Genomic DNA, 143,905 nt, shown 5'->3' with positions numbered 1-143,905 from the left:
GTGGGGGGAAATAAATGGGATTAAATCTGGAGTATCTGAGAGAGTTAGAGCAAAGGAAGGGGTAGCAGTAATGTTGAATGATCAGTTATGGAAGGAGAAAAGAGAATATGAATGTGTAAATGCAAGAATTATGTGGATTAAAGTAAAGGTTGGATGCGAGAAGTGGGTCTTAATAAGCGTGTATGCACCTGGAGAGGAGAGGAATGCAGAGGAGAGAGAGATATTTTGGGAGATGTTAAGTGAATGTATAGGAGCCTTTGAAACAAGTGAGAGAGTAATTGTGGTAGGGGACCTGAATGCTAAAGTAGGAGAAACTTTTAGAGAGGGTGTGGTAGGTAAGTTTGGGGTGCCAGGTGTAAATGATAATGGGAGCCCTTTGATTGAACTTTGTATAGAAAGGGGTTTAGTTATAGGTAATACATATTTTAAGAAAAAGAGGATAAATAAGTATACAAGATATGATGTAGGGCGAAATGACAGTAGTTTGTTGGATTATGTATTGGTAGATAAAAGACTGTTGAGTAGACTTCAGGATGTACATGTTTATAGAGGGGCCACAGATATATCAGATCACTTTCTAGTTGTAGCTACACTGAGAGTAAAAGGTAGATGGGATACAAGGAGAATAGAAGCATCAGGGAAGAGAGAGGTGAAGGTTTATAAACTAAAAGAGGAGGCAGTTAGGGAAAGATATAAACAGCTATTGGAGGATAGATGGGCTAATGAGAGCATAGGCAATGGGGTCGAAGAGGTATGGGGTAGGTTTAAAAATGTAGTGTTAGAGTGTTCAGCAGAAGTTTGTGGTTACAGGAAAGTGGGTGTGGGAGGGAAGAGGAGCGATTGGTGGAATGATGATGTAAAGAGAGTAGTAAGGGAGAAAAAGTTAGCATATGAGAAGTTTTTACAAAGTAGAAGTGATGCAAGGAGGGAAGAGTATATGGAGAAAAAGAGAGAGGTTAAGAGAGTGGTGAAGCAATGTAAAAAGAGAGCAAATGAGAGAGTGGGTGAGATGTTATCAACAAATTTTGTTGAAAATAAGAAAAAGTTTTGGAGTGAGATTAACAAGTTAAGGAAGCCTAGAGAACAAATGGATTTGTCAGTTAAAAATAGGAGAGGAAAGTTATTAAATGGAGAGTTAGAGGTATTGGGAAGATGGAGGGAATATTTTGAGGAATTGTTAAATGTTGATGAAGATAGGGAAGCTGTGATTTCGTGTATAGGACAAGGAGGAATAACATCTTGTAGGAGTGAGGAAGAGCCAGTTGTGAGTGTGGGGGAAGTTCGTGAGGCAGTAGGTAAAATGAAAGGGGGTAAGGCAGCCGGGATTGATGGGATAAAGATAGAAATGTTAAAAGCAGGTGGGGATATAGTTTTGGAGTGGTTGGTGCAATTATTTAATAAATGTATGGAAGAGGGTAAGGTACCTAGGGATTGGCAGAGAGCATGCATAGTTCCTTTGTATAAAGGCAAAGGGGACAAAAGAGAGTGCAAAAATTATAGGGGGATAAGTCTGTTGAGTATACCTGGTAAAGTGTATGGTAGAGTCATTATTGAAAGAATTAAAAGTAAGACTGAGAATAGGATAGCAGATGAACAAGGAGGCTTTAGGAAAGGTAGGGGGTGTGTGGACCAGGTGTTTACAGTGAAACATATAAGTGAACAGTATTTAGATAAGGCTAAAGAGGTCTTTGTGGCATTTATGGATTTTGAAAAGGCGTATGACAGGGTGGATAGGGGGGCAATGTGGCAGATGTTGCAGGTGTATGGTGTAGGAGGTAGGTTACTGAAAGCAGTGAAGAGTTTTTACGAGGATAGTGAGGCTCAAGTTAGAGTACATAGGAAAGAGGGAAATTATTTCCCAGTAAAAGTAGGCCTTAGACAAGGATGTGTGATGTCACCGTGGTTGTTTAATATATTTATAGATGGGGTTGTAAGAGAAGTAAATGCGAGGGTCTTGACAAGAGGCGTGGAGTTAAAAGATAAAGAATCACACATAAAGTGGGAGTTGTCACAGTTGCTCTTTGCTGATGACACTGTGCTCTTGGGAGATTCTGAAGAGAAGTTGCAGAGATTGGTGGATGAATTTGGTAGGGTGTGCAAAAAAAGAAAATTAAAAGTGAATACAGGAAAGAGTAAGGTTATAAGGATAACAAAAATATTAGGTGATGAAAGATTGGATATCAGATTGGAGGGAGAGAGTATGGAGGAAGTGAATGTATTCAGATATTTGGGAGTGGACGTGTCAGCGGATGGGTCTATGAAGGATGAGGTGAATCATAGAATTGATGAGGGGAAAATGGTGAGTGGTGCACTTAGGAGTCTGTGGAGACAAAGAACTTTGTCCTTGGAGGCAACGAGGGGAATGTATGAGAGTATAGTTTTACCAACGCTCTTATATGGGTGTGAAGCATGGGTGATGAATGTTGCAGTGAGGAGAAGGCTGGAGGCAGTGGAGATGTCATGTCTGAGGGCAATGTGTGGTGTGAATATAATGCAGAGAATTCGTAGTTTGGAAGTTAGAGGAGGAGGTGCGGGATTACCAAAACTGTTGTCCAGAGGGCTGAGGAAGGGTTGTTGAGGTGGCTCGGACATGTAGAGAGAATGGAGCAAAACAGAATGACTTCAAGAGTGTATCAGTCTGTAGTGGAAGGAAGGCGGGGTAGGGGTCGGCCTAGGAAAGGTTGGAGGGAGGGGGTAAAGGAGGTTTTGTGTGCGAGGGGCTTGGACTTCCAGCAGGCGTGCGTTAGCGTGTTTGATAGGAGTGAATGGAGACGAATGGTTTTTAATACTTGACGTACTGTTGGAGTGTGAGCAAAGTAACATTTATGAAGGGGTTCAGGGAAACCGGCAGGCCGGACTTGAGTCCTGGAGATGGGAAGTACAGTGCCTGCACTCTGAAGGAGGGGTGTTAATGTTGCAGTTTAAAAACTGTAATGTAAAGCACCCTTCTGGCAAGACAGTGATGGAGTGAATGATGGTGAAAGTTTTTTTTTTCGGGCCACCCTGCCTTGGTGGGAATCGGCCAGTGTGATAATAATAAAAAAAGTAGATATACTAGGAATAAGGTAAAAAGAGTTATTTATATTTACATGTGTGTTAGCTAAAAAAATAAAATATCATTCTCCTTTTCTGTCGCTACATTCAGTAGGCACAGTTTGGTTTTCTTCTTGAACTGGTTCATGGTATGACTGACTTTGACATGTGCAGGCTGTACTCACCTAATTGTGGTTGCAGGGGTCGAGACTCAGCTGCTGGCCCCGCCTCTTCACAGATAGCTGCTAGGTCCTCTCTCTGCTCCCTGAGCTTTGTCATACCTCGTCTTAAAGCTATGTATGGTTCATGCCTCCACTACATCACTTACTAGACTATTCCACTTCCTGACTACTCTATGATTGAAGAAGTACTTCCTAACATCCCCTTGACTCATCTGAGTCTTCAGCTTCCAATTGTGACCCCTTGTTTCTGTATCTCCTCTCTGGAGCATCCTGTCTCTGTCCACCTTATCTATTCCACGCAGTATTTTGTATGTCGTTATCATGTCTTCCCTGACCCTCCTGTCCTCCAGCGTCGTCTGGCCGATTTCCCTCAACCTTTCTTCGTAGGACATTCCCCTGAGCTCCGGAACTAACCTTGTTGCAAACCTTTCCACTTTCTCTAATATCCTGACGTGTTTGACCAGGTGTGGGTTCCAAACTGGTGCTGCATGCTCCAGGATGGACTTGACGTACACAGTGTACAGTATCTTGAACGATTCCTTACTATGGTAACGGAACGCTATTCTCAGGTTTGCCAGGCGCCCATATGCTGCAGCAGTTATCTGGTTGATGTGTGCTTCTGGAGACGTGCTCGGTGTTATGCTCACCCCAAGATCTTTCTCCTTGAGTGAGGTTTGCAGTCTTTGTCCACCTAGCCTGTCTGTACCATTCTTTTATTGCTGTACAATAAAGGTGCTTGAAGCCTCACCACTGACTGTGGGTACTACAAAGTTGTGCTCTCTCCCTCTAGTACTATGATTGCTTGGAAACTCCTGTCCAGCTAACCGGTTTTCCTGTATTTCTTCACAGTGGCTTGTAGATCAGTAGTAACAGCTTGGACTCACAACTGGAGGAATCAGGTTTAATCTTGAGAAAATAGAGACGAATTGGCAAGTCTCCTTACTCGTGTTGCCTCCTTTCACATAGTAATAAATGGGTACCTGGGTGTTAGTCGATTGATGTGGGTGGCATCCTGGGGATGGGGGGCTGTATATCTTAGGGCTGAATTTTCATCCGAAGTAAGGTAAGATAAAAGATCATACCACTAAATTCAACGACGTATTTATACAAAAAAATATTATCCCACACTCCAACAGTACATCAAATCCCAATAACCGTTTGTCCCCACTTTTCCACTCTAGCACACTCACACATGCCTGCTGGATATTCAAACCCCTACCACTTAAAACCAGCCCTTCCTAAGATATCTAAATATCTAGATATCTATAAGATAGATAAGAGAGAAAGAAAGATGAAGGTAGATGAGAAGAAAGAGAGGAATAGGGAGAGGGGAGAGAGAGAGAGAGAGAGAGAGAGAGAGAGAGAGAGAGAGAGAGAGAGAGAGAGAGAGAGAGAGAGAGAGAGAGAGAGAGAGAGAGAGAGAGAGAGAAATGCTTTCAAATGAGCTGATGTAGGTAACAGCTCTTAGCTTGCCTATAAAGTTAGGAATCCTTAACCTGTAATATAGCTGTCAATAAAGCTAGGGATCCCTAACCTTGTCAAACCCTGTGTAAAAAAAAAAAAAAAAAAAAAAAAAAAAAAAAAACAAAACAAAAGAGAGAGAGAGAGAGAGAGAGACAGATGGCGATATAAGAATAAGCGCTCAATAACTTCTAAAATCAACTTCTACACATAATAATCTATCCACTCATCAACGTGTCAACGTGTTAATAGTCCACGTCCCACTATATCAAGATTATAAAGCTATCACTACACCAGCGTCCCAGCCTGTCAATCATCAAAGATAATCTTCCACTCTGTCAAACTGTCAATTTTTCACTCTATCAAATTGTCAATTACCCTTTCTTAGTCTAGGACAAATATGGAAAAAAATTATTATTATTTTTTTCAGATTAATAATAATAATAATAATAAATCTTTCCTTCTACAAGTACATGTACAAGGTATACAGACTGTAGTTGACATCAATGACATACTACTGTATAGAAAACCGCTTGTTATGCAGAGCATTTCGGGCAAATTAGGTCAGTTTTGTCCCAGGATGCGACCCACGCCAGTCGACTAACACCCAGGTACCTGTTTTACTGTTGAGTGAACAGGAACAGCAGGTGTCTTAAGGAAACATTCTGTTTCCACCCGTACCGGGAATCGAACCACGGACCTCAGTGTGTGAAATAAGTGCGCTATAGCATCGAGTTACGGGACGTTAATGGTGTTCGGTGCCGGCAAGTTGGCGAATAAGATAAATTTACAACAATGATCTTTATTACAGAAACGATGAAGATATCCATCTGTTGGAAATGTGTCTTAGTCCTCAGGATTTATCAAGACACGTAAACAAACACTGAAACATTTATTAGAAAACGTTTCTGTCCTGGGACCTTGATCACTTCCAGGACCGAAACTTTTTACCTAATAAATTGGTTCCAGTGCTTTCTCACGTGGTCTTTTTAATACCAGTTTGAGAGTATCAGTCACCGACGTTTAAACCAGGGTTTATCAAACCTGCTGCGCTGGCGAAACGTCGTTTTAATAAAGTTCTCAATTGCTGTTTGTCTCTTTATTAAACGCATCTTGTCGGATAGGACTTTACTGAACGCATCTTGTCGGAATTTCCATCCTATCTACTGTTACATTTAACGTTCCCATGGGCCAAGTTTGTACCAGATCAACCAGAGAGGGATATGTGTGCCAGTGGGCCGTCACCGGCAGTAACAGCCTGGATGATCTGGCAAGCACCGGACAAGCCTGGCCTAGGGCAAGGCTGCGGTAGTAATAAAACTCTTGAAACCCTTCAAAGGTATATGCTACTAGCTTGGCATCCTAGCAAAGCCACACTAAATCCCACCAGACACCGAGAGTTGTGTATCTACAGCGAGGAAAATATAATTTTCAGTGTATATCAACGAACAAGTATTTATCTCTCAGTGTATATAGTATACTGTGTACATACACACAGGTCTCTCTGAATGTAAACACTCAGACGTTTGTATCTCTCAGTGTATATACACCAAGGAATGAGTATCCTTCATTGTGTATAATTCAAGTATGTATCCCTCTGTGTAAATACACCAAAAGGAATGTATCTGTGTATATTCACGGATAGGTGAGTATCTTTCAGTGATTATACAGAGGAGGGTGTCTCTCACTTTAGAGCCATATATATCTCGGAGCGTATACTTACACTGAAAGGCATGTATCTTTCAATGTATTCACAAAGAAAAGTATTTGTTATTGTATGTGTCGAGATCTGTCTTGCGCTGAGGATTCCTGAAGAAATCAAACCTTTCTTTTCCGGATCCTCAGCTCACACAATGAGGTTTGGGGTTCAGTTCCCTGGTACAGAACACATTAGGACGTGTTTCCTCAAGGCACCTACTGTCCATGTTCACCCATTAGTAAAATGGGTACCTGGGTGTTAGTCGACTGGTGTGTCGCATTCTTTGACAAAAATTGACCTAATTCGCCCGAAATGCTCTGCATAACAAGCGGCTTACTATATAGTAGTATGTCATTGATGTCAGCCAGGCCTGTATACCCTGTACATGTACTTGTAGAAATAAAGATATTATTATTATATTATTGTGTGCTTTGAGAAAGGATGGGGGAATGCGAACCATCGCTGTTGGTAACACCCTTCGCCGTCTTGTTGCCAAAGCGGTAGTGAGAAACATTCGCACAGAAGCCGCCAGCTTGCTTCAGCCAAACAATCTTGACTTCTGGGTCTTATGGCTGTGAAGCGGCAGCTCATGCAGCAAGGGCTTACGTCGAGAACTTACGAGAAGACATAGCCTTAGCCTAACTACACTTCAAGAATGTTTTTAATCTAGTGAAAGGAGACGTGATCTTAGCAGCGATTTTAGGGCATTTCCCAAGTCTTTTTCCCTTTATTTATTGCTGGTTACAACAAAAAATCGATTCTTTTACTCGACGAGTATAAAATGACCTCGTTAGAGGGTATTCAGCAGGGAGACTCACTCTCTCCGTTCCTCTTCTGCATAGCAGTAAGAGAATTCACATCCAGCTTGCACAGCGAGCTCAGTGTCTGGTACCTGGATGATGGTACTCGGGTACGAATTGAATGACCTGAAGAGGATGGAGGAGAGTTTCATGACTCACTGACCATGGGTTCAATCCCCACCCGTTCCGTGATCTGAGAGGATAAAATAATTTCGATGCTCACCATACAAGGTGTCCAGTCTCGCCTATTTCTTGAGGTATGCGCTTTCCTTCCAAAACTCAACACTGAGTGAATATAACGCACCCCTGAGATTTATCTTTGGAAAGGCACCGAATCACTCTCCAAAATCTGTCACCTCTCCCTTGAGGGGTACATACATTGTTGATATCAATGCACACTCATCAAGAGATATATTCATGCTATTAATGGTATACAATACCGACAAGTTGATGAATAAGACACATTTACAACAGGTTGCAACTCTCTTATTCATCACATATATACTCGATAATGATTAAGACACATGTGCAACAGTTGAGTATCTTCATTACTGAAACGTTTCGCCTACACAGTAGGCTTCTTCAGTCAAATACAGAGCCAACCTACACTGTAGGCGAAACGTTTCAACAAAAAACATAACTAACTGTTGCACATGCATCTTAATATTCATCTTGTCGGTATAGTATACCATTCTTGTGCATCTTGTCATCACTGCAGCATCATGGAATCTTGGTACAGAGGACATCTACATAAACTTTTTCACGGCTACTACGACTACTACTACAACTAACCCATCCCTTTGGGTATGACCTACTTCCACTGGGGAATCCCACCTACCAGTGACTATGCCCTCGTCTGCTACCCGTCCCTTCCCACCTGACGTTAGTATATAAGCGCCAGCCTTCTTGCCTGTGCCCCAGAATCTTCACGACCAACTCAAAGGCTGAGGGACTGATTACCTTATCTTTTGTATGTAGATCTACTGTCTTCAACTTATGTCCTAGAATTTGTATTGATAAAGCCACTAGATGGCGAAACGTTTACAATAAAGATACACAGATGTTGCACGTGTCTTAATTTTCATCAAAAATACCTTAGTCCCCAAAACATGTATTAAAGTAAACTCAACGTGTATACATACTGAAACATACACCGCATCACGACGTATACATACACTGGTTACTGCAACTCAGAATATCATTACATTTACGGTATACAATACCACCAAACAGATGAAAAAGATAGATGAGTAGTACCTGGGCAGTTTTATTACGAAGACGTTTCCCCAGTCAGTGGATATTTCAACTCTGCAGAAAATACATACTGGAGACAGTGGAAGATGAGGTAATCAGTCCCTCAGCCTTAATATTAATAAAAGAAAAAGTTCTAGTGTTACGTATGTCTTATATGTAAATTCACTGTTACTTTCATCACATACGCATACTTGGAGTATACCTGGAGGGTATTCCGGGGATCAACGCCCCCGCGGCCCGGTCCATGACCAGGCCTCGCCGTGGATCAGGGCGAAATATTCTTCATAAATATATACAAAGCTTGTATTATAAGACTGAAGCTTATCGGTGACACGCGAGTTATTTAGGTTGCAAGTTGCCTGTTCACTACCAGTCAAGAATACTTTAGTCCTTTAAATAGGGATTAAATTAGACTTTCAGTGTGTATACAGAAAGATACGCACTTCTCACTGTATATACAGAGAGAGACATGCACTTCTCAGTGTCTATACAGAGAGACACATGCACTTCTCAGTGTATATACCGAGACATGCACTTCTCAGTGTATGTAGAGAGACTCGCACTTCTCAGTGTATATACAGACATACACGCACTTCTCAGTGTATATACAGAGAGACATGCACGTCTGTGTATATACAGAGAGAGACATGTACGTCTCAGTTTATATACAGAGAGAGACATGCACTTCTCAGTGTATATACCGAGACATGCACTTCTCAAGTGTATGTAGGGAGACACGCACTTCTCAGTGTATATACAGACATACACGCACTTCTCAGTGTATATACAGAGAGACATGCACGTCTGTGTATATACAGAGAAACATGCACGTCTGTGTATATACAGAGAGAGACATGCACGTCTCAGTGTATATACAGACATGCACTTCTCAGTGTATATACAGAGACACGCACTTCTCAGTGTATATACAGAGAGAGACACGCACTTCTCAGTGTATATACAGAGAGAGATAAGCACTTCTCAGTGTATATACAGAGAGATATGCACTTCTCAGTGTATATATAGAGAGATATGCACTTCTCAGTGTATATACAGAGAGAGACACGCACTTCTCACTGTATATACAGAGATACGTACTTCTCAGTGTATATACAGAGAGAGACATGCACTTCTCAGCGTATATACAGAGACACGCACTTCTCAGTGTATATACAGAGACACACGCACTTCTCAGTGTATATACAGAGAGAGATAAGCACTTCTCAGTGTATATACAGAGAGAGATATGCACTTCTCAGTGTATATAGAGAGAGATATGCACTTCTCAGTGTATATACAGAGAGAGACACGCACTTCTCACTGTATATACAGAGACACGTACTTCTCAGTGTATATACAGAGAGAGACATGTGCGTCTCAGTGTATATACAGAGAGACATGCACTTCTCAGCGTATATACCGAGACATGCACTTCTCAAGTGTATGTAGAGAGACACGCACTTTCAGTATATATACAGACAGACACGCGCTACTCAGTGTATATACAGAGAGAGACATGCACGTCTCGGTGTATATACAGAGACAGGCATGCACTTCTCAGTGTATATACAGAGACATGCACTTCTCAGTGTACATACAGAGACACGCACTTCTCAGTGTACATACAGAGATATGCACTTCTCAGTGTATATACAGAGAGATATGCACTTCTCAGTGCATATACAGAGAGAGACATGCACTTCTCAGTGCATATACAGAGAGAGACATGCACTTCTCAGTGCATATACAGAGAGAGACATGCACTTCTCAGTGTATATACAGAGAGACACGCACTTCTCAGTGTATATACAGAAAGAGACACGCACTTCTCAGTGTATATACAGAGGCATGCACTTCTCAGTGTATATACAGAGAGACATGCACTTCTCAGTGTATATATAGAGAGACGCACTTCTCAGTGTATATACAGAAAGAGACACGTACTTCTCAGTGTATATACAGAGAGAGACACGCACTTCTCAGTGTATATACCGAGACGTGCACTTCTCAAGTGTATGTAGAGACATGCACGTCTCAGTGTATATACAGAGACAGGCATGCACTTCTCAGTGTATATACAGAGACATGCGCTTCTCAGTGTACATACAGAGAGACACGCACTTCTCAGTGTACATACAGAGATATGCACTTCTCAGTGTATATACAGAGCCATGCACTTCTCAGTGTATATACAGAGAGAGACATGCGCTTCTCACTGTATATATAGAGAGAGACATGCGCTTCTCAGTGTATATATAGAGAGACGCACTTCTCAGTGTATATACAGACATGCACTTCTCAGTGTATATACAAAAAGAGACACGCACTTCTCAGTGTATATACAGAGAGAGACATGCACTTCTCAGTGTATATACAGACATGCACTTCTCAGTGTATATACAGAAAGAGACACGCACTTCTCAGTGTATATACAGACATGCACTTCTCAGTGTATATACAAAAAGAGACACGCACTTCTCAGTATATATACAGAGAGACATGCACTTCTCAGTGTATATACAGAGACATGCACTTCTCAGTGTATATACAGAAAGAGACACGCACTTCTCAGTGTATATACAGACATGCACTTCTCAGTGTATATACAAAAAGAGACACGCACTTCTCAGTGTATATACAGAGAGATACATGCACTTCTCAGTGTATATACAGAGACATGCACTTCTCAGTGTATATACAGAAAGAGACACGCACTTCTCAGTGTATATACAGAGAGAGACATGCACTTCTCAGTGTATATACAGACATGCACTTCTCAGTGTTTATACAGACATGCACTTCTCAGTGTATATACAGAAAGAGACACGCACTTCTCAGTGTATATACAGAGAGAGACACGCACTTCTCAGTGTATATACCGAGACGTGCACTTCTCAAGTGTATGTAGAGAGACATGCACGTCTCAGTGTATATACAGAGACAGGCATGCACTTCTCAGTGTATATACAGAGACATGCGCTTCTCAGTGTACATACAGAGAGACACGCACTTCTCAGTGTACATACAGAGATATGCACTTCTCAGTGTATATACAGAGCCATGCACTTCTCAGTGTATATACAGAGAGAGACATGCGCTTCTCAGTGTATATATAGAGAGAGACATGCGCTTCTCAGTGTATATATAGAGAGACGCACTTCTCAGTGTATATACAGACATGCACTTCTCAGTGTATATACAAAAAGAGACACGCACTTCTCAGTGTATATACAGAGAGACATGCACTTCTCAGTGTATATACAGACATGCACTTCTCAGTGTATATACAGAAAGAGACACGCACTTCTCAGTGTATATACAGACATGCACTTCTCAGTGTATATACAAAACGAGACACGCACTTCTCAGTATATATACAGAGAGAGACATGCACTTCTCAGTGTATATACAGAGACATGCACTTCTCAGTGTATATACAGACATGCACTTCTCAGTGTATATACAAAAAGAGACACGCACTTCTCAGTGTATATACAGAGAGATACATGCTCTTCTCAGTGTATATACAGAGACATGCACTTCTCAGTGTATATACAGAAAGAGACACGCACTTCTCAGTGTATATACAGACATGCACTTCTCAGTGTTTATACAGACATGCACTTCTCAGTGTATATACAAAAAGAGACACGCACTTCTCAGTGTATATACAGAGAGATACATGCACTTCTCAGTGTATATACAGAGACATGCACTTCTCAGTGTATATACAGAAAGAGACACGCACTTCTCAGTGTATATACAGAAAGAGACACGCACTTCTCAGTGTATATACAGACAGACATACACTTCTCAGTGTGTATGCAGAGAGAGACATGCACTTCTGTGTATATACAGAGACGCACTTCTCAGTGTATATACAGAGAGAGACATGCACTTCTGTGTATATACCTCCGTATACAGGGTGCATATATAGTTGTTACTGTATGTTTTGAAATATTTCTTAGGTAATAACCCACAAGTTTGCTTGTCTGTGTTTCTTGGGACCTCGAAGCCCATGAAGGGAGGTTCCTTGATGCTGGTGAGGGGCTCTTGATCTGGGGAATTGGATCTGTGCTCCAATTCCAGGAATTAAGCCTGAATGCCTTCCATCTCCCCTTCCACAGGCGCTGTACAATCCGTACGGATTCAGCGCTCCCCCGCGATAATAATTATAATAATAACTGGACCTTCAAGGAGGCCTCTTGATGCAGTAGAATGTCCTTTAATTCAAGGACTTTCGTTCGCCCTTTCTTTCTCTGAACTGAACCTGACCGCCACACGTTCGTTCACGTGCTGCATGACCCCCCGATGCGTTTATCGCTCCTCCCCGTGGATATAATAACAATAATGGGACAAAATTGACCTAATTTGCCCGAAATGCTCTGCATAACAAGCGGCTTTTCTATATAGTAGTATGTCACTGATGTCAGCTATGGTCTGTATACCTTGTACATGTACTTTTAGAAATAAAGATTATTGTTATTATTATTATTATTATGGTTATTAATTATTTTATTATTTGCGTCGAATGTCCTGACGTATTCTGTGGTAAAACACTTCTGGGAATACGTACGCCCGCAGGTTACGACCAGTCACATCCTGGGCAAAATAGTCTAGGACACTGCTCGTCAACCTTCCTACATAAGTCTGCAACATTTGATGGTCCAACGTATGATGTAGGCCGGACGGTTTTGCTGACACTGCAGTGTAGAACCTACATAAAATTGAATTCATAATTTCATGCGAGGGCTGCATCCATTTCCTAGAAGGGACACAAGCGACCCGCGGACTCTAGGACATATGTACTCGGTCGGCAGCTGCTCGAGTGGTTAGTAAGATTATTTAATCACAGGTACAAATAAGTGCAATTATCATACATAGTGTAAATTACCTATGATAGCCCCCCCAAAAGTCAGAGTGACTTACTTTCATTGGGGTTCTCGAAGTTAACGCACTGGCCCATTAGCTTTAGGGTCTACTTGCCATGGGTTCAAATCCCACTCGTTCCGTGGAAAAAGACACTTATTTACAGTTCGGGACTTTTATTACTGGAAATGATTAGGACTGAAGAAGCCACTCTGGCGAAACGTTTCCTTTAATAAATGTCCTGAACTGTACATAAGTGTCCTTTTCCACATCTTGTCGGTATCACCATACCATTCTTCAGTCCAGGACGTATGTACCTGCTACAGGTTAAGTCCGGACGTAGCTTGGACAAAACGCTCCGGAACATATGTACCTGTTACAGGTTAAGTCCGGACGTAGCTTGGACAAAACGGTCCGGGACGTATGTACTTGCTACAGGTTAAGTCCGGACGTAGCTTGGACAAAACGGTCCGGGACATATGTACCTGCTACAGGTTAAGTCCGGACGTAGCTTGGACAAAACTGTCCGGGACATATGTAATTGCTACAGGTTAAGTCCGGACGTAGCTTGGACAAAACGGTCCGGGACATATGTAGCTGCTACAGGTTAAGTCCGGACGTAGCTTGGACAAAACGGTCCGGGACATATGTAGCTGCTACAGGTTAAGTCCGGACGTAGCTTGGACAAAACGGTCCGGGACATATGTAATTGCTACAGGTTAAGTCCGGACGTAGCTTGGACAAAACGGTCCGGGACATATGTACCTGCTACAGGTTAAGTCCGGACGTAGCTTGGACAAAACGGTCCGGGACATATGTAATTGCTACAGGTTAAGTCCGGACGTAGCTTGGACAAAACGGTCCGGGACGTATGTACCTGCTACAGGTTAAGTCCGGACGTACCCTAGATAAAAGTATTGGACGAAATCGAATGAGGCACCAGGACTAAATTAGCCCCGACTCTCATTTCTGGCATTTAAGGCGTCTGGGTCACCTGTTTTAACGACCCGTCGTTCCTGGCAGCCGCGTTTAACAGTCTACTTAATTATCAGATTTGCCTAAATTATTATCGTCTTCACTGCCTTTACGGAATTCCTTACTGAACACCGTATGCTATTTTTTTAGTAGTGTTGATTATCAATGTATTAATTATCGTGGCTCGGTTGGTGGTGTTCTAAGCTCACACACTGAGGGACCGGGGATCGCTCCCCAGCACGGGTGAAGCGTTGGGCATGTTTACTTACACGTGTCGTCCCTGTTCACCTAGCAGTAAGTAGGTACCGGGGTGTTAGTTACCTTACACCTGGTGTCCCTGTTCACTTAGCAGTAAGTAGGTACCTAGATGTTAGTCACCTTACACCTGGTGTCCTTGTTCACCTAGCAGCAAGTAGATATCTGGTTGTTAGTCACCTTACACCTGGTGTCCCTGTTCACCTAGCACAAGTTGAAGAATTCTTCAACTTGTCGGTTTTCAAAACCATTCATCACATCTGTCAGACACTGCAACATCATGGGATCTTGATACAAAGAATTCTTCAACACTTGTCCAACTTTTGGACGAAGACCTACTTACACTAGTGGCAGGTCCCACTGTGATCCCGCCTCTTCCTGCTTCAACTCACCTGACTGCAGTATATAAGCCACCTATCTGGCCCTATGCTGTACTTCCTACAAGAGTGATGGACTGAACACATCGATTCCAGGCTGACGGACTGATTACCTCAAAGTCCTCTTCTTGTGTAAATTTGTGTCTTCTCGTGTAAATTTTAGCGAAGTTATGCTAGGTCGCTATGTTAGTTTTGGCGTTTTTATTGAAGGAGATGAACCTAACACAGTAAACCTGCCAAAAAGTACAACAGTATGATAACGTGAAGTGTGTAACTATCAGGCTACATACACACACAGCTTACTTTCATTCCCATTAAGGAGACTAAAGTATCATACGTTGGTGGCAAACAATGTATAAATAAATCATTACATGTGTAGCCAGATGCACATGTAAATAGTTCATTACCTTTGTAATTTTCTTAGGTATCAAAACTTTACAGCTCAGTTCCTGGACCCATTATGTGCCTCTTTAATCTTTTGACTGCCTAAGTAGGATGGGTATGGACTGCATAATAACGCAATAAAATAACCAGGTATCGACAATTTGATGAATTAAGACACAGGTGCAGCACCTGGGTATTTTTATTACCGAAACGTTTCGCCTACGCAGTAAGCTTATCAGTGGAATACAGAAAAAAAAATTTATACTGGAGACAGGAGAAAAAGTGGAGAGATAATTTTAAGGAGTTCGGTCCATTAGCCTTGAAAAACTGATAAGTGTTGAGTCTCTTAGCTTTGATCTATCTAGAACAGAAACATTAGGGTGAAATCCTATGTACCGGAGCTAGGGAGAGATGCAGCAGCTGGAAATGGCGTCACAGGTGGACGGTACCCGGCAGAGGAAGTAGGTCATGTCAGTAAGTCAGGGAAGCAGTTAGCAATAAAGTTGTAGAAGATATCCTCCGTACCAAGATGATGCCAAGCCGATAATGATGCTCATTAAGTTACTTCTTTCTCTCTAGACTGAAATATTACTGCACGCTAATAATGCCTTTCAAGGCAGGTGAAAATGCAGACCTGGAGACTGTACAGAGAACTTTCACTGACCATATAAATTCGGTCAAGTACTGGGAACGCCTGAAGTTCTTTGAACTGCACTCCTTGGAGTATAAGGGAGCGCGATGTATTATAATTGTCACCTGGGACATTCTAGACTCTAGACGGATTAGTCCCTATTCTGCACACATAAACTGCTCCCTCTTCAAAAACAGGCTCAGAAGAGAGTGAAAAATGCCCCGGTGAAAAGCATTGGTGCGATAAATACACTAAGATATAACAAAATATGTGTAAAAGAACCAAGATTCTTCAACACCCTCCCTTCGTGCTTAAGGGAAATTACCAACAGACCCATGGGTGCCTTTAGGAGGGATCTCGATAAGTTCCTCAAGTTAGTTCTTAATTAGCCAGGCTGCTGTGAGCACGTCGGACTGCATGAAGCTAGTAGCAATAGCCTTGTTGGTCAGACCATCTACTAGAAGGTCTGGTCTGGGACTAGACCACATAGACATTGATCCCCGAAATCTTCAGGTAAACATCGAGTTGATTCATTAAGTTATGAGTAAACTACAATGATTTCTCACTGGTAACCAACTTAAGAGCAGCATCTGGGGTGTCCAAGCAGCGCTGTCCTCTTGAAACTCTACACTAAATTCCTTGAGGTTGAGAGACGCCGTGACAGTCTCTGCTGGGGTAGCGAGAACTGAAGGTGGAAGAAAGGAGATAGAGAGAGAAACGGGCGCAGGAAAGAAATTGGAGAATTTATGGAGGGTAAAATTTATGAATTTGTCAATGAGAAACTTCCTGAGCCAAAAGTCAGGGAACATACAAAAGGAGATGGTGTATGTCAATGACATTCTCTTCGTTGATAAATGAGGTACTTGTGCAACATTTGGGTATCATTATTCGAGAAACGTTTCCAGAGTAAAGATACCCAAATGTTGCAAAAGAGTCTGATTAATCAACCTGTCGTTTTTTTAAACCATTTATTAAAATTCTCTTCGTTGCACCCAACACATAATTAATCTCTCCAGTTAAGAGACGATCTCACCAATGTTGACCTTTCCATCCAGTTCGCCTTAGAACAAGAAAACAATATTTTTCCTCTCTTTAACGTTCTTATACACAAAACACAATTTGGAACACCCTTTCAAGTAAGTGCAACGTAAACCCACTAACCAGAATGATCTTCATTTCTGGTTTCACCCCTCCATTAGAACGAAAGGCACTCAGAATCTGCAGCGTCGATTTCCTGGAAGACAAGTGAGTGCTTCAAAATCACTGATACTTCCGCAATTTTGCGTTTTCCTGCCACATTCACACCAAGCACAGAAGGAATGATCAGAGATCTAATAACACACTGAAAGCCAATACCACCAATAACCTCTTTTATAATATTCCTACTTCCACGGTCCCTGAGGTTTCAAGACTACTTTAGAAAGTCAATTACATCACCGCTACCGTCACCTCCACCACTGTCTGAAACATTACTAGGTCTATGAGGGATAATGTTGCCCTCTAGGAGAATGCAAGCATCTCATCATAAACATCTGCTCATAATATACAAGGAAAAGTTTTGTCATGGATCAAGGTACGGCTATCTAAACTGTGTCCAGGACTAAACCTCCCTGGATGGCCTGATCAGTCAAGCTGTTAGTGCTAGATGCACGAAGTCCAGCGTCAGCACCACAGCTCAGCTGATCAGGGACTGACCTAAGAAATTTGTCCGGTTCTTTCTTGAAGACAGCCAGGGATCTGTCGCTAAAGACAGAAAAAACTTGGTCCCTTCACATTTATTGAGGTTTACCTTAGTATCCACATTGCACCGTTGCTTTTCACTGGGGGTATTTTGCATCTCTGTCATCTCAAGGTGTCCCGTGGCCTGATAGACAACGCTCTCGCTTCACACGAGTGTCCCTGATTCTATCCCCTGCAGGGGTGGAAATACTGGGCGTGTTTCCTTACACCTGTTCTCCCCGTTCACTCAGCAAGCAAGTGGGTACCTGGGTGTTAGTGGACTGGTGTGGGTCGCATCCTGTGGGACAAGATTTATGGACTCCCAATAGAAATAAGACAGAGGGTCCTCGATGATGCACTGACTTTCTTGGGTTGTCCTGAGTGGCTAACCCTCTGGGGTTAAAAATCTGATTTTATCTTAAGCCTCTTATTTTCATAGGTAATATGTTGTGCAGATTAAGGACCACTCCTAGAATTTTCCAAGTGTAAATAATGTACCTCTCTCGCCTACATTCCAAGGAGTACAGACCGAGGGACTTCAAACATTCCCAGTAATATAATTGCTTGGCTGAAAGTATGCAAGCAGTAAAGGTTCTCTGCACATTCTCCGGTTCTGCAGTTTCGCTTACCTTGAAGATAACTGCTAGAAAACAGCAGGACTCCAGCCTAAAGAGAACAAAGGACTTAAAGAGTATCAGCATTTCTTGTTTTGAAAGTTCTAGTTATCAGGCCCATAATTTTTCTTGCGGTAGTGACAGTGACACTGTTGTGATTTTTGAAGGTGAGATCTGACATGTTCACCTCCAGGTCTCACATTAGTTTTACACACTACTGAGTGATTTAATTTTGTGTGTTTTTAGAACGTTTCAGTCTTTATTTATTCTCTCTTCCATTAACAGAATAGATAAAATTTGTCCTCACTGAACGTCTTATTGTTATCAGTGGCCCTTTTAGGTTGGCTGTGTCCTAAATGGATGCCACACTCGTGCAGATTCTAGTACTGTCTGCAGAGAATATGGTGCTATAATTTATGCCTCTGTCTAGTATGTCGGGTATGAGAATAAGAGAACAGGGGCCTTGGGAACAAAGCTTTTCACTATGGCATCTACTGATTTCACTCTATTTACTATTACACTTTGGGTTCTATTTGTTGGAAAATTAAATATCCATCTGCCCACTTTTCCGGTAATTCCTTCTGCACGCATTTTGCAGGCTATTACACAAAGTCTGTGTGCACTACATCTGCATATGTCTTCCCATATATCTAAGACCATGTCGTAATGATCAAGCAATTGCAAGAGGCAGAAGCGACCTGCTCTAAACCCATGATATCCCTGGTTGTACAATGTTGAAATTCTATGTGATAAGCAATCTTGCTTTTTAATTCCCTCTAAAAGATTTGATAATGTGGGACGTCAGTACTATCGGTCTGTATTTTCCTTTTTGCAGATGCCTTGCTGTCACCTTTGTGAAGTGGGGCTGTCAGTGTTTTTTAAGACTGTATCCAGGCATCTCCATCACAATCAAAAATCGTTATAATCATAAAGAGATAGACTGGTAAGCCAGCGAAAGGCCTCGGTCAGATGACCAAAAGCTCCAGTTGCTGATCATCATATGACGAAGACCAGCGTCAAGAAATACTTGTCCGGTTTCCTGACAAATCTTACCTACTCCTTCGCAGAATATTCAGCTCACGAAAATGGGTTTTTGAATTCCTGATGAATATGGAGTTCCATGCATCAGGAAGGGTTAGAGAGCAAGGGCATGTAATTGATGGCTTTTTTCCAAGTGGGGTTAGAAAGTAAGGTTAGAAAGCAGAGTTTTCATAAATAAGGTAAAATCAAAGTGGGGACCAATGACGAGTAGTGTTAAACAATGATCATATGACTCATTGTTCTAGCGTTCTAGTGGTACACTCTGTAATCACTATTTTACTACATGTAAACCACACAATAACCAAATTTCTGTAAACTCAGCATTGTAATCCTTATAGAGAATAAACTTTGAATTGAATTGTTGGTCGCAATTTATATTAATCATCATGACATGTGACATGAAAAAATCTGCTGACAAAAAATAAGCCAAAAAAGTAGATTCTGAGGAGAATACAACTGAACTTTATGAAGAGTTGGGCAAAGTGTTGTGATCTGAAGTGGCAGAACTTGAATAATGTGTGAGGCTATGCAGCCCAGACTGACCACCTCAAACTATTACTTCAATGCTGATGGACTGATCATATAGTTTTTACCTATAAACTGCTTTTACTGTCTGCATGTTTAGACATCTCTGTATTCGACTGAAGAAGCTTAATGTGCACTGAGCTATTTTATAACTTAGGGATAAAAGTATTCGTGTTGATATTTTATCAGTGAATTTCAGCCTTATAACCCATAAATGTCATATACATGTAGACACAGAAACATCCTGGAGTCCTAATACAGAAAATTCGTCTCCAACAAAGACGTTTGTCTAGCCTATTGGTAGCATAAACAGAAATATCAATCTCAATCTCAAAATAATGAATCTTAACTAGTCATAAGTTGGCCTGTGATACTCCAATACTGAAACTATGTATAATGCCAAAACAAAAGCATTCACATTGCTAAACTCACAAACTAGTATTTAGTCACTTAGCCATAATACCAACTTACCTCATAATTTTGTAATATTTTAAACTTAAGATTTAATTTAAGTCTGCCCGAAATGCCTAGCCATGCTAGGTGCTCTAGTGGTACACTCTGTAATTATTTTACTACATGTAAACCACACAATAACCAAATTCTGTAAACTCAGCATTGTAATCCTTATAGAGAATAAACTTTGAATTTGAATTTGAATCTTTCCGCTACTGTATTTTCCCCACGAACGACGCCTCCTTCCCCAACTACTTCGCCTCACCTGTCTCAGCATATAAGCCTCTTCCCCAGGCATATGTGTATATTAACCATATTTTTTAAAGGGGTGGATCGGGAAACCAGTGGAAGGCCTCAGTCAGATGACTAAGAGCTCCAGCTGTGGGTCATCACATGACTAAGACCAGCGTCCGTAAACACATATCCTATTTAAATAAATAATATTTTAATTTCCACAAGTACATGTACAAGGTATACAGGCCTAGCTGACAAAGCCGCTTGTTATGCAGAGCATTTCGGGAAAATTGGTGCCCCGTGGCCTGGTGGTAAAAGCTCTCGTTTCACACGGTGAGCGTACGGGTTCGATTCCCGGTGAAGGGGTGGAAACATTGGGCGCGTTTCCTGACACCAGTTGTCCATGTTCACCCATCAATAATAACGGGTATCTATGTGTTAGTCGACTGGTGTGGGTCGCATCCTGGGACAAAATTGACCTAATTTGCCCGAAATGCTCTGCATAACAAGCGGATTTCTATATATTAGTATGTTACCGATGTCACCCAGGCCTGTATACCAGGTACATGTACTTGTAGAAATAAAAATATTATTATTAATATTATAATCAGGTCAGTTTTGTCCCAGGATGCGACCCACACCAATCAACTAACACCCAGTACCCATTTTACTGATGGATGAACATAGACAGTCGGTGTAAGAAAACACGTCCAATGTTTCCTTAAACCGTGTATGAAGCGAGAGCTTTCGCCACCAGGCCACGGTGGCCTGGTGGCCCGTGACCTGGTGGCCCGTGGTCTGGTGGAAAAGAACGCTTGTGCACAGTTCATGAAATTTATTAAATGTTTTGAACTGTACACAAGTGTCCTTTTCCAGTTTGTCGGTATTACCAATAGCATTTATAACTTTCCCTGTGTATATGCTGCACTTTTATCAAGACTGATGGGCCTGAACATATCTCTAGGCTGAGGGACTGATTGCCTCAAACTCCCTTGTAACATCTTGCACCGTTTTCTTTGTATTTGATTAATAAATCACTGGTTTTCGCAATAAAGATTCCCAGTGTTGCACAAGTGTCTCATTCATCTATAATATGACCCACTTACTTGGAAATAAGTCGGAGTACATATGACTTTTTTGGGTTATCCTAGGTTACCTTTATATATGTGGTCATAACACCTGTGTGACCTTGACCGTTGTGTAAGAATGTATAGTAAAACTTTTTATTTTTTCAATGTACTTTGGATAGGCTTTAAACCTAATGTAATACTAGAATGCCATCTAGGAGAAAATTGCGCATTTTATTACGTAAATATGGACAGCCGATAGCTTTGCAAATCAAAATAAAGAGAAGCCAGAACGCCACCGAATTAATAATTGCGTATTGCAATACGTCAGTGGCGTGAGGAGGTGCATGCACAACCTCATCACTAATACATCCAGGAATCAATTATCTTCTACCTTACTGACTACACACATGTTTGAATCTTGTAGATCTAAGTCTGGCGCTGTAAGAAAGATAATATGTCTAACATAATCTACTTTTTATCTCTGTCAATACTGGATATACAGTCGAGTTTAAGCGTCAGGAAGCAACAGTTGGCAGCGGCTTGACGTGAACGATACTTACCTTAATATTTCCCTCGATTTGTTAATGTAGGCTTGACAGCGTGTAATTTCGTCTAATAATTCAAACAAAAGCTGCACTAGAAGGATGAAAGGAGATGTGATTTATGAAATAATAAAAGTAAGGAAAAATTAATGGAGCATTGTGAAACTTTGTAGAAATGAAAAGATGTGAAAAACCGAGGTTGAGACTTGCTACGAAGAAGCCACACGCGGCCATACCCCCATTGTACCACTTATTTACTCCTATAACACATTCACTACGTCTCTTCTAACAAGTGTATGTATATGACGAGCCCCTCACACAATAGATCAATAGGTAAAACCGTAAAAACTCCCAAAAATAGGCCTAAATATGGCGTGAGAAGGTAAATGTTGATGGCAACGCAGGATGGTGAGGTTGTGTGGCGTGTACCAGCTCACTCTCCCCCATCACACTTGCCCTTCATACATCTCCTCGCGTTTATCATTCACTTTCCTCATGGGATTACTCTTCGTATAGCTGGAACTACGCGTGTGGTGAGGTAGGAATGCTCTAGTGCGGCTGTTGTGTGTGTGTGGATCTAGTAAGTTGTGGTGGTTGGGGTGTTGCAAGTGGTAACTTCCATCTGGAGGTTGGTTATTGCTGCTGTGGTTCTAAAATTGGACGTGTTTGGCTTAGGTGGTGTCTCTAGTAAGGTAAGTGGCCTAGTGCTTAAGTGTGTTAGCCTTATTAACGGATAAGTGGTAAAAAACAAGTGACGAGATAGTGACGGAAGCCGACAAGTGCTAACTTCAAAAAAACTTTTCAGCGGGGTAAAAATCTTTATATTCCTACTTTTCACCCACAGTGGGGCGTTATTAATCACTAGGTAAAGTCCCACTCTAAGAACATAGTCCTATAATAAGTGTTTTCCCGGATAAAAGTGTCTGAAACAAGCGCATCACCGAGGCATTGAATGACACTCCCCCACCTGGCCGCCTCCCACACCGCCCTATATTTAAACCCGTATGAGTACACGTGGTCGCCATATTACCTAGCTTGTACATTTTAATGCAAGATATATGGTGATGTTTGTGTTATCATTGATTATTACACTGGGAAAAAACTGCCTAGTGGATACTGTTATACGTCTGGCACCCTTCAGGGGTTGTTCTTTGAAGCTTGTGAAGAGCTCTTGATCCAGTGAATTGGACCTGCTTTCCTCTTCCATGTATTGATCCTCATTACCTCCCGTTCAATAGGTGCTGTTTATCCTTACGGGTTTAGTGCATCCTCATGGAAATAATCCACGCCCGGCATCAAATCACGCCATGCCGGTGTTTTAAGTGTTAAAAGTGTCGTACCACAACATGCAACATGCAATAAGTGACCTAAATTCTAGGACAGAGCATCGTGTTCTTGACGTTCCTGAAGGCAGTAGTTATGTACCAACTCTCTGCTAACAGCCAGCAGCATGCCAGCCTCTCGCCTAAATTTAAATCCGTCAAAATTGTAACTCTAAGTGACAGGAAGCTGGGTGCGTCCATGACCTACTAACTATTACTTATTTAACTGAAAAATTACCTTGAAAAGGTCGGGGGAGGGCTCTTGTTTCAAGGAGTTGGAGCTTTTTTTTCCCTCCCTCGGATCGAACTTTATTACCTTTCATTTGCAAGACGCAAGAACCATAATGGAAATAAGTCATCTACTTTTTTGGGGTTATCCTAAGTAATTTACACACGTTAAACTGTGTATTATAATTACGTATTTGTTCCTGTGCCTAAATAAACTTATTTACCCAACGGATTTAGCGCTTTCCACTGAAAATAAACTTAAGGTGCCCCGTGGCCTGAGCTCTCGCTTTACACGGTGAGGGGTCCGGGTTCGATTTCCGGCGAAGGGGTGTAAACATCGGACGTTTCTTTACACCGATTGTCTATGTTCACCCATCAGTAAAATGAGTACCTGGGTGTTAGTCGACTGGTGTGGGTCGCATCCTGGGACAATACTGACCTAATTTGCCAGATATGATTGCATACCAAGGGGCTTTCTATATAGTAGTAGTGTCATTGATGTCAACTAGACCTGTATGCCTTGTAGATGTACTTGTAGAAATAGGTATTATTATTATTATTATTATTATTATTATTATTATTATTATTATTGAGGACCCCAGTGGAAATAAGTCACCCTTGACTTTTTTGGGGTTATCCTAGGTAATTTACACTGATAATTGTACTTGTTTGTACCTTTGGTTTCATAAACTTAATGAATATAATAACTTAATTAAGAGGTATATTCGGTTATAATGGAAAGGTGGCGGTACAGTATATTTGATTAATGCAGGTAAAGTGGAATTAAAAATTCTTAAAACAGAAGTGTAACTTGATACGCTGCTTTATATATATATATATATATATATATATATATATATATATATATATATATATATATATATATATATATATATATATATATATATATATATTATATATACGCATACATATATATATATATATATATATATATATATATACACGCATATATATATATATATATATATATATATATATATATACACGCATACATATATATATATATATACACGCATACATATATATATATATACACACATACATATATATATATACATGCATACATATATACACGCACACATATATACACGCATACATAGATACACGCATACATATATACACGCATACATATATACACGCATACATATATACACGCATACATACATGCATACATATATACACACATACATACACGCATATATACACGCATACATACAGTATATTTGATTAATGCAGGTAAAGTGGAATTAAAAATTCTTAAAACAGAAGTGTAACTTGATACGCTGCTTTATATATATATATATATATATATATATATATATATATATATATATATATACACCCATATATATATATATATATATATATATATATATATATTATATATATATATACACGCATATATATATATATATATATATATTATATATACGCATACATATATATATATATATATATATATATATATACACGCATATATATATATATATATATATATATATATATATATATATATATATATATATATATATATATATATATACACGCATACATATATATATACACGCATACATATATATATACACGCATACATATATATATACACGCATACATATATATATACACGCATACATACATATATACACACATACATACATGCATACATACATACATACATATATACACGCATACATACACGCATACATATATACATGCATACATACATATATACACGCATACATACATATATACACGCATGCATACATACACACATACATACATACACGCATACATACACACATACATACATACACGCATACATACACGCATGGAGGTACATGCATCTAAACAGGACTTTAAATTGTATATTCATTAGTTCTTTGTAGTCCTTGATGAATATTAAGTTGCATGATAGCTTAACCTAGCATATGCTTACAGTTTTTACAGTAATTGCTGACATTCCCCTATAAATATTGTGGGTTTAGCACTTATTTATGATTATAATAATCCCCACAAATATAAATTTTAATTTTATATCACATAATTATGAATTTTAAGAATGTATAATCCTATGGATTTACCAATTCCCTCAATAATAATAATAATTGTATATAATAATTTTATATAGTAATACTTCCAGATTATTTATAAGAAAAAGTGTGTCTGTAACTCCGATTATTGCTTAATTTCATATCAACAATAGGTCCATCTTAAGAATAGTGTGCAGTTATGCTGTTGAAGGACTCTTAACTAGGATTCTAACTAGGCCACAGAAAATGAGTGAATCGTGCACAATTATTGATAATCGTGTTATTGATGAAGTTTACAGAAAAATAATTTTATATTCAAATTTTAATATTTTAAATGCATAATTAAGACGTTTTTCATAATTGTCTTGCAAGATTAATTACATAAATTTTCAATTATTTCTGGCCCTGGTGGGTTTAGCGCTTAACTTTGACGAAAATATCAATTACTGAAAATATAATCAATAGTCAGAATGCTAAGCACATATTCATGACGTATATAATTATCTGTTATCTATTATTCTCATTAATTTCATTTAGTATAACTAAAATAATTCAAAGCAGATTGAATGTTGACAATCTGTATTTATAATTTCAAATCACCTATAATTGGTAATGATAATACAGTATTTAACAATCACTGCTTGTTACTATAAATATGATTATATACCACTGTAATTTATAATCTTCACTTGTATATTGTAATTATAATTTTCAGTTGTAAGTTGTAATCTGTAATAAATTATAGCTAATATTAAATCTACTTAGATAATGGTTATTAATATAACATTTCCTATAATTATATTAAGTCACTAATTACTCTGTATAATCATGATTATACATTATTTTCTACACTTACGATTCTGTGATCAAGAGTTATATGACCATTATGATTAGAGTGATATGCTGTGATTGCAATTATAAGTATAATGGTGATTATTGGTAAGTAAATTTATTTCGGGATAGATACACACGCATACAATTATCATATATGGTAAAGTGTGTGTAAATTACCTAGGATAACCCCAAAAAAAAGTCAAAGTGACTTATTTCCTTTGGGATCCTTGAGATTTCCATTGGGGTCCTTGTACAGTATATCAATTGGGGGTCCTTGTATTTCCATAGGGTAATCATATAACCATAAATATGATAATTATAAACAGCCATTCCCTTCAAGGGGCAATACTTTGATACTGGTGAAAAGCTCTTATTTTAAATAATTCAAATTAGCCTCCCCTTCCTCAGATAAGATTTGATTTTATATCATTCCCGAAGCACTGTATATTTCTGAAAAGTTTAGTGCTAGCCCATAAGGGTAATGCTGTAATATACATACACAATTTTTTTTAACACAGCCATTTCCCACAAAGGCAGGGTGTTCTGAAACAGAAGAAACTCTTCCATAATACCTCACTCATTCACTGTCTTGCCAAAGGTGCGCCGATACATCAGTTCATAAACTGCAACATACATCCACCCCTCCTTCAGAGTGCAGGCACTGTATTTCCCACCTCCACACATAGTATTACTGTACAGTAGAACCCCCGTATCCATGGGGGATAAATTTGAAGGCCCTGCTATGGCTACCATAGCAAGGCCTTCGAATAGCAGTAGCAAACCCTATATATAAGTCCTATTCATAACTATTATAGTTTAATTGATGAATTATGCACAATACGTGGAGAATTATCACTTTTTCATTAATGGGTAGCACTTCTCATAATCTTTGAAGAACTGCCAGCTTTTGTACTTTTGCACTTTGGCTATTATTTGGCAAAATTAAGAGGTATTTTTGGACCATAATAAACCGGGGATAACTGAAACTGCGGATACCGAATCAGTGGATACGGGAGTTCTACTGTATATTACTGTACATAATGTATGCTTTATTATGAAATTTGATCACAATGAAAGTCATTCTAAATGCATTTTTTTAATGTCTTGTCTCATTCTTAAGGAACATGCTGAAGGGTTGTTAGGTTCATGTGGAAAAGGTACTCATAGGGCCCAAACAAAGACGAGAATTATGAGGTAATCAGATCTGATTCGAGAAATAGGATGGTAGTTTCAATTCTTTGAATCAAGAGTCCTTCACTTGCATAAAGGCACCCTTTTCCTTTGCTTATTTTATTATGAATGTATCCAGCTTGTGAAGTCATGGGCTTATGTTCAGATTGCAATCATCACTCAGAGAAAACACTAAATGTCAGGGGCCCAAGGCTGTACAAAATTCTCAAGATGATTTAAGATTTTTTTTTTTATACTAGAATTTTGAAGGAACCAGTTATCCTACCCAACCTCTTTCAGAGCTCAACCCTAAGTTATGCTTACATCTGTGAAAATGTCGCTAAAGCCTAGATGTATAGGTATTTACTGCAAGGCAATCATGGATAGCTAATGTAAGGAGCCTTGCCCACATCACTCGTGCATTATTGAACCCAGGTACATGTACTTTAAATTGAGCTGAAGATGCTACTAAGCTATGAGCTACTACTATGAATTCTCATAGTCTGACAAATACAAGTGTACAGAGGATGAAACATTGGTTTGCTTTCTATATATATACTTATTCTAAATTTGAACTTGTGGCCCCTCTTAATTAAAACCTCTAAAATTAGTAATTTTGTTAGCTTTAATAGTAAATGCTATGGTTAGAGGCAAACTACCACTATTTACATCAATAATAAAATTATTAAAATCTCAGTCTAAAATTATTAAAATCTCAGTCTAAGGGTCATGAGCCCAAAATACAGTGGACCCCCGCATAGCGAACTTAATCCGTGCAAGAGGGCTGGTCGTTATGCGAAATGTTCGCTATGCGAATTAATTTTCCCCATAAGAAATAATGGAAATAAAATTAATCCGTGCAAGACACCCAAAAGTATGAAAAAAAATTTTTTTTACCACAAAAAAATGTTAATTTTAGTACACACAAACTGAAAAAGGCATGCACAATTACATGACACTTACTTTTATTGAAGATCTGGTGATGATTGATGGGATGGGAGGAGGGGAGAGAGAGTGTTAGTGTTTAGAAGGGGAATCCCCTTCCATTAGGACTTGAGGTAGCAAGTCCTTTTCCGGGGTTACTTCCCTTCTTCTTTTAATGCCACTAGGACCAGCTTCAGAGTCACTGGACCTCTGTCGCACAACAAATCTGTCCGTAGAGCTCTGTACCTCCCGTTCCTTTACGATTTGTCTAAAATGGGCCATAACATTGTCATTGAAATAGTCACCAGCACGGCTTGCAACAGCTGTGTCAGGGTGATTTTCATCCATAAAGGTTTGCAGTTCAACCCACTGTGCACACATTTCCTTAATTTTTGAAGTAGGCACAATGGATTCCACAACTGGCATAGGCTTCTCAGGGTTAGCCCCAAACCCTTCAAAATCTTTCTTAATTTCCATACTAATTCTCACCCTTTTTACCACAGGGTTGGCACTAGAAGCTTTCTTGGGGCCCATGGTCACTTATTTTCCAGAAACAGCACCGAAAACACTGTAATAATACGAAATATTCCGAGTGTATGCTTGAATGTTACCGCGGAGGCTGGCTGGTAAACAATGGACGTGTCTCGGAAGGTCGCTGAGCGGGTTTTTGTCCACTATGCGGGGCAAAATTTTGGCGAACAAAGCGTTCGCTATGCGGATTGTTCGCTATGCAAGGCGTTCGCTATGCGGGGGTCCACTGTATTATCCATATGTGATATTTTACATTAGTGGAGAAAAACTGTACAAATTAGCAATATATTTTCAAACAATTCCATGTATATATAAATAACTATTAGGTAAGGTAATTTACCAGTACTCTGACACACACAATTTGGATGAAGGGCTTGCCATTAATCATGATATGTGTGAAGACTTTTAGAATATGTATTAAGAGCGTGAAGCCATCAGTGAAACACAAAGGTCAAGATAATTGAGAGGCTGCATACAAACTGGTCCCAGAGCTGAGGGACGTAAGACAAAATGCAACAGGAGCCAGTTTTCACTTTATATAAGGGGTTCCCAACCTGGGGTGCGAGATGGCATTTAAAAGCATATGTTTTTAATTCAATTTGTTTACCCACAATACTGTTTTTGATTCAATATGTGATTCAAAAATTAGAAATTTAACTTAATCTTCAAATGTGATATTACTTTTGTAGGGGATGCAACATTTCCTAGGGGTGCAGGGCATAGAGAAGGTTGGGAACCCCTGCTTTATATACTGATGGGGCGTAGGGCCATGGGTTCTATAGTCATGACACACTCATGGGCCAACCTATTGGAAAAAAGACTAGACTGCATTGAAGTCCTGAATTTTTAAGACATTTCACCCAACAATGAGCCTTTTCAAGTACATGAAAAAGCCCAGTGTTGGACGAACTCTACCAGTCCATTTTTTGCTAAATGTTGGCAGCTGATTAAGTATATTAGTGCAGTAAAATGAGGACAGAACAAGGTAGTGATAATGACACAGGAAGGGTCACCGCCAGATGCATACAGCCTGTCCTCGCTTAACGACGGAGTTCCGTATCTAAGACCACGTTGTTAAATGAATTCCTCGCTAAGTGAGGTGCATACTATAATGGTAGTGAGTGTGTGAACCATTTTTTATGTTTTAATGTCACCTTTGCACCATTTATAACATTTCTGGTATATTTTTAAATGTTTATACAGTAGTGTACTGTATATTGAAATGAACAGAATAGAGGAAATCGGCACTAATATACATTATTTAGGTATGAATACTGGTCAGAGAACCCGTTGAAAGTCTGAGGCATCAGTAAACGAGTACATTGCTAAGTGAGGAGAGGCTGTATTATATTAATGAGGAAGTGCCAATTCCGTAAGGGTTATACAACACTTGGGCTGGGGAGATAGTTTTTTTAGTGGGTTTGGGCATGAGGTGGGCCTGCCCAGTATGGGCCACTGGGCCTGCTACAGTGTTACTCTTTGCTTATGTTCTTATGTACAGTATTTTAGTAAAATCCAAGTGGAGGGTAGTTTCTCGATTCAAGAGCCTTTTGCCTGCATCGAGGCACCCTTCTTGCAGGGGTTCAAGGGATCATCTACAGCCTGAGTTCTCTTCACACAGTTCAGTAAGGACACAAGTCTTCATAGTATCTTATCTAGAATCAAACCATTCAAGTGGGTGCCTTCAAGTTGGTGAAAAGCTCTTACTTTCAGGAATTGGAGCAGTTTTTGCTGGGATCAAACTGATTACCTTTCACTCCCCAGGCACTGTATGACCCTCAAGGATTAGTTTGTCCCAATAATATAATAATAATTAAATTTAGAAGGCACAACTGCAGGTAGTATTGTTTGGAGATAACTAGTATCACGCTGCAACACTTGAGTGTAATATGACCTGAACACCAACTGATAATAAAGCTGTTTATCGTCCTGCAGGGTCTGCCACGTGGCTTCTGATAACTTGAAGTGTGAAAACTTTTTATCTGAGCCCTTCAAGGTTAGTTAGTTTAATATGTTTATTATGCACCCCATACCCATCCTGTGGGCGGTAGTCAAAAGATTACAGAGGTACATAATTGGTCCAGGGACTGGGCCTCAAAGTTTTGATAGCTGAGCAAGTTACAGAGGTAATGAATTCACAATTTACAAAGGTAATGAACTCACAATTTACAAAGGTAATGAACTCCAGGTAGGTCTAGTCACAATCATGACAAGTTACAAAGGTATTTACAGATTACAGAGGTACACAATGGGTCCAGGGACCGGGCTCCAAAGTTTTGATGGCTGAACTAGGTACAAGGTAATGAACTCGCAAGTTACAAAGGTAATGAATACTGTAAGAATGGTTACTTACGTTTATACATGGCTGCAATCATGAACAAATTTTAGAGTAATGAGCAATTCACACTTCAAGGGAAAGTGCCTTTTTCATGGGGGGCTCTGAGTCTGGGAATTAGAAATCCCCCTCTTGATCAATCTTGTTTCCTATCCTTCTATTGGTATTTATTACCTCTGCTGATTTGACTCCTCCCCAGATTATGATAACTATCAGCACAGCACCAGGAAAAATACTGCTACACTCATTCCTATTTACACAGGAAAAATTGTAGTGCATATCCTAGCTTGTGTTGCAGCCTGTCTTTCTCTTCATACTTGTCAGTGATACGTTGTTTCATCTATGGAAAACTTGTTGGTCTAGAGTCAAAACTAGACCTGTGGGTTAGAAAAATTTTGAGGCTGCATCCCTTTAGTTTGAAGTATTATTTTGCACATTTTGTTAGAATCGCTTGTACATACGTATGTATTTTTTTAACATGTTGGCCGTTTCCCACCGACGCAAACCGGCCATACCCAAAAAGAAAAACAAAAGTTTCTCTTTTTTACTTTAGTAATGTATACAGAAGGGTTTACTAGCCCCTTGCTCCTGGCGTTTTAGTCACCTCTTATGACACGCATGGCTTATGGAGGAAGAATTCTGTTCCACTTCCCCATGGAGATAACAGGAAATAAACAAGAACAAGAACTAGTAAGAAAATAGAAGAAAACCCAGAGGGGTGTGTGTGTGTGTGTGTATATATATATATGCTTGTACATCCAAGTGTAGGGTGATGTAAGTGCAAGTAGAAGTAGCAAGACATACCTGAAATCTTGCATGTTTATGAGACAGAAAAAATGCACCAGCAATCTTACAATCATGTAAAACAATTATAGGCTTTTGTTTTACACTTGCTTGGCAGGACGGTAGTACACCCCTGGGTAATTGCTGTTTACCAACTGCTATCTGTGTATATATATACTAAATATATATATATATATATATATATATATATATATATATATATATATATATATATATATATATATATATATATATATATATATATATATATAAATTATATTATATATTATATGTACACCTACCATCCGACTTACGACCGAGTTCGGTTCCGAGAAACCAGTCGTAAGTCGAAATGGACACAAGTCAACCTTTACTACTGAATATCAACATATCATTTTTGTAATGACTATTTTATTGTTTTATTTTGGTATTTCATGTTTTACTTTACTTTTTATGCTGTTAGTACTGTATTTTATACTGTAAGGTTTAGGATAAACAGTGTACAACACAAACACTTGTTTATTTCCCAGAAATTTGGCATAAAAAACACGGTCGTAAGTAGAGTCGTCGTATGTCGAGCAGGTCGTAAGTCGGATGGTAAGTGTATATTATTGTGACCACGAATGAGTGGTATTGAATCAATAACACTGTGACTAGCCATGGTCACAGTAATATAAATACTGCTTGTGGAGGTTAGTACACCAAACAGGGATTAGAATGAAATTAGCTCGGAGGCACTCGCACCACATGTCCTTGAATCGAGGTAAAATGCCTAACTCTGCTGGGCGCTTGATTCTTGTAGGATTGTGTGGTCCAGTGGGTTATAGCGTCATGAGGCAGGCCAAAGCAGCATGGGTTCGACTCCTTGACCAGTTGCGGTGTTAGTATTGATCAATACAATGATCAAAACAATGGGTACAATTGTTTTGCATATACAGTCTCTTCTCATTTAGCAACGTACTCGTTTACTGACGACTCAGACTTACGATGGGCTCTCTTACCACTATTCATACCTAAATAAGGTCTATTAGAGCAGATTTCCTCTTATTCTGTTTATTACAATATACAGTACATTACTGTACAAGCATTTAAGAATATACCAGAAATGTTATAAATGGTGCAAAGGTGACTTTAAAATATCAAAGATGGTTGATACAAACCCACTACCATTACAATATGCTCCTCACTTAGCATTGAATTCATTTACCAACACAGCCTTAGGAAAGAAACTCAGTCGTTAAGTGAGGAGAGGCTGTATATATATACAATTTAAATATACAGTGGACCCTCAACATTCAATACTAATCCGTTCCTGAGGGCTATCGAATGTCGAAAATATCGAAAGTCGAATTAATTTTCCCCATAAGAAATAATGGAAATCAAATTAATCCGTGAAAGACACCCAAAAGTATGAAAAATTTTTTTTACCACATGAAATATTAAGTTTAATGCAATAGAATAATTACAATAACAACAATAACAATAGATTAATAATAGAATAAATGACACTTACCTTTAATGAAGATCTGGTGATGATTGATGGGATGGGAGGAGGGGAGAGTGTGGATGGTGTTAGTGTTTAGAAGGGGAATCCCCTTCCATTAGGACTTGAACTGGCAGCCTCACCATGCCTTACCACACTGTGTATGCCACTACGATTCTTAAATCTTTCAAACCAACCTTTGCTGGCCTTAACTTCACTCACATCATTAGTTGCAGGCAATTTCTTTACCAAATCATCATGCACTCCGACACGCACTCCACTTTCGTACTTTGCAATTATCTCTTTCTTCATTTCAATAGTCATTAGCACCTTTTTTCTCGAAGGGTTGGCACTAGAAGCTTTCTTGGGGCCCATGGTTACTTATTTTGCAGAAACAAGCACCAAAAACATTGATAATATGGATAATACGGAATGTACCGAATGTATCCTTAGATGCGCGCACACTGGCTGGCTTGTAAACACTGGCACCCACGGGGCAGTTCAGGCCACAAGTGGACATGTCTCGTGCGAATCGTATCGAATGTCTGGTTTTCCATTGAATGTCGAGGCAAAATTTTTGCGTTAAAATGCATCGAATGTCGATGCCATTGAATGTCGGGGGTCCACTGTATATATATATATACAGTGGACCCCCGCATAACGATTACCTCCAAATGCGACCAATTATGTAAGTGTAATTATGTAAGTGCGTTTGTACGTGTATGTTTGGGGGTCTGAAATGGACTAATCTACTTCACAATATTCCTTATGAGAACAAATTCGGTCAGTACTGGCACCTGAACATACTTCTGGAGTGAAAAAATATCGTTAACCGGGGGTCCACTGTATATATATATATATATATATTTATATATATATATATATATATATATAAACAGCTATTGGAGGATAGATGGGCTAATGAGAGCATAGGCAATGGGGTCGAAGAGGTATGGGGTAGGTTTAAAAATGTAGTGTTAGAGTGTTCAGCAGAAGTTTGTGGTTACAGGAAAGTGGGTGCAGGAGGGAAGAGGAGCGATTGGTGGAATGATGATGTAAAGAGAGTAGTAAGGGAGAAAAAGTTAGCATATGAGAAGTTTTTACAAAGTAGAAGTGATGCAAGGAGGGAAGAGTATATGGAGAAAAAGAGAGAAGTTAAGAGAGTGGTGAAGCAATGTAAAAAGAGAGCAAATGAGAGAGTGGGTGAGATGTTATCAACAAATTTTGTTGAAAATAAGAAAAAGTTTTGGAGTGAGATTAACAAGTTAAGAAAGCCTAGAGAACAAATGGATTTGTCAGTTAAAAATCGGAGACTAGAGTTATTAAATGGAGAGCTAGAGGTATTGGGAAGATGGAAGGAATATTTTGAGGAATTGTTAAATGTTGAAGAAGATAGGGAAGCTGTGATTTCGTGTATAGGGCAAGGAGGAATAACATCTTGTAGGAGTGAGGAAGAGCCAGTTGTGAGTGTGGGGGAAGTTCGTGAGGCAGTAGGTAAAATGAAAGGGGGTAAGGCAGCCGGGATTGATGGGATAAAGATAGAAATGTTAAAAGCAGGTGGGGATATAGTTTTGGAGTGGTTGGTGCAATTATTTAATAAATGTATGGAAGAGGGTAAGGTACCTAGGGATTGGCAGAGAGCATGCATAGTTCCTTTGTATAAAGGCAAAGGGGATAAAAGAGAGTGCAAAAATTATAGGGGGATAAGTCTGTTGAGTGTACCTGGTAAAGTGTATGGTAGAGTTATAATTGAAAGAATTAAGAGTAAGACGGAGAATAGGATAGCAGATGAACAAGGAGGCTTTAGGAAAGGTAGGGGGTGTGTGGACCAGGTGTTTACAGTGAAACATATAAGTGAACAGTATTTAGATAAGGCTAAAGAGGTCTTTGTGGCATTTATGGATTTGGAAAAGGCGTATGACAGGGTGGATAGGGGGGCAATGTGGCAGATGTTGCAAGTGTATGGTGTAGGAGGTAGGTTACTGAAAGCAGTGAAGAGTTTTTACGAGGATAGTGAGGCTCAAGTTAGAGTATGTAGGAAAGAGGGAAATTATTTCCCAGTAAAAGTAGGCCTTAGACAAGGATGTGTGATGTCACCGTGGTTGTTTAATATATTTATAGATGGGGTTGTAAGAGAAGTAAATGCGAGGGTCTTGGCAAGAGGCGTGGAGTTAAAAGATAAAGAATCACACACAAAGTGGGAGTTGTCACAGCTGCTCTTTGCTGATGACACTGTGCTCTTGGGAGATTCTGAAGAGAAGTTGCAGAGATTGGTGGATGAATTTGGTAGGGTGTGCAAAAGAAGAAAATTAAAGGTGAATACAGGAAAGAGTAAGGTTATGAGGATAACAAAAAGATTAGGTGATGAAAGATTGAATATCAGATTGGAGGGAGAGAGTATGGAGGAGGTGAACGTATTCAGATATTTGGGAGTGGACGTGTCAGCGGATGTGTCTATGAAAGATGAGGTGAATCATAGAATTGATGAGGGAAAAAGAGTGAGTGGTGCACTTAGGAGTCTGTGGAGACAAAGAACTTTGTCCTTGGAGGCAAAGAGGGGAATGTATGAGAGTATAGTTTTACCAACGCTCTTATATGGGTGTGAAGCGTGGGTGATGAATGTTGCAGCGAGGAGAAGGCTGGAGGCAGTGGAGATGTCATGTCTGAGGGCAATGTGTGGTGTGAATATAATGCAGAGAATTCGTAGTTTGGAAGTTAGGAGGAGGTGCGGGATTACCAAAACTGTTGTCCAGAGGGCTGAGGAAGGGTTGTTGAGGTGGTTCGGACATGTAGAGAGAATGGAGCGAAACAGAATGACTTCAAGAGTATATCAGTCTGTAGTGGAAGGAAGGCGGGGTAGGGGTCGGCCTAGGAAGGGTTGGAGGGAGGGGGTAAAGGAGGTTTTGTGTGCGAGGGGCTTGGACTTCCAGCAGGCATGCGTGAGCGTGTTTGATAGGAGTGAATGGAGACAAATGGTTTTTAATACTTGACGTGCTGTTGGAGTGTGAGCAAAGTAACATTTATGAAGGGATTCAGGGAAACCGGCAGGCCGGACTTGAGTCCTGGAGATGGGAAGTACAGTGCCTGCACTCTGAAGGAGGGGTGTTAATGTTGCAGTTTAAAAACTGTAGTGTAAAGCACCCTTCTGGCAAGACAGTGATGGAGTGAATGATGGTGAAAGTTTTTCTTTTTCGGGCCACCCTGCCTTGGTGGGAATCGGCCAGTGTGATAATAAAAAAAAAAAAAAATATATATATATATATATATATATATATATATATATTTATTTTATTTATTTATTTATAATTTTAGCACACTTACAGAGGTACAAAAAAATACAGAAGAGCAGCATGCCAAAGCCACTTATACTATGCATAGCATTACGGGCTGGCTTAAAATTAACTTAAGATTAACTAAGCAATGATGAAATCAGTGAAAAACATTAATGTAAACTGATTACTATAAAGCTCAAGTGAGTATTACAAAGACAGGTCATATGGTTGCATGCATTGTTGTAAATTCAGTAGAATGGAGTATTCTGTTAGGTAGTGTATTTAAAAAATAATAAAGTTAGATTGGGTTTTAGGTTTAACATTTATGTGATATAATTGTGAGAAACATTTAAGATATACAATTTATAAGGTTCAGTTATTCAGTATTTATTTGGTTTTGGGTGAGTAAGTGATCTTTGAGAAGAGACTTGAATTTATAAACAGGTAGTGTTTCTTTTATATTTACTGATATTTGCTGATTTTGCTAATTTTATTTCGCTATTTCGTGATATCTTTTTTGTTCCCAGAATTTCTGATAGGGTTTTCCAGGTCTTTTTTATATCACCTCGTAAGTTGGATAATCTGTTCTCATAATACAATTTTTTTGCCCTTCTTATCAGGCTGGTTAGGATTGACGAGTAACGTTTTGTTTGGTCTCTGGTTATGTGACCCATTCTGTACTGTTTTTCATATTGGTGTTTTGTATTTATGGATTTGAGAATGCTGGGTGTTAGCCAGGGACTGTTCAGTCTCTTAGCTGTCATCTGCTTAGTTTTTTTAGGGCAGTGCTTGTTATAGAGGTATTGAGTCTTTTTTAGAAAATTATTAATACATTCGTCAATATCTGTATTGATTTCTAGCTCAGTGTGCCAGTCAATGTTTGCTACTGCTGTTGTGAAGTTATTAATGGCTGCCTCATTGTGAAGTCTGAAGGTGACTTTAGTAGTGTCTTGGGGTAATTTACCAAGAGTTGTTATGAGGAAAGTAGGGTAGTGGTCTGTGGTATTATCTGTAATTATGCCTGATTTTAAAGGGGATATGGTGTTGGTCCAGATGTGGTCAAGTAGGGAAACACTAGTCTCTGTAACTCTTGTAGGTTTTGTTACTGTTGGTAGCAACATACAGTTACTCATTGTGTTTGTGAATTCAGTAACGTGTGGGTCCTGGTCTTGCAGGAGATTTATATTGAAGTCACCTGAGAGTAGTAAGTGATCTTTGTTCATGCGTGCATCAGTTATCATACTTCCTAGGTTTTGACTAAATTGGCTAATGTTTGACTGTGGAACTCTGTAGATGTTTATCAATGTGAGAGGTTTTTGTAGGTATTTGGATTTGAATTTGGCTATTATATATTCCCCATGTTCATCTCTTGTGCAAGTATTAGTGATACATTCTAGTTGGTCTGAGTAGTATATGGCTGTGCCACCCCCTTGTTGGTCTGGCCTACAGTTGTGTATGGCTGTGTAACCAGGAATGGCATAGACATCTGTACTATCAGGCTTTAGCCAGGTTTCAGTTAGTGTAATGATGGACATATTGGCATGTAAGGAATTTAGTAATGCTATGAGGTCATCGTAATGCTTGCTTAAAGATCTGATATTGTAGTTAAAGACAGTTATGTTGTTGTTGGCACTGAGAAGTGCCTTTGATTGTTCTGCAGTGTAGTAATTACAGTAACTGTTTGATTCATTTAAGTCATTAAATAAGAGGTTGGTATCTGGATCAATGCTTGTAATCATAAGATTTGTAGAGAATCTATAGTTAGAATTAAGTATAAAACAAAGTAAATAGTCTTAAGCTAAAAAATAGCACCTGAATTATTTAACAAATGTAAAATAATGAGCTAAGGTAGTTTTTTTTTTTTTTTTTTTTTTTTTTTTTTTTTTTTTTTTTTTTTTTTTTTTTTTTTTTTGTTTTAGCTAAAATAAAGGAGACAATATAAAAGGGACTAGTACAAATAAAGTGATGATCAAATAATGGAGCTTGGGAATATGATAGTAGGTAGTACTATAAGATAAATGAGCTTTGGAATATAATGGCAAAATTGTGAACTTGTTCTACTTTAGCACCTGAGAATAGCACCTTGATTATTTTAACAATTGTAAATGTATAAGCTAGGGTAGTTATATAAAGCTAAAATAAAGGAGAAAATATATAAGGGACTAAAATTAAGTAATGGTAAACAAAGTTAAATGGACAGATGGTCACTATGAAATAATATTGGTTTAGGAGTAAGATCTGATTTGTAATATTAGATAAATTGAGCAGTTTATTGCACAATAAAAGTAAAAAAAATGAGGTAGTTGGTACTAGCTAGCAAAAGATAGTTTTGGTACTTGCAAAAAAAGTAATTGGAATATACACTAATTGCATACACAATGTAAAGTGACTAAAAAAAACAAGTAGTGATAAACAAAATTAAATGGACAGGTAAGAAAAAATGAATATTATTAATTTGGAGTAAGATTTGACTTTTAATTTAAAATTATGAGCAATTAATAGCAGTAAGAAAGTTATAGAGTATTGGAGGTAGTTGGCATTAGCTAGTGATGAAAAATTATAAAAATAATAATGTACAATATAATAGTAACGTACACTATATGCACCACACGTATATATGTATTAAGGGCACTTATCTAATCTGTTACAGAAATGTCAGCTTTTCTAAGGAAGGTAGAGAAATCATGTTCGTTTGAGATGGTATATTGTTGTCCTGTTGATGTTTTCCTTACTAGTATTTTCCCATCTCGCGTGAAACACTGATGTATTTTGTTTTCCTGTTTAAGTTTTCTCAGCCTGAACAGAAGGTTTTGACGTTTTTTTGTTAGACACTCATTTATGTACACTCCATTTTTCATTGTAATTGCTGATTTAATTAGGTCCTTTCTTTTATCGTATGAATGAAGTCGGATCATTATACTGTGTTTACTTCCTGGTTTTCCTAACAAACGTGTTTCTTTGATTTCATTGTTTTGCACGATGACTTGTACGTGGTTCTGTATTATCCTGATAGCAGTTTCTTTGCACTGTGCTTGTGTTATGTCACTAGGAATGTGTGGACTGTTTATTATTACTGCATCAGACAACTTATCTTGTTCAGTTTTGTCGTCTTGGAAATCAAGGTATTCATTTAGTCGAGTGTGCATGTTCTGATTCCAGTCCTTGATTGCTTCTTCAACCTTCATATTTATTGTTGTTATTTGCTCAGTGTGACTGGCTATAGCTGCTTTTAGAGTATTTTCTGTGTCAACACTTCCCGATGTAATCTTCTCTTCAAGGTTTTGGATCTTATTCTCGAGGTTGGTTATCTTGGAATCTCGTCGCTCGAGTGCTGCTTTGATATCTTTGATTTCATTTTCTAGAGCAACGATGTAGTCCTTGATATTGTCAAGAATAATCGTACCTGAGTTATCATGGATGAATCCTTTGAAGGGAGTGGAGTTGGAGGGGGAGTCAGCCATGTTTGTTGTTGTTGTTGTTGTTCCCTGGATGGCGTCGGTGAGAGGGGTTGATGATACACTGGCGTCCTGCTGGGTAGACAAGTTGAGTTCTAGGGTCCTTGCTGTTATTCTTTTATTACTGGTGTTGTGTCTTCTGCGATATCCTTTCATAGTATCACTGAAGTAGATACTGTGTAGCAATGGAGGAGAAGGCTTGTTTTCTCGGAGCTTGGGTTAAGTGGTTGTCTGGCAGCGGAGGCAGTGTTTGGGTTAGCAGGGCTGTCTTCCTTAGATCTTCTAATTTTGTCAAGATTTGGGTTACATTCTTAGTATTCTTGGGTCATGTTGTGGTCTACGTGGGTTCATGTAGTTGAACTTTCACTTAGGCCATCACAAGTTTTGATGGGCGATGTTTTTTTTTTGAGAAAGAAGAGCTGGTAGGATACCGTTGCTGCCGCTGCCGCTGCCTAATGTATAATATGCAATAATATGCATATGTATATGTATATGCATATGCATATGTATATGTATATGCATATGTATATGCATATGTATAATATGCAATAAGATCACAGTAAACAGGTGATTTCAAAATATGCAAAACAACCACTCTGAAAGAATAGAGAAATTCCAAGCGCTTTCATGACTACTCACATTATCAAGGAACTATGAAAGTGAAGCATCCAAGGAAGCTATATAAGGGGTCCGGCCAGCACCTCACTATCAGATCCCACAACGGTTAGACACGTGACGCGCGGCGAGCCAACTTGGATAGGTCCTTTGCACAACTCACCCCCAAGCTATTCTACCCAAGAAAATTTAAAAATTATTTGTCCAGTGTATTATTAAATTCTTCCCAAATTCTATTAATTATAAATGGATCTAATTTATATAAACCAAAGGAAATATTCATATTATTGTCAAAACTGCTTTTTATGAAACAAGATTCAATTATATTCCTGTCGACCATGGACTTGCTAGATACTATCTCAACTTTTTGAAAATCAATTGGATGGTTAAAATCTCTTACATGAATAAATAGAGCATTGGAATCTTGTCCAGTTCTAATGCTATATTTATGTTGTTTTAATCTTAGTTCGAGATTTTTACCAGTTTGACCGTAATAAACTTTATCGCAAATTTTACAAGGAATCTTATAGACACATCCATCAGCATTTTGGGGGGAATTCTTTATCAAAAGTTTTTTTACTGTATCAAGATTTTTGAATACAACTTTAATATTAAGTCTTAAGAAGAGAAGGCATATCAACCAAGTTTTCATGGTAAGGGAGAACCAACATATTTTTAGTTGAATAAGGCTGGTTGCCCCTTTTTGGATTATAAAAAGTGTTTCTAGCAACTTTAAAAGATTTATCAATTACATTTCTTGGGTATTTTAAATCATTACCTATTTCATAAATTTTGGATATTTCCTCATCTATGAACTCAGGACTACAAATTCGTAAAGCTCTCAAAAACATTGATGAGAAAACAGACAGTTTGACTCTATCTTGATGCGAGGAATAAAATATATATATATATATATATATATATATATATATATATATATATATATATATATATATATATATAATATACTGTATATCTACCTGGAGAGGGTTTTAGGGATCCATGCCCCCACTGCCCAGTCTGAGATCAGGGTCTGATCAACCAGGCTGTTACTGCTGGCCGCACGCAAAATGATGTACAAACCACAGTCCAGCTGGTCAGTTACTGATTTTAGGTGCCTGTCCAGCACCTTCTTAAAGATAGTCGGGGGTCTATTGGTAATCCCCTTGTGTGTGCTGAGAGGAAGTTAAATATTCTTGGGCCCCTTACAATTACTGTGTTGTGTGTCAGTGTACTTGTGGTGCCCTTGCTTTTCATTGGGGGAATGCTGTATCCTGTCGAGTTTTCTGCTTTCATGGGGAGTGATTTTCGTGTGCAAGTTTGGCACCAGTGTATGTTATCATGTATCTTTCTCGCATGCATTCCAGGGAATGTAAATCAAGGAACTTCAGCCATTCCCAGTAATTTAGGTACTTTATCATACGTGTCGTGAAAGTTCTTTGTACACTCTCCACCTTTGAAGAGTTTATCTACTCTCTGAGCCCGGCTATGGGCCAGGCTCGTCTGGTGCTTGCCTGGTCAACCAGGCTGTTGCTGCTGGAGGCCCGCTGCCCCACATATCCATCACAGTTTGGTTGATCTGGCACCTGGTGAAGATACTTGTTCAGTTTCCTCTTGAAGGCTTCTACACTTGTCTAGCTGTGTTTCTGATATCTTCTGGTAAGATGTTGAATATTCTGGGAGCCTGGATGTTGATACAGTGTTCCCTTAATGTCCCCAGTGCACCCCTGCTCCTCACTGGGCTTATTTTACACTTCCTCCCATATCTATCACTCCTATATGTTGTTATGGCAGTGTGCAGATTTGGGACCAGGCCCTCGATTACTTTCCAAGTACGTATATATTTTCATGCATCAATCTCTCCTCCAGGTCAGCAATTATGCCAGCCTTGAAGGGGGCAATAAGTGTACAGCAGTATTCCAGCCTAGAGAGAACAAGTGATCTGAAGAGAATCATCATGGGCTTGGTGTCCCAAGTTTTGAAGGTTCTCATTATCCATCCTATCATATTTCGAGCAGACGCAATAGATACATTGTTGTGGTCTTTGAAGATGAGATCCTCTGACATTATCACTCCCAGGTCCTTCACATTACTTATATGTATATTTGTGGAGGCTAGTACACCAAATGGGGAGTAGTGGAATTAGCTCAGAGGCACTCACACCACCGTATGTCCTCGGATCAGGGTAAAACCCCCTAGCTCTGCTGGGTGCTTGATTTTTGTAGGATTTGGTGGTCCTGTAGTTTAGAGCGTCATGTGATTTTCGCTCACCATGAGGCAGGCCAGAATGACATGGGTTCGAATCCTTGGCTAGTCAGTGTTATTAATACCACCCATTCATGGTTACAATATATATATATAAATATATATATATTTTTTTTTTTTTTTTTTTTTTTTTCAACAAGTCGGCCGTCTCCCACCGAGGCAGGGTGACCCAAAAAAGAAAGAAAATCCCCAAAAAGAAAATACTTTCATCATCATTCAACACTTTCACCACACTCGCACATTATCACTGTTTTTGCAGAGGTGCTCAGAATACAACAGTCTAGAAGCATACACATATAAAGATACACAACATATCCCTCCAAACTGCCAATATCCCAAACCCCTCCTTTAAAGTGCAGGCATTGTACTTCCCATTTCCAGGACTCAAGTCCGACTATATGAAAATAACCGGTTTCCCTGAATCCCTTCACTAAATATTACCCTGCTCACACTCCAACAGATCGTCAGGTCCCAAGTACCATTCGTCTCCATTCACTCCTATCTAACACGCTCACGCACGCTTGCTGGAAATAAATATATATATATAAATATATATATATATATATATATATATATATATATATATATATATATATGTATATATATATATATATATATATATACAGTGGACCCCCGCATAGCGAACGCCTTGCATAGCGAACAATCCGCATAGCGAACGCTTTGTTCGCCAAAATTTTGCCCCGCATAGTGGACAAAAACCCGCTCAGCGACCTTCGTCCGAGACACGTCCATTGTTTACCAGCCAGCCTCCGCGGTAACATTCAAGCATACACTCGGAATATTTCGTATTATTACAGTGTTTTCGGTGCTGTTTCTGGAAAATAAGTGACCATGGGCCCCAAGAAAGCTTCTAGTGCCAACCCTGTGGTAAAAAGGGTGAGAATTAGTATGGAAATTAAGAAAGATTTTGAAGGGTTTGGGGCTAACCCTGAGAAGCCTATGCCAGTTGTGGAATCCATTGTGCCTACTTCAAAAATTAAGGAAATGTGTGCACAGTGGGTTGAACTGCAAACCTTTATGGATGAAAATCACCCTGACACAGCTGTTGCAAGCCGTGCTGGTGACTATTTCAATGACAATGTTATGGCCCATTTTAGACAAATCGTAAAGGAACGGGAGGTACAGAGCTCTATGGACAGATTTGTTGTGCGACAGAGGTCCAGTGACTCTGAAGCTGGTCCTAGTGGCATTAAAAGAAGAAGGGAAGTAACCCCGGAAAAGGACTTGCTACCTCAAGTCCTAATGGAAGGGGATTCCCCTTCTAAACACTAACACTCTCTCTCCCCTCCTCCCATCCCATCAATCATCACCAGATCTTCAATAAAAGTAAGTGTCATGTAATTGTGCATGCCTTTTTCAGTTTGTGTGTACTAAAATTAACATTTTTTTGTGGTAAAAAAAATTTTTTTTCATACTTTTGGGTGTCTTGCACGGATTAATTTTATTTCCATTATTTCTTATGGGGAAAATTAATTCGCATAGCGAACATTTCGCATAACGACCAGCCCTCTTGCACGGATTAAGTTCGCTATGCGGGGGTCCACTGTATATATATATATATATATATATATAAAGGAGGCTTTAGGAAAGGTAGGGGGTGTGTGGACCAGGTGTTTACAGTGAAACATATAAGTGAACAGTATTTAGATAAGGCTAAAGAGGTCTTTGTGGCATTTATGGATTTGGAAAAGGCGTATGACAGGGTGGATAGGGGGGCAATGTGGCAGATGTTGCAAGTGTATGGTGTAGGAGGTAGGTTACTGAAAGCAGTGAAGAGTTTTTACGAGGATAGTGAGGCTCAAGTTAGAGTATGTAGGAAAGAGGGAAATTTTTTCCCAGTAAAAGTAGGCCTTAGACAAGGATGTGTAATGTCACCGTGGTTGTTTAATATATTTATAGATGGGGTTGTAAGAGAAGTAAATGCGAGGGTCTTGGCAAGAGGCGTGGAGTTAAAAGATAAAGAATCACACACAAAGTGGGAGTTGTCACAGCTGCTCTTTGCTGATGACACTGTGCTCTTGGGAGATTCTGAAGAGAAGTTGCAGAGATTGGTGGATGAATTTGGTAGGGTGTGCAAAAGAAGAAAATTAAAGGTGAATACAGGAAAGAGTAAGGTTATGAGGATAACAAAAAGATTAGGTGATGAAAGATTGAATATCAGATTGGAGGGAGAGAGTATGGAGGAGGTGAACGTATTCAGATATTTGGGAGTGGACGTGTCAGCGGATGGGTCTATGAAAGATGAGGTGAATCATAGAATTGATGAGGGAAAAAGAGTGAGTGGTGCACTTAGGAGTCTGTGGAGACAAAGAACTTTGTCCTTGGAGGCAAAGAGGGGAATGTATGAGAGTATAGTTTTACCAACGCTCTTATATGGGTGTGAAGCGTGGGTGATGAATGTTGCAGCGAGGAGAAGGCTGGAGGCAGTGGAGATGTCATGTCTGAGGGCAATGTGTGGTGTGAATATAATGCAGAGAATTCGTAGTTTGGAAGTTAGGAGGAGGTGCGGGATTACCAAAACTGTTGTCCAGAGGGCTGAGGAAGGGTTGTTGAGGTGGTTCGGACATGTAGAGAGAATGGAGCGAAACAGAATGACTTCAAGAGTGTATCTGTCTGTAGTGGAAGGAAGGCGGGGTAGGGGTCGGCCTAGGAAAGGTTGGAGGGAGGGGGTAAAGGAGGTTTTGTGTGCGAGGGGCTTGGACTTCCAGGAGGCATGCATGAGCGTGTTTGATAGGAGTGAATGGAGACAAATGGTTTTTAATACTTGACGTGCTGTTGGAGTGTGAGCAAAGTAACATTTATGAAGGGATTCAGGGAAACCGGCAGGCCGGACTTGAGTCCTGGAGATGGGAAGTACAGTGCTTGCACTCTGAAGGAGGGGTGTTAATGTTGCAGTTTAAAAACTGTAGTGTAAAGCACCCTTCTGGCAAGACAGTGATGGAGTGAATGATGGTGAAAGTTTTTCTTTTTCGGGCCACCCTGCCTTGGTGGGAATCGGCCCGTGTGATAATAAATAATAAATATATGTATATATATATATATATATATATATATATGTATATATATATATATATATATATATATATATATATATATATATAATTATATGGTGTGGTAGAATTTAAAAATGAATGCATAGGGGAAACAAATCTGATTTCACCAGCTGCAATTGAGAAGCCGGTATTATCTACGCCCCAGCAATGACGATGCTGCACCACCATTAGGGGGGAAGGGGTGCTTATATATAAATGAATGACTTGAATATGATGCAGTATGCCATTTTTGCTTAGGTAATGTGTACATACGACAGCTTATAGGAGTCAAGTCCCCTGTCATTTTTAATCGTCATGGCTCGTGACTCGAGGCCAGCACGTAGTTCAACTGAGCGAAGTATAGGTAAAGGGATCCAGGTTCTTACCCAGGACAAGTGAAAACTTTGGCAATATTTCTTTATACTATACATGTTGCTTTTGTTCACCTAGCAGTCGGTAGATGTATGAATATTAATAAAATTACCGACAACATGTTAGATAAAAGGACACAAGAACAAATGATGGGACATTATTATGACGTTTCTCTCTCCAGTAGCTTTATCAAGCCAGTATGATCTTGATAAAACTAGAGGGAGAGAGCAGTAGTCTTATCAGCTGTTCTTTCTCCTTTTACATAACAGTAAGCAGATACCTGGGTGTTAGCCATTTGTTATTGGTAGTATTAAATGGCGTAGTTAGGGAAGGAACTGGGGAAGTGGTTGCTCCCCCGGGAGCACAATCCAGGCCTTTTTTTTCTCTTGCCTTTTCAGTTGCTGTAGCCTTCCCATATGCACACGCATTTCGAAGCACTTAAAAATGTATCAGGATATCTTGATCAGTCATAGAGCACAAAAACATCGGGGTGAATATCATCCGACAGTTTTAAGTTAAATATGGGTGACGCCTGTTTTATGTGGCGGTGTGGAGCCAAATTTTTTTTTTTTTTTGCTCGCTCTTGCCCTTGTTTGGACCTGGCTACGGAATAGGTAGCATCCTGTGGTAATAAGCCACACTGCTTGGCTTTCTTGGGTTATCCTGCGCTACTATGAGGATATTAATTCGGAAGAGCATTTTCCTTCTTTGTCCGTTTCTTGGTCTTAATAAATGCAAAGTTGATTAAGTTTGTTTAAGAACAAGTACACGTAAGTACAATTTTCATACATAACGTAAATTACCTGGGATAACCCGAAAAAGTTAGACGAAGTTGGTTGGTTCATGGGATTTAAAGCCTGTTGACTACTCAGAGGTTATTTACACTGCAGGTAATTTGTTTATCAAGAGTCAAAAATACTTGAATCCGCAAAATACTGTTAAAATTAATACAGTGGACCCCCGCATAACGATGGCATCACATAGCGATTTTTCCGCATACCGATTACTTTTATCGCAAAATTTTTGCCGCGCATACCGATTAAAAACCCGCTTACCGATTTTCGTCCGAGACGCGTCCAATGTGCCCTCAGCCAGCCTCACATGTGCCGGCCGTCCCATTGTTTACCAGCCAGCCTCCGCGGTAACATCCAAGCATACACTCGGAATATTTCGTATTATTACAGTGTTTTCGGTGCTGTTTCTGGAAAATAAGTGACCATGGGCCCCAAGAAAGCTTCTAGTGCCAACCCTGTGGTAAAAAGGGTGAGAATTAGTATGGAAATTAAGAAAGATTTTGAAGGGTTTGGGGCTAACCCTGAGAAGCCTATGCCAGTTGTGGAATCCATTGTGCCTACTTCAAAGATTAAGGAAATGTGTGCACAGTGGGTTGAACTGCAAACCTTTATAGATGAAAATCACCCTGACACAGCTGTTGCAAGCCGTGCTGGTGACTATTTCAATGACAATGTTGTGGCCCATTTTAGACAAATCGTAAAGGAACGGGAGGTACAGAGCTCTATGGACAGATTTGTTGTGCGACAGAGGTCCAGTGACTCTCAAGCTGGTCCTAGTGGCATTAAAAGAAGAAGGGAAGTAACCCCGGAAAAGGACTTGCTACCTCAAGTCGTAATGGAAGGGGATTCCCCTTCTAAACAGTAAGAAGATAATGCTCTCCCCTCCTCCCATCCCATCAATCATCACCAGATCTTCAATAAAAGTAAGTGTCATTTAATTGTGCATGCCTTTTTCAGTTTGTGTGTATTAAAATTAACATTTCATGTGGTAAAAAAAATTTTTTTTCATACTTTTGGGCGTCTTGCACGGATTAATTTGATTTCCATTATTTCTTATGGGGAAAATTCATTCGCATAACGATTATTTCGCATAACGATGAGCCCTCTTGCACGGATTAAAATCGTTAACCGGGGGTCCACTGTATACGTGTATATACACTGAAAGACATACACGTCTCGGTGTATGTAACCTGTCGGTAAGTCACATTTTTTTACTTTATCCTTCAGAACCATTGAACAAATTTAAACTTGCTTTTAAAAGTATTTGCAAATTGTCCTAAATAAAAGGGGATTTATGAGAGTTAGGTAATGAGCTGTAGTTAATTTGCGTTAATTATTGGTTTGGTTTTCGGTTCCCATTTTCTCTGCCAAGAAAACTGCTGGGCGTGACCCACATACATGGTAATGACAGTAAGTATTAAGAAGACAGGCATGAAGGGAGGGGCACCCACCTGCAGCTTGTGTTGGCTTGCTCCCTCCTTCACCCCCTCCCAATCTCCTCCTCCCCCATTATCTCTCTCACACAAGGGTTTTTACAAGGTTAGGTTATGGGTTCCTACCTTTGTTTACAAGTTAAGAGCTGTTACCTACATCAGCTCATTTGAAAGCCTTTTTATTATGAGAGACAAATAGGGAACAGGATGAAGTTGGAGCTATCTGTGGGCCATCGATTTTATTAGGTCGACTGATTTTATTCGATGTTCCAGAGTGTAGGTGTTATCCGTCTTACCTAACTCTTTCTTGCCTCTTTCATTTATTTTTATTTTACTTATACGGGGTTTTTTACTGGGTTAAAAAACTATGTGGGTGAACTTTTAGAAGTACAGTCTTGAATTAACCTTTCACCCACATAACTGGCGATAACTTTGGCACATTTAAAACGGATTATACTTACTGATATTGATGTACCTCGGAGACATGCGGGACATCAGTGACAGATTATACTTACTGATATTGATGTACATCGGAGACATGTGGGACATCAGTGACAGATTATACTTACTGATATTCATGTACATCGGAGACATGTGGGACATCAGTGACAGATTATAATTACTGATACTGATGTACATCGGAGACATGTGGGACTTCAGTGACAGATTATACTTACTGATATTAATGTACATTGGAGACATGTGGGACTACAGTGACCCTGGGTCACAATGTCCCTCCGATGCCCACCGTCTAAGCACCTAACTCACACTTCAGGACCTTAGATTAGGATCGTATGGTTTCTGAATATTATGAAAATTTAAGCTAGTGACACTGGCAAATTATGTGTGGACTGTATAACAATTTTAAAAGAAACTGTGACTTGACACGAGTGTTTGTACTACAGATTTCATGTCAAACCAAATTAATACACTAATTATAAACATTAGTTGCACTTACCCACTTATTCCACGAGTGTTGTATCCTAACATCTCCCTAACCTTACCTGTAATGTGAATATACACTGGGAGGTGAAGATATAATTATTATAATCCTGGGGAGCGCTAAACCCGTAGGGATTATACAGCTGAGGTGAAGATAAATGTTGGTGGACGCCATGATACAGTTCCTCATCCCGTCAACACCGCGTCTCGGTTTTTCTTCCTTATTACGGAGATTGCACTATATATCTGGATACTTCCAGATGCACTTTGATTTCCTTTATCCCTTCGTTACGAGATTCAGCCGATTATATTTATATCGGCTCCGATAATTGCGATTAATTACCTCACTCAGTACAATGTACACATTACGCATATTCCCGGGTTTCCCCCCCCCCCTCCTAGTTTATCTTTTACATCTGTGTTTATTTCAATTTTCTGTAAATTACACTGATTACATTTTACTTAACTGATTACAATAAATAAGGAAATTGTAGGGAATTGTAGGAAAGTAATGTTTATGTAATAGTTTAAGTGTGTATCTGTAATGCAACTTTTAAAAGGTGTTATACCTTTTAAAAGTTGCGTTGAAGATAAATACTTAAACTATTACATAAACATTACTTTCCTATAAGTCAGTATGCAAATCACAGGGAAATTGTCAAAATTTTTTTTACACCATTATTTACAAGCTGAGAGCTGTTTCTATACTGGGAGAAACACAGTAGTGCAGTATATAGCGTCATATAGTGAGTATTTTGTCATTACATTATCACATAGGAATAGTGGAATATACAGTAGGCTTAGTGGCCCATGCTAGGCAGGTCCAATTCACACCTTATCTCGACACTGAACTGCCTTTAATATTTAGATGTTTAGGGCAACCGATGTTCAGGATTTAATGTCGAGGTAACACTGGGCAGAAGGGTTCTTGATTCAGTGAATTAAAGCTTCCTTCCCCTTCCTCTTTATCAAGGAATATATTGACATTACTGTTGCTTGAGAGCCCATAAGTCTACCTGGCGGTCGTTCCTAGGGTCGGTGCCCCCGCGACCCAGGCCTCACGGTGGATCAGGGCCCGATCACCCAGGCTGTTACTGCTGGCCGCAAGTAATCCAGCGTACGAACCACAGCCCGGCTAATCGGGTACTGATTTTAGGTATCTGTTCAGTTCCTTCTTGAGGAAGCCAGGGATCTATCGGTAATTCCCCTTATGCCTGGCGAGAGGCTGTTTGAACGGTCTTGGGCCCTGGGCACTTTGTGTTTCATCTTAATGTATTCATGGCACCCCTGCTTTTCATTGGGGGTATGTTGCATTATCTGCCTAGTGTTTTGTTTTCGTAGGGAGTGATTTCTGTGTTCTGGTCTGGGACCAATCCCTCTAGTATTTTCCAGGTGTAGATTATGACGCATCTCGCCTGCGCTCCAAGGAGTACTGAAGTCTCCCGGCTAGGTTGACATGTGCTATTACCTCGTGTGGTCACTGCCTGTGACCGGTTTCTGGCCATCTCTAGCCCCGCAGTCCGGCCTAAAGCCAGGCTTCCAAAATGACCGTCTGGCATACCAAGCTGTTGGTGCTAGCGTTCCGCCGTGTGTAGATGTCCAGTCACCTCTTAAAAGACTACGTTCGTTCTGGTAAAGCACATATCTACTCAGGAAGAGGGAGTGTCGTATGCCCTGTGGTAGTGAAGGCCATTGATCTTGTACAAGTTTCTCCCAGGACTGTAGGCTTGTACAATACTTTCTGAGCTGTGGGCTTGTATAAGAGAGACTAGTCGGTGCTGGTACAATCTGTGTGGTGCTGGTACAACCTGGGTGATGCTGGTACAACCTGGGTGATGCTGGTACAACCTGGGTGATGCTGGTACAACCTGGGTGATGCTGGTACAACCTGGGTGATGCTGGTACAATATCGTACCAAGATCAACACTCCCGACAGCACTGGCAGCTGCATGGCATTGCGACGGATGGTGATAATATAACAATAATAATAATAATAATAATCGTTATTTCTACATGATACAACTTAAATAGGCCTAGCTGACATCAGTGGCATATTATATAGAAAGCCCCTGGTTATGCAGAACATTTCGGACAACTTAGGTTAATTTCGTCCCCCAGGATGCGACCCACATCAGTCGACTAAAACGTTTAGTTCTAAAGATAGGTTGGACAAATGCATGAGTGGGTGTGAATTAGACCTGACTGGGTTGGGCCAGTAGGTAACTTGGACCTGCCTTGCATGGGCCACTAGGCCTTCTTCAGTACTCCTTATATTTCCACCCGTACCGGGGATCGAATGCGTCCCCATTGATTTCTCCGTTTACGGAAACTGTATAAACGCTCAGCGTTTACTTTAATCCCTTCTTATGGTTGACAGATAGGCAACAGAGTTTGCATAAATGGGGAGAAATCATAGGGGACGCGTCACAGGCTGTGTTCAACATGGGTGTGTTGAGCCCTTTGTTGTTCACAGTTTACATAAAGGACATAGATGAGGGAATAAATAGTGAAGTAAGGAAGTATGCCATCGAATTCATTCTGACAAGGACACTGGAGTGCTTCAGGAAGATCTTGTATATAATTAACAGGAGTACTCAGGTTATTCTTCAACACTATATATCGTTGGTTAGGCCATTTAGGTTTAAGGCTTCTTTTTTATTATAATAATAGCAGGCATCATTTAGATTATGCTACACAGTTCTGGTCACCGTATTACAGAATGGATTTTCTAAGTATTACAGAACGCATTTTGCAAGTACATCAATGTTACAGAAACCTCTTTACTTTTATCTAAATACTGTTCACCTATATGTTCCACTGTGAACACTTGGTCTATTCACCCCCTACCCTTCCTAAAGCCTTGTTTCTCTGCGGTCCTGCTCTCCGTCTTGCTCTTAATTCTTATCATAACTCTACCATACACTTTACCAGATATACTCAACAGGTTTGTTCCCCAGTAATTCTTACTCTCTCTATTGTCTCCTTTGCCTTTATACAACGGAACTATGAATGCTCCCTGCCAATCCCTATTTATGATTGGGGATACGATTGTGGTGTATAAATGGAAAACAGGAATAAATAAAGGGATGTAAATAACGTGTTAAAAATATCTGTCAAGACAGTACTCGCAGTAATAGTTTCAAGTTGGAAAAATTTGGATTCGGGAAGGATATGGGAAAACACTGGTTTGGAGAGTTGTGGATGAGGGGAACAAACTCCTGGGTACCGTCGTTGAAGCTAAAACGTTGTGCAACATTTAAAATTATTTTTTTTATTAACACCTCGACGGTTTCCCGCCAAGGCAGGGTAGCCCGAAAAAGAAAAAAAACTTTCATCATTCAGTCCATCACTGTCTTGCCAGAAGCATGCTTACACTACAGTTATAAAACTGCAACATTAACACCACTCCTTCAGAGTGCCGACACTGTACTTCCCATCTCCAGGAATCAAGTCCGGCCTGCCGGTTACCCTGAATCCCTTCATAAATGTTACCTTGCCCACACTCCAACAGCATGTCAAGTCCTAAAAACCATTTGTCTCCATTCGCTCCTAACACGCTCACTCACGCTTGCTGGAAGTCCAAGCCCCTCGCACACAAAACCTCCTTTACCCCCTCCAACCTCTCCTAGGCCGACCCCTTACTCCGCCTTCCTTCCACTACAGATTTGTACACTCTCGAAGTCATTCTATTTCGTTCCATCCTCTACATGTCCAAACCATCTCATAACCCCTCCTCAGTCCTCTGGATAATAGTTTTGGTAATCCCACACCTAATCTCCAAACTACGAATTCTCTGCATTATATTCACACCACACATTGCCCTCAGACATGACATCTCCACTGCCTCCAGCCTTCTCTTTGTTGCAACATTTACAACCCATGCCTCACACCCATACAATAGCGTTGGTATAAGTATACTCTCATTTAAAATAGATTAGACAAATACACGAGTGTGTGTGTGTGTGTGTGTGTGTGTGTGTGTGTGTGTGTGTGTGTGTGTGTGTGTGTGTGTGTGTGTGTGTGTGTGTGTGTGTGTTGGACCTGACTAGTTTTTTTTTTATATTTTATTAAAAAAGTACATCACAGCACATAAAAATAACAAAACAAGCCTTATCTGTCAACAAATGTAATAAGCTTTCCATGGCCATATAATACCACATACAAATGTAATAATTATACATCATGTAACAAATATTACCTAAGGAAAACACAAACAGTAACCAAAGTAAGGAGAGAATTGATACATACTGCCGTACTAACTACAGCAAAAGTAAAACCAGATATTCTGTACTATGACTGAACGTTATAAGGTACTAACTCAAAAGAGGACAGTATGTTACAAGTTTGTGCTAATAGGTTTCATACAGTGCTCCTTAAGTGGATGTGACATGGACCAGACTAGCTTAGGTCAGTAGGTGACTTGGACCTGCCTAGCATGGGCCAGTAGACCTGCTGAAGTGCTCCTTCTTTCTCATGTACTTTAGGTATATTTCAATGTATACTCGCTGAGACTTTAACCTGTACTTTTGGGACTAAAAATACTCTTGACTGGTAGTTAACAGGTGACATGCAGCCCTGATGACCCTCGTGTAGTCGATGGGCTTTAATTCCAATTAACCAACCCAAGAGATAAGGGACGACCTTGTCCCTTGACTGTCAGTTCCGGGAGCTGAGTGAGGGTGCGCCAGCCTAGTCATCCTTACATAGAGTCGGGTTGACATAATTGTTCCTGCAGGCACGTTCAATAATTATTTCAAGATCTTCGTGTGTTCCCATTTGATGCAGCATATCAACAGCTTCCTTGTGCGATGTGACAACTAGGCTGTTGCTGTTCGCGGCCAGCTGGCCCAAATATCCATCACAGCCTGGCTGATTTGGCAGATAGCAATAGTTCAGGGTTTAGTTTTAACAGAATAGTTGAAACGGAAGGCTACTAAATGTTTTGCACTCTGGTAGGATTGCTACTCTTTTCTTTAAGTCTTTAATACGCAACATGACAAATAAATCTTACTTTTATTGTTGCTGTTTCTTAATAGGTCTCAGTTCTGTTTAGGAGGCCTAGTCTGTGAGACCTGGTCACGTGACTAGGCTCCCTGCGAATATGAACATTGTATACTGTTCATTGTACGCTTCCTGGAAGGTAGTGCATTTTGAAAAATGTGTAATATACTTTAAAATGTTGAAAAATGATCGAAAATTTCAATTCCAATAGTATGTGTTTTTTAAAAATACCTGAAGCATTGAAAACAATCGAAAAATATGGTAAAATGATGTTTCACTGCATATTTGAGGCTTTTAGATTTATCATTATTATTATTATTATTATTATTATTATTATTATTATTATTATTATTATTATTATTATTATTATTATTTAGTGATATGCCAAAGTATCGGTATCGGCAAAAATTGTGGTATCGTCCTATCACTAGTATTGTGTATATATTAGTATTATAGATTATTATTATTATTATTATCATTATTATTATTATTATTATTATTATTATCATCAGATAATGCGTGAGTTGTCAGATGTTTTAAGTTTTAAATGCAAATATTTCTTTTTCTTTGGGTACATTACACTTCATTATGGGTGCTATGATGTTGGGAAGGGCTCTTGATCCAGGGAACTGGAGTTGACTCATCCTCAGATAGAACCGCATTCCCCGGGACCCTGCATGACCATAAGGGTTTAGGGCCATGAATAAGTTTATAATTATGGAATCGCTAAACCCATAGGGGGTCATACATCTGATGGGTTTGATCCAAGGGGAGGGTTTCTCCATTTCCTCGAATCAAGAGCTCTTCGGTAACGCAACGTGAGTTTTGCCAAACAAATAAGTTAGACTTTATTGCAGTAAATTCGCGAAAGTCAGTTTGCAAGCGATATTTATTTCACTGATGTTAACTCAAGTTTAGATTGCCTTTGGTTTACCTCTGTGGGTTTCTAGAGTTTTCCCACTATTGAAGCCTGGCCCTTGACCAGGCTTGTCTGGTCAACCAGCTTGTTATTGTATGTGAATGGTGGACAAAACCAATAAGATGAGAACTAGACACATGTGCAACATTTGGGTATCTTTATTGTAGACGTTTCGCCCACCAGTGGCTTTATCTATACAAATTCAAGGACATAATTGGAAGACAGTGTAACTACGAAGGATGAGGGAAATTTGTTAACATTATAACTTCAGATTTTTAAGGCTGTTAACAGTATTGCTTTGTAAAGCTGTTTACATAACTTATTTCTTAAAGCTTTAGCTTAGATTTTAAATCTGTAAAAAATATAACTGTTGTTTTAAAGCTGATAATATAACTTAATTCACTAGCAAACTTGAACGAGTTATGCGTGGGGTGAAGGGGTTGACTCCAGTTCCTTGAATCAAGAGCCCTGCCCAGGGCTTGGGGCACACCCGTACCCTTGGAGTGGATGTGCCTGTCTGGTTAGTTTTTGTGGGATACAGGCAGGTCCGTTGACCTGCATGCTCTTGATCCGAGAAGTTGGGAACTATCCTTCCCCCCCCCAGACACCATTGACTTTGGTGCCGGACTCTTGATCCAAGGATTTGGAGAGTTACCCCCCTTCCCCTAGGTGGAACCTGATTGTCTGCCATACTAACTTCCTTCCCCCCAGTGTTGTATGACTCTCCTACGGGTTTAGCGTCTTGACTGGTTTTATAGTGTGTTTAGTTGGTTCTGTAGCGTCTTGGCTGGTTCTGTAGCGTCTTGGCTGGTTCTGTAGCGTCTTGGCTGGTTCTGTAGCGTCTTGGCTGGTTCTGTAGCGTCTTGGCTGGTTCTGTAGCGTCTTGGCTGGTTCTGTAGTGTCTTGGCTGGTTCTGTAGTGTCTTGGCTGGTTCTGTAGCGTCATGGCTGGTTCTGTAGCGTCTTGGCTGGTTCTGTAGCGTCTTGGCTGGTTCTGTAGCGTCTTGGCTGGTTCTGTAGCGTCTTGGCTGGTTCTGTAGTGTCTAGGCTGGTTCTGTAGCGTCTTGACTGGTTCTGTAGCGTCTTGGCTGGTTCTGTAGCGTCTTGGCTGGTTCTGTAGCGTCATGGCTGGTTCTGTAGCGTCTTGGCTGGTTCTGTAGCGTCTTGGCTGGTTCTGTAGTGTCTTGGCTGGTTCTGTAGCGTCATTGCTGGTTCTGTAGCGTCATTGCTGGTTCTGTAGTGTCTTGGTTCTGTAGCGTCATGGCTGGTTCTGTAGCGTCATGGCTGGTTCTGTAGTGTCTTGGCTGGTTCTGTTTACCTGGAGTTTACCTGGAGAGAGTTCCGGGGGTCAACGCCCCCGCGGCCCGGTCTGTGACCAGGCCATGGCTGGTTCTGTAGCGTCTTGGCTGGTTCTGTAGCGTCTTGGCTGGTTCTGTATCGTCATGGCTGGTTCTGTAGCGTCTTGGCTGGTTCTGTAGCGTCTTGGCTGGTTCTGTAGTGTCTTGGCTGGTTCTGTAGCGTCATTGCTGGTTCTGTAACGTCATTGCTGGTTCTGTAGTGTCTTGGTTCTGTAGCGTCATGGCTGGTTCTGTAGCGTCATGGCTGGTTCTGTAGTGTCTTGGCTGGTTCTGTTTACCTGGAGTTTACCTGGAGAGAGTTCCGGGGGTCAACGCCCCCGCGGCCCGGTCTGTGACCAGGCCATGGCTGGTTCTGTAGCGTCTTGGCTGGTTCTGTAGCGTCTTGGCTGGTTCTGTAGCGTCATGGCTGGTTCTGTAGCGTCATGGCAGGTTCTGTAGCGTCATGGCTGGTTCTGTAGCGTCATGGCTGGTTCTGTAGCTTCATGGCTGGTTCTGTAGTGTCTTGGCTGGTTCTCTAGCGTCATGGCTGGTTCTCTAGCGTCATGGATGGCTCTGTAGCGTCTTGGCTGGTTCTGTAGTGTCTTGGCTGGTTCTGTAGCGTCTTGGCTGGTTCTGTAGCGTCTTGGCTGGTTCTGTAGCGTCATGGCTGGTTCTGTAGCGTCATGGCTGGTTCTGTAGTGTCTTGGCTGGTTCTGTAGTGTCTTGCCTGGTTCTGTAGCGTCTTGGCTGGTTCTGTAGCGTCTTGGCTGGTTCTGTAGCGTCTTGGCTGGTTCTGTAGTGTCTTGGCTGGTTCTGTAGCGTCTTGGCTGGTTCTGTAGCGTCTTGGCTGGTTCTGTAGCGTCTTGGCTGGTTCTGTAGCGTCTTGGCTGGTTCTGTAGCGTCTTGGCTGGTTCTGTAGCGTCTTGGCTGGTTCTGTAGCGTCTTGGCTGGTTCTGTAGCGTCATGGCTGGTTCTGTAGCGTCTTGGCTGGTTCTGTAGCGTCTTGGCTGGTTCTGTAGCGTCTTGGCTGGTTCTGTAGCGTCTTGGCTGGTTCTGTAGCGTCATGGCTGGTTCTGTAGCGTCTTGGCTGGTTCTGTAGCGTCTTGGCTGGTTCTGTAGCGTCTTGGCTGGTTCTGTAGCGTCTTGGCTGGTTCTGTAGCGTCATGGCTGGTTCTGTAGCGTCTTGGCTGGTTCTGTAGCGTCTTGGCTGGTTCTGTAGCGTCTTGGCTGGTTCTGTAGCGTCTTGGCTGGTTCTGTAGCGTCTTGGCTGGTTCTGTAGCGTCTTGGCTGGTTCTGTAGCGCCTTGGCTGGTTCTGTAGCGCCTTGGCTGGTTCTTTAACGTCTTGGCTGGTTCTTTAGCGCCTTGGCTGGTTCTGTAACGTCTTGGCTGGTTCTATAACGTCTTGGCTGGTTCTGTAGCGTCTTGTCTGGTTCTATAATTTGCGTGTTAGTGTGAGTAAGAGAGAGCTGATGTAGGTAACAGATTTTAGCTTGTAAATAAAGTTAGAAACCATAAACCTAACCTTGTAAAACCGTGGAGAGAGAGAGAGAGAGTGAGTGAGTGAGTGAGTGAGAGAGAGAGAGAGAGAGAGAGAGAGAGAGAGAGAGAGAGAGAGAGAGAGAGAGAGAGAGAGAGAGTGTACTCACCTAGTTGTACTCACCTAGTTGAGGTTGCGGGGGTCGAGTCCGAGCTCCTGGCCCCGCCTCTTCACTGATCGCTACTAGGTCACTCTCCCTGAGCCGTGAGCTTTATCATACCTCTGCTTAAAGCTATGTATGGATCCTGCCTCCACTACATCGCTTCCCAAACTATTCCACTTACTGACTACTCTGTGGCTGAAGAAATACTTCCTAACATCCCTGTGATTCATCTGTGTCTTTAGCTTCCAACTGTGTCCCCTTGTTACTGTGTCCAATCTCTGGAACATCCTGTCTTTGTCCACCTTGTCAATTCCTCTCAGTATTTTGTATGTTGTTATCATGTCCCCCCTATCTCTCCTGTCCTCCAGTGTCGTCAGGTTGATTTCCCTTAACCTCTCCTCGTAGGACATACCTCTTAGCTCTGGGACTAGTCTTGCTGCAAACCTTTGCACTTTCTCTAGTTTCTTTACGTGCTTGGCTAGGTGTGGGTTCCAAACTGGTGCCGCATACTCCAATATGGGCCTAACGTATACGGTGTACAGGGTCCTGAACGATTCCTTATTAAGATGTCGGAATGCTGTTCTGAGGTTTGCTAGGCGCCCATATGCTGCAGCAGTTATTTGGTTGATGTGCGCTTCAGGAGATGTGCCTGGTGTTATACTCACCCCAAGATCTTTTTCCTTGAGTGAGGTTTGTAGTCTCTGACCCCCTAGACTGTACTCCGTCTGCGGCCTTCTTTGCCCTTCCCCAATCTTCATGACTTTGCACTTGGTGGGATTGAACTCCAGGAGCCAATTGCTGGACCAGTTCTGCAGCCTGTCCAGATCCCTTTGTAGTTCTGCCTGGTCTTCGATCGAGTGTATTCTTCTCATCAACTTCACGTCATCTGCAAACAGGGACACCTCAGAGTCTATTCCTTCCGTCATGTCGTTCACAAATACCAGAAACAGCACTGGTCCTAGGACTGACCCCTGCGGGACCCCGCTGGTCACAGGTGCCCACTCTGACACCTCGCCACGTACCATGACTCGCTGCTGTCTTCCTGACAAGTATTCCCTGATCCATTGTAGTGCCTTCCCTGTTATCCCTGCTTGGTCCTCCAGTTTTTGCACCAATCTCTTGTGTGGAACTGTGTCAAACGCCTTCTTGCAGTCCAAGAAAATGCAATCCACCCACCCCTCTCTCTCTTGTCTTACTGCTGTCACCATGTCATAGAACTCCAGTAGGTTTGTGACACAGGATTTCCCGTCCCTGAAACCATGCTGGCTGCTGTTGATGAGATCATTCCTTTCTAGGTGTTCCACCACTCTTCTCCTGATAATCTTCTCCATGATTTTGCATACTATACATGTCAGTGACACTGGTCTGTAGTTTAATGCTTCATGTCTGTCTCCTTTTTTAAAGATTGGGACTACATTTGCTGTCTTCCATGCCTCAGGCAATCTCCCTGTTTCGATAGATGTATTGAATATTGTTGTTAGGGGTACACATAGCGCCTCTGCTCCCTCTCTCAATACCCATGGGGAGATGTTATCTGGCCCCATTGCCTTTGAGGTATCTAGCTCACTCAGAAGCCTCTTCACTTCTTCCTCGGTTGTGTGCACTGTGTCCAGCACTTGGTGGTGTGCCCCACCTCTCCGTCTTTCTGGAGTCCCTTCTGTCTCCTCTGTGAACACTTCTTTGAATCTCTTGTTGAGTTCTTCACATACTTCCCGGTCATTTCCTGTTGTCTCTCCTCCTTCCTTCCTTAGCCTGATTACCTGGTCCTTGACTGTTGTGTGTGAGTGTGAGTGTGAGTGTGAGTGTGAGTGTGAGTGTGAGTGTGAGTGTGAGTGTGAGTGTGTGAGTGTGAGTGTGTGAGTGTGAGTGTGTGAGTGTGAGTGTGTGAGTGTGAGTGAGTGAGTGAGTGAGTGAGTGAGTGAGAGAGAGAGACAGACTTGCAGAGAGGATGTCTCGTGAACCACAATGTGAAAGAGGAGCAGATCCTAATGAAACATGAACTGATCTTGTCCAAGATGGTGTTAGGTCCAGTGGGGGCGGCCCCGTGTAAAGCCTCTGTCACTAGTCTGAGAAGACTTGTCTTTTTCACATACCTGTAGCCGTTTTTCGTACCTTTTCCGGCCTCGTAGCCCAGTCTTTAAGCTGTTAGAGTGGAAGAGCATTGAAACATATTTTAGCATGATGCATTTTGAAGCTGCCCTAGTGAAATACGTGACGATAGCCTCATCGCCTGTATGACGTCTCTCAGCTCAGGTTGACAGGTTTCATTATCTTATACATGCATCCCATCTTTTGTCACGAGACAACGACCTAGAAATTTAGCTAGCTTTTGTTCCCACAATGTAGCTGTCATATAAACTAGGATAGCGCTGATGGTGTGTGATGCCCCGTGGCCTAGTGGCAAGAGCTCTCGCTTCACACGGTGAGGGTCCGGGTTCGATTCCCGGCGAAATAAAATTATTGTTAACACACTGGCCGATTCCCACCAAGGCAGGGTGGCCCGAAAAAGAAAAACTTTCACCATCATTCACTCCATCACGAAATAAAATATCAGCTGGAAAATGTAGAGAACCTTTCTTCTCGCGTAGTGATACGTGTAGGTTACTGAGGAAGTCTCAAAGCACTTGGATTTTTTTTTTTTAACGAAGTCGAAGGGAGGTACCTAGATGCTGTTCAAGAGCTTTTAATCCAGAGAACCGGTGCTACCCTCCCTTACCTTAGATCTCTCTGCCTCCCATTCCCCATTCTGTGGGTACAAAACAGTCTAGACGAGAGAGAACGCAAGTGATTTAAGTAGTACAGTCATCTACATTATTTTTCTTATTTTTGAGGCTCTCATTGCCACCTCCAGAAAGCTACTTGTGAGTTTGTTCCACTCATCCGTAAAGGTATAACCAGACCACTACTTCCCTATATTTTCTTCACATCTAAGTTTGTCCATCTTGACTTTATATATATATATATATATATATATATATATATATATATATATATATATATATATATATATATATATATATTCATTCACAAACACTAATCTCTGGTCGACGGAGGCTCGAACCTACGAACCTTGGGACAAGGTACGCAGTGCTCTAGGCACCGTATCACACTGGACCAATATCTTGGCGTCCAGCCAACGCTAGACGTTTTGATCCAAGGCAGCCAGCATTCAGGCAGGTGGCATCATCTGTTTCATCTCATTCCCTGTATGCATCGACCGACATGAGATTTTTACAATGTTCAAACACAAATCTCAGGTCGATGATACTAAAATTTTGACACACCTGTAGTATATACATTTTTACATGTGCATTTACATGTGTTATGCGCATACATACATAATATTACTAGGCTGTAAGTGCTGGCAAATTTAAGGTATATAAAACGGTAAAAATCTGGTATCGTCCCATCACCTAGTTCTGTTAGATAACGTTTGTCAGGCAACAGGACAAGTGTTGCTTGACACAGGTCTTAGTCATATGATGACCCGCAGCTGGAGCTTTTGGTCAGGTAGTCGTGTGCCTCTTCTTTTTCACAGAGCGTACATGTAGAATAATCAGGGATGCGAGGCTCACTTGTGGTTGCTTGTATCTGCCACAGGTGAGTATATCCCAACCTGATTCTGGCAGTCACCTTGCCACACAATCTAGAGGACGTTTTAAGTTGCTCATACACATTACATTCTAGCCAGAACAGATCAGTGTTTTCTCGGGTCTCTGAGTATCTGTGGTTTTAACAGTAGACAAAGGGATGCCTTGTAGCTCCACCTCCTGCTTGTCACAAGCAGACTTAACTTCTTTATCAGTGTTATCACGATATCTGATTTGTATATGGGAAGGTATCCCGACAAATGAAATGTGAAAGCCTTTGTCCTGAGCACTATTTAGGTCATTTTAATGTCTGTTATGATGATCCTGGTGTCTATTTTGTTAGCAGGGTTCTCCAGTGCTTGAAGAGCAGAAGTCACGGAAGACTGCCCTTTGTTTTTTGATGGCGAGCTTCAGAGCAGCTAGCTCTGTTAGTGTTGAACCGAGTTAAGTATTCAGTCGCTATTAGTCTTTATACACTTTTTACCTTTGTGTATTTTGCAGGCTGTTGCAGTACGGCTTGTATTGCCGAACTGAGTCATCAATGTAATCATGGTGCTTACCAGGCTGCAAGGTATCGACATGCGAGGCAATAGTTTCTTGCATTGACATCTTGACGCTCACTATTCTTCTTATACCTTAAGATCAGTTTCGAGAGTTTTTAGGGATGTTTATTTTGATTAGATTATTCACATTTGCCTACCGGCAATTGGTGTATAGATTGAGTTGGTAAATTATTAACACTGACATGTAGATATGAAACAACACAACCCTGAGCTGCACTGTGACGTTGGGTGTTTCATGATCTTAGCACAGGATATTGTGTTTCACTACACTATTTGTAGGAAGCTGCAAGTCGTTCATGTTTATGATTCAGATGCACACTGAAGCACTAAGAATTATCACCATGGCCTTGTTCTGGTGTACTTCAGGTTTAAGGAAGTGTGTGTAGAGAGTTAATCAAGCGTAGGGAATGTAGACTCGCAGCAGCATATTCCTGAACCATGCTAGCTACGTCGAAAGAAGGGAAGGAAGGTGAGGGAGGAGAAGGAAGGGAAGGAAGGTGAGGGAAGGGAAGGAAGGTTAGGGAGGGGAAGGAAGGTGAGGGAGGGGAAGGAAGGTGAGGGAGGGGAAGGAAGGTGAGGGAGGGGAAGGAAGGTGAGGAAGGGGAAGGAAGGTGAGGGAGGGGAAGTGAGCGGTTGGATGCACGAGTGAGCCTGGGAGGGTGGAGATTGTAGGGTGGGTGTGTTCCACCTGTAGGCACACAGTGTTGGAACACTGTGGAGGGGTGGGGGGAGGACACTGCAGGAACACTGTGTTACCAAGAGTATCGTTGATTGAGTCAGATTGTTGGCTTCCTGGCCCCCCTAGTTGAGTCCGCTTCCAGCACTCCCACACTCTATACCATTCTCTTACCTTAGTGCCGCTCACGCTTTTGTGATCCAAGGCACTGAAGCTGCCCTCTCAGCACTGTTTTGCCTATACTGGTGTAGCGTATATTCATAAATATAATAATGAAGTTATTGTTACCCGACCTTTAAAGAAAAGGCCGGATAACAGTAATAATGAACGCGTATAGGCCATTTAGCACAGGAGTGGTAGAAGCTCGGTTCACCATATACTAAGCGCTGCCTAACTTTGATATTTTCTGTAACAACAAGCAATAATTTTAAACTTGAGACATTATCTTGCTATTATCGGACGGAGGAGAGACCACCACTTCTTGCAATGAATGATCCACTCCTATATTTTTAGTACAAGAATAATCGTCAATAATAAAGCAGTATGTACACTGCTGCCCAGACATACACTACCATCATGTCATACAAGATGATGAATTAGACACCTGTACAACATCTGGGTATCTTTACTATGCAGATGTTTCGCCACCCAGTAGCTTTATCAGTACAATACAGAAGAGTGGAGAGGTGGAAGATGACGTGATTAGTCCCTCAGCCTAGAAGATACCCAGATGTTGCACATGTCAGTATTGTATACCATTGATATTCAACATGTCATCTAAGAATGAAGCGGAAGATTGTTAAACGTTTTGTTCTTTGGCAGCTGTAAGAGACCAGGTGAATCTTGCACAGTTCTAATTACGTTTACCCCTCAAGGAAGGTTCCTTGATGTTGGTGAGGGGCTCTTGATTTAGGGAATTGGATCTGTGCTCCAGTTCCCCGAATTAAGCCTGAATGCCTTCCACATCCCCCCCAGGCGCTGTATAATCCTCCGGGTTTAGCGCTTCTCCCTTGATTTTAATAATAATCTAATTACGTTTAGTATAACACTAATCTAACTTTCGCGTCTTAATGATTATTCCTGTAGTCACAGTGTACAGTTTAGAAGGATTTATCTGAGACCTACAGCAAGAGTGGGGGTAATGATCCTTGAGACGATTAACGTGTGTGTGTGTGTGTACTCACCTAATTGTACTCACCTAATTGTGGTTGCAGGGGTCGAGACTCAGCTCCTGGCCCCGCCTCTTCACTGATCGCTACTGGATCCTCTCTCTCTCTGCTTCCTGAGCTTTGTCATACCTCTTCTTAAAACTATGTATGGTTCCTGCCTCCACTACTTCACTTGCTAGGCTATTCCACTTGCTGACAACTCTATGACTGAAGAAATACTTCCTAACGTCCCTGTGACTCGTCTGAGTCTTCAGCTTCCAGTTGTGACCCCTTGTCCCTGTGTCCCCTCTCTGGAACATCCTATCTCTGTCCACCTTGTCTATTCCCCGCAGTATCTTGTATGTCGTTATCATGTCTCCCCTGACCCTTCTGTCCTCCAGTGTCGTCAGTCCGATTTCCCTTAACCTTTCCTCGTACGACATTCCCTTGAGCTCTGGGACTAGCCTTGTTGCAAACCTTTGTACTTTCTCTAACTTCTTGACGTGCTTGACCAGGTGTGGGTTCCAGACTGGTGCTGCATACTCCAGTATGGGTCTAACATACACAGTGTACAGTGTCTTGAACGATTCCTTATTAAGGTATCGGAACGCTATTCTCAGGTTTGCCAGGCGCCCGTATGCTGCAGCGGTTATTTGGTTGATGTGTGCCTCCGGTGATGTGCTCGGTGTTATGGTCACCCCAAGGTCTTTCTCCCTGAGTGAGGTCTGTAGTCTTTGTCCACCTAGCCTATATTCTGTCTGCGGTCTTCTTTGCCCCTCCCCAATCTTCATGACTTTGCATTTGGCTGGAATGAATTCGAGGAGCCAGTTACTGGACCACATGTCCAGCCCCTCCAGGTCTCTTTGCAGTCCTGCCTCATCCTCGTCCGATTTAATTCTTCTCATCAACTTCACGTCATCTGCGAACAGGGACACTTCAGAGTCTATTCCTTCCATCATGTCGTTCACATATATCAAAAATAGCACTGGTCCTAGAACTGACCCCTGTGGGACCCCGCTCGTAACAGGCGCCCACTGTGATACCTCTTCACGTACCATGACTCGTTGCTGCCTCCCTGTCAGGTATTCCCTTATCCATTGCAGTGCCCTTCCTTTTACGTGTGCCTGATCCTCCAGCTTCTGCACTAATCTCTTGTGGGGAACTGTGTCAAAGGCCTTCCTGCAGTCTAGGAAAACGCAATCTACCCAACCCTCTCTCTCGTGTCTTACTTCTGTTACCTTGTCATAAAACTCCAGGAGGTTTGTGATACAAGATTTGCCTTCCATGAACCCATGCTGGTTTTCATTTATAATCTTGTTCCTTTCCAGGTGTTCGACCACTCTCCTCCTGATAATCTTCTCCATGACTTTGCACACAATACATGTCAGAGAGACAGGTCTGTAGTTTAGTGCCTCGTTTCTGTTTCCTTTCTTAAATATGGGGACTACATTAGCTGTCTTCCATTTCTCAGGTAGTTGCCCAGTTTCAAGGGATGTGTTGAAGATTGTGGTTAGAGGCACACACAGCATCTCTGCTCCTTCTCTAAGGACCCATGGGGAGATGTTGTCCGGTCCCATCGCCTTTGAGGTGTCAAGGTCACTTAAGAGCTTCTTCACCTCCTCCTCAGTTGTTCGTATGTCATCCAACACTTGTTGGTATATTCCCTCTTGATGTTCCCTTCTGTGCTGTCTTCCCACAGCCCTTCCTGTCTCTACTGTAAAAACTTCCTTAAATCTCCTGTTCAGCTCCTCACATACCTCCTGATCATTTCTTGTGAGTTCTCCACCTTCTGTCCTTAATCTGATCACCTGGTCTTTGACTGTTGTCTTCCTCCTGATGTGGCTATACAACAGTTTCGGGTCAGTCTTGATTCTCGATGCTATGTCATTTTCATACTGTCGCTGGGCCTCCCTCCTTACCTGTGCGTACTCGTTCCTGGCTCTGCGACTGATCTCCCTATTTTCGTGTGTTCTCTGCCTTCTGTACTTTTTCCATTCTCTATTGCACTTTGTTTTTGCCTCCTTACACCATCGGGTAAACCAGGGGCTTGTTCTGGTCTTCCCGTTGTTACTGTTGCCCTTGGGAATGAACCTTTCCACTGCCTCCTTGCATTTTGTTGCTACATATTCCATCATTTCATTTACCGGCTTTCCTGCCAGTTCTCTGTCCCACTGGACCTCCCGCAGGAAGTTCTTCAACCCTATGTAGTCCCCTCTTTTATAGTCAGGCTTTTCCCATTCTACTCCTGTTATTCTCTCCACTTGCAGCTCTACTATGTATTCAAAGCACAGAACCACGTGGTCGCTAGCTCCTAGGGGACTCTCATACTTGATGTCCTCAATGTCTGAGCTGCCCAGGGTGAACACAAGATCCAATCTTGCTGGTTCATCCTCCCCTCTCACTCTGGTAGTGTCCTTAACATGTTGGTGCATAAGGTTTTCCAGCACCACGTCCAACATCCTGGCTCTCCATGTTTCGGGACCCCCATGTGGCTCCAGGTTTTCCCAGTCAATCTCCCTGTGGTTGAAATCCCCCATAACCAGCAACTTTGCTCTGCTGGAGTGAGCTCTTCTTGCCACCTCAGCAAGTGTGTCCACCATTGCTCTGTTGCTCTCTTCATATTCCTCTCTTGGCCTCCTGCAGTTCTGTGGTGGATTATACATCACTGCAATGACCACTTTGTGTTCCCCAGACTGAAGTGTACCTGCTATGTAGTCTCTTTCTCCTGTCTCATCTATTCCTTCCATTTTCTCGAATTTCCATCTGTTTTTTACGAGCAGAGCAACCCCACCTCCCCCCCTACCCCTTCTATCTTTCCTCATGATCTGGTATCCTGGTGGGAAGATTGCATCTGTTATTGTCTCCATGAGTTTTGTTTCTGTAACTGCTATGATGTCTGGGGACTTCTCATTGATTCTTTCTTGCCATTCCTCATGTTTATTCGTTAATCCATCTGCATTTGTGTACCAAACCTTCAACTTCTGTTCTAATACTGTAACTGTGGTGCGGGGGGTGGAAACAGAGGGATCGGTGTGTGATGGTTGGTTTGGAATGTTCAGTTGCCTTGGGGGTGTCGTGGCTGGAGTCCTTCTGCAGGTGTTTCTGGGGGATGCGCTTGTCCTTCCATTTGATCCTGGGTTATTCTGCTCTCCTTTTTCATTTCCTCCCATTTCTCCTTTCGTTTTTGAACTCTCTCTTTCATTGTCTTCCTTTCGTCCTGTGTTCTGTCTCGGTCGAGGTACACACTCCGGAACTCCTGCTTGCCTCTCAGCCGTGCTTTCTCCTGCAGGATCATGGTTCGGGTTGATTCTGCCTTGAAAATTACTTTGAGAGGCCGATTCCTTTTCTTTGTGAACCACCCAATTCTCCGAAAATTTGCCACCTGGGTCATGTCCCCCTCGCCTATCACCTTCATGATGTCTTCAATCGCTTTTTTCTCCTCCTGCTTTCTTTCATCATAAGTTTCCCCTTTAGCTTCGTCTAGCCCATAGACAAACACGGATCTCTCCCTTTCCACCTCCCACTGTGACTCCCATTGCATCCTCTGATGTGTTTTAGTTCCTTCCCGTGGAGTGTTCCTTCCTTCAGTCCCTTCCCTCGTTATGGCCCCTATGCTTCTTGGTTTATCCTTCCTGCTCACCTGCTCCTGGCCCCCACAGGTATCTGGTAAGGTCCTTGCACATGTCCTAGTTCCATCAATGTCTTCCAACCTCTCTTTCTGTCCTAGAGTGCTCCCTGTCTTTGTTTTGGCCCCATGTGGGTTTGACAGGACCTCTGCATACAGTTTAGTTTCCATGCTTCCTTCGGACCTGTTGTCTGTGTTCGATGTAGCCATTGCCGATGCTACTTCTGTAATATCTTTGTCTCTGTGCTGTTTCAGATGTCTCAGCTCCTCTTCTAATCTCTCTATCTTGATTTCTGCTGCTGTGGCCTGTTGCTTCCACCTTCTGCATTCTGCTGCTAACCTCTCTTCCATCTTCCTTTCCAGCTCATCTAGTCTCCTTCCCCAGTCTTCCTCCCTTTTTTTGAGCTCTATCTCCCATTCCTCCCTCTCAGATTCGTCCTTGGAGCCCCTTGTCCTCATCCTGGTTAGGGGGAGGGGAATAGATGGTTAGGAGAGGGGATGGATGGTTGTGGGGGAGGGGGAGGATGGTTATTGGAGGGGCAGAGATAGTTGGGGGAGGGAGTTAGATGGTTTGGGGGAGAGAGGGGATGGATGGTTATGGGGGAGGGGGAGGATGGTTATTGGAGGGAGGGAGGTTGTTGGGCGGGGGTTAGACGGTTTGGGGAGGGGTTAGGTGGTTTGGGGGAGGGGTAGGTGGCTAAGGTGAGGTGGTTAGGGAAGGGGTGTTACGTGTTTGTGTCAAGTGTTTGTGTCAAGTGGCGGAGGGTGTGTGTGTGTGTGTGTGTGTGTGTGTGTGTGTGTGTGTGTGTGTGTGTGTGTGTGTGTGTGTGTGTGTGTGTGTACTCACCTCACCTAGTTGAGGTTGCGGGGGTCGAGTCCGAGCTCCTGGCCCCGCCTCTTCACTGATCGCTACTAGGTCACTCTCCCTGAGCCGTGAGCTTTATCATACCTCTGCTTAAAGCTATGTATGGATCCTGCCTCCACTACATCGCTTCCCAAACTATTCCACTTACTGACTACTCTGTGGTTGAAGAAATACTTCCTAACATCCCTGTGATTCATCTGTGTCTTTAGCTTCCAACTGTGTCCCCTTGTTACTGTGTCCAATCTCTGGAACATCCTGTCTTTGTCCACCTTGTCAATTCCTCTCAGTATTTTGTATGTCATTATCATGTCCCCCCTATCTCTCCTGTCCTCCAGTGTCGTCAGGTTGATTTCCCTTAACCGTGTGTGTGTGTGTGTGTGTGTGTGAATGTGTGTGTGTGAATGTGTGTGTGAATGTGTGTGTGAATGTATGTGTGTGTGTGTGTGTGTGTGTGTGTGTGTGTGTGGTGTGTGTGTGGTGTGTGTGTGGTGTGTGTGTGTGTGGTGTGTGTGTGGTGTGTGTGTGGTGTGTGTGTGTGTGTGTATGTGTGTGTGTGTGTGTGTGTGTGTGTGTGTGTGAGTGTCTACCCTTGTGTGTGTGTGCTTGTGTGTGAGGGAGGGAGGGTTAGGGGGGGGTGGTTGAAAGATCCGTCGTGTAGGCACAAATTTAGTGTGTGTGTGTGTGTGTGTGTGTGTGTGTGTGTGTGTGTGTGTGTGTGTGTGTGTACGTATGTGTGTACTCACCTATATGTGGTTGCAGGGGTCGATTCTGAGCTCCTGGCCTCGCCTCTTTGCTGGTCGCTGTGTGAATCTGTCCGTCTCATTCAAATATATTCCATTGGTCTACCGTTCTGTGATGTATATTTTTCTTGTATGTCTTCGGCTCTACTCTTTCCTCAGTTTACATCTATGGCCTCTTAATATCCTTGTTGCAGGTGCAAAAACAATCTTGATCTATTCTTTCACGTCTTTTTATTACCTTAAATGCTATTATCGTTTCCTCTCGTCCTACTAAGTAGCGTGGCCCAAGGCTTGAACACTTGCAACACTACAGAGGTATAGCCTATCATTGTATCTTATATTTTTTACAGCTGTGGTAGCCATTTCTGTAGCTCTTTAGACATTCTCTAATTTATCTACATGTTTTGTTAGGTGTGGCCGCCACATAGCTGCTGCATCTTCCAATTTTGGCCGAGGATAAATTGTAAATAGACTTTTTAAAATTTTCAGTCCATATATTTGAAAGCTATTTGATAGTTTGCCAGTATAGCATAAGAGTTTCTCACATTTTAATTTAAAGGTTCTTCTGGTGATCTTCTATTTTTGTTAATGACTCTAACATCTCTTATACTGTTAGATTTGTTTGTCTCACACTCTGTATATGTATATTTTTTCATATGGCCTGATTTCGTTTTCTTCCATTCCCTTGTGACATTTATTTACATCAGCCTAGATTCAGGGAAGGAAAATCCTGTCACAAACCTACTGGAGTTTTATGACACGGTAACGGAAGTAAAAAACGAGAGAGAGGGGTGGGTAGACTGCATTTTTTTGCACTTGAAGAAGGCTTTCGATACAGTCCCTCCACTGATCAGGAACTGTTTTGAGAAATCTGTGGAGTTCTCTCTTGAAGACAAATGCTAGAGGATCAGGCACACATAACAGGAAAGGCACTGCAATGAATCAGAGAATACCTGACAGGGAGACAACAACGAGTCATGGTACGCGACGAGGTGTCAAGAGGATCAGTCCTAAGACCAGTGTTATTTTTGGTATATGTGACTGACATGACGGAAGGGATAGACTCAGAAATGTCACTGTTTGCAGATGTGAAGTTAATGAGGAGAACTAAATCGGATGAGGATCAGGCAGGACCACAAAGAGACCTGGACAGGCTGCAAGCTTGGTCCAGCATCTGGCTCCTCGAATTTAACCCCGTCAAATGCAAAGTCATGGAGATCGGGGAAGGGCAAAGAAGAGCTCAGACAGAGTATAGGCGAGGTGGCCAAAGACTGCAAACTTCGCTCAAGGAAAAGGATCATGGAGTGAGTATAATACCGAGCACATCTAAGGCTCAGATCAACCAGATAAATGTTGAAGACTCATACTGGAGTATGGAGCACCAGTTTGGAACCCACACCTGGTTAAGCACGTCAAGAAATTAGAGAATGTACAAAGGTTTGCAACACGACTAGTTCTAGAGCTAAGGGGAATGTCCTACGAAGGAAGGTTAAGGGAAATCGGCCTGACGACACTGGAGGACAGGAGGATTAGGGGAGACATGATAGCGATATACAAAATACTGCGAGGAATTGACAAGGTGGACAGAGACAGGATGTTCCAGAGATGGGACACAGAAACAAGGAGCCACAATTGGAAGTTGAAGACTCGGATGAATCAGTGTTGTTTGGAAGTATTTCTTCAGCTTTAGAGTTGTCAGGAAATGGAACACTGGAGAGTGAAGTAGTGGAGACAGCATTTATACATAGCGTTAAGAAAAGGTACGATAAAGCTCATGGAGCAGGGAGAGCGGACTTAGTAGCGACTAGGGGGGATATGATAACGACATACAAAATACTGAGTGGAATCGACACGGCGTACAGAGACAGGATGTTTCAGATATGGGACACAGCAACAAAGGGTCACAGTTGGAAGTTGAAGACTCAGATGAATCACATTGATGTTAGGAAGTATTTCTTCATTCACAGAGTTGTCAGGAAGTGGAATAGTCTGGGAAGTGATGTAGTGGAGGCAGGATCCATACATAGCTTTTAGAAGATGTATGATAAAGCTCATGGAGCAGGGAGAGAGAGGACCTAGTAGCACTCAGTGAAGAGTCGGGGTCTGGAGCTGAGTATCGACCCCTGCAACCACAATTAGGTGAGTACACACACACACACAGTAAACATCACCATCACTTACAGTAACTGGTGAACAAAAACAAACAGATTTTTTAGCAGATTTACAAAATTCGAACACTATCATCACAATGAAAGCATCGAGGAAAGCCCAAACGATTCAAAGCTGGTGGATAAGCAGGTGAAGGTAGCAGCAGGAGGGAGAGTGGCCTTTCCCAGCACCTGTTATCTGTGACCTTCCTTGAGCCAGGCTAACTTAAGCCACCCATTTGTATCCCTTCATGACATTGAGGCACCTGTGCTTACTCTTGCGCTCTCTCTCTCTCTCTCTCTCTCTCTCTCTCTCTCTCTCTCTCTCTCTCTCTCTCTCTCTCTCTCTCTCTCAGGAAAAACGGAGAGAGTATAAAGATAAAACGATATACTTGTGCTCTCTTTAAAATAAAATTAAATGTAATTGCTGGTATACGAGAAGCTGTTCTTAGTTATTTACATCCTTGAAATAATAAAATGGCTGGGGGCTTGCTAGGGTGAAAATAAATAAATACCACAATATTGGCACGTTTCTTTCTACGTGGACCATTATCTAACGTAGGAAAACGTTGCCATTCACAAATGTAGGCAAAAGGTATTGTTTGCAGTATGGTATTCAGATACAGGAAAAAATGTGCGTTGTAAATATTACGAACATTAATATGCCCTTTACTTACAAGCATTGATACCTAAAAAAAAATTAATATAATGTAAATTACATATTCAATGCCACTAAATGTATGCAGTAACAGTACTCCTAGAAGCTGCACCTGGTAGCATAATTACTAACCTGCCACTATTAGCTACACCTGGTAGCATCATAATAAGCATCATACTATTAGTTTCTTAGGGGAGCATGATGACAGTCTGACACCATTACAACCCTCACAAAGTCAAGCGTTCTCCATAATACACACTGAAAGGAAGTTTCATGAGATAATTTAACAGAAGAAGCAGCTGTGGACCAGGAACTGACACCAATATAGCCAAGTATTAAAGAGGTGGGGTTCCCAACGCTGCTTGCTTGGGTCCACTCCTCCGCTCTAAGGGGGGTGCCCTGTTGCCTAGGAAGGACTCTTATCTAAAAAATTGCAACTAACCACTTCCTTGCATTACTCCTGATTATCTCCCTTTCCACAAGTGTTTTTTTTTTTTACACAGATAAAGTTTACTGGTTAAAAGCTCTACATGACTATAATCACTGGGGAAAGGATGTGCTTAGGAGCCTAAGGATATAATGTCTGTGTACACTACTGTGGTAAATTGAGTTATTGGGTTGACTGCTTATGAAGTACACAATGGTCATTAAGTCTGGACCAGCAAAGGATACTTTAATCCCTAAAATAGGGATTAACGTGAACTCTCGGCTAAAAGCTACACACCTCTCGGTATATATATCCTTATGGGAAATCAGCCAACATTTCCGTTGATTTAATCTGTTGGGTGTTGACAGAGGTAGTGAGCGGGAATGATCTGACCTTCATCTATATAGACTGATCAAGGAAAAATGGAGATGATTGTGTGACTTGAGAACGCAATACATGTTAAATTGTGTCTTGGAACCTGAATGGCTGGCCGAAGGTAGAGATGCAGTTAAGTTATCGACTTTGTAACGCTTGTTTGCATTTTATCATTCAGCATCATTCATCCAGCAGCGCACAGACTTCGCAATTGAAATGACCCTCGGAATTGCAGCGTCCCCATCCCTCATTCAGAATGCAAGCGCTGTGCTTCCTATACTTACAAATACAAATATACAGATACAAGTTCATTTCAGCATGATAATGTTTATATAGAAATGGGCGATATTGAAGTTCTATGGAAAGCCCTTGGTTATGCAGAGCATTTTGGGCAAGCTTAAGTCTGAATTTAAGACTACATGGGACATCATTGTATATGATTGCCAGCACAAATTATTTGGGTTATAGTCTAGTAAGTTTACAAGTACTTTTTTTTTGTTTATATTAGATGACATTATAGTTACTTTTTTTTTTTGCATTAGATGACATTCAATTCAAGTAAGGCTTACCGGTTTCTCTGAATCCCTTCATAACTGCTACCTTGCTCAAACTCCAAACAGCACATCAAGTCCTAATAACCACTTGTCTCCAATCACTTGTTGCATTTGGTGACAGTTTATTCGTCAGGAAACATGTCAAGAGTCGTTGAGTAAGACATATGTTCAGCAGTTAGGTATCTTTTATTGTTGAAACGTTTCGCCTACACAGTAGGCTTCTTCAGTCAAATACAGAGGCAACAGGTGTAGTAGCGAAGTAAAGATGAAGGAGAAATAGTATTTGATGTGAGATCATCAATCTGGAGATACCTATTCAATAGTAACAGCAAGTTTCTGAATGGGTGTGAACCACTGAACAAACATTGTGTATAGAGAGTATGAGAACTGGGCTACAGCTGTAAACACCCATACAGTGGACAGATTCTAGTATAGTGTTAATTGGGTCGAGACTTTTGAGGGTCTGAAGGTCCAGGCAACCCCTGCGTACAAGGTAACTTCATCTTGGTACCCCCTCCATCACCCTGAGCAAGCAGACAACCTCCAGCACACATGGTAGTCACCTTGTACTCAACGTGATTACATGTGATCTATGATGAATACAATATTTGTACTGTGTGTGTGCTACATTACTGATGGAGTGGAGGTCTTCAATCACGTTGATGATCTTACAGTGTACTGCATGATATCTACTCCAGGGGGGTGGCCTGTCGGTGACTTCGTGGCAATGGACAACATCAGGAAGTGGGTGCTTTTAATGGCTAAAAGTTTTCTACTCAAACATTGGCTGATCATTAACGTAGTCATGGTCCAACAGTCTGCTTCCCATGTGCTGCTGTATAATGTAGTCCTTCCTACAAACAGAAGGTAATTTTTGGAGCGGATGATTGTTCATTGTCATCTGACGTGACAGTCGCATAAAGAAGTTTCAAAGTGGATGCTCTGTAGGCATTAGACGTTTAGTTGCTCTCCCGCCTTGTGCTATTCCAGGTTGGAGTATGCTGTAAAGTATATGATATGTCTTGGTCAGCTCTTTTCTGCCGCTCTTTATAAATCCTGTTTATCACCTGGAGATAAAAGTTTGCACGACATATTTTATACTTTGTAAAGAACCTCTGTTGAGTCTAGTGAGCTTTTCCTGGATCTTTTCAAATCGGAGCTAAACCTACAATGCATGTTTGGCGTTGGGTGTACACTTGGGAACCTGGCTTAAGCCGCACCCTTGCTGGGTAGTGGGGAGCCCCGTGCTTGTCATTCAGTGTTATCATTCAGTGTTTGGATATGGGCCTGGGTTTGGCGCTTAGTTTTGATTATAATAATTGATTGGATATGGGCTACTCTACTGGATCGTGGCTTTGTTGTGTCTGGGGTCAGAAAGGTTGGCTGCTTCCCTTGCTCTCCTTGGAGAGTGCCTGGGGTTATCCTTTGTGGACGGTTGATGGGGACTCCTAAGTGTCGAGTCCGGTTATCATCAAAGAGCGAGGGTGGTGTTGGCTTCGATGTGATCATGTGAAGACTCGTATTGTGCATAGTTACCAAGCAAGTCCTATCTCTTCGGTAAAAATCTCTACACAATCCTCACTGCTCTGTCAGAGAGCTGCCTTAGATCTTGGTTTACTGTATTCAGTCTCTCTGTGTTCTGTTAGGTAAGACACATATGCAACAGTTAGGTATCTTTATTTTGAAACGTTTCGCCTACACAGTAGGCTTCTTCAGTCGAGTACAGAAAAGTTGATAGAAGCAGAAGATACTTGAAGACGATGTAATCAGTCCATCACCCTTAAAGTTTTGAGGTGGTCAGTCCCTCAGTCTGGAGAGCATTGTTTCATTCTATGGAACAATGCTCTCCAGACTGAGGGACTGACCACCTCAAAACTTTAAGGGTGATGGACTGATTACATCGTCTTCAAGTATCTTCTGCTTCTATCAACTTTTCTGTACTCGACTGAAGAAGCCTACTGTGTAGGCGAAACGTTTCAAAATAAAGATACCTAACTGTTGCATATGTGTCTTACCTAACAACCTGTCGGTATTTTATACCATTTTAATGTTCTCTCTGTGTCCTGTTTACTCCGCATGCTGTTCCCCCCATGGTCCAAAAAATCCAGGAGTGAATAGTCTCTATATGCAACACAAGAATGTTGAGTATTAATTTTCCGGGAAATTAGTTGGAAGATGAGTAAGACGAATGTGCAGCAGTTGGGTATCTGTATTGTTTAAACATTTCGCCTACAGTAAGGTTTTTGTCACAGTCAGTAGGTTGATGGACTGATACATCTTTGCTTCGCTGCCACACCTACTGATTTTGTATCTGACTGAAGAAGCCAATTATGTAAGTGAAACGTTTCAATAAAGATACCCAACTGTTGCACATGTCTTACTCATCAACTTGCAGATATTTATACAGTTTTCGACACGGTGAAGATACCTAGGCAAAGGCTGCTATTACAAACTGACTCAACGGCATAACTCTGCCTTACATTGACTTTATGGGCCATATACACAGCTATGATGTCCTTGGGAAGTGACAGGTGTAATGGCCTCTGTATATGAAGACCGAAACTTTTTTTTTATATAAATTGTCCTAGTGTTTGCTTGTGCTTTTTTAAACCACTTATCGGTACCCATCACCATATTGCATTTAAGAAGATACAGAGCAGAATGTTGTATAGCCCTTGTGGCTTAGCGCTTCTTTTTGATTATAATAATAATACAGAGCAGAATAAATATTAATCTGCTATATAAGGAATCTTTCATACTTAGATGGAAGCCATGATCCTACACTCTTAATATATAACATAAAGGAAAATGTAACCGAAGACAGGCATAGATAAGGGAGAGTTTAATAGAGTATCGAGGATTTCTAACCATGAAAAAAAAGAAATAAGTGCCTAATTTTGTATTTAGAGATTTATATAGGAAAATACTGGGTTAGGAAGAGGGTCGAGGACAAGCGGGACAAAACCTGCCCAGTAGTCGTCGAAGTTAACAACTTAGGTATGGTACTTGCAGGTACTGGAGTGTTTTGGAAAAGACTGGAGTATTTTCGTACAATTTAGCTTTTAAGAAGTAGTATTTCGTACAGTTTAGCTTTTAGGAAGTACAGGAGTTTGCTTGTGTATTTTTCCCTGGAATGCGATCCACAACGGTCGGCTAACAAACGTTTTTTTTTTATATGTATACTTCTAGGTGGGAAGGGGCAGCAGGGGTGTAAGGATACTGACTCATGTTTCTCCTTGCCAGTGTATCGATCCCGGAGCGTAGCAATTACGAGTCTAATGCTTTCACCAGTATGTTAAGCTACACCACCCTGGGAGGGGGCGAAGAGGTGGGAAGGAGGGAGGGAAAGAGAAGGATAGGGGAAGGTTGGAAGAAGAAATGACTGAAGGATTGACGGAAAGGAGAAGAGAACTTAGAAATGTCTGAAGAGGGCTGTAGGATAGAGGGATGAAGCGGAAATAAAGGAAGAAGAGGGGTTGGACAAAGAGGGGAAGGGTCAGAGGATGCAAAGAAAGGAATAAAGAGATGGAGGGTGGGTGGGAGGGAAGAAATGAAGACTGAGTTTAAAGTTTTGCAGATCAAAGCACGAGTGGGAGCCAAAGTTTGTACTGTCATGTTACTGTTTACAACTTGACACTGTCAGCTGTGATGCTTCCTTTCACTAGCAGCACTCATGTGGTACTGCTATCTTATCACTGTTATCTTATCCCTTATGCCCCACTTATTGTGTTCTCCCCGTCATCTTGTTCCACGTACGTTTATGTCCACTTATCTTCCTGTTATGGTTCACTTATCGTATTCTTATTTTGTAGCACTTTTCGTGTTCCACTTGTTTCATGTTTTAGTGTTAAACTTATTTTGTGAACATTGTTATTGTGTTCTACTTACCGTCTCCCAATTTCTATCACTTATAAAAGTGTACCACTTTTATTCCACTTACCATGTTCCATGTTAATATTACTTGTTAAAGTGTTCCACTTATTTTTCCCACTTGTTTTCTGTTACCTGTTACAGAGTTCCACTTATTTTGTACCACTTTGAAAGTTCCACTTATTTTGTACCACTTTGAATGTTCCACTTATTTTGTACCACTTTGAATGTTCCACTTATTTTGTATTAAAATGATCATTCACACGCTTTCATATACCACTTGTAAGTGTTCCAAGTGCCTGACCAGCCAGGCTGTGGTTCGTATGTTGGTTTGCATGTGCCAACAGTAACAGCCTGGTTGATCAGGTCCTGATCCAGCGCAAGACCTGGTCATGGACCTGACCGAGGGGGCGTTGACCCCCGGAACACCTTCCTGGTAGACACTTTTATGCCTTGAGGGGAAAGTATACAAGTCAAGTTTTATTGTGTATACCTAGAAGTGAATGATTATTGTTGTATACCAAGAAGGAAATTATACAAGGACTGTCGTATATACCTTTGAAGAGTTTCGAGAGTTTCACTACTCTCGGAGCCCGGTCATGGGCCAGGGTCGTCTGGTGCTTGCTTGGTCAACCAGGCTGTTGCTACTGGAGGCCCACTGCCCCATATGTCCATCACAGCCTAGTTGATTTGGCACCTGGTGAAGATACTTTTCCAGTTTCCCTTTGAAGGCTTCTACATTTGTTCCATCCACGTTTCTGATATCTTCTGGTAAGATGTTGAATAGTCTGGAACCCCGGATGTTGATACAGTGTTTCCTTATTGTCCCCACCGCAACCCTGTTGCGGTGGGACAGATTTGGGACCAGGCCCTCGAGTACTTTCCAGGTATATACTATCAAGTATCTCTGTCTCCTCCGCTCCAGTGAGTACATGTTCAAGACTTGCAGGCGTTCCCAGTAGTTTAGATGCTTTACTGGCTCAATGTGAGCCGTAAATGATCTCTGTATTTGTTCCAGCTCCGATATTTCTCCTGCCCTGAACGGGGCCGTCAGCACTGAGGCAGAATTGGTTATAAATGACCATAATTTTTAAAGGGATGGACCGGTAAGCCAACTGAAGGCCTCGGTCAGATGACCATTATTATTATTATTATTATTATTATTATTATTATTATTATTATTATTATTATTATTATTATTATAATCAAGGGGGAAGCGCTAAACCCGGAGGATTATACAGCGCCTGGGGGGGATGTGGAAGGCATTCAGGCTTAATTCAGGGAACTGGAGCACAGATCCAATTCCCTAAATCAAGAGCCCCTCACCAACATCAAGGAACCTTCCTTGAGGGGGTTGGTCAGATGACCAAAGCTCCAAAGGCGGGTCATCATCTAAGACCAGCGTCAGGAAACACTTGTCCTGTTTCCTGACAAACCTTACCTAACCTAACCATCAGCACTGAGCAATATTCTAAATGAGGGAGCACTAGTGATTTAAAGAGTGTCACCATCGACATTATTTCCCTTGTTTTAAAAGTTCTCAATACCTATACCGTCATCTTCCTGACTGTCGTGATCTTTGTCTTATGTTCCTTAAAAGAAAGGTCAGCTGACATAATTATTCCCAGGTCTTTCACATGTTCCTTTCGTTCTGTTTGGTGACTTTATTGAGTTTTGTATATACCTAAAAGGAAACAATACGAGTGAAAAATTGTTGTGTAAACCAAGAAAACCGTACAAGTACTGTCTTGTATACCTAGAGGGAAACTATAAAAGTAAAGGTTTGTTGTATATACCAAGACAAGCTATACAAGTGAAGGATTGTTATATATACCAAGACAGGGAAGTACTTGTGTATTCTTGGTGTATGTTCTATCAGTGTTTCAATCCTTTATTTTCTTAATACAAACATCTTGTATATTTACCTCACTAATTCCTGGTCTCTATGTCAGTAATGCTGGTGAAGAGCTCTTGATCAAAGGAATTGGAACAAAACTTTTTGCCTAATTTATTATTATTAATTCTCTGTGACTTAGTAATGATAGTTGCAATTCCCACTGAAAGTGTTTGTCCTGCCTCCCACTGGAAGAGTTTGTCCTACCTCCCACAGGAAGAGTTTGTCCTACCTCCCACAGGAAGAGTTTGTCCTACCTCCCACTGGAAGAGTTTGTCCTACCTCCCACTGGAAGAGTTTGTCCTACCTCCCACTGAAAGAATTTGTCCTACCTCCCACTGGAAGAGTTTGTCCTACCTCCCACTGGAAGAGTTTGTCCTACCTCCCACTGGAAGAGTTTGTCCTACCTTCCACTGGAAGAGTTTGTCCTACCTCCCACTGGAAGAGTTTGTCCTACCTCCCAATGGAAGAGTTTGTCCTACCTCCCACTGGAAGAGTTTGTCCTACCTCCCACTGGAAGAGTTTGTCCTACCTCCCACTGGAAGAGTTTGTCCTACCTCCCACTGGAAGAGTTTGTCCTACCTCCCACTGGAAGAGTTTGTCCTACCTCCCACTGGAAGAGTTTGTCCTACCTCCGACTGGAAGAATTTGTACTACCTCCCACGGGAAGAGTTTGTACTTTATCCCACTGGAAGAGTTTGTCCTACCTCCCAATGGAAGAGTTTGGGCCCTCCCACTGGTTAAGTTTGCCCTCCCTTTCACTGGAAAAGTTTGCCCTCCCATACTAGAGAAATTGGCCAAGATCTATATGTAATAGGCATACACACAGCACATTAATAGCTTTATCCTAGGATAACCATGAAATACTTGTGATAGGCATACATGTATAGTAAAGTAGTAGCTTTATCCTAGGATAACCAGAAAATACATGCAATAGGCATACATATATAGTACATTAATCCAGTAAGGTCAGTGTTTTATCAACATCCTGATCTTTTTGTCTGGCTAGCCAATAGTGTTTATAAAACCTATCATTAATGCCTGGTGAACGTATTCACATGACGTGAACATTGTATACATTGCATTCTGCAGCATCAACTGCAAACTATGTTGATGTCACCTTGTGACAACTGTCAACAATGTGTGAGTTGATTATTGTTAATGTCATTTTGTGACAATTGTAGCAACCTGTTTTCAGATATTTGTAGCCTGACTCATCATTAATAAGAAGAACATAAGAACGAAGGAACACTGCAGAAGGCCTACTGGCCCATGCGAGGCAGGTCCAAGTCTCCTACCGGCTTAAGCCAATGCACCCAACCTAGTCAGGTCAGGTCACATTGACTTAAGGGAGGAACACGGCAACCGACCTGGTAGCACAAGCTATCACGTCTAACTCACACCCACCCACATCTACTCATGCAACAGAAACTTTGCTAGAAGCACCATATGTTTGACCTTAAGATTAGGTAATTTCAAAAGTTTAAATTTTTTTCTTTGTTGTATTAAAAAATCCACACCATCCCTGAGAGTTGGATATACAGACCCCGCTTATACAGCAGGTTAGGTTCCAGGCTGCTGCTGTGAAGCGAAAATCGGTGTAAAGTGGAACATAACCTTTTTTCACTTTCAAATGCATATAAAAGCCTGTTTACATTAACGTAAATTAAGCGAGCAATAGAGCTAGGCCTAAAAATGCATATACAGTACACATGTTGCTTACCTTAACATATTTTCATCCTTAGCTTATAGTGAGAGGTGTATGTATTTATTGTAGGAAGTCTGGATAAATGAACAAGGGGTATAATTGAAAACTGCTGCATTAGCAAAATGTTGTAAAGCAAAGCTCGGTGAAGTACCTTTACCTTTGATATACCTTTGAAGAGTTTCAAGAGTTTGTCTACTCTCTGAGCCTGGCCATGGGCCAGGCTTGTCTGGTGCTTGCCTGGTCAACCAGGCTGTTGCTGCTGGAGGCCTGTTGCCCTACATATCCATCACAAACTGGTTGGTCTGGTACCTGGTGAAGATAGTTGTCCAGTTCCGTCCTGAAGGGTTCCACACTTGTTCCAGCAGTGTTTCTGATATCTTCTGGTAAGATGTTGAAAAGTCTGGGACCCCGGATGTTGATACAGAGGGTGTATGTATGTGTGCACACACACAAGGGGTGTATCTGTGAATGTGAGATACTTTTTATATAATTGTGATTGTTTTTGAGAGTTTTTCAATGTTCTCAGCCCTGCCTGGGGGATAGGTAGGTCTGAGAGGATTGCTTTTTTCAGCCAGGCTGCTGCTAATGGCATGCCTTACTTTGACATACCTTTGAAGGCTTTTGAGAGTTTTCCCTAATATTTCAGCCTGGCCCTGGGCCAAGCTTGTCTGGCAGTTGCTTAATTAACCAGACTGTTACTGCTGGTACCCCATTTGCCCACATATCCATCACAGCTTGGTTGATCTGGTGCTTGGTGGAGGTACATGTCCAGTTTCCTTTTGAAAAACTCTGGAACACTCTCCAGGTATACTCTAGATATTGTTCCAACAGTGTTTTTATTATCTTGTGGGTAGAGTGTTGAACACTGGGCCCACAGATGTTGATACAATGTTTTCTTATTGTGCTCACAGCACCCGCTGTTTTTCACTGGGTTTATTTTATATATTCATTCTCCCATATCTCTCACTCTGGTATGTTATGGCAGTGTGCAGATTTGGGACCAGGCCTTCAGGCACTGTCTGTATACGTATTATCATGCTCTTTTCTCTGTCCACTCCATTGAGTACATATTTAAGACTGAGGCATTTCCCAGTAATTTAAATGCTTTATTGGGTTTATGTGGGCCATAAGTGATCTTTGTATTTTCTCTCTCTCTCTTTCTCCTTTCTTTTTTTCTTTGAATTCTTCATTCTTTCCATATCTAAGTAGCTGTAACTTATCACTCTTGAATGTCATGTTATTATCAAGTTTTTATCTAATTGCAATTTTTGGGGGGACCTCTGCTGAGGTGATTTTTATGCTTATTATGGTACATTATCTGCAGATGATAAGTAACCTTGATGAATGATTTTATCTATGTCTGGTATGAAGATAAGAAACAGCAAAGGCAGCAGGACAGTGCTCTGGGTACTAAGCTTTTTTGTGTTCTGCCTATCAGAAAATTGAAAATCTATTTGTCCACTTCCCTTTATGCAAAGGAGCATAATGGTGGCATGTCTGCAGTCTTTAAGGTCTCCAGGATTTTTGGTTGTATGTAAACTCTTCCTCCAAAGAATACTAAGTGCTCATGCTAGTGGAGTTTTGGACGTCTTTATAAATATAGAATTCAACGAATCTGGTCCAGGTGCTGCATGAGTAAGCATGTTTTCTATTTTTTAATTCTTCTGGATTTTTAATTACATTAGTTGTGTGAGCTGTGTGTTCTATTTGAGCTTCTTCTGTATGATACAAAAGCTTAAGTTTTTGTTCTAACTCTATAATCTCTTGGCAAAGGTTATATTTTTTGTCGTGATGTACTGTATTTGTGATTGTCTGTGACAAGTTCTTTGCTGTTCATGAAAATCAAATTTAGTGTATTTTCATTCCTTGTTAGTTCTCTGATCCATTGGTTCAAAGCAAACTTTTCGGAAACAAATCCCCATCCGTTCTCTGGTATGTATCTGTTGAGCTAATGTGCATCCAAGGACTGTTTCCAGTACAATGCTGTGATTTACCATCTTGTTTCAAATTTGGGAAATTGAAATCTCCAAGGTGGATAATATTTGGTGTATGATTCTCCAGGTTTTCGAGGCATTTATTTTCCTTTTTTGTTTCATGAACTTGTCAGGCATTGCTGACTGGTTTATATACAAGAATAGTCACCAGCTACCCATTTGCAATATTTTTGTATCTGCTGGTAGCAGGTTGAATAGTTTTGGATCATTGATGTTGGTGCAGTGTTCTTTTATTGTATCGAAAGTGCCACTGCTCTTCACTGGATCTGTTTTACACTCCTGTGTGTTCACACAGCTTACTTTAATCCCAGTTTTAGGGATTAAAATATTCTGGACTGATGTCATACAGGTAGCATGTAACCTTGTATGACACAAAGTACAGATTGGCTATCACTAATCCGGCAATCAGTTATCCGGTTCCATCAATAATCCGGCACTAATTTCAGCTAGCATAATTTCAAATTTCATCATTATAACGACTCAGAAATTGTGCAGATGGTTGTAAATTCACAGCAGCAAGCCAGTGGAGGAGAAAGCAGTGATGAAAATGAGGAAGATGTAGCAGAAAGAGTCTCTATTGATAGGGTAATTAAGTGTATGCTAACCTATCCACTCACTAATCCGGCACGCTACAGGTCCCAGTGATGACGGATTAGTGATGGCCGACCTGTATGTAGCTCCATCAAATGTGTGAAATAGATACGTTTGACATAAGCAGTCTTATATTAGGACAAGTTTCACTCGTCTAGAGTTTCATCAGTCCAAACATACCTATCACTGCACATGTGTATTTTATACACACACTATTGTATGTTTGATGACCCTTGTGTAACGTGCAAGTCAATAGACTTTAAGCCTAACCAACCAACCAAGTCATCCCTACATTGTCTTATTTCCCCAGTCTAATTCTCAGTGTGTTATGATGTGTTCTCAGGGTAATGGCTAGCCTGGTGTTGGCTGTGTGTAGTCAAAGATACCCACTGCTTCACCTGTTGGCTTGAAGCTGTGCCAAGTGGGGTACTATATTACCTGTTTCAACCAGGTGATTGTGTGGGTCAGAGTGAGAAAAAAATGTGTTTACCTGTTTGCAGTGCCAGGAATGAAGTTTACAGTTGTGGTTTTCTGTCTTCGGATATACTATACAGTATACCTATCAAAAAGGTTTTTTAAAATTATCGACGGTATTCTCGTGTTATTTCACGTTGGATTTAATTCTAGTTATAAACTGGTCTGTTTGTATAGAAATATTTTGTAATACAGTCCCATGTTTACTCTACTTCTTTTGTAGTTTTAAAGTTATCATTTTTCTCTACCGATGGCACAAATACATCATTTCTATATTGTGAAATACAGTGGTACCTCTAGTTACAAACTTAATTCGTTCCAGAAAGCTGTTTTAGTGCCGATACCGAATGAATTTGTTCCCATAAGGAATAGTGTAAATTAGATTAGTCCATTTCAGACCCCCAAAAATACACTTACATAATTGTTTGAGTTGGGAGCTGTTCGAAACTCGAGGTACCACTGTATTGTGAAATATCAAGGCTTTTTCTCTCTCAGATGAAAACAGTGATCCTTGAGTTATGATAGTAGTAATTTCCAGAAGGTGTATTGTACCTCAAAACTATCATAACTCAAACTTTAAAATACATTGTTTTATGACGGTTCATTCCAAGATGCCAGAGGTGCAATTTCTACTGTACCTTGGACAATGTCAAATATAACTTGCTGCCACTGTATCTCCCTTCATCTGCTTCACTCCTGTTCACAATAACAACAGTCTTTCCATCTCATTGATAATTTCTCTGCCTTTTTTTCACTGGCTTAGATTTGTCAGCCACATCAATATTCCCTGTTGTTTCTTTTTGCTTGGTAATAGTAGAGATGGTTGATTATGGAAAGGCATACTCATGCACCAGTGCACAATTTCTTGCTTGATCTTTAAAGCATTTCCTGTTTATTGTGCACTTAAGGGCCCCTGATTTGATAATGCAATTTTGAAGCCCAGAGTTAGTGTGGCAAAAAACAAACGGTAGCTTTAAGCTTAAGAGTAAGCAAACTGTAGTACAGTACAAACTCTGCAGTTGGCTAAGTTGCTACCATTGAACATTCAAAACCCATTGCTGATTGGCTGCTAAGTCACCCTCACAGACCCTGCCCCCCCCCTCTTATTGGCTCAGAAGGTGTCCAAGAGACAAGCTACCACATCGCTGGTTGGCTGAGGTCCACCCATGCGCACTGACCTTAATAATAATGTGGTACATGATAGTTGTATCATGTACAGGTATGTGATACAACTATTATATACCTAGTTGACATTATTGGCATACAGTGGACCCCCACTTAACGATCGCCTCCCAATGCGACCAATTATGTCAGTGTATTTATGTAAGTGCGTTTGTACGTGTATGACTCAAGAAATCGTAATGACACAATTGCAAACAAACCATACCCCCGGCCGGGATTGAACCCGCGGTCATAGTCTCAAAACTCCAGCCCGTCGCGTAGCCACTAGACCAGCTAGCCACAATAAGATTCATCCAACTGGGGGTCTGAAATGGACTAATCTACTTCACAATATTCCTTATGGGAACAAATTCGGTCAGTACTGGCACCTGAACATACTTCTGGAATGAAAAAATATCGTTAACCGGGGGGTCCACTGTAGTACTGCAAAGATAAAGCCCCTGGTTATGCAGAGCATTTCAGGCAACATAGGTTAATCTTGTTCCCCAGGATGCAACCCACAAAAGTCATGCCACCATATGCACATTGTATCTCCAATTTTTCATTGCAACTTGAAACTACATTCCTTTGTGGGTAAATAATAACTAAAATTATTGTAACTCAAAGGACCACTGAATTAAGATTATGCTAAACTATTTTATTAAAAGACAGCTTGGAGAGCAAGTTTGATCTAAAATTAATACGAGTGATTCTACACAAAATATCAGTTTTGTATGGGTTCAGTAGCTATGGCAGCTTTTAACAGTTTCACTTTAGCAAATCTAGTTCATTTTAAATTGATTACCAATTTGGATGGTGTATATATACAGATTTTGTGGAAATGCACAGACATAGGAACCAAAGCATATGTAGTAAATTAAAAAAATACAAGGAACATTATTTACAATATATTTAAAAAGTTTATAGTTTATAGGTAGTAGGTTGGTAGACAGCAACCACCCAGGGAGGTACTACCGTCCTGCCAAGTGAGTGTAAAACGAAAGCGTGTAATTGTTTTACATGATGGTAGGATTGCTGGTGTCTTTTGTCTGTCTCATAAATATGCAAGATTACAGGCATGTCTTGCTACTTCTACTTACACTTAGGTCACACTACACATACATGTACACGTTTATTTACACACACTCATCTGAGTTTTCTTTGATTTTATCTTAATAGTTCTTGGTCTTATTACTTTTCCTTTTATATCCATGGGGAAGTGGAATAAGAATCTTTCCTCTGTAAGCCATGCGTGTTGTAAAAGTCAACTAAAATGCCGGGAACAATGGGCTAGTAACCCCTTTTCCTGTAAAGATTACTAAAAAGAATAAGAAGAAGAAAATTGTCAAAGTGGGAAGTCTGAATGTGCGTGGATGTTGTGCAAATGATAAGAAAGAGATGATTGTGGATGTTATGAGTGAGAAGAAACTGGATGTCCTGGCTTTAAGTGAAACAAAGCTGAAGGGGGTGGGAGAGTTTCAATGGAGAGGAATAAATGGGATTAGGTCAGGGGTTTCAAATAGAGTTAGAGCTAAAGAAGGAGTAGCAATAATGTTGAAGGATAAGCTATGGCAGGAAAAGAGGGACTATAAATGTATAAATTCAAGGATTATGTGGAGTAAAATAAAGATTGGATGTGAAAAGTGGGTTATAGTAAGCGTGTATGCACCTGGAGAAGAGAGAAGTGTAGAGGAGAGAGAGAGAGATTCTGGGAAATGTTGATTGAATGCGTGGGGAGTTTTGAATCAAGTGTGAGAGTAATGGTGGTTGGGGATTTCAATGCTAAAGTGGGTAAAAATGTTATGGAGGGAGTAGTAGGTAAATTTGGGGTGCCAGGGGTAAATGTAAATGGGGAACCTTTAATTGAGCTATGTGTAGAAAGAAATTTTGTAATAAGTAATACATATTTTATGAAAAAGAGGATAAATAAATATACAAGGTATGATGTAGCACATAATGAAAGTAGTTTGTTAGATTATGTATTGGTGGATAAAAGGTTGATGGGTAGGCTCCAGGATGTACATGTTTATAGAGGGGCAACTGATATATCGGATCATTATTTAGTTGTAGCTACAGTTAGAGTAAGAGGTAGATGGGAAAAGAGGAAGGTGGCAACAACAAGTAAGAGGGAGGTGAAAGTGTATAAACTAAGGGAGGAGGAAGTTCGGGCGAGATATAAGCGACTATTGGCAGAAAGGTGGGCTAGTGCAAAGATGAGTAGTGGGGGGCTTGAAGAGGGTTGGAATAGTTTTAAAAATGCAGTATTAGAATGTGGGGCAGAAGTTTGTGGTTATAGGAGGGTGGGGGCAGGAGGAAAGAGGAGTGATTGGTGGAATGATGAAGTAAAGGGTGTGATAAAAGAGAAAAAGGTAGCTTACGAGAGGTTTTTACAAAGCAGAAGTGTTATAAGAATAGCAGAGTATATGGAGAGTAAAAGAAAGGTGAAGAGAGTGGTGAGAGAGTGCAAAAGGAGAGCAGATGAAAGAGTGGGAGAGGCACTGTCAAGAAATTTTAATGAAAATAAGAAAAATTTTGTAGTGAGTTAAACAAGTTAAGAAAGCCTAGGGAAAGTATGGATTTATTATTTTTTTTTTATTATCACACCGGCCGATTCCCACCAAGGCAGGGTGGCCCGAAAAAGAAAAACTTTCACCATCATTCACTCCATCACTGTCTTGCCAGAAGGGTGCTTTACACTACAGTTTTTAAACTGCAACATTAACACCCCTCCTTCAGAGTGCAGGCACTGTACTTCCCATCTCCAGGACTCAAGTCCGGCCTGCCGGTTTCCCTGAATCCCTTCATAAATGTTACTTTGCTCACACTCCAACAGCACGTCAAGTATTAGAAACCATTTGTCTCCATTCACTCCTATCAAACACGCTCACGCATGCCTGCTGGAAGTCCAAGCCCCTTGCACACAAAACCTCCTTTACCCCCTCCCTCCAACCCTTCCTAGGCCGACCCCTACCCCGCCTTCCTTCCACTACAGACTGATACACTCTTGAAGTCATTCTGTTTCGCTCCATTCTCTCTACATGTCCGAACCACCTCAACAACCCTTCCTCAGCCCTCTGGACAACAGTTTTGGTAATCCCGCACCTCCTCCTAACTTCCAAACTACGAATTCTCTGCATTATATTCACACCACACATTGCCCTCAGACATGACATCTCCACTGCCTCCAGCCTTCTCCTCGCTGCAACATTCATCACCCACGCTTCACACCCATATAAGAGCGTTGGTAAAACTATACTCTCATACATTCCCCTCTTTGCCTCCAAGGACAAAGTTCTTTGTCTCCACAGACTCCTAAGTGCACCACTCACTCTTTTTCCCTCATCAATTCTATGATTCACCTCATCTTTCATAGACCCATCCGCTGACACGTCCACTCCCAAATATCTGAATACGTTCACCTCCTCCATACTCTCTCCCTCCAATCTGATATTCAATCTTTCATCACCTAATCTTTTTGTTATCCTCATAACCTTACTCTTTCCTGTATTCACCTTTAATTTTCTTCTTTTGCACACCCTACCAAATTCATCCACCAATCTCTGCAACTTCTCTTCAGAATCTCCCAAGAGCACAGTGTCATCAGCAAAGAGCAGCTGTGACAACTCCCACTTTGTGTGTGATTCTTTATCTTTTAACTCCACGCCTCTTGCCAAGACCCTCGCATTTACTTCTCTTACAACCCCATCTATAAATATATTAAACAACCACGGTGACATCACACATCCTTGTCTAAGGCCTACTTTTACTGGGAAATAATTTCCCTCTTTCCTACATACTCTAACTTGAGCCTCACTATCCTCGTAAAAACTCTTCACTGCTTTCAGTAACCTACCTCCTACACCATACACTTGCAACATCTGCCACATTGCCCCCCTATCCACCCTGTCATACGCCTTTTCCAAATCCATAAATGCCACAAAGACCTCTTTAGCCTTATCTAAATACTGTTCACTTATATGTTTCACTGTAAACACCTGGTCCACACACCCCCTACCAAAGTATGGATTTGTCAGTTAAAAACAGAGTAGGGGAGTTAGTAGATGGGGAGAGGGAGGTATTAGGTAGATGGCGAGAATATTTTGAGGAACTTTTAAATGTTGAGGAAGAAAGGGAGGTGGTAATTTCATGCACTGGCCAGGGAGGTATACCATCTTTTAGGAGTGAAGAAGAGCAGAATGTAAGTGCGGTGGAGGTACGTGAGGCATTACGTAGAATGAAAGGGGGTAAAGCAGCTGGAACTGATGGGATCATGACAGAAATGTTAAAAGCAAGGGGGGATATAGTGTTGGAGTGGTTGGTACTTTTGTTTAATAAATGTATGAAAGAGGGGAAGGTACCTAGGGATTGACAGAGAGCATGTATAGTCCCTTTATATAAAGGGAAGGGGGACAAAAGAGATTGTAAAAATTATAGAGGAATAAATTTACTGAGTATACCAGGAAAAGTATACGGTAGGGTTATAATTGAAAGAATTAGAGGTAAGACAGAATGTAGGATTGCGGATGAGCAAGGAGGCTTCAGAGTGGGTAGGGGATGTGTAGATCAAGTGTTTACATTGAAGCATATATGTGAACAGTATTTGGATAAAGGTAGGGAAGTTTTTATTGCATTTATGGATTTAGAAAAGGCATATGATAGAGTGGATAGAGGAGCAATGTGGCAGATGTTGCAAGTATATGGAATAGGTGGTAAGTTACTAAATGCTGTAAAGAGCTTTTATGAGGATAGTGAGGCTCAGGTTAGGGTGTGTAGAAGAGAGGGAGAATACTTCCCGGTAAAAGTAGGTCTTAGACAGGGATGTGTAATGTCACCATGGTTGTTTAATATATTTATAGATGGGGTTGTAAAAGAAGTAAATGCTAGGGTGTTCGGGAGAGGGGTGGGATTAAATTATGGGGAATCAAATTCAAAATGGGAATTGACACAGTTACTTTTTGCTGATGATACTGTGCTTATGGGAGATTCTAAAGAAAAATTGCAAAGGTTAGTGAATGAGTTTGAGAATGTGTGTAAAGGTAGAAAGTTGAAAGTGAACATAGAAAAGAGTAAGGTGATGAGGGTATCAAATGATTTAGATAAAGAAAAATTGGATATCAAATTGGGGAGGAGGAGTATGGAAGAAGTGAATGTTTTCAGATACTTGGGAGTTGACGTGTCGGCGGATGGATTTATGAAGGATGAGGTTAATCATAGAATTGATGAGGGAAAAAAGGTGAGTGGTGCGTTGAGGTATATGTGGAGTCAAAAAACGTTATCTATGGAGGCAAAGAAGGGAATGTATGAAAGTATAGTAGTACCAACACTCTTGTATGGATGTGAAGCTTGGGTGGTAAATGCAGCAGCGAGGAGACGGTTGGAGGCAGTGGAGATGTCCTGTCTAAGGGCAATGTGTGGTGTAAATATTATGCAGAAAATTCGGAGTGTGGAAATTAGGAGAAGGTGTGAAGTTAATAAAAGCATTAGTCAGAGGGCAGAAGAGGGGTTGTTGAGGTGGTTTGGTCATTTAGAGAGAATGGATCAAACTAGAATGACATGGAAAGCATATAAATCTATAGGGGAAGGAAAGAGGGGGTAGGGGTCGTCCTCGAAAGGGTTGGAAAGAGGGGGTAAAGGAGGTTTTGTGGGTGAGGGGCTTGGACTTCCAGCAAGCGTGCATGAGCGTGTTAGATAGGAGTGAATGGAGACGAATGATACTTGGGACCTGACGATATGTTGGAGTGTGAGCAGGGTAATATTTAGTGAAGGGATTCAGGGAAACCGGTTATTTTCATATAGTCGGACTTGAGTCCTGGAAATGGGAAGTACAATGCCTACACTTTAAAGGAGGGGTTTGGGATGTTGGCAGTTTGGAGGGATATGTTGTGTATCTTTATATGTATATGCTTCTAAACTGTTGTATTCTGAGCGCTCTGCAAAAGCAGTGATAATGTGTGAGTGTGGTGAAAGTGTTGAATGATGATTAAAGTATTTTCTTTTTGCGGATTTTCTTTCTTTTTTGGGTCACCTTGCCTCGGTGGGAGATGACCGACTTGTTGAAAAAAAAAAAAAATTAAAAAGTTAATAGTATATAGCATATCAACACCGCTGCTCTAGCATTTCAACTAAAAAGGCATAATTGCTATATACCAAGGCACATACTCAATTGTAAGGTGCTAGCACTGCACCGTAGGGGATTATTAGAAGTTTATTAGAAAGTGGTGCACATATGGTACAGGTTTGATTACTTAAGCACACTCATCCTGTGAGGAGGAGTAAGGAGTGCCTTGTTGCTGGTGGAGGCTCATGATGTAAGGAAATCAGACTTAAACCAATTTGGATTACATCTGATTACTAGTAATTCTTATTAGGCTATTTTTTTTCACTGTACATTATTTTTAAATTCCATTGTTATAAGCATTATTCTTTATTTATATTATCCCTTTGATTATGTAAGGACTCTTTTCAGATTAATAAATTTCTTTTAAACACTATTAATTTTGTTTTTATTTTTCAGTTTACTTCTCTAGATCTTATTTTTTTTTCATGAAAATTGGTACAGCAGAGTGTTAAAGCAATAGGTTCCCATTCCCTTGGCACAGTATGACCCCTATAGGTTTAGCACTTCCCTGATTTTTCTAGCAAGTAATTTAATATTTTTGTTTGCAGGTGCTCTTGCAGCTTACACTATCATACCAGATTTTAGAAGAAAACCTTTTTGTTGACGTAAATACATTTTAACGTGAGTACGGGTATCTGTAAATCCCATTTTTGGTATATTCTTCTTTTTGTTTTTAAATTGTCTTGTATACAGTAAATAATATGTGAATACCGAGGTAAGTATGAGGAGTTAGTTTTATAAATGTTTTAAGTCGTACATTGTTAAATATCTTGCTACTTTTATATTGGTTGCAATATACAGAATTATGGCATGTCAATTTTATACTAATTTTACTTTTGAATTAATTTTGTATAACAGGTCATCATGGGAGTGGAGAAAGGAAGCATTCGTAACAGTGATGGTTACTGGATCAAAGGTGAAGGAGGCCACAAACATGGCTTTGCTCTTCTAAATGATCTTAAGAAGATGAACGCCATCACTGTGCCTGCTATTCTCGAGTATGCTGCTAATAATCATGGAGAAGCATCTTGTATGGGCACCAGGAAACTCTTGGCAAGGGAAAGGATTTTGGAAAAGGGCAAAAAACTGGAGAAGTTACATTTTGGTGACTACTTTTATAGATCATATAAAGATGTTCAAGAAATGGTTGTGAAATTCAGTGATGGAATTCGAAACTTAGGACTGGGTAATGGTGACCGCGTTGCTGTGTTTGCGGAGACACGAGCTGAATGGTATGTGGCAGCTGTTGGATGCCTGCGCAGTGGTTTGAGTGTGGTAACTCTCTACACAAATTTGCCAAACGAAAGTATTGCTCTGTGTCTCAAGGAAACTGAAGTTAACACGCTCATCACTACCCATGATTTATTACCTCGTGTGGTTAAAATACTTCCTAAGTGTAACTTAGTGACCAATGTCATTGTTATTGAAGACCAGCTTGATGGTATTGGATCTGTTGAAGAGGTTTCTAAGGAAGTCACTGTAATTCCTTTCCAGGATATATTAAATTTGGAATCCTCAGAAAAGAGCAAGCCATTAGTACTACCAACACCTGATGCTATAGCTATTATCATGTATACAAGTGGATCAACAGGCCATCCAAAAGGAGTTGAATTAACACACAGCAACATTTTTGCCTCTATTTCAGCTTATTGTATCCAAGCTGACTTAAGATTAGGGGATCGATATATTGCATATCTTCCATTAGCACATGTTATGGAACTGGCCACGGAGACAGCCCTAATTGCCATGAATGTCACTATAGCTTATTCTTCTCCATTCACTTTAACAAATAGCAGTGCAAAGATTATGAAAGGCACCATAGGAGATGCCAGAGTAGTCAAACCCACGTGTATGAGTGCTGTACCACTCATCTTAGAGAGAATAATTAAGGGAGTTACTAAAGTGATTGAAGACCAAGGTCATTTGAAAGCTAGGATCTTTTATGAAGCATTAAAATATAAGCAAAAACAAGTGGGTCCTTCTTTTGCTAGTAAAGTCCTGGATGCCCTTGTATTCAATAGAGTTAAGGAGGAGCTTGGAGGGCAGTTAAGAATGCTGGTAGTGGGTGGGGCACCACTATCTCCAGAAATTCATAATAAAATTCGAGCACTATTTGGCTGCACACTTCAGGTTGGTTATGGAGCTACCGAGACCTCAGCTTGTATCAGCAGCATGGATACCAAAGATTCTCGTGCGGGACATTGTGGACCACCTAACCATGGGGTGCTGCTCTCATTAGAGGACTGGGAGGAAGGAGGTTATCTGTCAACAGATAAGCCCAACCCTCGGGGTGAAATTGTCGTGGGTGGACCAATGGTATCTAGAGGTTACTTTCGTCTCCAAGAGAAAACCGAAGAGGTGTTCTTTAATAGAGATGGAGTTAGATGGTTCAGAACTGGTGACATTGGTGAGATTGATGAAACTGGTGTCCTGCATGTGGTAGACCGAAAGGCAGACCTTGTTAAGCTGAATAATGGTGAATATGTCTCCTTGGGGAGTATTGAGAGTAAACTTAAGACTCATAAGATTATAGAGAGTATTTGTGTATGTGCTTATCCAGGAGCCCAGAATACTGTAGCCATAGTTGTTCCTGTAGTTGATTACCTAAAGAAAGTAGGCATGAAACTAGGTCATTTAGACGATACACCTATTAACAATCTTTGCAGCAATGCAAAAGTTGTGAAAGCTGTTCTTGAAGAGCTGCTTGACCATGGCAAGAACCAAGGACTTGGGCGTTGGGATCTTCCGGCAGGAATCTTCCTTACTCTTGAGCCTTGGACTCCTGAATCAGGATTGGTCACTGCAGCACTTAAAATTAAAAGGGTCCCCATTAAGTCCCATTTTCAAGCTGAACTTGACACTTTATACAGCCAGCTGGAACAGGTCACCAACTAGAAATGTGCAAATTAAAATATTTTGGCTTCATTTGAATTTTGTTGCAGTTAATACAACTTTTGCATTCATGTTAATCAGACAAGAAAGTAGAAATGGGCAAAAATACGTAAGGTACAAATTCCCACTCAATGTACTGTGGCTTTAGGTGAATCAGCCATTGCAAGATGTTCCATTTCTATTTGTAATGCATATGTGATATTCATTTACTGTATGTGATCAGTACGGGTCACAACATATTGAAGTCTTGATACAGGTGCTCCTCGACTTACAATGGTTCAGCTTGTGATGATTCATCTTTATGATGGTGCAGAAGCTATTACAGTAATTATTTGTTTATTTACTTATTCAGTGACAGTTATTTATTTATTTAGAGGATCATGTTCGTATCAGACTTAGGATATTTTCGACTTAAAATGGGTTTGTTAGAACCTAACCCCATCACAAGTCAAGGAGCATTTGTATGTGAGAGAAAGTGTTGATGGCCTGATGTGTAAAGTGCTGCATCTCTGGAGAGCCATTGAGCAGGCTTTATCCTCTGTACACGAAGCTTGAGATGTATGAACCGACTTTGTTTTACATGCCTTGTTGTTTACAAGCATAAAGAGCTTTTTCTCCAAAATTAATAAAATTTCTCATAAATGTTCAAAATATAGTGTTCATAAAAATTACTGAATATACAATACTTCCCAGTAACAGATTTAAGATTGCTTTGGAGAACACTTTTTTTTTTTTTAGGTAAATATTCTCTAGTTTTTTGCTGAATTAATTTTTACAAGTTTAACTGCCAGGTTAGAGTGATAGTTTAGTGTGAGAATTAGTGCCTTAGTAGATTTGTGGTGCATAGTTATAATGTGACAGTATACCTTATTGGTGACTGCTGGGGGGGGGGTGAAGGAACGGGGCCATTGTCCCTTCGTATATCAGGGCTGTGTTAAGGAAAAAGCAACCTTATTGATATCAAGCTCTGTGTTTCCATATTCCTTTTGATTTCCTTGTCCCTTGGAACTTTTACCCCTTCCTAGATATATACACTCCCATACCTGGAAAAGTTCCAATGGAAAAGTTCCACAGTATGTTGGGCTTTCCATATTAGTAGTCCAGAAGGAGTAAAACTGCCTAATCCTTGATAAAGAATAACTGCCTCATTTAACTTCAAGGTTACTTCTCATTTTTGTAGTACCATTTGGCCCATACGGGTTTAGCATTTTCTGTGACTAATTATCACATTTGCTTTGTGAATTATTTACGTAGTAACTACTTTTTGGGCTTGGTTCTCCAGTTTCTTCCTTTTTTTAAAAATTAGTTATGGTTGTACAATGTAGAGGTTGAGTGTCTCGCATATTGACTTGTAGCTCAGTGGTAGCACGTTTCACTTGCAAACGAAGGACCCTGGTTCACTCTTTAGTGTAAGTTGAGACATTTGGGCAGGTCTCCTTGCACCTGCTTCTCTTGTTCATCTAGCATTAAACGAGAACCAGGATAATAATAAGCTTTTGTGGATTGCAGTATGGGGTACAGCACCTACGAATCCCATTGCAAATTAGCTACAACACTTGTCTTTCCAGGGTTACCTTGGATTAATTAAAAGCCCTCTGGGGGTAATAATAGGAAGAAAATTCTTTTACAAATAGTAATGCAGTTTTTTTTAGTTCATTTTTTTTTTTCAAATGAAACTGAAAAAGTGCATTCAAGATTAAATAGCAAGTACTGATTTTCAGACGAGATGTTGATGAGTGGAATAATCTTAAAAGTAGTCAATGAAGCTAAAAGCTTTGGTAGTTTTAAAAAGAGATTAGATAAATATATGAGTGAGGAGGGCTGGGTTTAACCCTTTAACTGTCCAAGCAGATCTACGTTCACATGCGTAGGGCTCCAAAAGTAGATCTATGTTTTTTTTACATATTTTCAAACATAAAAAAAAAAAACATAGGTCAAAGTTTTTTTACACGTTTTCAAATGTAAAAAAAAAAATCCTTTTTTTTTTACATACTTTCAAATGTTGAAAAAATATAGATCTATGTTTGGACAGTTTAAGGGTTAATTAGTACCTAAGGTACTGAAGCAAATTCTTTGTCACTCAGGTAGATGGGAATGGGCCAGTAGGCCTACTGCAGTGCTTCTCTATTCTTAGGTTCTTATGAAGGCTTTTCAATGTTGGATGGACTTTTTCGGTTGCAATTTACAAACATAGAGTGAAGAGAGCTTGATGTATTTCACGGAGTGATTTTTCACCATTTTCTGTGAAATTTGTTTGGGAAAAAAGATATGAATTGTGGTTGCTGTGAACTAAGAGATAGTCAGACTTAAACCAAAGACTGAAGCAATATAGAAACTATATGGATTTATTGCATGAAGCATTATAGAAACTACATTAATTTATTGCATAAATCAATATAAAAACATTGATTTATTGAATGCTAATCTAAGCCTCTAAATTATAAGAGCACTGTGTTTACATTTGATTTTTTCAAGAAAGCGATATTTGGTGAATTATAAGATACATAAAGGAAGATACTACATATTTTGGTTGAAAATAAACGAATGGATTTTAAGTGTAATACATTTTATCGATAAATATGTTTCACAATCTTGCACAATTATTCGACATGCAGTTGGTTGTGTTCAAGCACAGTTGAAATTAATATTTGGAGGGTTTATACAGTGAGAGGTACATACTGTGTGTGTGTATATATGTCGTGCCAAATAGGTAAAACTGTAAGTTAGCAAGAACTCATTTAAAATTAAGTCTTGTCTAAAATTTACTCTTATACATTTAAAGATATATTTTTTCATTAATGTTAATGTAAAAATTAATAATTTTGTTCCAACAGAACTTTAGAAAACTTACCTAACCTTATTATAACAATCACAATTAATTTAACCTAATCCAACTAAATATATTTTAGATACATTTACAATAATTTAATAAACAAGCACAGTGAAATATATTTTTTCATTAGCTTCAGAAGGATTTTTGTGAAATTATTGCACACACAAATTTTTGCTTACCTTATTCGGCAAACAGTGTTGCTATTTAATCCAGAATTGCAAGTTTTACTTATTCGGCATGACATGTATATGCATTTATGTACATTCACACACACACACTGTATGTAATACATGGTATATGTATTGTGGATGTATTACAAAGGTTTATCTTTTTAATGATGCACAGAATATTTGTGCATATACATGCACTGAGGTATATATCTGGGTATATGCTGAGAGTTTTACTTAGTCTCTGTTTTGGAAGTTAAAGCATACTTGAGTGTCAGTTTATAGGCATCACGTAGACCCTTGTGCAATTGATAGGCTTTACATCTGTTTGCAAATAAAATGGTTATGACTATGACCATAATTTTTAAAGGTATGGACCGGTAAGCCAGTGAAAGGCCTCGGTCAGTTGACCAAAAGCTGCAATGGTGGGTCATCTAAGACCCGTGTCAGGAAACTCGTGTCCTGTTTCCTGATGAACCTTACCTAACCTAACCTTTAAATCTGCCAAACTGCACTAAATCACTGAAAATAAAGCCTATGTATGATGCATTATTAGAAGTGTTAGGCCTAAATGTGAGGTTTGCAATTGCATATACAGTATTGCATAAAATAGTATTTCCACTAAGAATTGCAATACAGTTTTGCATTTTGTACAAAATTAAGCTACTTATGTGAATAAGATTGTTAAAATTTATTCCATAATCGTGTATTAGCTGCACTTCAGCCAGTGCTAATTTTTTTTTATATATTTATTATGTATTATATAATTTTTATCTAGAAAGAAACATTTTTATTTATGTCTGTTGAGTGATGAATGTTTTTGTTTTTGAGTCATCCTTGATGGAAAATGACCGATGTGTATAAAATATTTTGTCTTGTTTCACACTTGTTACTATTAGTTTGCTATAATAATTAAAGTATAATTTATACTTTTGTTTTGCTATTGTGTGTGTATTACACATGTCTATGGGAGTATAAACAAGTAAATTCCACATGGATAGAAATAAGAAGTAGAAAGAGTCTGAAAACACATTAAAAATAAGTATATATTTTAGCAACACTCAGAGACCCTTTTTAGTTACTGAAGATTGGTATCTGATCGAGTTAGAAATATATAAACCCTTTCCACTATGTTTTATTTTCTGATCAGCATTTATGACATGTACATTTAGAAGGGAAGGTCAGGTATATGTAGTGACATGCATAATTGAATGATCTCAGCATGTAGAGTAATTGAACCACCTACATTTATGTTATGTGATGATGTACGAGGCATTGCACGGCAAAAATGAAGCGCCATCATGGTTAAAACCAGGGCTAGTGAACAAACCAATTCTGTTACATCTCTGTTTGAGGGGATGTGTATATACTGTGTTCTAGATCAATAAGTTTGATAGCCCCATAACAAAGTATTTGGGTAACTTTATCTTCATAACTTCAGTATACCCTCTTCCCATGCCTGCATTTTTCTCCAGTGTTTAAATTTTATGTTTATTCATTTCTGCTGTACAATGCCTCACACTTTGAATGTTAGGAAAATTAATATGGAAAAATACACAAATAACCCGCACATAGAAGAGAGAAGCTTATGACGATGTTTCGGTTCGACTTGGACCATTTACAAATTGACTTTGCAAATGGTCCAAGTCGGACCGAAACGTCGTCGTAAGCTTCTCTCTTCTATGTGCGGGTTATTTGTGTATTGTTCCAGTCACGGTATTGTGCCTTTTTTTTGTTATTGTTAATATGGAAAAAATTAATGTGTGCTTTATACCACAATTAAGCTGGAAGTGTTGTAAAATTTCTATGCACAATGTTTGCTACCACATTTTCCATCATGTAAGATACATCTTTGCATTAGATGCATTTAAGTTATGGAGAAGACTTGATTAATGTACATTATCACACATACTCTACTGCTACCAATATTACTTTGGCCGCATAAAAAGAATCAGGTAATTTTTTTAATCTACGTTTTTGGACCATATGAAAAATTTGTTTTTTGTGTGACAGAAGATATATACTAACTGTCCATTCAATGCCTCGAAGTATTATCAGTGCCTTTGTGTGCCTTTCTAGTTCTTAAATTTAAATGAATCGGATGCCTATATGTTGTGTATTGAAGGAAGATTATTCAGTCATGGATGTTATGATGGCTAATAGAGCTCAGTAATTTTAATGTTGTAGCACTTTTGTTTGTGAATACAATGTGATCAAAGATAAAGCATAATAATAATAATCCACAAAGAAAAATCAATAGTTTGAGCTATCTTGGATCATAATTAAAACTTCAGTGCCAGCTGTTGTTAATATATTCATTGGAAAGCAGTAAATCCATAAGGGTCATTTAGTGCCTAACAAATGAGAGGTACTTGGGTTTGATTGAAGGGAGAGGATAGCATCAGCTCCTTGGATGCAGAACCCTTCCTTATGATCAAGGCATACGTTGTAATGGGGATGCCAACTGCTAGGATGCATCAAAGTGAGAAAGTTTTGTCATCAAAATAGCCATGTATCCCTGCACCATTTATTTTCAGAAACTTCTGTCATTGAGGTACTCAGATAACCATGTATCCCTGCAACATTATTTTCAGAAACTTGTCATTGAGGTATACATGTATCTCTGCAACATAATTATTTCATAATGAACCTGAGCAGCTTGAGCAGTCCAAAAATTGTTGTCATTTTAGTCTTGTATGCATTTCATCAGTGAAATCAGCCCATCAAATGCCTTCCTTTAAGCTTGTGGAAGGCTCATAGTTCAAGGAATTGCAGCCACATTTCCCTCTGATAAACCCTGATTGCATCCCATTCCCAAGTCACTGTCCCTGAAGAGTTTAGTGCTTCCCCATGAATGTAATGAGAGAAGTCATCATAACATAATGTAAAAGAACAAGGTCATAGTTCCATGTTTAGGCCAAGTCTGATTTTTTGTACAATTTATTTAAAAATGGAAAAGTTTTTATTTTTTTATTTTTTTTTTAAAAAAGGATTGTATTCCTCTCACCGGCTGTTATATGCAGTCTGATTTTTTTTATTAACAAGACACTATGTGGCTTAGGGCATTTTATTGAAAAGACATACATTGACCAAGGGCTTTTTTGACAAAGTTCCTGGTGATGATACAGTGTCTTCATAAAATGACATAAACCACACTTTGTCTTATTACATCCTTGTTGGTACATAATGCCATTGATGTACCTGCTCTGAATTGTCTTTTTTTTTTTCACTTTAACTGATTGAATTGTTTTTATACATGGGCAATATATTGTATTCTGACTTAGTGTATATTGTTTTATTTCCTCATATTGTTTTCTGCCCCTCAAGGTGGGGTGCCTTGATATTCATGGAAGGCTCTTAGTCCAGGTAATTGAAGCTACACTTCACTTTTGTAGATCTTGTCTCTCTATACCTCACTTGCCCCTAGATCCTGATTTGTTTCATGTACTTTCTTCTGCTCTTTTTTTTTCCCCCTTATTTTTTGACCAATTTGTGGCTTTTTGATGTGAACTGAACTTTGAGTTTTGTCTTGTGGACTGTGTTGTGGAACTTTTCCCCAGATATTTTTACCACTTTGTCCCACTCATGCACATGTGAGTATGTTAGATAGGAGTGAGTGGAGATGAACTTTACTTGTTCTTTTTAGGTCACCCTGCCTTGGTAGGATACGGCCGGTTCATTGAAAAAAAAAAATACGTATATACAGCCTCTCCTCACTTAGTGATGTACTCTTTTTACCTAAATAATGTATATTAGAGCTGATTTCCTCTATTCTGTTTATTACAATATACAGTGCACTACTGTAGAAACATTTAATAATATGCCAGAAATGTTATAAATGGTGCAAATGTAACATTAAAACAATGCCAAACGCCCTACCATTATAGTATGCTACTCGGCTACATATTCGTTTACCAACGAGGTCTTAGGTACCTAGGGATTGGCACAGATCATGTATTTTTTTTTTTATTATTTTTTTTATTATCACACTGGCCAATTCCCACCAAGGCAGGGTGGCCGGAAAAAGAAAAACTTTCACCATCATTCACGCCATCACTGTCTTGCCAGAAGGGTGCTTTACACTACAGTTTTTAAACTGCAACATTAACACCCCTCCTTCAGAGTGCAGGCACTGTACTTCCCATCTCCAGGACTCAAGTCCGGCCTGCCGGTTTCCCTGAACCCCTTCATAAATGTTACTTTGCTCACACTCCAACAGCACGTCAAGTATTAAAAACCATTTGTCTCCATTCACTCCTATCAAACACGCTCATGCATACCTGCTGGAAGTCCAAGCCCCTCGCACACAAAACCTCCTTTACCCCCTCTCTCCAACCTTTCCTAGGCCAACCCCTACCCCGCCTTCCTTCCACTACAGACTGATACACTCTTGAAGTCATTCTGTTTTGCTCCATTCTCTCTACATGTCCGAACCACCTCAACAACCCTTCCTCAGCCCTCTGGACAACAGTTTTGGTAATCCCGCACCTCCTCCTAACTTCTAAACTATGAATTCTCTGCATTATATTCACACCACACATTGCCCTCAGACATGACATCTCCACTGCCTCCAGCCTTCTCCTCGCTGCAACATTCATCACCCATGCTTCACACCCATATAAGAGCGTTGGTAAAACTATACTCTCATACATTCCCCTCTTTGCCTCCAAGGACAAAGTTCTTTGTCTCCACAGACTCCTAAGTGCACCACTCACTCTTTTTCCCTCATCAATTCTATGATTCACCTCATCTTTCATAGACCCATCCGCTGACACGTCCACTCCCAAATATCTGAATACATTCACCTCCTCCATACTCTCTCCCTCCAATCTGATATTCAATCTTTCATCACCTAATCTTTTTGTTATCCTCATAACCTTACTCTTTCCTGTATTCACCTTTAATTTTCTTCTTTTGCACACCCTACCAAATTCATCCACCAATCTCTGCAACTTCTCTTCAGAATCTCCCAAGAGCACAGTGTCATCAGCGAAGAGCAGCTGTGACAACTCCCACTTTGTGTGTGATTCTTTATCTTTTAACTCCACGCCTCTTGTCAAGACCCTCGCATTTACTTCTCTTACAACCCCATCTATAAATATATTAAACAACCACGGTGACATCACACATCCTTGTCTAAGGCCTACTTTTACTGGGAAATAATTTCCCTTTTTCCTACATACTCTTAACTTGAGCCTCACTATCCTCGTAAAAACTCTTCACTGCTCCTTTATATAAAGGGAAGCGGGGACAAAAAGAGATAAAAATTATAGGGGAATACATTGACTAAGTATACCAGATAAAGTGTATGGTAGGGTTATTATTGAAAGAATTAGCAGTAAGACAGACAGCAGGATTGCAGATGAACAAGGAGGCTTTAGAATGGGTATTAGATCTGTCGGTCTTCTTCCTCAGACCGAACCTAATTACCCCCCATTTTCCCCTCCCCTATCCCATCCTCCCCATTCTCCCCTTTTTCCATTCCTCCTCCTCCCCACCCCTCCCTTTTGCCCTTCCTCTTTTTGGCCTTTGGGATTTCTCCCACAGGCGTGCTAGTTCCTAAGTAGGGGAAAGGACACCGGGGTCCATCCCATTCCGTTGAGGCTCTTGGCGGTGGTGTAGTTTGCCGTGGAATCTGGATCGCCTGGGGATGTCCTGATCCCTCTCCGGTATCCCGGAGTAGCTTTGGGTATCTTTCGGGCGACGGGTGTATCTCTGGAAGCCACCTTTCAGATTCCGGGGGTGGTGGCCGAAGAAGGTATGCTTTGTGGCGGATATCCGGCCGCCCTCTCTTTTGTCCACCGAGGTAGCTCGGCAGATGTGAGGTTGCTATCCCGGATTGCTGGTTTACTGGCATGAAGGGTAGGGTATGGCACGGGTTCCATGCTGCATCTGCACTACTAGCAGTGCTGAGGTCCTCTTGGGCACGGAGGGAGATTTCCGGCCCTTTCATTCCTCCTGGGAACTATTCCTCCCCGCTCCCCCCTTTTTTTATTCTTTTTTTATTTTTCTTTTCTTTTCTTCTTTCTTTTTTTTCTTAAAAACAAAAAGCAAAGGAGTAACCTAACCATGGAGAACCCAATCCATGAACCCACTACCCCCGGGCTCCTTCATGATGCCGCACCCCATTCTGACCCTGCCTTGTGTTTAGACCACTCTTCGGACACTCCTGATGCCTCTGTACCTCTTGCTGGTGCTGTTTCCTCACCCGCTTCAGGTACCGGGGCTTCGACTGACTCCTTTGATTTGTCTGAACTCCACTCTCCTTTGACTATGCTTCCGGCTTCTCCCTCTACGGTACGGCAATTTTCGAATCACCCACCCATTTCATGCCGGACCAACTCCGGTCCTACTCCTAAACGCCAACGTCAATCTCCTGATGATGCTCCTTCGTTACCTTCCCATTCTACTCGGAAAAGACCTACACGTCAAGCACTCCCTCTCCACGCTCAGTTTCGGACCACACAATGGACTAAATTCTTTACTTTAAGACCGACTTCTTCTGCCTACCTTTCTGACCATAGTATTGGCAAAGCGCTCCTGCGTCATGTTGGTAGAGATATTTCATTTCATGCTCTCAAGAGCGGTACGCGCATCGTCACTGTCCAGAATGCTACCCAAGCTCATGATCTTTCTCTCCTTTCGAATATCGATACTACTCCTATCACTATTGAAAAACATCTTTCTCTCAATTCTTGTAGTGGTACTGTCATTCTGCCCCATACCATAGTCCAACAGAATTTCCAGTCATGTGGCAATGACATTTTTGAACAGCTGGAACTCCAGGATCTCCCAATCCTCAAAGTAGACACTTATGCCCTTCCTGCCCGGGGGTGGAGACGTTACCCTTGCAATGTGGCTCGTTTAACTTTTGACAGCCGAGAACTCCCGTCCTCTGTATATGTCGCGGGACATCGGTTACAAGTTCGAAAGGTGATACCTACACCGCAACAATGTAGAAATTGCTGGCGTTTTGGTCACCCAGCGAAATATTGCAGATCTATGGCCGAATGCCCAGTCTGTGGTGCCGACGACCATTATAATACATCTTGCAGTCAACCTCCATCTTGCCTTAATTGTAATGAAGCTCACCCTTCGTTCTCCCGCCGTTGCCAGGTCTACTTAAATGAACGTGAAATCCGTTGCCTCAAAGAGGCAGAAGGTCTCCCTTATGCTATGGCAGTTACTCATCTCCGCCTCCAAGGGAGACTACCCCGTGTTTCTTATTCTCGTGTTTCCAAACATCCCCCCACTTCTGGGGTCCCATCTTCTGCAGCCTCCTCTGTTGTTACCCCTCCCATAGCCACTCCGGCATCTAATCCTTTTGCTGTCCTTGGCTCTGACGTCCCAACTACAACTCGGTCTGTTCTCACATCTTTGCGTCCTTCCTCACAAGCCCCAGTATCGACAAGACCTCGTACGACACCTAATACCAATCGCCCCTCTACTTCTCAGAAGTCCAAAAAATCCACATTGCTCAAATCTTCTTTGCCCCTTCCTTCCCTTCTTCCACCTCCACACTTTACCTTTCCAGTCTCTGTACCTAGTTCTTCCCCTCTCTCTGGCTCTATTACAAGTGTGGAGATTTACCCTCCTCCTCGTACTATGCCTTCCACCCCCGTCCCTTCCCAAGTTTCTCCCTCTTCTGCCACCTCCCAGGTTTCTGCCTCTTCGGTCCCCCCCCACACTTCATCTCCAGTCCCTTACACTCTTCCCTCCCCCTCTACTTTGGTACAGTCCATTACTGTCCCAATCTTTACTCACCCTCCTCCTTCTATCTCCAATATGGTCTCCCATACATCTTTGAATTCAGAAACACTTGAAGCCATTTCAGAATATATTGCAGAGACTAAACCTTCAATGTACACTGATTCACTTCCTGTTCCTTCTCTTCCCCTTCCTGCTGTATAGCCCTTGTGGTTTAGCGCTTCTTTTTGATTATAATAATAATAATCTTCCCTTTCCTCCATCTTCGCAACCCCATTCTTCGCACTGCTCCGTTCCTTCGCTACTTGAACGTCTTCCAATGACACCACACGTTGACTTTTCTAACCCCTCTAGTCCGTAGGTGCCTTTACCTACAGATTCCTGGTATTTTCTTCATCGCCAATCATGGCCTATTTACAGTGGAATATCCGCGGCCTCGGGGGTAATCTGGGTGAGCTTCAGATGTTGCTTTCCAGGTTTTCCCCTGTTGGTGCTTGCTTACAAGAACCAAAATTACACTCGGCTGTTTTCCAACCTATCTCAGGCTGTAATTTATTGTATTCTTTGGATCCTTTCTCAGATGGGACCTTTAATGAAAGTGCCCTTCTTCTACGCAATGATATTCCGTACTGTCAACTATTTGTCCATACCTCGCTGCATTACACTGCACCCCGTATCCACTTGAATAAGTGGTTTACAATATGTTCTTTATATCTCTCCTTGTCGAGCATTTTCTTGTTTCATCCTTACCACCACCACTTCTGTTACTTGGTGATTTTAATGCCCACCATTTCCTCTGGGGGATGTCTCATTGTGACTCATGTGGCATCCAGTTGGAGGCTTTTCTCGCCTCTCACCCCCTCCATGTTTTAAATACGGGTACTCCCACCCATTTTGATCCTCGTACTCATACTCTCTCTTGCATCGATCTATCAGTCTGCTCTTCCTCCACTGCACTAGACTTCACCTGGTCTGTTCTACCGGACTTACATGACAGCGATCATTTTCCGATCATTCTTGCTACTCCTTCCTATTCACCACCTTTCCGTAGCCCTCGCTGGCAATTTGATCGGGCAAATTGGGATCTTTACTCACACCTCACTGCTTTTCATGAGGTTCCTTCTTCATCCTCCATTGATGAGCTAGTACACATCTTCTCGACGTCAGTTTATACCGCAGCTTCTCATTCTATACCCCAAACCTTAGGCAGGCATTCTCAGAAGTGCGTGCCTTGGTGGTCTCCTGCTTGTGCTCGTGCAGTACGTTTGAAACGCGCTGCATGGGGCAGGTACCGGTACAATAAAACCGCTGAGAGACTTCTTGATTTTAAGCAGAAGCGTGCGATCGCTCGCCGTGTCATCCGTGAAGCTAAACGCACTTGTTGGCGAGACTGTTTCCACCATCACCTCTGCTTCTTCTATGAGTGCAGTCTGGAAAAAAGTGAGGAAATTGAGTGGTAAATACTCTCCTGACCCGGCTCCTGTTCTATGGGTCGCTGGTGTTGATGTAGCAAACCCTCTCGACGTTGCCATTGAACTTGGCACACATCTGGTCCGTATTTCCCGAGGGCTCCATCTATGCCCCTCGTTTCTTTCCTCAGTCTGCCAGAGAGTTAGTACCCTTGAACTTTTCTTCTCTCAGAGAAGAACAGTATAATGTGCCTTTTACACTTCAAGGACTAGAGGCAACGCTCTCAGCTTGCCGATCATCGGCAGCTGGGCCTGACGACATTCATATTCGTATGTTACAACATTTACATCGGTCAGCCCTTGTAGTTCTCTTACACCTCTTCAATATTATTTGGGCACAAGGAGTTCTTCCCCAGCTGTGGAAATCTGCCATTGTTCTCCCTTTCCGCAAACCGGGTACTACAGGACATGATGCCTCCCACTATCGTCCCATCACTCTTACTAGTGCAGTTTGCAAAGTGATGGAACGTCTCGTAAATCGACGTTTAATGTGGTATTTAGAGACACACAACAGTCTCTCCGCTAGTCAATATGGCTTTCGTAAGGGTTGTTCTACCATAGACCCCTTACTATGCTTGGATATGTATGTTCGTAATGCCTTTGCGAATAATCACTCAGTTATTGCCATATTTTTTGACCTTGAGAAGGCATATGACACAACTTGGAAGTATAATATTTTGGCCCAGGCCCATTCCTTAGGCCTCTGAGGCAATCTACCATCCTTCCTTAAGAACTTTTTAACTGACAGACATTTCCGTGTTCGAGTCAATAATGTTCTTTCCCTGGACTTCGTCCAAGCTGAAGGTGTCCCTCAGGGATGTGTTCTAAGCACAACACTTTCTCCTTGCTATAAATGATTTGGCCTCTGTTCTTCCACCCAATATTTGGTCATCACTCTATGTTGATGACTTCGCTATTGCTTGTGCAGGCGCTGACTGTCATCTTATAGCAGTTTCTCTCCAGCATGCGGTCGACCGCGTTTCCACTTGGGCCACCACGCATGGGTTTAAATTTTCAAGTACCAAAACTCGCCAAATTACTTTCACTAGACGCTCTGTTATCTCCGATCATCCTTTGTATCTCTATGGCTCCCGTATCCCCGAACGTGATACAGTCAGGTTTCTAGGCCTTCTCTTTGACCGTAGGTTATCCTGGAAATCTCACATTACCTCTCTGAAGGCAACTTGTCACAGCCGGCTAAACCTTCTTAAAACCCTTGCTCATCTTTCCTGGGGAGCTGATCGTCGAACTCTGCTTCGCCTACATTCAGCCCTCTTTTTATCGAAACTCGATTATGGTGACCAGATTTATTCCGCGGCCTCTCCTGCTACTCTCTCTAGCCTTAACTCTATCCATCACCAAGGATTACATTTGTGCCTTGGTGCTTTTCGCTCTTCCCCTGTTGAGAGCCTCTATGCAGAAGCGAATGTTCCATCCTTGTCTGATCGCCGTGATGCCCATTGCCTTCGCTACTATGTACGCTCTCACGATCTACACAATCCTTCCATTTATAGAATGGTCACCGATATTAGTAGACATTCTTTATTCGTTCGCCACCCCTGTTTGCTCCATCCATTTTCTCTTCGCCTACATTCACTCTTGTCTTCCCTTCAGTTACCACCTTTATATGTTCATGTAGCATCTCACTTTTCCCTACCCCCCTGGGAAGTTCCAGCTGTTCGGGTCTGTTCTTTCTCACTCCCTTGCTCGAAAGCTCAACTGCCTACGGTGGCTTCCCGCTCTCTTTTTCTTGATCACTTCCACTCCCATTCTCATGCCACCGCTGTGTACACAGATGGCTCTAAGTCTTCAGATGGCGTCGGATTCGCAGCAGTGTTTCCGGACAGCGTCGTGCGGGGGCATTTACTATCTTCAGCTAGCATTTTTACTGCTGAACTGTATGCCATTTTTGCAGCACTTATTCGTATAGCATCTATGCCTGTGTCATCATTTGTAGTAGTCTCAGACTCCCTTAGTGCTCTACAGGCTTTACCCCTCATGGAAGGTTCCTTGATGTTGGTGAGGGGCTCTTGATTTAGGGAATTGGAACTGTGCTCCAGTTCCCCGAATTAAGCCTGAATGCCTTCCACATCCCCCCCCGGGCGCTGTATAATCCTACGGGTTTAGCGCTTCCCCTTTGATTATAATAATAATAATACAGGCTTTACGAAAATTTGATACATCTCATCCCCTAGTTCTCCATATCCAACTATCTCTACGAAGCATAAAGATATTATTTTTTGTTGGGTCCCTGGTCATGTTGACGTACAGGGCAATGAACAGGCAGACACTGCTGCGCGGTCAGCAGTACATGACCTACCAATTTCCTATAGAGGTGTTCCATTTCTGGACTATTTTGCTACAATAGCTGCCCACCTTCGCGCCCGTTGGTAACAACGTTGGTCAGCTCTGCTTGGTAACAAACTTCATTCTATTAAACCGAGCATAGGTTACTGGCCATCTTCTTATCATCAGTGCCGTGGTTGGGAGACCACTCTCTCCCGTCTTCGCATTGGCCACACTCGTCTTATGGGTATCTCATGGAGAGGCACCCTGTACCTCTCTGTGAGCAGTGTCAAGTTCCAGTATCGATTAGCCACATTCTGTTAGACTGCCCTCTCTTTCAACGAGCATGCAGAATCTACCTCCAATGCCATCTTCGTTCTACTACTCTCTCTTTACCTTCCCTTCTTGCTGATGGACCCTCCTTTAATCCTGACTCTCTCATTGACTTCTTGACAACGACTGATTTACTCCACAAACTCTGATGATGATACCTTATGCACTCCCCTCAGCCCTTTCTAGCTCAGTCTCTTGCTTCCCTTTACCCTTTCACCATCCACTGCTCCACTGTTATCCATAACCTATTACTCATCCACCTCCCTTTTGCCCCCTGATGCCCTCGCTTCCTTCCTGCCCTGCAGCGCTGTATAGCCCTTGTGGCTTAGCGCTTCTTTTTGATTATAATAATAATTTAGAATGGGTAGGGGATGTGCAGATAGTGTTTACATTGGAGCATATATGTGAACAGTATTTAGATAAAGGTAATGAAGTTTTCATTGCATTTATGGATTTAGAAAAGGCATATGGTAGTGGATAGGGAAGCAATGTGGCAGATGGTGCAAGTGTATGGAATAGGTAGGTAGTTATTAAATGCTGTGTTTACCCCTCAAGGAAGGTTCCTTGATGTTGGTGAGGGGCTCTTGATTTAGGGAATTGGATCTGTGCTCCAGTTCCCCAAATTAAGCCTGAATGCCTTCCACATCCCCCCCCAGGCGCTGTATAATCCTCCGGGTTTAGCGCTTCCCCCTTGATTATAATAATACTAACTGCTGTGACGAGTTTTTATGAGGATAGTGAGGCTCAGTTTAGGGTGTGTAGGAGAGAGGGAGATTATTTACCAGTCAAAGTAGGTCTTGGACAGGGATGTGTAATGTCACCATGGTTGTTTAACATATTTATTGATGGGGTTGTCAAAGAAGTAAATGCTAGGGTGTTGGAGAGGGGTGGGATTTAATTATGGGGAATCAAATACAAAATGGGAGTTGACACACTTTTTGCTGATGACACTGTGCTTTTGGGGGAGTCTGAAGAAAAGTTTGAAAGGTTAGTTGACGAGTTAGGGAGGGTGTGTAAAGGTAGAAAGTTTAAAGTGAATATAGCTAAGAGCAAGGTAATGAGGGTATCAAACAATTTAGATAAAGTAAAATTGGATATCACATTGGAGGGAGGGAGTATGGAAGGAGTGAATGTTTTTACATGTTTGGGAGTTGACTTGTCAATGGATGGGTTTATGAAGGCTGAGGTTAACCATAGAATTGATGAAGGAAAAAAGGTGAGTGATGCATTGAGGTATCTGTGGAGACAAAAAACATTATCTATGGAGGCAAAGAAAGGAATGTATGCGAGTATGTTGGCACCAACACTCGTATGGATGTGAAGCATGGGTTGTAAATGCTGCAGGGAGGACACGGTTGGAGGCAGTGATGTCCTGTCTAAGGGCAGTGTGTGGTGTAAATGTGCAGCAAACCAACGTACGAGCCACAGCCCGGCTGATTGACTTTAGAAATTTGCAGTGTGAACAAGTGACCTGAAGAGTTTCATGAAATTAGGAGTTTACCATATCTGTGTGGAGTTCGGACTGTCTTTAGCGCATTTTGTGCGCTAAGCATATGAGATGATTTTGTTATTTAGAAGGGAACAAAGAATAACCTGCAGAGCATATTAACCTGTAGGGGAAGGAAGGCGGGGTAGGGGTTGGCCCTTTCCAGGGCCAACCCCTCGTCAGGTCCCAAATACTATTCGTCTCCATTCACTCCTATCTAACATGCTCACGCATGCTTCAATCAAATCAAATCAAATTAAAGTTTATTCTTTAAAAGGATTACAATGTGGGGTTTACAGATTTTGGCTGTGTGGTTTACATGTAATAAAATACTAATTACAGAGGGGGCCACTAGAACAGAAGTCCAAGCTCCTCGCCCACAAAACCTCCCTTTACCCCCTCCCTCCAACCTTTTCAAGGACGACCCCTACCCCGCCTTCCTTCCCCTACAGATTTATACGCTCTCCATATCATTCTACTTTGATCCATTCTCTCTAAATGACCAAACCACTTCAACAAACCCTCTTCAGCCCTCTGACTAATACTTTTATTAACTCCACACCTTCTCCTAATTTCCACACTCCGAATTTTCTGCATAATATTTACACCACACATTGCCCTTAGACAGGACATCTCCACTGCCTCCAACCGCCTCCTCGCTGCAGCATTTACAACCCAAGCTTCACACCCATATAAGAGTGTTGGTACTACTATACTTTTATACATTCCCTTCTTTGCCTCCATAGATAACGCTTTTTGTCTCCACATATACCTCAACGCACCACTCGCCTTTTTTCCTTCATCAATTCTATAATTAACCTCATCCTTCATAAATCCATTCCACTGACACGTCAACTCCCAAATATCTGAAAACATTCACTTCTTCCATACTCCTCCCCAATTTGATATCCAATTTTTCTTTATTTAAATCATTTGATACCCTCATCACCTTACTCTTTTCTATGTTCACTTTCAACTTTCTACCTTTACACACACACACACACATATATATATATATATATAATTGGAGTACCACAATTACTAATTATTGATCTATATCCTCACAGAACAAACGTTCTTCAGGAAAAATCGAAGGATTTCTCCTAGGGGCTGTTTGAATATTTCCTCTGCCACCCCTAGTTTATATGCAGTATATACGTATACAGTACATGTCAGAAATATGCATACATATAAACAGATCACAAAATGAAACTGCTCACCATAGCTGGTTGCATTGGTCTGTGTACTACTCGTGTGGCTGGTATCCAAACGGGAGAATGAAATTAGTCTAAGCTTATCACTTCCCAAACTTTCTGCTCCAGCAACCTCCCCTGCCCTGCAGCACTGCATGACCTTAGTGTGCTTAGCGCTACTTTTTGATAATAGATATAAGCTGGCCAGGTATTGTATCCTGTTGGGTGCCTACATTATAACTAATGGTCGAAATGAAATTGCTTGATGCCAGTCGGCGTGCCCAGGCTAGGAAGAAACATGTCTTATAAACCAGGCGACCTAGCTTTTGGGGCATCTGTGGCCGAGTGGTCTAGAGCATCACATGGGGGACCTGAAGGTAACATTTCATTGCCTGAGTCACACCCTCCACCTGGAGGGCCCAAAAAAGAAGACAGAAGAAAGATGAACAACACCCCCAACCTGGGGGCCACCGCCGGGTCACCATCTGGAGAAGACCCGGGCCGGAAGTACCAGCAAATCCCTAATGAATTAATGAATTACCTGAGTCTTTTGATATGTCCGACCTCCGCACGTTTCTGACAGTGTTTCCGGCATTCACCATACAGTGCAATGATTTTCAGATCTCCCGCTCATATCATGGGCCACCTCCAGTCCCACACGTTAACGACCATGACCATTAACAGATGACACTGACTCGTTACCTCTCGCCCTTCCCAGAAAAGACCAACATGCACCCTACGATTCAGGGTATATCTCGAGGGAAAGGTCAGTTATATTCACTATAACTGACATCTTCTGACTGTCTATCAGATCATACCTCTTCAAGGGGGGCTCCTTGGCGTGGTGAAGAGGCTCTTGGTCTGAGGAATTAGACCTGTCAGTCTCCTTCCTCAGACCGAACCTAATTACCCCCCAATCCCCCCTTCTCTCTCCCATCCTCCCCTTTTTCCTTTCCTCCTCCTCCTCCTCCCCACCCCTCCCTTTTGCCCTTCCTTTTGGCCTTTGGGATTTTTTCCCACAGGCGCACTAGTTCCTAGGTAGGGGAAAGGGTACCGGGGTCCATCCCATTCCATTGAGGTTCTTGGTGGTGGAGTAGTTTGCCGTGGAATCTGGATTGCCTGGGGATGTCCCAATCCCTCTCCCGTATCCCGGAGGGTGGCTTTGGGTGTCTTTCGGGTGATGTATGTATCTCTGGAAGTCACCTTTGGGATTCTGGGGGTGGTGGCCGAAGGAGGTATGCTTTGTGGTGGATATCCGGCCACCCTCTCTTTTGTCCACCGAGGTAGCTCGGCAGATGTGAGGTTGCTATTCCGGATTGCTGGTTTACTGGCATGATGGGTAGGGTATGGCATGGGTTCCATGCTGCATCTGCACTACTACTTGTGGTGCTGAGGTCCTCTTGGGCACGGAGGGAGATTTCTGGCCCTTTCATTCCTCCTAGGAACTATCCCTCCCCGGTCCCCCCTTTTTTTATTCTTTTTTCTTTTTTCTTTTTTTTCTTAAAAACAAAAAGAAAGAAGTAACCTAACCATGGAGTACCTGATCCATGACCCCACTACCCCCGGGCCCCTTCTTGTTACCGCACCCCGTTCTGACCTCGCCTCGTCTTTTGGCCATCCTGTACCTCTTGCTGGTGCTGTTTCCTCACCTGCTTCAGGTACCGGGGCTTCCATTGACTCCTTCGATTTGTCTGACCTCCGCTCTACTTTGACTATGCTTCCGGCTTCTCCCTCTAGGTGCAGCGATTTTCGAATCGCCAGCCTGTCCCACGCCGGACCGACTCTGGTCCCACTTCTAAACGTCAACGACAATCTAATGATGTTCCTTAGTTACCTTCCCATTCTACTCAGAAAAGACTGACACGTCATGCACTCCCTCTCCACACTCAGTTTCAGACCACACAGTGGACTAAATTCTTTACATTAAGACCTACTTCTTCTACTGCCTATCTTTCCGACCATAGTATTGGCAAAGCGCTCCTATGCCACGTTGGCAGAGATATTTCCTTTCATTCTCTTAAGAGTGGTATGGGCATCATCACAGTCAAGAATTCTACCCAAGTTCATGATCTTTCTCTTCTTTCACATATCGATACTATTCCTATCACTATCGAAAAACATCATTCCCTCAATTCTTGTAGTGGTACTGTTATTCTGCCCCCATACCATAGTCCAACAGAATTTCCAGACATGTGGCACTGACATTCTTGAATAGCTGGAACTCCAAGATCTCCCAATTCTCAAGGTAGACACTTATGTTCTTCCTGCCCGTGGGCGAAGACGATACCCTTGCAATGTGGCTCGTTTAACTTTTGACAGCCGTGAACTCCCATCCTCTGTTTATGTAGCAGGACATCGGTTACAAGTTTGGAAGGTGATCTCTACACCGCAACAGTGTAGGAAATGCTGGCGATTTGGCCACCCAGCAAAATATTGCAGATCTGTAGCCGAATGCTCAGTCTGTGGTGCCGATGACCATTCTAATACAAACCATACCACGAGAGTCTCAAAACTCCAGACCGTCGCGTTAGCCACTGGGCCAGCTAGCCACAATAAGATCAGTCCAGTGACTAACGCGACGGTCTGGAGTTTTGAGACTCTGACTGCGGGTTCAATCCCACCCGTGGTATGGTTTGTTTGCATTATGATTTTGTGAACCATTCTAATACGTCTTGCAGTCGAACTCCTTCTTGCCTTAATTGCCATGAGGCTCACCCTTCATACTCTCGCCGTTGCCAAGTCTACTTAAATGAGCGGGAAATTCGTTGCCTCAAAGAGGCAGAAGGTCTCCCTTATGCTATGGCAGTTTCTCATCTCCGCCTCCAAGGGAGACTGTCCCATGTTTCTTATTCTCGTGTTTCAAAGCGTCGCCCACTTCTGGGGTCACATCTTCTGCAACCTCCACTGTGGTTGCCAGTCCCATAGTCACTCCTGTATCTAATTCTTTTGCTGTCCTGGGCTCAGACGTCCCTACTTCAACTCCTCAGTCTGTCCTCACTTCTTCGTGTCCTCCCTCACAAACCCCGGTATCGACAAGACCTCGTACGACACCTCCTCCCAATCGTCCCTCTACTTCTCAGAGGCCCAAAAAATCTCCTTTAACCCCTCCTTCCCTTCATCCACCTCCACATTTTACCTTCTCGGTCTCTGTACCTGGGTCTTACCCTTTCACTGGCTCTGTTACAAGTGTGGAGGTTCATCCTCCTCCTCGTACTGTGCCTTCCTCCTCTGTCCCCTCCCAAGTTTCTTCCTCTTCTGCCACCTCCCAGGTTTCTGCCTCTTATGTCCCCTCCCACACTTCTTCAGTTCTCTCCACCCTTTTGCCCCCCCCCCACCTTGGTACAGCCCATTACAGCTCCGATCTTTACTCAAACTCCTCCTCCTTCCATCTCCAATATTGTCTCCCATACGATGTCTCTGAACTCCGAAATGCTTGAAGCAATCTCTGAATATATTGCAGAGACCAAACCATCAATGGACACTGATCCACCCTCTGTTCCTTCTCTTTCCTCTTCTCCATCTGTGCAGCTCCTTTCTTCACAACGCACTGTTCCTTCGCTACTTGAACATTTTTCTTTGCCACCGCATGTGGACTTTTCTAACCCCTCTAGTCCATAGGTACCCTTACCTGTGGATTTCAGGTATCTTTATCGTTGCCAATCATGGCCTATTTACAGTGGAATATTCGTGGCCTCAGGGGTAATCGGGGTGAGCTTCAGATGTTGCTCTCCCAGTTTCCCCCTGTTGGTGTTTGCTTACAGGAACCAAAATTACACTCTGCCATTATCTATCCTATCTCAGGCTATAATTTATTGTATTCTTCAGATCCTTTTCGTGATGGACCTTAAATGAAAGTGCCCTTCTTCTATGCACTGATATTCCGTACCATCAGCTATTTGTTCGTACTTCACTGCATTACACAGCAGCCTGTATCCACTTGCATAGGTGGTATACACTCTGTTCTTTGTATCTCTGTCCTTCCCAGGCATTATCTATCCCAGATATTGCCTTTCTTGTTTTGTATTCTCTTGCATAGATCTCTCAATTTGCTCCTCTTCAACTGCACTCGACTTTATCTGGTTTGTGCTTCCTGATTTACACGACAGTGATCATTTTCCTATCCTACTTCTCATTCGTATTCTCGACCTCCTCATGGTGTGCACTGGCAGTCTGAATGGGCAAATTAAGCCCTTTGCTTCCCTGCTTAGCTATTACAACTATTTTCGTCCTTGGTTGTAACTGCAGCCTTGAATACAATTCCTCAAACTTCAAGTAAGCACTCTCAGAAATGCGTGCTTGGTGGTCTCCAATTTGTGCTCTTGCAGTGCATTTGAAACATGCTGCACGGGGCTGATATCGTTACAATAGGACCACAGAGCGACTTGATTTTAAGCGGGCAGGGGCGGTTGCCAGATGTTTAATCCGTGAAGTTAAATGCACTTGTTGGTGGGATTGTTTCTACCATCTATTCAGCTTCCTCTGAGTGCAGTTTGAAAAAAGTACAGAAAAAAGTACTCTCCAGACCCAGTTCCCGTTCTTAGGGTTGCTGGTGTCAGCATTGTAAGCCCTCTTGAAGTTGCCACAAAAATTGGAAAGCATCTTGTCCATATCTCCCAAGGGGTTCATCTATGTCCCTCGTTTCTTTCCTCCATGTCTGCAGAGAGTTAATGCCTTTAGACTTTTCTTTTAGAACCGGAGTCAACACTTTCCACTTGCCGATGGTCGGCAGCTGGATCTGATGGCATTCATATTCGTGTGTATCACCATTTACGTCCGTCAGCCCCCGTAGTCATCTTACGTCTTTTTAATCATACATGGTCGCCAGAGGTTCTTCCCCAGCTGTGGAAAAGGGCCATTCTGCCTCATAAACTAACACTTCAGACCATGATGCCTCACAATATTGTACTTGTATGGTTCCCGTATCCCTAAATGTGATACGGTAAGATTTCTGACCTGTTTGATCGCCGGCTTTCCTTCACATTACCTCCCTGAAAGCAGTATACCATAGGTAGTTGAACCTCCTTAAAACCCTGGCTCATCTTTCGTGGGGGCGGATCATTGAATTCTCCTTCAACTTCATTGAACCCTAATTTTATCGAAACTAGACTAGCAGCCAGATGTATTCAGCGGCCTCTTGCAATTCTTACTAAACTTCATCCCATTCATCATCAAGGATTACGTTTAAGTCTAGGTGCTTTTCGTTCCTCCTATCGCCATTTTTTTTTATCCTGAGAAGGCATATGACGCAACTTAGAGATATAACATCTTGATCCAAGCTCACTCCTTAAGCCTCCGAGGCAATCTACCATTTTTCCTTAAGAACTTCTTATCCGAGAAATATTTCCATGTTCGGATTAATAACATGCTTTCCCCGGACTTTGTCCAAGCTGAAGGTGCTACAAATGATCTGGTATCTATTCTTCCATCTAATATTTGGTCATCACTTTATGTTGATGACTTTGCTGTAGCTTGTGAAAACACTGACTGTCGCCTCATTGCGCTGTATAATACTACGGGTTTAGCATTTCCCCTTTGATAATAATAATTAATAATAATGTTGCCTCATTGCAGTTTCTCTCCAGCATGCGGTCAACTGTGTTTCCAATTTGGCCACTGTTCATGGGTTTAAATTTTCTAGTGCTAAAACACACCAAATTACTTTTACAAGACGTTCTAATGTCCCTGATAATCTATTGTACCTGGTTTGCATATCTCAGAATGTGATACTGTCAGTTTTCTCGGCCTTCTGCTTAACCATCGGTTATCCTGTAAACCTCACATTACCTCTCTGAAGGCAACTTGTCAGAGCCGGCTGACCCTCCTTGAAACCCTCGCTCATCTTTCACGGGAGCTGATTTGTAGAACTGCATTCTGCCCGAATTTTATCGAAACTAGATTAAGGCGACCAGATGTATTCAGCGGCCTCTCCTGCAACTCTTTCTAGCCTTGATCCCATCCATCACCAGGGATTACTTTTATGCCTTGGTGCTTTTTGCACTTCACCTGTTCAAAGCCTCTATACAGAGGCAAATATTCCATCCTTGACAGATCACCATGATGCTTATTACCTCCACTATTTTGTTCGCTCTCATGACCTCCACAATCCTTCCATATATATGATGGTAACAGATGTTAGTATAAGTTCCTTATTTGTTCGCTGCCCCTGTTTACTGTCCTTTTTCTCTTCATCTACATTCGCTCTTTTCTTCGCTTCAGTTGCCACCTTTCTATGATCATGTAGCATCTAACTTTTTCCTTCCCCCTTGGGAAGTTCCGACAGTTTGTGTCTGTTCTTTCCCACTGCCATTCGCTTCCAGTCTCATTTTCATGCCACTGCAGTGTACACCGATGGTTCTAAGTCTCTGACAGTGTTGGATTTGCAGCGGTGTTTCCAGACAGCGTCGTACGAGGGCATTTATTAGCTTCGGCTAGTATTTTTACAGCTGAATTGTATGCAATTCTCGTAGCACTTATCCATATTGCATCTATGCCTATGTTGCCATTTGTGGTAGTTTCAGACTCCCTTAGTGCTTGGCAGCCTATACGGAAATTTGATACGCCTCATTCCCTGGTTCTTCGCATCCAACTTTGGTTACACCCTATCTCTAGCAAGCACAAAGATATTGTTTCTTGTTGGGTCACCAGTCATGTTGACGTACTGGGCAATGAACAGGCAGACACTGCTGCATGGTCAGCAGTACATGACCTCCCAGTTTCAAATAGAGGTGTTTCATTCACAGACTATATTGTTGTGATTTCTACACACCTTCACAACCGTTGGCAACAACGTTGGTCTGATCTGTTACATAACAAATTGCATTCTACTAAACCAAATATAGGTTTCTGGCTGTCTTCTTGTCATCAGTGTCGAGGTTGGGAGACTACACTCTCCATTCTTCGCATCGGCCACACTCGTCTTACTCACGAGTATCTCATGGGGAGGGGCCCTGTTCCACTCTGTGAGAATTGCCAGTTTCCAGTTTCTGTTAGCCATATTATGTTGGACTGCCCACTCTATCAACGAGCACGCAGAATTTACCTCCAATATCGTCACCGCTCTAATGCCCTTACTTTATCTTCCCTTCTTGCTGATGGACCTTCCTTTAACCCAGACTCTCTCATAGACAGCAACTTATTTACTGCACAAACTTTGATGATGATGCCTCAAGCACTCCTCACAGTTCTTTATACCTCTCCCTCTTGCTACACTCTTCACCTGCACTATTCACTGGCCCACTGCACTGCTTGACCTACTAATAATCCCTCTCCCTCTTGCTACCCAGTACCCCTGCACCCTTCCCTGCCCTGCATGACCCTTGTAGGTTTAGTGCTTTTTTTTGATTATAATAATTTTCGTTCCTCCCATTGAGAGCCTATATGCAGAGGCGAATGTTCCATCCTTGAACACCCGACATGATGCCCACTGCCTCCGTTATTTTGTCTGCTCTCATGACCTTCACGATCCTTCTACATGCGGGATGGCAAATGATGTTAGTAGAGGTCCATTATTTGTTCACCACCCCTATTTACTCCATCCTTTTTCTCTTCATCTTCACTCACTCTTGGCTTCTCTTCAATTGCCTCCTTTATATGTTCATCTAACATCTAACTTTTCTCTTTCCCCTTGGGGGGTTCCGACTGTCTGAGTCTGATTTTACCCACTGCTGTGTGTGAAAGCTCTAATACCTACAGATGCTTCTCTCTCTTTATCTTAACCACTTCCGGTCTCATCCTTATGCCGTTGCAGTTTACACTGATGGTTCTAAATACTCTGACAGTGTCAGGTTTGCAGCAGTGTTCCCGGACAGTGTTGTGCGAGGTCATTTATTAGACTCAGCTAGCATTTTCACAGCCAAACTGTATGCAACTCCCATAGCAATTATCCGTATTGCGTCCAGGCCTACCTCAACACTTGTGGTAGCCTCAGATTCCTTTAGTGCTTTGCAGACTATCAAAAAAATTAATTTGCCTCATCCTCTAGTTCTTCATGTATAACTCTGGTTGCACCACATTTCTAGTAAAAGCCAAAAAATCTTTTCCTGCTGGGTCTGTGGTCATGTTGATGTTTAGGGCAACAAGCAGGTGGAATCTGCTGTCCAGTCAGGGGTACAAGACCTTCCGGTTTCTTATAGAGAAGTGATTCCCAAAGTGCGTGGTACCCCCCCCCCCCCGAGTGGTGGAAAGATAAAGAGGGCAGTTGAAGAAAAAAGTGGCGGTAAGGGGTGGCAGGGTGTCATAAAAATCAGGGAAGCATTTGTTTTACAAAATATCAGACTGGGCGGCAACGCTGTATGGACCTTGTGGTTTAGCGCTTCTTTTTGATTATAATAATAATCAAACTGGGTGATCAATCCATTCCTAGAGAACAGCAATGAGGAAACAGGAATGGTGGAGGAAGAATTGATTTCACTCCAAAATAAGGCCAAAGTTCAAAAAATAGTATCATGATTTTTGGTTGCAAAAAAAAAAAAAATCTGACCTTCACCCTGCGCTGTGGAACACTCTCAAGATGTACTTGATTGCCTCCCAACATAACATTTAGTAGCGCGAGGCTTCAGTACAGTCGCTAAGCTTCTTTCCCAGCAAAGAAACAGACTGAAAATTACTGAACGTTGGGATCTAAGACTTCTTAGAGCCTTCAAGATTGATGTTGAGAAGCTGATGTTCCTGCACCAAGCACATCCCTCTCATTAAAATTGTGAAGACACTGTGGTTATAGATGAGACGTAAATTTACTCTTTCATATTATTAAATAAACTGATTGACTAATTTAATTTTTATTTGTGAAATAACTATGCTTGTTTATAGTGTTAGATTAATTGTTTTGAATTTGCAATAAATCTAGTACCAAGAAAGAGGCGCGATTGCATGTATATGGGTAAAGGGGCGCCAGGAATGTGGCCTGGGAGTCAACTGGGCAGTAGGTTGAAAAAGTTTGGGAATTATTGATATAGAGGTATTCCATTCTCAGACTATTGTGCTGTAATCTCTAGCCACCTTCGCAGCCGTTGTTAACAACGTTGGTCTGAGCTGATTTATAACAAATGACATTTTATCAAGCCATCTTTAGTATCCTGTTTTTTTTTTTATCATCGACGTCATGGTTGGGAGATTACGCTTTCCTGTCTTCGCTTTGGGCACACACTTCTCACTCATGGGTATCTCATAGAGAGGCACCCAGTTCCACTCTATGAGAATTGTCAGGTTCCAGTTTAAGTTTGCCATATTCTTATGGACTGTCCCATTTACCAGCGAACATGAAGAATTTTTCTCCAATGTCATCACCGCTCTAACGCCCTTACTTTATCTTCCCTCCTCGCTGACGGTCCCACCTTTAACACAGACTCTCTCTTTGACTTTTTGACAGTAACAGATTACACAACCTTTGATAACCTGGACCTGGAGTTTACCTGGAGAGAGTTCCGGGGGTCAACGCCCCCGCGGCCCGGTCTGTGACCAGGCCTCCTGGTGGATCAGAGCCTGATCAACCAGGTTGTTACTGCTGGCTGCACGCAAACCAACGTACGAACCACAGGCCGGCTGGTCAGGAACCGACTTTAGGTGCTTGTCCAGTGCCAGCTTGAAGACTGCCAGGGGTCTGTTGGTAATCTCCCTTATGTATGCTGGGAGGCAGTTGAACAGTCTCGGGTCCCTGACACTTATTGTATGGTCTCTTAACGTGCTAGTGATACCCCTGCTTTTCATTGGGGGGATGTTGCATCGTCTGCCAAGTCTTTTGCTTTCATAGTTGAGTGATTTTCGTGTGCAAGTTTGGTACTAGTCCCTCTAGGATTTTCCAGGTGTATATAATCATGTATCTCTCCTGCCTGCATTCCAGAGAATACAGGTTCAGGAACCTCAAGCGCTCCCAGTAATTGAGGTGTTTTATCTCCGTTATGCGTGCCGTGAAGGTTCTCTGTACATTTTCTAGGTCAGCAATTTCACCTGCCTTGAAAGGTGCTGTTAGTGTGCAGCAATATTCCAGCCTAGATAGAACAAGTGACCTGAAGAGTGTCATCATGGGCTTGGCCTCCCTAGTTTTGAAGGTTCTCATTATCCATCCTGTCATTTTTCTAGCAGATGCGATTGATACAATGTTATGGTCCTTGAAGGTGAGATCCTCCGACATGATCACTCCCAGGTCTTTGACGTTGGTGTTTCGCTCTATTTTGTGGCCAGAATTTGTTTTGTACTCTGATGAAGATTTAATTTCCTCGTGTTTACCATATCTGAGTAATTGAAATTTCTCATCGTTGAACTTCATATTGTTTTCTGCAGCCCACTGAAAGATTTGGTTGATGTCCGCCTGGAGCCTTGCAGTGTCTGCAATGGAAGACACTGTCATGCAGATTCGGGTGTCATCTGCAAAGGAAGACACGGTGCTGTGGCTGACATCCTTGTCTATGTCAGATATGAGGATGAGGAACAAGATGGGAGCAAGTACTGTGCCTTGTGGAACAGAGCTTTTCACCATAGCTGCCTCGGACTTTACTCTGTTGACTACTACTCTCTGTGTTCTGTTAGTGAGGAAATTATAGATCCATCGACCGACTTTTCCTGTTATTCCTTTAGCACGCATTTTGTGCGCTATTACGCCATGGTCACACTTGTCGAAGGCTTTTGCAAAGTCTGTATATACTACAATTGCATTCTTTTTGTCTTCTAGTGCATCTAGGACCTTGTCGTAGCGATCCAATAGTTGAGACAGACAGGAGCGACCTGTTCTAAACTCATGTTGCCCTGGGTTGTGTAACTGATGGGTTTCTAGATGGGTGGTGCTCTTGCTTCTTAGGACCCTTTCAAAGATTTTTATGATATGGGATGTTAGTGCTATCGGTCTGTAGTTCTTTGCTGTTGCTTTACTGCCCCCTTTGTGGAGTGGGGCTATGTCTGTTGTTTTTAGTAACTGAGGGACGACCCCGTGTCCATGCTCCCTGTCCATAGGATGGAAAAGGCTCGTGATAGGGGCTTCTTGCAGTTCTTGATGAACACGGAGTTCCATGAGTCTGGCCCTGGGGCAGAGTGCATGGGCATGCCATTTATCGCCTGTTCGAAGTCATTTGGCGTCAGGATAACATCAGATAGGCTTGTGTTAACCAAATTCTGTGGCTCTCTCATAAAAAAATCATTTTGATCTTCGATTCTCAGTCTGGTTAGCGGCTTGCTAAAATCTGAGTCATACTGGACTTGAGTAGCTCACTCATTTCCTTGCTGTCATCTGTGTAGGAACCATCTTGTTTAAGTAGGGGCCCAATACTGGACGTTGTTCTCGACTTTGATTTGGCATAGGAGAAGAAATACTTTGGATTTCTTTCGATTTCATTTATGGCTTCTAGTTCTTCCCGCGATTCCTGACTCCTATAAGATTCCTTTAGCTTGCTATTTCTCTGACCAGTGTCTCCCTACGCATTTCAGATATATTGACCTCTTTTAGCCGCTCTGTTATTCTTTTCCGTCGCCTGTAAAGGGAGCGCCTGTCTCTTTCTATTTTACATCTACTCCTCCTTTTTCTTAGAGGAATAAGCCTTGTGCATACATCGAGTGCCACCAAGTTAATCTGTTCTAGGCATAAGTTGGGGTCTGTGTTGCTTAGTATATCTTCCTAGCTTATATCGGTTAGGACTTGGTTTACTTGGTCCCACTTTATGTTTTTGTTATTGAAGTTGAATTTGGTGAATGCTCCCTCGTGACTAGTCTCATTATGTCGGTCTGGGGCTCTGCGCATACATGTCTGAACCTCAATTATGTTGTGATCTGAGTATATTGTTTTTGATATGGTGACATTTCTTATCAGATCATCATTGTTAGTGAAGATGAGGTCTAGTGTATTCTCCAGTCTAGTAGGCTCTATTATTTACTGGTTTAAATTGAATTTTGTGCAGAGATTTAAAAGCTCGTGTGTGAGTTTTCATCAGAGCTGCCTCCTGGTGTTATTATTGCAACAATATTATTTGCTATATTCCTCCATTTTAGGTGCCTTAAGTTGAAATCCCCCAGGAGCAAGATGTTGGGTGCAGGAGCTGGAAGATTTTCCAGACAGTGGTCAATTTTTAACAGCTGTTCCTGGAATTGCTGGGATGTTGCATCCGGAGGCTTGTAGACTACCACAATGACTAGGTTTTGGTTCTCGATCTTTACTGCTAAAACTTCCACTACATCATTTGAGGCATTAAGCAGTTCTGTGCAAACAAGTGACTCTGCAATGTACAGGCCAACCCCCCCTTTTGCCTGTTCACTCTGTCACATCTGTATAGGTTGTAACCTGGGATCCATATTTCGTCGTCCAAGTGATCCTTTATGTGGGTCTCAGTGAAAGCCGTGAACATTGCCTTTGCCTCTGCAAGCAGTCCACGGATGAAAGGTATTTTGTTGTTTGTTGCTGGCTTTAGACCCTGTATATTTGCAAAGAAGAATGTCATCGGACTGGTGGTATTGTTGGTACTGGGGGGCAATTTTTTTTTCGGCATTAGTATCTGTATCTGTTGGTTTGGAGTGGAGGCCATCGACTGTGGTTCCACTCCAGGAATGACTGGATTTGGTGTACGATTTCTGCCATTTCCTGCCAGTTTTTTTTTACCTTCCTGGCACTAAAAAACCTCTCCCTCATGAGTGGCTGTGGCTACCCAAGTTTTCCCATGGTCTGGATGTTTTGTATCTTTTTGTCCCCTTTAGATGGTGTGCCTGGCAATTTAAGTTATAGCACAGTCTTTCCTGTACTGAAGAGGTACACATTTCAGGGTGAAAAAGCTTACTGGAAGGGAGTTTGCATTTTCCTGTTGTCATATGGGCACGGCATTTTCTAGGGTGGTCATAGTTGCATGTCCCATCTGTTTTTCCAGATTTCCCATGTCTGCAGATACCAAGTGCATAGTATGTGCACAGGCTTGGTTTCCGTTTGCCTTGGGTTTCTGTGACTGTATTCCCTGTTGGTGCATGTTTACCTGTCTTATTCCTATCCTCCCTAGCACCAACAATGGAGCCCCCATCAGTTGTTTTTGGTAATATATCGTCACTATTGCTAGTGGAGTCCTCTTGTTTGCTATTTCCTGTGGTATTTCTAGTTTGCAATATTGGTTTTATCTTATCTTTGACTACACTTGTTTCCCCACTAAGGCTCCTGTCTCCCATGAGGTCATTTATATGCATTCCTTCCTGCGTATAATTCCCGACTACCAGGACAAAATCTCCAGCTTCACCATTACTGTCTCCCAGGACAGCACCTCCAGCTTCACCATTACTGTCTCCCAGGATAGCACCTCCAGCTTCACCATTACTGTCTACCAGGACAGCACTATCAGCCCCACATTTACTGACTACCAGGACATCACCTCCAGCCTTACAATTTCTGACTACATGGCCAGCATCAAGGGCAGTACCATTCAGCCCAGACTTTTTTTGTACCCATCTGTTGTAGAAAGCTTTCAGGTTGTCTATGAAAGCAGCTTTGATGTTATCCTCTTTAATCCCTTTAGGATTTTTCAAGTGTATATTATCATGTATCCTTCTCGCCTGCATTCCAGGGAATGCAAATCAAGGGACTTCAGCTGTTCCCAGTAATAGTAATTTAAGTGCTTTATCGTACTTACGTGTGCAGTGAAAGTTCTTTGCACATTCTGTGTACATTCACTAAAAAAAATGAAGCCAGTCAGATGAGGCATTCTTAAGTTACAAACAAAACTTTTAGTGAAAGATAAACATTCAAACAACCATTTTGTATAGTCTCCCCTTCAGCAAAATCTAACATAAAAGCATAACGTATGAAAAAAGAAACACTGCAGCAGGCCTACTGGCCCATGCGAGGCAAGTCCAAGTCACCTCCCGCCTTAAACCAATGACCCACCTAGTCAGGTCAGACCACATCCACTTTAGGAAGTAGCACTGCATCAGACCTATTGGCACAAGCTAGTCAAGTCCAACTCACACCCACCCACACCCACACCCACTCATGCATTTATTCAACGTATTTTTAAAAGTACACAACGTCTTAGCTTCTATGACGGTATTCGGGAGTTTGTTCCACTCATCCACAACTCTATTACTAAACCAGTGCTTTCCTATATCCTTCCTGAATCTGAATTTTTCTAACTTAAAACCATTGCTTTGAGTCCTGTCTTGGCTAGATATTTTTATAACACTATTTACATTCCCTTTATTTATTCCTGTTTTCCATTTGTACACCTCAGTCATATCCCCCTTAATTCTATGCCTTTCTAGAGAGTGCAGATTCAGGGCCCTCAGTCTATCTTCATAGGGAAGATTTCTGATACATGCAATCAACTTGTGGCCCGGTGGCCTGGTGGCTAAAGCTCCCGCTTCACACACGGAGGGCCCGGGTTCGATTCCCGGCGGGTGGAAACATTTCGATACGTTTCCTTACACCTGTTGTCCTGTTCACCTAGCAGCAAATAGGTACCTGGGTGTTAGTCGACTGGTGTGGGTCGCATCCTGGGGGACAAGATTAAGGACCCCAATGGAAATAAGTTAGACAGTCCTCGATGACGCACTGACTTTCTTGGGTTATCCTGGGTGGCTAACCCTCCGGGGTTAAAAATCCGAACGAAATCTTATCTTCTCTCTTAACTTTGTACGTTTTCCAGTGCATTAATGTCCATTCTGTAATAAGGTGATCAGAACTGTGCAGCATAATCTAAATGAGGCCTAACCAAGAATATATAGAGTTGTCCCAGGATGCGACCCACACCAGTCGACTAACACCCAGGTACCCATTTTACTGATGGGGAACATAGACAACAGGTGGAAAGAAACACGTCCAATGTTTCTACTCTGGCTGGGAATCGAACCCAGGCCCTCACCGTGTGAAGCGAGAGCGTTAACCACCAGGCCACCAGAGCCACCAGAGTTGAAGAATAACCTGAGGACTCCTATTATTTATGCTCCTTGATATGAAGCCAAAGATTCAGTTCACTTTATTGCAAACACTAATGCACTGTTGTCTTGGTTTTAGATTACTACTAACCAGAACTCCCAAATCCTTTTCTCGATCAGTAATATTAAGATCTACATTATTTAAGTTATATGTGGCATGGTTATTTTCTTGTCTAATGTTTAGAACTTTGCATTTGTCTATATTAAACTGCATCTGTCACTTCTCTGACCACTGCATCAGTCTATTTAAATCTTCCTGGAGTGCTGTAATGTTCTCATTAGAATGAATTAGGCCACCTATTTTGGTGTCATCAGCAAACTTGCTTATGTCACTATTTATTCCCTCGTCACTGTCGTTTACATAAATTGTAGACAATAAAGGGCCCAACATTGACCCTGTGGAGCACCACTCGTGACGCGCCCCCACTCTGATTTCTCCCCATTAATGCAAACTCTGCAAGCCATGGTGCTCTGTAATGCTCCACACTAATCCCCCAGACAGCTAGAACAGGATGACCTTTCGTGACCACTCACCTCAGCCTCCCACTGCAAGTGTGTGTGTGTGTGTGTGTGTGTGTGTGTGTGTGTAACACTGTTAAACATTTCTGGGGATAATTGGTCACTAACCTTCACTGACTCCTTATTTACACTTCTGGAAGATAAGTACCTCACCTGGAAAGATAATAAACGCTGTATTACTCATACTGAATATCCATCACACTATGAATACAAATATATTAATGCAGCAGCTTAATAAATACATTATAAACGATAAAAAATATAGGTATACTTGGAGTATACCTGGAGAGGGTTTTGGGGGTCAACGCCCCCTCGGCCCGGTCTGAGACCAGTTCCTCAACACATGCCTGTGTCTGGACAAGACTGTTCCTTAACACATGCCTGTGTCTGAACGAGACTGTGTTCCTTAATACATGCCAGTGTCTGGACGAGACTGTGTTCCTTAACACATGCCTGTGTCTGGACGAGACTGTTCCTTAACACATGCCTGTGTCTGAACGAGACTGTGTTCCTTAATACATGCCTGTGTCTGGACGAGACTGTGTTCCTTAACACATGCCTGTGTCTGGACGAGACTGTGTTCCTTAACACATGCCTGTGTCTGGACGAGACTGTTCCTTAACACATGCCTGTGTCTGGACGAGACTGTGTTCCTTAACACATGCCTGTGTCTGGACGAGACTGTGTTCCTTAACACATGCCTGTGTCTGGACGAGACTGTTCCTTAACACATGCCTGTGTCTGGACGAGACTGTTCCTTAACACATGCCTGTGTCTAAACGAGACTGTGTTCCTTAACACATGCCTGTGTCTGGACGAGACTGTTCCTTAACACATGCCTGTGTCTGGACGAGACTGTTCCTTAACACATGCCTGTGTCTAAACGAGACTGTGTTCCTTAATACATGCCTGTGTCTGGACGAGACTGTGTTCCTTAACACATGCCTGTGTCTAAACGAGACTGTGTTCCTTAACACATGCCTGTGTCTGGACGAGACTGTTCCTTAACACATGCCTGTGTCTGGACGAGACTGTTCCTTAACACATGCCTGTGTCTAAACGAGACTGTGTTCCTTAATACATGCCTGTGTCTGGACGAGACTGTGTTCCTTAACACATGCCTGTGTCTAAACGAGACTGTGTTCCTTAATACATGCCTGTGTCTGGACGAGACTGTGTTCCTTAACACATGCCTGTGTCTAAACGAGACTGTGTTCCTTAACACATGCCTGTGTCTGGACGAGACTGTTCCTTAACACATGCCTGTGTCTGGACGAGACTGTTCCTTAACACATGCCTGTGTCTAAACGAGACTGTGTTCCTTAATACATGCCTGTGTCTGGACGAGACTGTGTTCCTTAACACATGCCTGTGTCTGGACGAGACTGTGTTCCTTAACACATGCCTGTGTCTGGACGAGACTGTGTTCCTTAACACATGCCTGTGTCTGGACGAGACTGTGTTCCTTAATTAACACATGCCTGTGTCTGGACTATCATTTCTCTCCGTTTCCATGCATTGTTCCTGAAGAAACATTTGTAATGCCAAAAAGCTTAGATCAACCTCGTCCTCCATCCGTGCTTGCTGTGCAGTGGTGATTGTTGCTGTGCAGTGGTGATTGTTGCTGTGCAGTGGTGATTGTTGCTGTGCAGTGGTGATTGTTGCTGTGCAGTGGTGATTGTTGCTGTGCAGTGGTGATTGTTGCTGTGCAGTGGTGATTGCTGCTGTGCAGTGGTGATTGTTGCTGTGCAGTGGTGATTGTTGCTGTGCAGTGGTGATTGTTGCTGTGCAGTGGTGATTGTTGCTGTGCAGTGGTGATTGTTGCTGTGCAGTGGTGATTGTTGCTGTGCAGTGGTGATTGTTGCTGTGCAGTGGTGATTGTTGCTGTGCAGTGGTGATTGTTGCTGTGCAGTGGTGATTGTTGCTGTGCAGTGGTGATTGTTGCTGTGCAGTGGTGATTGTTGCTGTGCAGTGGTGATTGTTGCTGTGCAGTGGTGATTGTTGCTGTGCAGTGGTGATTGTTGCTGTGCAGTGGTGATTGTTGCTGTGCAGTGGTGATTGTTGCTGTGCAGTGGTGATTGTTGCTGTGCAGTGGTGATTGTTGCTGTGCAGTGGTGATTGTTGCTGTGCAGTGGTGATTGTTGCTGTGCAGTGGTGATTGTTGCTGTGCAGTGGTGATTGTTGCTGTGCAGTGGTGATTGTTGCTGTGCAGTGGTGATTGTTGCTGTGCAGTGGTGATTGTTGCTGTGCAGTGGTGATTGTTGCTGTGCAGTGGTGATTGTTGCTGTGCAGTGGTGATTGTTGCTGTGCAGTGGTGATTGTTGCTGTGCAGTGGTGATTGTTGCTGTGCAGTGGTGATTGCTTGTTTTGCGATTTATTTACATTATATAACAAATAATATAATATTTGGGAGTAACAGGGAAAAATATACTCTAGTAACTCATCGGAGTATTTTCCCCCAAATTACTTCTATTGCGTTTAAAACCTGTTTCACACCCATATACTTCAGCACTGTATGACCCTGGTGGGTTTAGGGCTTAGTTCACATTCATATGACAATATTGGTACCACTACACTCTGGCACATTCCCCTTTTTTTTTCTCCATGGATAAAATTCTTTGTCTCTACAAATGCAAAATGAACCACCCTTTCTTCTCCCATCCCCTCCATTTACCATATGTTTAATTCACCTCATCTTTCACAGACCTATCACCAGCTGGTCTACTCCCAAATATCTGAACAAAGTTCCTCCATTCTCCCTCTCTCTGTTCTGATAACCAATCTTTCATTGCCTATTTTTTTTTTTGTTTCTTTTCTCAACTTGATCTTTCCTCTGTGCACTTTCAATTTCCCTCATTATTTATCTTCTCAAATTCCACCACCAAACATTGCAACCTTCCTTCAGTCTCCCAAAAGCAATGAGTCATTGATAAGCAGCAACTGTGACAACTCACACTTCGTATCCCAATATCTTAGAATTCATAACCCTGTCTATATGTTAAACAACCATAGCATCACACATCTCTGCTGAAATTAATTCTGTACATGAATGGTATACATTACCGATAAGACGAATAATTCATATCTCTCCTACGTACGCTACCCTGAGCTTCACTATTCGCATAAAAATTCTGTTCTCCTTTTATAATCGTACCACATATTCTGTATATTTGTAACGTGTGCGATACTACTCTTCTGTCCACCCTATCTCAGAGCTGTATGGGCCTTATGTGTTTAGCGTTTAGTAATGATTATAATAATATTCAGACTATCAAATGCCTTTTCTGAATCCATAAATACGCTAAAAAGTTTCTTATTTTTATCTAAATACGTCTCATATATGCTTCTCTGTAGAGAGTTTATTAATTCCCCAACCTTCCTAAATCCTTGTTCGTCTGCAATTCTACTTTCTGAATTTTCCTAAATTCTTTCGATAATTTTTCTTGCATGTACTTTACCTGGTATGTTGATTAAGCTTATTCCACTATCATCCTTACACTCTCTCTTGTACCTCTTCTCTTACACGAAGGTATTACATTATCTGGGAATCCGTATGTAAGTTTCCTTGTTTCATACATTAACTGAGCAGATACACCAGCTCCAAAACTTTATCCTCACTTGTTTTTAACATTTCTGTCTTAATCCCATCTATCTCAGCCGGTTTACTAGTTTTCGATCTACCCAGTACCTCAGACACATTCACTTCTCTCAGACACACACACATCTGGCTGTTCCTTACGCCTACAAGATGTTATTCCTCCCTCTCTAATGTATGAAATCATTGCTTCTTTCTTCATCAATATTTAATTCCTCAAAATATTTCCTCCGTCTTCCTGGTACCTCTATCTCTTCATCTGCTTTAAATTCTAGACTCATTTGTTACCTAAGATTTCTCAATTTGTTAATCACATTACAAAACTTTTTCTTATTCTCAGCAAAATTTATTGATAAAGCCTCAACCTCTCACCGGCTCTGCTTATGCAGTCCCTCACCATTCAGTTAAAGTCATCTTTCCTCTTCATGTACTCTGCTTTCTGTCTATAACTAATACATAGTAAAACAATCTCTTACCACCCCCTCTTTACCTCCACATTTTACTAGTCGCTTCTTTTACCTCCAGTACCCACTCTCCTGTACCCACAAATCTCTGCTACACACTAAAACCATTCTTAAATCTACCTCAGACCTCCTGTGCTCTCTCTATTCCACTTTTCTCCTGATAGTTACTTATGTCTTACCCGATCTCCTTTAATTTATTCACGTTCATCTCCCTCTTACCTGCTGATGACATTCTTCTTGCTTCCCATCTACCTTTTACAGTAGTGTGCAAATTAATTGAGACAGGAGTAAATTTTGTGATTATCTCAAAATTTGTCTTAGTCTCTGGCTTAATAATAATAATAATAATAATAATAATAATAATAATAATAATAATAATAATAATAATAATAATCTTTATGTCTATAGGTACTTGTACAAGGTATACAGGCCTAGTTAACATCAATGACACTCTGCTATATAGAAAGCCCCTTGTTATGCATAGGATTTCGGGAAAATTTGGTCAATTTTATCCCCAGGATGCGACCCACACCAGTCGACTAACACCCAGGTAGCAATCGTACTGAGGAAAAAGTTGACTTAAGTACAGTTCGGTTGGCATTGCTCTCGCCTCACACACTGAGCGTCCCTGGTTCGATCCCCGGCATTTGTGGAAACGTTGGGCATGTTTCCTTACAATATCTTTCCCTGTTCACCTAGCAGTAAGTAGGTACCTGGGTGTTAGTCGACTGTTATGGGTCGCATCTTAGGAGACAAGACTGAAGGACTCCAATGGGAACAAGACGGAGAGTTCCCTATGACGCACTGATTATCTTGGGTTATTCTAGGTTGCTAACTCCCCAGGGTAAAAATCCAAATAAGTCGTATTTTAAGCACTTAGAGAAAAGCACCCTGCAAGGGAAACTAGGGTAACTACCATTTTAACACCACTGTTGTTAGAGTAGAACCATTGTTTACGTGAGAATCAGATGTTGAGAAAGTAGTTACGTCATGTCTCACGAGAACGTGACTACGCGATTGTAAGCAAACCACGGAACGGGTGAAAAGTTTTAAGAGTACACTTGCCATGGGTTCAAACCCTACCCGTTCAGTGGAGTGTTATGAAGTTTCCGCCTGGTTCAGTTTGGAGCTTCATTGGAATAGTACCCTAACATTTGAAAGATATGGTTGATCTAAATCTTTTAGAGTCCTGGACGTTGACCCCCGGAACACCCACCAGGTAGACTGCAAAGATCCTTCCATCGAGGATCACAAGGTTTGTCAACACCCTGTCTGGTCTAATTCCTCGCGAAATAAAACAGTTCTTCCATGGATCACTTCTTTATGCCCTGAGAAAGAAAGCTGATGTTAGGTCCATTGCAGTGGGTAACAATCTCCACTCTCTCGTTGCTAAAGCGGCTGTCAGAATTATTCGCACAAAGTCAGCCATGATATTTCAACTAAACCAACTTGGATTTCGGGTCTCTCAGGCAGCGAAGCAAATGGTTCAAGCGGCAAAGGCGTATGTCAGTATTAAAATTAGGCTTTTAAGATTTAATGTCTTTTACTGAAGAGATACGTAGTATTATAAAGATTTTGAATATATTTATCTAGTCTCTTCCCTTTCATTTTCAGCTGGATGCGATGAGTCGATGTTCATGTCTGAAGATTATGAAGTCACTTCGTTGGAGATGTTCAGGTATGGGATCCTGTTGCTTCATTTTTCTTCCGCATATCAGTTTGAGACAACACTGGTTACTGGATCATGACATACTGGCAGGAGCAAAAGAATCCCTAATAGCAGATTTTGACCAGTTGAGAGCACAAGGACAGGTCATGAAACGTCCTTATTCTTCCAAGTGGAAATTATCTCAGTCAGCCAGCAAGCACTGGAAGAAGTGAGATGCATACTACCAAGTGCCTCAACAATTTTCCCCCTCTGCTTGGAAGCCTTCTGGGAACTAATGCCATTGACGTAATTTTCGAGAATAAATTGGATCATTCGAGGAAGATGGAACAACAAATAGGCAATCTAGACTCACTTGATGCCTTAAACTTTCTCACAAAGTGTTCGTGCCTTCCCAGTTAAGGTGTCCCGTAGCTCGGTTGGTAGCGCACTCAGTTCACATACTGAGTGACCGTGGTTCGATCCCCGGTACGTGTAGAAACATTGGGTGTGTTTCCTTACACATACTGTCCCTGTTCACTTAGCAGCTAGTATGTACCTGGCTGGTATGGGTAGCATCCTGGGGGTGGTAGTGCACTTTACATAGGGCTGGGCTTTGAAATAAACTGAGGTTGGATAACAGCTCTTAGCCTGTAAAACTGATTTGTGTAAAAAAGAAAAAAAACATATACCTCTATGTGCACCCTCGTATGACAAGCCAAAACTAAAGGAATACGATAGTCTCCTAAGGTCAATATTCACAAACGTACTCAGTCTTACATTAGAAAATGGGAAGTAGGACCAAGCCAAACTTCCTGTTAGACTAGGAAACATAGGTCACAGAAGAGAGTCACAGATAGCAATCCCAGCTTTCCTGGCTTCATGTGTGGTGTCCAACAAACTCTAAGCAGCGACTCGTCCTGAACACTGCCGTCACAGTCTTGGAGTTCACACCCAAATTGTATTGAAGCCAAGCATTGAAATAATCTAACAGGTTCCTCAGCCAGACCTGTTCCTAGTCCAGAGGTGTCGCGTGGTTCGGGTGGCAAAGCAGTCGCCTCACATACTGAGTGTCCTTGGTTCAGTTCCTGGCATAGGTGGAAACATTGGCTGCTGGGCATGTTTCTTAACACCTGCCGTCCCTGTTCATCTAGTAGTAAGTAGGTACCTAAGTGTTAGTTGACTGGTGTAGGTCGCATTCTGGGGAACAAGATTAAAGGACCCCAATGGAAATCAGACTGACAGTCTTTTATAACTCACTGACTTTTTTGGGTTAGCCTGGAAGGACAGAGTTCGTATCCTGGCAGTGAGAGCTCCTCGTGAAGGAGATTTTATGTTGGCTGTCCCTAACTCCAGGCACATGCTTCACCTCTCAAACTAATTTGGGTAACATGATTTTGTTTACCGTAGATCTGAGGAAAAGATCACAAGGCATAAAGGGTTAAGGCATAAGGGAGCTGCTCAGTCTATGCAGATCCGATGGCAGCCAAATGCATCCGGAAGGCATTACTTTGCAAGCCTTGCCAATGGCAAGCAGGTGGTGTGGGGCTACATATGCGTATCCACTCTGCGTGAGACCTATCTCCAATATAACAAAGGAGGAAGTGAACCTGCCAGTTTTAAGGGGTCCTAAAAGCTAGAAAATACAGTGAACATACTCATTATTACATTTTGATTCCCATAGGCTTCTCGACCCTTTACTTATTGGGACAGAGCGCATCTAAGTCCCCGGTGGACGAAACGTTTGCTAAATAAAATCTTTCACTCCTAACTCACATATTGTGTCTTAAATACTTGTCAGTATAATTTTAGCTTTTAAGCACTTTAACTAGTCCAGCTGAAGATGTCTTGTGATATAACTTATATAATGCTAGTAACTCTCCTTAAATAGTGAATTTCTATTATATATATATATATATATATATATATATATATATATATATATATATATATATATATATATATATATATATATATATATATATATATATATATATATATACAGACAATGGTACACAAGAATGTGTGTTAAGAGGTTTACTTGTGCTGCTGAAGGTTTGGGATACCTTCCTTGAAGGCATCTGTTTGAGACTTTGTCGAGACAGCTGAAGACGAGCTTGCCAAAGAAACGCAGGAAGAAAACACACACACACACACACACACACACACACACACACACACACACACACACACACACACACATGCACGCAAACACACACACACACACACACACACACCCACACACACACGCACACACACACACACACACACACACACACACACACACACACACACACACACACACACACACACACAGAAGCACACATCAATCAGATAACTGCTGCAGCATATGGGCGCCTGGCAAACCTGAGAACAGCATTCCGACACCTTAGTAAGGAATCATTCAAGACACTGTACACCGTGTATGTCAGGCCCATACTGGAGTATGCAGCACCTGTTTGGAACCCGCACTTGATAAAGCACGTCAAGAAACTAGAGAAAGTACAAAGGTTTGCAACAAGGTTAGTTCCAGAGCTAAGGGGAATGTCCTATGAAGAAAGATTAAGGGAAATCGGCCTGACGACACTGGAGGACAGGAGGGTCAGGGGAGACATGATAACGACATATAAAATACTGCGTGGAATAGACAAGGTGGACAAGGACAGGATGTTCCAGGGAGGGGACACAGAAACAAGAGGCCACAATTGGAAGTTGAAGACACAAATGAGTCAGAGAGATAGTAGGAAGTATTTCTTCAGTCATAGAGTTGTAAGGCAGTGGAATAGCCTAGAAAATGACGTAGTGGAGGCAGGAACCATACACAGTTTTAAGACGAGGTTTGATAAAGCTCATGGAGCGGGGAGAGAGAGGGCCTAGTAGCAACCGGTGAAGAGGCGGGGCCAGGAGCTAGGACTCGACCCCTGCAACCACAAATAGGTGAGTACAAATAGGTGAGTACACACACACACACACACAGTTAAGAAGAGGTATGATAAAACTCATGGAGCAGGAAAAGCGACCTAGTAGCGGCCAGCAAAGAGGCGGGGCCAGGAGCTGTGAATCGACCCCTGCAACCACAACTAGGTGAGTACACACGGGCACCTCTTGGCCCATCTTGGAGCACACAGCACCAGTATGGAACCCACACCTGAGGAAGCATGTTAAAAAGCTGAAGAAAGTGTAACAAGACTAGTTCTAGAGATAACGGGTATGAGCTACGAGCAATGGCTAGTTAGTTAGTTTAATATGTTTATTATGCACCCCATACCCATCCTGTGGGCGGTAGTCAAAAGATTACAGAGGTACATAATGGGTCCAGGGACTGGGCCTCAAAGTTTTGATAGCTGAGCAAGTTACAGAGGTAATGAATTCACAATTTACAAAGGTAATGAACTCACAATTTACAAAGGTAATGAACTCCAGGTAGGTCTAATCACAATCATGACAAGTTACAAAGGTATTTACAGATTACAGAGGTACACAATGGGTCCAGGGACCGGGCTCCAAAGTTTTGATGGCTGAACTAGGTACAAGGTAATGAACTCACAAGTTACAAAGGTAATGAACTCACAAGTTACAAAGGCTAAATGTACTAAATGTAACGGTCCTGGCAAGCCTGTATGACTCTTGTGGGTTTAGCGCTTAGTTATAATTATAATAATAATAACGACCCTGGATTACAGGACCAGAGGAGACTTGATAACATACATAATACTCAGGGGAATTGATAGGTCAGACAGGGACAGGTTGTTTGAGAAGCTGGAAACAGGTACTCGGGGGCACAACTGGAAAAAAAACATACAGATAAGCACATGGATGTCAGGACGTATTTATTGTCTCTGGATGGTCGGGAAGTGGAATGACCTCGATAAAAAGTGGAGGCAGATTTCATACATAATTTTAAGAACAGGTATGATAGGACCTACGAGGCCCTATCCTGCTAGGAGCTAAAACTCGTCCCCTGCAGCCATATATAAGTGAGTACATATAGGCGAGTACAGACGCATCATAGTGTGTGACTAATTAATGGTCAAAGTTAGACCGAAACATCATTAGTTTCTCTTTCTAATGTGCGGGTTATTTGTGTATTGTTCCAGTCATGGTATTGTGACTTTTCATTCGTTATGATGCCTACTGGTAGGCTGTGAATCCGCAAAGCTGGTGACAGGTTTCATACCAGTATAACATCTTCCTATCACAGTTGTGTTCACAACACCTTCGTGTGTACTTGCTGTAGGGGTTTATCCTGGGGGAAAATTAATGCTGTTGAATAGCTCTTGATCGAAGGAAACGGAGCTAATCTGATATGAACCTGATTATTCTTATCTCTCCCAGTTCCCTGGCGCCATGTGGCTATTACGGGTTTAGGACATCCCCATATTTATTTTTGTATTCGTCGACTATGTCTACGATGCGGCGAATAGTCCGGAGCGTAGACAAGGGTGTGATATGATCACGACGTGCAAGATACTGGTATGCATTCTTTGTCTATCTGTCTATCTGTCTCTCTCTCCCCCCCTTCTCTCTCTTAGTTATTCTCCCGATTTTTTCCTTTCAAAGAAAATCCTCATCTTTACCTCCTCTTGCTCTACCTCCTCGTCTTTTTCATGCTCCTTGTTCTCTTCATCCTCTTTCTCCATTTCCTGCTCCTCTTCCTCCTCTCCCTCCTGCCACTTTGGTCGGTCGTTGCTTAAAAGTCAGTCATTTGAAAATTCACGGCAGCGTTGCCTTCAATTCCCCATGAAATCAATGCTAGAGGGGAACCGCCTCATCCCTTTACACTTACCTCAAAAAATGAAAATCTTTCCTTCCAAATTTTTTTTAATATCCGTCAACTTGTTTTTCCTCCAGCACCATTTCCTAGCTAACCACCGTGTCTTCCGAAATTTCTCCAAGAAAATCTATATATCCAAATTGGTTTTGGTATTTTCACACGGATACGAGTTCTCCTTCGGGGAGTATAAGCGTAATTCGAGCCTTACCCCATTTTACGAGTGGCATTCAAGCCCATATGGAAAATGCTGTCGCATCACGCTAGAGGGGTTGAGGCAGCTTCCCACCTCTCCCTAGTGGGATCCAACACCAACCTGTCCAGGATTATAGTCTTTATTATTGTCATCTCATTTATCCATTCGATTTTTTGTTTAGTTTTCATTTTCCCCCATTCATAAACAGTGGTTCATGGTAATTCCCAAGTGACAGTAACTCCAGCTCTGCTGGAACGAAAGCTTTTGAAGCTGTTGTAGTGGTTGATGAACCCATGGTGGAATACCTGACGATATTCATATTGTCCCTACTGAAGTCTCCCAGCTCGTGATGGCACTACTGAAGTCTCCCAGCTCGTGATGGCACTACTGAAGTCTCCCAGCTCGTGATGGCACTACTGAAGTCTCCCAGCTCGTGATGGCACTACTGAAGTCTCCCAGCTCGTGATGGCACTACTGAAGTCTCCCAGCTCGTGATGGCACTACTGAAGTCTCCCAGCTCGTGATGGCACTACTGAAGTCTCCCAGCTCGTGATGGCACTACTGAAGTCTCCCAGCTCGTGATGGCACTACTGAAGTCTCTCAGCTTAGACTGACACTATTGAAGCCTCTCATCTCAGGCTGACACTACTGAGGTCTCCCAGCTCCGGCTGACACTACTGAAGTCTCCCATCTCAGGATGACACTACTGAAACCTCCCTTCTCAGGCTGACACTACTGAAGCCTTCCATCTCAGGCTGATACTACTGAAGTCTCCCAGCTCAGGCTGACACTACTGAAGCCTCCCAGCTCAGACTGACACTCTTCAACACTTTGTATGAGCACTATCCAATAATTTAGACTAGAGTAGCAGCAGACTGCTGATGTATCCAGCTTTCTGAAGAACAAGATAAATTGCAGAAACCAACACATCTGGAGACACTGAAACAACTGTTGATGACATTGATTACTTGTAGTCGATTTTGAGAGCCATCGTCCCCACGGCCCGGTACCTGTCCAGACCTCATGGTCGCTGTCCTGATCAACCAGGCTGTTGGTGATAACACGCAGCCCAACGCAGGCACCACAGCATGGGTGATCAGGAACTAACCTGTGTGAGGGTATACAGATCCTTCTTGAAGACAGCTAGGAGTGTTTTAATAATTTCGTTTATCAATGAAAGTGCTGAAAAGTCTTGGTCCCTTTACGCTTACTGAGTTATCTCAGTGAACTCATTGCTCCAATGTATTTTTACTGGCAGTAGAAATGGATATAATTATAACATTAATTTTTAAAAGAGTGGACCGGTAAGCTAGCAGAAGGTTTCGGTCAGATGACCAAAAGCTCTAGTGACAGGTTATCATGTGACTTAGACCAGCGTCAGGAAACACTTGTCCTGTTTCCATACGTAACCTAACCTAACCTAACCTAACCTAACCTAACCTAACCAACCCAACCTAACCTAACCTAACCTAACCTAACCTAACCTAACCTAACCTAACCTGACCTAACCTAACCTAACCTAACCTAACGTGACCTGGCCTAACCTGACCTAACCTGACCTAATCTAACCTAACCTAACCTAACCTAACCTGACCTAACCTAACCTGACCTAACCTAACCTGACCTAACCTGACCTAACCTGACCTAACCTAACCTGACCTAACCTAACCTAACCTAACCTGACCTAACCTAACCTGACCTAACCTGACCTAACCTAACCTAACCTAACCTGACCTAACCTAACCTAACCTAACCTGACCTAACCTGACCTAACCTAACCTAACCTAACCTAACCTAACCTAACCTAACCTGACCTAACCTAACCTAACCTAACCTAACCTGACCTAACCTGACCTAACCTAACCTAACCTAACCTGACCTAACCTAACCTAACCTGACCTAACCTAACCTAACCTAACCTGACCTAACCTAACCTAACCTAACCTAACCTAACCTAACCTAACCTAACCTAACCTGACCTAACCTAACCTAACCTAACCTGACCTAACCTAACCTAACCTAACCTAACCTAACCTAACCTAACCTAACCTGACCTAACCTAACCTAACCTAACCTAACCTAACCTGACCTAACCTAACCTAACCTGACCTAACCTAACCTAACCTGACCTAACCTAACCTAACCTAACCTAACCTAACCTAACCGAACCTAACCTAACCTAACCTGACCTAACCTAACCTAACCTAACCTAACCTAACCTAACCTAACCTAACCTGACCTAACCTAACCTAACCTAACCGAACCTAACCTAACCTAACCTGACCTAACCTAACCTAACCTAACCTAACCTAACCTAACCTAACCTAACTTAATCTAACCTAACCTGACCTAACCTAACCTAACCTAACCTGACCTAACCTAACCTAACCTAACCTAACCTAACCTAACCTGACCTGACCTGACCTGACCTAACCTAACCTGACCTGACCTGACCTAACCTAACCTAACCTAACCTAACCTAACCTAACCTAACCTGACCTAACCTAACCTAACCTAACCTAACCTAACCTAACCTAACCTGACCTGACCTAACCTAACCTAACCTAACCTAACCTAACCTGACCTAACCTAACCTAACCTAACCTAACCTAACCTAACCTAACCTAACTTAATCTAACCTAACCTGACCTAACCTAACCTGACCTAACCTAACCTAACCTAACCTAACCTAACCTAACCTGACCTGACCTGACCTGACCTAACCTAACCTGACCTGACCTAACCTAACCTAACCTAACCTAACCTAACCTAACCTGACCTAACCTAACCTAACCTAACCTAACCTAACCTGACCTGACCTGACCTGACCTAACCTAACCTAACCTAACCTAACCTAACCTAACCTAACCTGACCTAACCTAACCTAACCTAACCTAACCTAACCTAACCTAACCTAACCTGACCTAACCTAACCTAACCTAACCTAACCTAACCTAACCTGACCTAACCTAACCTAACCTAACCTAACCTAACCTAACCTGACCTGACCTAACCTAACCTAACCTAACCTAACCTGACCTGACCTGACCTGACCTGACCTAACCTAACATAACCTAACCTAACCTAACCTAACCTAACCTGACCTAACCTAACCTAACCTAACCTAACCTAACCTAACCTTACCTAACCTAACCTAACCTAACCTAACCTAACCTAACCTGACCTAACCTAACCTAACCTAACCTAACCTTACCTAACCTAACCTAACCTAACCTAACCTAACCTAACCTAACCTGACCTAACCTAACCTAACCTAACCTAACCTAACCTAACCTAACCTAACCTAACCTAACCTAACCTAACCTAACCTAACCTAACCTAACCTAACCTAACCTAACCTAACCTAACCTAACCTGACCTGACCTGACCTAACCTAACCTAACCTAACCTAACCTAACCTAACCTAACCTAACCTAACCTAACCTAACCTAACCTAACCTAACCTAACCTAACCTAACCTAACCTAACCTAACCTAACCTAACCTAACCTAACCTAACCTAACTTAATCTAACCTAACCTAACGTAACTAACCTAACCTAACCTAACCTAACCTAACCTAACCTAACCTAACCTAACTTAATCTAACCTAACCTAACCTAACCTAACCTAACCTAACCTAACCTAACCTAACCTAACCTAACCTAACCTAACTTAATCTAACCTAACCTAACCTAACCTAACCTAACTTAATCTAACCTAACCTGACCTAACCTAACCTAACCTAACCTAACTTAATCTAACCTAACCTGACCTAACCTAACCTAACCTAACCTAACTTAATCTAACCTAACCTGACCTAACCTAACCTAACTTAACCTAACCTAACCTAACCTAACCTACCTAAAACTAACCTAACCTAACCTAACTTAACCTAACCTAACTTAACCTAACCTAACCTAACCTGACCTAACCTAACCTAACTTAACCTAACCTAACCTAGCCTAACCTAACCTAAGCTAACCTAACTTAACCTGACCTAACCTAACCTAGCCTAACCTAACCTAACCTAACCTAACCTAACCTAACCTAACATAACCTGACCTAACCTAACCTAACCTAACCTAACCTAACGTAACCTAACCTAACGTACCTTAACCTAACCTAACCTAGCCTAACTTAACCTAATCTAACCTAACCTAACTTAACCTGACCTAACCTAACCTAGCCTAACTTAACCTATTCTAACCTAACCTAACTTAACCTGACCTAACCTAACCTAACCTAACTTCTTCACTGGGCGTAATTTGCTTTGCTTGCCGGAGCTCTTACTCTTACAGAGAGTAATTCTGGTGTTCAGATTTGAGACAAAGCTCAGCATTAAATTAATTAAATTAATTTAATGTAAATTAATGTAAAGCAACTTGAAGATTTTATCCTCGACGAAAATAATTTATTAAAATTATTGCTATTTTCAAAACACTAGTTTAAGAAAGGTTTGAGTTAATGTACTGGGTTAATATCTGGGCAAAATTGAATACCAGGTCATATAGAGATTTGCTTAAGTCATTTTAGTTTATTTTGAGAACGAATGAAGAAGGATTTTTTTTACGTGATCCAAAACCAGTACGTTTCTTGTTAAGTAAAAGGACACATGCAACTAATGTGACATTTTATTGCGGCAACGTTTCGCTCTCTACGAGCTTTGTCAAGCAGAAACGTTGCCACAATAAAATGTCACATTAGTTGTATTTGTGTCCTTTTACTTAACATATTGTGGGTAATTCTACCAATATCAGTACGTTTCTTCCTTCTGCAGTAGTTTTCCTTAGTCTGCTGAAGAGGACCTCTGAGTGAAGCCCGAATATACAATGTTTATTTTCCCTGATATTTTAGCGTCTTCCTGTCTGCTTGTGACCATTGGTCACTGTTTATGTAATTTTGGTTTTACACTCAACTTAATGATTAGTTTTCCATGAAAATTGAGTCCGTGTGTGTGTGTGTGTGTACTCACTTAATTGTACTCACCTAATTGTGGTTGCAGGGGTCGATTCATAGCTCCAGGCCCCGCCTCCTCACTGGTCGCTACCAGGTCACTCCCTGCTCTGTGAGCTTTATCATACCTGTGTGTGTGTGTGTGTGTGCGTGTGTGTGTGTGTGTGCGTGTGTGTGTGTGTGTGTGTGTGTGTGTGTGTGTGTGTGTGTATGTGTGTGTGTGTGTGTGTGTGTGTGTTGTGTGTGTGTGGTGTGTGTGTGTGTGTGTGTATGTGTGTGTGTGTGTGTGTGTGTGTGTGTGTATATGTGTGTGTGTGTGTGTGTGTGTGTGTGTGTGTGTGTGTGTGTGTGTGTGTGTGTGTGTGTGTGTGTGTGTGTGTGTGTGTGTATGTGTGTGTGTGTGTGTGTGTGTGTGTGTGTGTGTGTGTGTATGTGTGTGTGTGTGTGTGTGTGT

General features: G+C 41.6%; 1 protein-coding gene across 4 annotated transcripts; it reads left to right on the top strand.

Annotated features, from left to right (window-relative positions):
• Positions 1 to 22,253: 22,253 nt before the first annotated feature.
• Positions 22,254 to 101,231, top strand: LOC128703752 (uncharacterized). Of its 4 annotated transcripts, XR_008409357.2 has the most exons (4): positions 22,501 to 22,656; positions 92,604 to 92,676; positions 92,914 to 96,772; positions 96,986 to 101,231. XR_008409357.2 is itself a non-coding variant. In XM_053798521.2 (3 exons), the coding sequence occupies exon 3, from the start codon at positions 92,920 to 92,922 to the stop codon at positions 94,948 to 94,950; it is 2,031 nt and encodes a 676-aa protein (XP_053654496.2). In that variant the 5' UTR covers positions 22,254 to 22,412; positions 92,604 to 92,676; positions 92,914 to 92,919; the 3' UTR covers positions 94,951 to 101,231. The 4 variants fall into 4 exon arrangements, 3 of the variants coding, with proteins under 3 accessions (XP_053654496.2, XP_053654493.2, XP_053654495.2); XM_053798521.2 differs by lacking the exon at positions 22,501 to 22,656 and adding an exon at positions 22,254 to 22,412 and having other exon boundaries at positions 92,914 to 101,231; XM_053798518.2 differs by having other exon boundaries at positions 92,914 to 101,231.
• The last annotated feature ends 42,674 nt before the right edge of the window (positions 101,232 to 143,905 follow it).

The sequence above is a fragment of the Cherax quadricarinatus genome, chromosome 87, assembly GCF_038502225.1.
Source record: "Cherax quadricarinatus isolate ZL_2023a chromosome 87, ASM3850222v1, whole genome shotgun sequence".
Taxonomy (NCBI): Eukaryota; Metazoa; Arthropoda; class Malacostraca; order Decapoda; family Parastacidae; genus Cherax; species Cherax quadricarinatus.
The sequence above is the reverse complement of the archived record's forward strand: the minus strand, read 5'-3'. Positions and strand labels throughout refer to the sequence as shown.

Bases quoted from the DNA above. Each gene is read 5' to 3' on its own strand.
- LOC128703752 (XM_053798521.2), top strand. From the start codon at position 92,920: ATGGGAGTGGAGAAAGGAAGCATTCGTAACAGTGATGGTTACTGGATC.